General features: G+C 35.9%; 4 protein-coding genes and 3 long non-coding RNA genes across 11 annotated transcripts; 2 read left to right on the forward strand and 5 right to left on the reverse strand.

Annotated features, from left to right (window-relative positions):
• The first annotated feature begins 3,620 nt into the window (after positions 1–3,620).
• LOC132633226 (diacylglycerol kinase 1-like) lies at positions 3,621–17,426 on the forward strand. Of its 2 annotated transcripts, none has more exons than XM_060349898.1 (14): positions 3,621–3,881; positions 3,999–4,052; positions 5,827–6,034; positions 6,143–6,265; positions 6,344–6,472; positions 6,691–6,776; positions 7,527–7,650; positions 13,080–13,128; positions 13,467–13,549; positions 14,853–14,920; positions 15,470–15,544; positions 15,922–16,009; positions 16,142–16,258; positions 16,527–17,426. In XM_060349898.1, the coding sequence occupies exons 1-14, from the start codon at positions 3,835–3,837 to the stop codon at positions 16,848–16,850; spliced, it is 1,575 nt and encodes a 524-aa protein (XP_060205881.1). In that variant the 5' UTR covers positions 3,621–3,834; the 3' UTR covers positions 16,851–17,426. The 2 variants fall into 2 exon arrangements, with proteins under 2 accessions (XP_060205881.1, XP_060206372.1); XM_060350389.1 differs by having other exon boundaries at positions 6,143–6,175.
• A 571-nt stretch (positions 17,427–17,997) lies between these two features.
• LOC132628590 (cyclic nucleotide-gated ion channel 4-like) lies at positions 17,998–75,697 on the reverse strand. Of its 3 annotated transcripts, none has more exons than XM_060344372.1 (8): positions 74,827–75,697; positions 72,793–73,008; positions 71,441–71,754; positions 70,603–70,711; positions 69,078–69,314; positions 67,842–67,928; positions 67,036–67,301; positions 17,998–18,354 (listed from the first exon to the last, which is right to left on the reverse strand). In XM_060344372.1, exons 1-8 carry the CDS (start codon positions 75,349–75,351, stop codon positions 18,333–18,335), a joined length of 1,776 nt encoding a protein of 591 aa, XP_060200355.1. In that variant the 5' UTR covers positions 75,352–75,697; the 3' UTR covers positions 17,998–18,332. The 3 variants fall into 3 exon arrangements, with proteins under 3 accessions (XP_060200355.1, XP_060200351.1, XP_060200344.1); XM_060344368.1 differs by lacking the exon at positions 17,998–18,354 and adding an exon at positions 64,413–64,683; XM_060344361.1 differs by lacking the exon at positions 17,998–18,354 and adding an exon at positions 65,819–66,262 and having other exon boundaries at positions 74,827–75,696.
• A 3,792-nt stretch (positions 75,698–79,489) lies between these two features.
• LOC132628610 (uncharacterized) lies at positions 79,490–87,121 on the reverse strand. Of its 2 annotated transcripts, XM_060344378.1 has the most exons (6): positions 86,915–87,120; positions 82,635–82,699; positions 82,508–82,537; positions 81,649–82,426; positions 81,016–81,285; positions 79,490–80,017 (listed from the first exon to the last, which is right to left on the reverse strand). In XM_060344378.1, the coding sequence occupies exons 1-6, from the start codon at positions 87,005–87,007 to the stop codon at positions 79,952–79,954; spliced, it is 1,302 nt and encodes a 433-aa protein (XP_060200361.1). In that variant the 5' UTR covers positions 87,008–87,120; the 3' UTR covers positions 79,490–79,951. The 2 variants fall into 2 exon arrangements, with proteins under 2 accessions (XP_060200361.1, XP_060200367.1); XM_060344384.1 differs by lacking the exon at positions 82,508–82,537 and having other exon boundaries at positions 86,915–87,121.
• An 11,354-nt stretch (positions 87,122–98,475) lies between these two features.
• LOC132634798 (calcium-binding protein PBP1-like) lies at positions 98,476–99,723 on the reverse strand. Its single transcript, XM_060351261.1, has one exon. The coding sequence runs from the start codon at positions 99,045–99,047 to the stop codon at positions 98,667–98,669; it is 381 nt and encodes a 126-aa protein (XP_060207244.1). The 5' UTR covers positions 99,048–99,723; the 3' UTR covers positions 98,476–98,666.
• A 10,597-nt stretch (positions 99,724–110,320) lies between these two features.
• On the reverse strand, positions 110,321–113,253 carry LOC132635538 (uncharacterized). Its single transcript, XR_009580748.1, has 2 exons — positions 112,021–113,253; positions 110,321–110,708 (listed from the first exon to the last, which is right to left on the reverse strand). It is a non-coding gene; the product is annotated as an uncharacterized LOC132635538 (long non-coding RNA).
• Positions 113,254–129,421: 16,168 nt separating this feature from the next.
• Positions 129,422–132,911, forward strand: LOC132628620 (uncharacterized). The gene is made up of 3 exons (XR_009578122.1): positions 129,422–130,156; positions 130,641–131,245; positions 131,432–132,911. It is a non-coding gene; the product is annotated as an uncharacterized LOC132628620 (long non-coding RNA).
• A 2,204-nt stretch (positions 132,912–135,115) lies between these two features.
• LOC132636012 (uncharacterized) lies at positions 135,116–140,173 on the reverse strand. The gene is made up of 3 exons (XR_009581088.1): positions 139,951–140,173; positions 138,964–139,013; positions 135,116–135,463 (listed from the first exon to the last, which is right to left on the reverse strand). It is a non-coding gene; the product is annotated as an uncharacterized LOC132636012 (long non-coding RNA).
• Positions 140,174–144,179: the final 4,006 nt, after the last annotated feature.

A 144,179-nucleotide genomic window follows, 5' to 3' on the forward strand; every position in this document is an offset into this window, starting at 1 on the left:
TGATTTTGCTATTTAAGAGTAGCAAATATGTATGAAGTACGCCAAGAATGACTAAAATTCAAATACTTCCAAAAATTTAATCGGATTTCTTCTCATCTCTTCTAAAAGTTGTGCAAAACAAGCTTCTTTTATTTTATATATACATTGCAGTTGATATTTTTATCCTTACAATCTTCATTCTTCTACCAATTTTGCTACCACACATCTAATCATTAATTTGAGCCTTCCACTTATTGAACAATTTCACAATATATATTACTGAACCTGGATCGGATAATATCAATAAATATGTATATGAAAAGCAAATATCATATATTTATGGGCTTCGTATAAATATCGTTTGCTAGTAAATTTTTAGATAACGTACTTGGCAATTGGTGACACCATGCTCTTTTTTTTTTTTTTTTTTTTTCCTTTTCCTTTTGAGTCTTCGTATTCCACAAATTGTTGATGGAGACACTTTATTGACCACCAACAGCCAGAGGAATGTTTTCTTGCTAAAGACTAGGAGTTTCTTACAAGTTACAAATATGACTTTGCCACGTCTAAAAGAGGTACAAGAAAAAGGAAAAAAGGATTAAAAAAAAAAAAAAAGGACTCTCTAATCCCTAATGTTTACGTATATCTTAACTATACTACGTAACGAAAAACGGTTGCTGTTGGAAAGCAGGAACCTTCAACCTTTGTGGATTCACATTTCACATCTCATTCTACACATCAGATTTCTATTGGATATTTCCACTTCGCTCCGTCATAATTAATTGGAATGATAAATTTCCATCCTACTATTTTAGGCTGGACCCATCGGGAGACGACAATATTTTTCACGTAGACACTTCAACTAAACCTTGTTCTGAAAGTTGTGTCTTGTTAAACTTAAAATTCATTTATTTTATTTTATACAAAAATGCCACGTGTTTTAATTCAATTCGTCCTTTTGCCACGTCATCGGCAAGTATATTGCACACTCTTTATATGTTGAGCTGATTGTGAAAAAAGTGTCTAATTGGTATAAAATTTGGGTAGTGTAAGGAGCCAATAGGAACATCCCTAAGTTGAAGTGTCTAAGTGAAAGATGTTGGCAAGTCATATTTAATTATTTAAAATTATTGAACTTATAAACTTGAGACAAAATATTCCTTTTCACTTTCTTTAGTTGATGTACGTAATAGTGGCAAACTAGCTCGTCTGCTTCCGTATGTCTTTTTTCTTTCTCATTCGGTGTCTGGTATCTGCAATAATTGGAGCTCATTCGTGCCACGTAGGGCCTATAGCACTCCCTACCAAGGATTTTTTCATACTCAGGACTCGAACCTAAAACCTTTAATTAAGGAAGAAGCAACCTATCCATTGCGCCACATTTCCATCTGATTTGATATTCTCAGTGTCGCGAATTTGAAGAAAACAGTAATCTTTTATAGTTTTGGTTTTGTGTTCTCTTTTTCTGTCTACGTCTTTCATGTTATCTGTTAAAGTTTTTCTTAGTGTTTTTTCCGATTCTCTTGTTTTTCTTTCGGAAGTTAGAAACAAAAGTTAAAAAAGAAAATCTGGAACATATACTGGTGATACTTATTGTAGTGAATATATTTTATATAGAAATAAAATTTAGTTCAAACTTTAGATTTACAGGTCTAAAGTTGGGTACTGTCAAACTCAATTTCGGACAAAAATGTCTGAAGTTCGAACTACCCAAACAATATTGCAATTTCAAAAATAAGTTTGCTTGTCTTGTTTATAGATTTAAGTCAAATTAACGTATATTATCTAGCTCGTTATTGTTATAATCATATGGTTGTTCTTGTGAATCCCACACTATTTCGATTGTCAATCCAAAGAGAATTAAAGTGGTTCCTTAATTAATTAATAAAAAGTCCAAATTTGCCCATATTACTATCCAAAATGCTCAATTTTTTTCTTTCATGACACTGTCGTCCGTTCATATACCCTTCCCCATGGCAAACAATCTAGTGTTAGTTTGTGTCATTAATGCAAGTGAGCATAATGTCTATCTCCCTCTTTCATCCTCTTTGTGTCCTATGATATTATCAAGAGCCCGCCTTATATTTTCAACAAGTGGTATCAGAGCATTGGTTCGATCCTGGAAGGTGTAAAGGTGAAATTTTGGCAATCTCCATTGAAGGTGTGTCTCCAGGTTTGATTGATGACCTGTTGAGAGGCCGGTTATTTGCAAAAGAAGAGTGAATTCTTCGGGTTTGTGAAGAGAAGAACAACCAGTTGAAAAAGTGCCAATCTTGAAGAACTTCACAAGTTAGGAAGATAAGACAAGAGAAGTCTTCCGTGAGTTTGTATTTGCTACAGCCAAAAGTTAGAAGGTGATGGAGAATGAAATGCCAATAGATGTGGATGCGTATACAAAGAGGATGTTGAAATTGTCAAGAATGATTGAAGAATATGAAAAAGACATTTAAGTTGAAACGGTGATGTTGAAAATAGTAACCTTAAATGTTTAAGTGTCTAGATTCAAATGACTTTTAAGATACCAAGGTGCATGAATTTTATGTTACCTAAGTTCATTGTCTTTTGTATTATCTAGGTACATTGTTGTGTTTTCACGAAGGTCAAGTTCATAGTGAGAGTGTGAATTCATTTATTAAGTATGAGTCTAGAAGTGTCTCTTGACACCTAAAGCATCATTTGTAGTGATACTGTGTAAGAGTTGAGTTTTATAATGATATGAAGTGAGCATAATGTCTATCTCCCTCTTCCATCCTCTTTGTGTCCTATGATATTATAAGGGTCCGCCTTATATTTTCAACAACTTCAACATGAAATAGATGGACTTCACAAGTTCAAATTCTTCAAGAACAAATATCCAAATTTAGAGACTCAATTTTTCTTATGATCTAAAATTACTTTGTTAGGAGTCAACGTCAACATAAGACTTTTTCTTAGCGAGACCAAAAGTCTAATGGACGACAATAATAATGTATTTTGGATAGTATATGGACAGATTTGACTATTTTCGTAGTTGTGGGCCCACAGTGTTTCTAAAGAAAGAAATTTTGCCCTTCCATGTAGGGGCGGGCACAGTACGATCTTCGATTCGGTAATTTGGTTTTCGATTTTTAGGTATACGATATTATTACCGTACCAAAATTAATTCGATATGATTCAGTATTTTTAGTTCAGTTATTTTACGATACGTAAATCGGTAACCATAATTTATTTGATTTCGACTTACATATACTCATATAATAGAGAATTATGACTTCCATTTTCAAGAAACGTCTCAATTATATCATACTAACACCTTCCACATGTAGAATTATTCAAAAGAAAGTATAAGCAATTCCCTTTCGTTTATTAATTACACATATACATTTCAATTATGATAGAGTAGTAAAAAATTTCAACGTGTAAACAGTTAGTTTCATACTAATATTAGTTTATAGATTTGTTAGTATATTATAATACTCATATGGAGTATATAAATTGTATATGTAATTATATACTTCGATACGATATATATATTCAGTTTTCCAATACCATAATACCGAAATCGCGGTATCGAAAATTACTATAATTCGGTACCATGCTTACCCCTACTTCCATGCATTCAATTTATCTCTAAACTAACTAATCAAAAGCTAAAACGGCTATGGAAATGTATGCGCAAATTTTCTTCACGCGTATTTTGATAATTCAAGCCCTCCTTGGGAACGAAATTTCTTCCATGTGTGGGCTTGAAAATTCTTCCAATAAATTCAACTTTCTCTTCTCTTTATATAATACAATAATTTTACATGCATAATTTGAATTGCTACAAACGTACATGCTAATATCTGAAGCAAAATTTGAATTGCTTATAAAATCATGGTTATGGATTCAAAATCATCGGTTCACAATTTCATTAACAAAAGGTGGCTTTTCTTTTTCTTTTTTCTTTTTTCAAAATATTCTCTACCAATAATGCACATGCAGGTTCTGCATTTTTTATTTTAATTTGCTCCTAATTTGTTGCTTGTATATTTTTGCAGTATTTTACATAGAGAGGATTTGCAGGATTCTGCTAATGTGATCGACGAGGGAAGGTACGTAAAAGAGCAAAATTATTGTCTATAACGACATCGTTTGTCTGAATATTTTTTGGTTGCAATGACAAAATATTGTTATAGATAACATATAATATAACATGACATGAAAATTCGTTTTTTTTTTTTTAAAAAACTTGGCTATACAGGATGATTGTTATAGAGAAGCCCGACGGTACTTCATCACTACTATTTATGATAATTATTTCACAGTCCTTTTTTTCAAAAGAAAATTGGTACTTCAGGGATTTTTCGTGATCGAGCACCTTTTTGCTTGTTTAGTGTGCTACCTGTTCATATATGAGATTAAAGCAGAGGATATTTATAAATACTTAGCGATCCTTTTAAACAAGTATATATGTTGCGTATACCCTACTTAAGCTAAGTCGTTGTTACTTAATGCTCCCTCGTTTCAATTTGTTTATTTGGTTTTGACTTGACATGAAGTTTAAGAAAGTAGAGAAAACTTTTAAATCTTGTGGTCTTAAACTAAAAATATGTTTAATGTATCAAAATACCCTTTAATCTTGTGGTGTTAAATATGTCACATGGAAAGTTGGAACTGAAGAGCTACCAAAAAAGGAAAGAGACATTCTTTTTGAAACAGACTAAAAAGGAAAGTAAGACACATAAATTGAAACTGAGGGAGTAGATGAATTGAATGAGACTAACAACTCAGGGGGAGAGAGCTTGTTGTATGTAAAATTAAACTGTGGAATGCTTGGATTGGGTTCTCTTAGGCTCTCTTATTTTTTTTTTTTTTTTTTGATAAATGTGGTGTTCAAGCTAGCTTGCGCACACCGACTGTTCATGGGGTACATGTTACCTCCCATTAGCACAGGTATCGGGTAACTCTGTCTACTAAGGTTTGGATAGATGAGAAGAAATCCCCTAGTGTTTTTGCCTCTACTGGCTGGGATTTGAACCTGAGATCTCATGATTCTCAACCAACTCCTCTTAGGTTATATTCACCAATACTTCAGATAATCATATGTTTCCCATGAGAAGTCGGAGAATATTGTTGAAATATGGGATATTGAGTTATGCAGTGTGTTGATGTGAACATTATGAGGACAGCAAAATGGAAGGTTTGACACAATGAAGAAAAAATGCGAAGTAGTAACTGGAAGTGCATCTTTTTTATTGCTTAGTAATATTTAGACAAGTTTTCTTGATCTTTGTGAAGAATGATCATGACTTTTGGTGGTTTAAAGTAATAATAACATGGATCCATATAGACCAAGGATGTCGAGAAGGTAATTCTTAGGGAAATCTCAACTTTAACTGAAAAGTACTCCGAACTGGACTTCTAAGACAAGGACACTCCAAATAAAGGAAGAGTATATTGAACTAATTTCCCTATTTGATTCATATAGACCTGAAGTGACAGAACGTTTTATGAAAAGCAGAATTAGTAGAATGCTTGAGTGAAGAAACTAGAATCTAAACAGAATAACAAGGGGACATCCGTGAACTCCTAAACCTTACTAGAATTTAATTAAATTTGGTCCATCTGCTAATGTACTGTATCGCTGTATGCATGTTTGATCTTGAATTATGAGTTCCGGTCCAAATCACAGTGTTACAGGTTAAATTCTTTTATTTCTTTCGAATACGTCTCCCATGAGGTGTTTGTATTTCTTATGCATGAAATCTGTGTAACTGATCCATTTGCTGGCCTTTACATAGTTGAGACAAGGTCATCCCCTTAACAGGCATCCTGACAATCTACCGCTGAAATCTCAAATCATATATATGTCCCTTCTTTTTGCAGTCATATAGCATCTTTTGGGGATTTTGAAGCTGAGAACTTTTTGGAGGACTTCTACATTCCTGATTACTTACTTCTTCCTGAAGCAGAATTGAGAAAAGGCTACAATACACCAGCTTGTCCTGTACTAGTATTTATCAACTCCAAAAGCGGTGGACAGCTAGGGGGAGAACTTCTTTTGACATATCGTACTCTTCTAAATGAAAATCAGGTTTTTCTTTCCCTTCCTTGATATGCATTGCTGTGATTTTAATCTTTTGTGGATTACAAAATGCACTGCAATTCTTTGAAGAGTTCACTGTGGGATAATTGCTTTCAGGTGTTTGATTTGGCAGAAGTGGCCCCTGATAAGGTTCTACACCAATTTTACTTCAATTTAGAGAAACATAAGCAATGTGGAGATAGCTTGTCTGACGAAATTGAAAGGAGATTGAGAATCATTGTCAGTTTCGTAATTAAATGAAGCATGTTGGATCATATTTAATTTGCTTGTTATATCTTAAGCAATTTTGTTATATAGGTGGCAGGTGGAGATGGAACAGCAGGCTGGATTCTTGGAGTTGTTTCAGATCTCAAACTAGCTCGCCAACCTCCAATTGCAACCGTGCCATTAGGAACTGGAAACAATCTACCTTTTGCATTTGGTTGGGTAAGATTACAGTAATCCTTTTGCCTGATGGCAAAATTCTCTTGTAATTATTTGCAAACCTGTTACCATTACACATATTTCTAATAATTGTAGACTCTTCAATTGTATAGAGTGGAATTATTTTTCTTTTACTAGCAGAATATGGTCTCTATGTTAGTCAAATCCTTGTAGTCAATCAATAATGTTACATCTGCTTGAGATTCTCCTAATAATTGCAGGGGAAGAAAAATCCAGTTATTAACTGCGAATCGGTGAAGGCATTCCTAGATCAAGTGAAACATGGAAAAGAGATGAAAGTTGACAGGTAAATATTGGCTTACTTGAGCGGTGAAAGGTCTTCTGCTTATCTGCTTGTCAACAAATTGATAACTGTTCACTGAGGCTATCATCACTTCGTTTATTGTTATAAATGAATGATTGAATACTTCATTATATGTAATGCATCATAACATCTATTAAATTTTTAACACTCATGGTGTTTAAGTACTTCATAATATAAACGCTAGTTCATTAGGCAATTATACTATGGGGTTTCCGCTGAAAGTCAAGTGAATGAAGAACAAACTACCATTGATTGTCTGAATTCAAAATGTTCAAATCATGACATAAGACTTGTTAACGACGTCTTATGGAACTGTCTGTGGGTAATCTGAATCTAATTAAACTCGTAAGGGATGTATGATGCGTGTGCACTTTGTTTCGTTTTTATATCTTCTCATCTTAAAAGGTTCACTTATGTGATAGAATGAAGACAACTTGTTTGAAAAACTTAGATATCTTGATTAACTAACCATCCATTGTTATTTCTCCATCAGTAGGAAAGCATGAAACTTTTTTCAGAATAATACCTTAGGAGATTTATCTAGAATTTGTGCACTAGTTCTTTTGGCTTAAACACTATCATGTTATGGTAAGGTCTGCGTACACTCCACCCTCCCCAGACGCCACTTGTGGGATTATATTGGGTATATATGTTGTTGTTGTACTATCATGTTATGTTGCTCTCCATTCGATTCAATTGAAATTCGCTGCTATGATGATCATTCTGTTTCAGTTGGCATATTCTTATGAGAATGTGGGCTCCTAAAGAAGGTTCTTGTGATCCAATTGCACCTCTTGAGCTACCACATTCATTGCATGCATTTCAACGTGTGTCTCAAACTGATGCTTTGAACAAGGTACATCTGAGTCTGTTTCCCCTTCATGGATTTACATGTCCTTATGAGCAAAATGCTTTTGTCTTGGACGCTATCAGACAGCAAAAATACATATATCTTTCCTGTGAAAAGTATCTAGGTTTTTCTTCTCTCTCACCACTGGAATATGGTACTCTATAATATTCTTGTGCTTTGTAAGGATCCATACATTGGATTGACATTCAGTTTCAGTATTCTTTCTAGATGCTGGAGTCCCTCTAACAACTAAACAATTAGGTTAATTGATGTTTGATGTGTTAGCATAATGGACAGATTGTAGAATATCTTAAGAGAAAACACGAGAGAAATTGAAGAATGACTATCTCAATTACTTCATCCCCATACATCAGAATACATTGGTATTTATATACAAGAGAAATAAGAGAGGAAAGGAAGTAAAATATCCTACACTAAATGTAAATCCTACAAAATATTTTTCATAATATTCTACCACTAATGTTACATAATATTCTACACTAAATGTAAAATATCCTTAATAATATTTCATATATTCATAGTATCTCTTCATATTCACCATATTGAGAATATCTTAATGTAGATATTCTACAATCTGTCCATTAGGCTAACATCCCCCCTCAAATTGATGCCGGTGGATCAACAGGCATCAATTTGCCTACTAGAAACAGATGATGTTGTAGTGCCACTGATTTTGTAAACACATCAGCTATTTGAAGATCACTGGATACATGTGGAAGAGTAATAACTCTTCTATCTACAGCTTCTCTGATAAAATGACAGTCCACTTCAATATGCTTGGTTCTTTCGTGATAAACTGGATTGGTTGCAATCTGAATGGCACTTGTGTTGTTAGCATGAAGAGGAGTAGGACTAGATTGAGGAAATCCTATCTCTGCAAGTAAACCACGAAGCCAAATAATCTTGGAACAAACAGTAGACATTGCTCGATATTCAGCCTCCATTGAAGATTTTGAAACGCGATCTTGCTTCTTGCTCTTCCAAGATATCAAAGAATCTCCGAGAAACATGCACCATCCCGTGACAGAGCGGCGAGTATCAGGACATCCAGCCCAATCAGAATCACTAAACATTTTAAGCTGAACAGGAGAGACACTAGGAAAAAATAATCCACGAGTAGATGTTCCTGAGAGATATCGAATGATGCGACGAACAACCACTAAATGTAGATGATGCGGAGTCTGCATAAATTGACTGACTTGTTGAACTGCAAAAGAGATATCAAGCCTAGTAATAGTAAGATAATTTAGGCTCCCAACTAATTGTCGAAACAAAGTTGGATCAGGAATAAGATCTCCTTTATCACGGTGATACTTTACATTCAATTCCAATGGAGTATCAACAGAGGGTGATTCTTGAAGACTAGCCAAAGCAATCAAATCCTGAGTATATTTGTGCTGGTTTAAGAAAACACCTAAAGAATTATAATGAACTTCCAACCCCAAGAAATATGTAAGAATACCAAGATCTTTCATATGAAAAGAATCCTTAAGTTGCTGCTGGAGGCTAGTGATTAATGAAGAATCAGTTCCTGTGATAATGATGCCATCTACATATACCAAAAGAAGAACACAACCTGTAGATGTTTTCCAAAGAAACAAGGATGAGTCATAGTTACTTTGTTCAAAAGAGAATTGAAGCAAAGTAGATCGAAACTTATCAAACCAAGCTCTGGGAGCTTGTTTTAATCCATACAAAGATCGCTTCAACTTGCAAACATCTGATGTGGGTGATGAAAACAAACAGGTGGAGGTTTCATATAGATATCTTCTTTCAGATCACCATGGAGAAAAGCATTTTTTACGACCATTTGATGAAGAGGCCAGCTCTGTGATGCAGCAATGGCAATAATAGTTCGCACCGTAGTCATTTTTGCTACTGGTGCAAAAGTCTCCTCATAATCCACATCATACTCCTGTTTGTTACCAAGGATAACCAAGCGAACTTTGTACCTATCAAGAGTTCCATCAGAATGAGGTTTAATTGAATAAACCCATTTACATCCAATTGGCCGGACATTTGAAGGACATGAAACAATGTCCCATGTGTCATTTTCTTTAAGAGCCAAAAGTTCTTCCTCTATTGCTTTCTGCCAACATTCATGCTTGGAAGCTTGTGAGTAACTAGTTGGAACAGAAATGGTGGATAAAGTAGAGGAAAAACCATACCAATTAGGAGTACTTCGCAGTCTAGTAGACCGTCGAGTAGGCTCAAGTGAAGCTGGCCTTGAAGAAATCTCAGATTTTGGTTGTGGAGCAGTCTCAGGTGGCGGATCAGTTTCGGGAGGGGGTAAAGCTGGCCGACGTCGTTCATACACAAATCCAGGTTTGAACCTCTTAGAAGAAGATGACAAATCCTCAAAAGTAGGAAGAATAGGAGAAACAGAAGATGACTCAACATGAGTAGGAAAGAAATATTGATTCTCAAAGAAAACAACATTTCTAGAAATACGAAATTTGTTAGAACTTGGATCATAGCAAATAAACCCTTTCTGAGAAGTACTATAACCTATAAAAGCACATTTAGTAGACTGAGCAGAAAGTTTATTGCGTTGAGAAGGAGGCAGATGTACAAAACAAACACAACCAAATGTATGAAAATTATGATAGCTAGGATTATGATGATAAAGGCGATAATATGGAGACTCAAGATTTAACACTTTAGATGACAGTCTATTAATTAAATAGAAAGCAGTAGACAAAGTTTCCACCCAGTATTTGGATGGGACAGAGGACTCAATCCATAAAGTACGAGTGACATCTAAGAGATGACGATTTTTACGCTCAGCAACCCATTTTGCTGTGGCGTATATGGGCAAGAGCGTTGTGAGACAATTCCTTTCTCAAGCAAGAAATTATTGAATTCATGAGAAATATATTCTCCACCAGAATCAGATCTTAATATTTTGATGCATATAGAAAATTGATTCTCAATGTAAGCCAAAAATGTCTTGAATATGGAAAATACCTCAGATTTGAAACGAAGAAAATATACCCATGTAAACCGACTATAATCATCTATAAATGTCACAAAGTATTTGAAATGAGCATGAGAAGTAATTGGTGAAATGCCCCAAACATCACTATGAATGACATCAAAACATTTTGTAGCACGACTACCAAAATTAGGAAAAGGAAGAGTTTTACTTTTGCCTAATTTACAAGTTGAACAATCAAAAGAAGCAGCTGAAAATTGATTTTTATTTCCCAATAAACCAGAATTCGATAAATGAGACAACACAATAGAATTTGGATGTCCTAGATGCTTATGCCAAACCTCAATCTTAATAGTAGTAGAAGTATAAGCAAAAGATAGAACATGAGGAATGGAAAAATATATAGGAAACAATCTTCCAACTTTAGGCCCCTTCGCGATTACCGTCCCCGACACCTGATCCTGCACAAGACAACCATTACGAGAAAAATTCATATCACAATTATTTTCTACCAATTGTCCAACTGAAATAAGACTAGTTGAGAGTTTTGGTGGAACAAAAACATTCTTGAAAGTTGGAGTAATGCCCCCAACCTTGGTAATGGGTAAATTACTACCATTGGCAACCTGAATCTGTGATGGACCGTGATATTTACGAACATTTTTTAGTATACTTGTTGAGTTGGTCATATGATTGGAAGCACCAGAATCAACAAGCCAAAGATTAGATGCAACATCATTACCTTGTAATCCCAAAGCCGAAAAGGCTGACACGATCATTTGTTGGACCATTTCAGGAGTAAGAATTTGTCCTACAGAAGATGAGTTATCAGTAGTGGAACCATTTACCTCAGCTTGAAAAGCATTGACCCTACGATTTTGAGGGCGTGTGGGACACTCTTTGATAATATGTCCCCGTTGTTTACAATAGTTCAAAACTTCTTGCCCCAATTGCTTGCAATATGACCATATTGCTTGCAGCTATAGCATTGAGTTCTAGTCATATCCCTGCCCTTTCCTTTTCTTTGAGCAGCAAATGCAACAGTGACATCATTTGCTTGCTTGAAAGCATTTTGTGTGACAAGACGTTGCTCTTCACGGAGTAATTTCCTAAAACAAACATCCAAAGAGGGAGACGGGTCACGATTCATCAAGTTAGAGCGAACACTCTCAAAATCGTATGGCAATTTCATCAAAAATTGGTCTCGCTTGCTTTGCTCATGAACTGCTTGAATTATATAGAGAGATTCAGCATGTACTTTAGCATAAACAATATCAGTAAATTCAACCCATAAATTCTGAAATCCAGAATAATAATCCTGAACAGAGAGACCTCCTTGAGAGTAATTAGCAATTTCATGCTCTAGCTGAAATCTTCTAGCGCTATTGTCTTGATTGTAAACCTTTTGTAAATAATCCCACATGGCCTTTGCAGTCTTGTACGGCCTGAGATTAAGAACAATAAGAGGGTCAATTGACCCTAAAATCCATGTCATCACCCGAGCATCCTTGACCTTCCACTGACCTAACTTTGTAAGATCAGTAGGAGTAGGATCACTTCCATCTATATGGCCCCATGATTCTTTTCCCGTGACAAAAAGTTGAAACTGAAATTCCCAAGCTGAATAATTTTTTCCAGTGAAACGAACACTGAAAGACTCAAATTGATGTGAAGTCATGTTTCTGAATAGAGAAAATCAAAAACACAATGACACGAAAACAATAGCTAGAATAACCAAAACCAAAACCAAAAGCCCTAGATTCTTAGGACTGCTTGTTGACGAACAGTCAAGATAACTAAACTTTCAAAAAAAAAAAAAAAGCTCTAATACCATGTCAAGAACAGAGAAAACACGAGAGAAATTGAAGAATGACTATCTCAATTACTTCATCCCCATACATCAGAATACATTGGTATTTATATACAAGAGAAATAAGAGAGGAAAGGAAGTAAAATATCTTACATTAAATGTAAATCCTATAAAATATTCTTCATAATATTCTGCCACTAATATTACATAATATTCTACACTAAATGTAGAATATCCTTAATAATATTTCATATATTCATCATATTGAGAATATCTTAATGTAGATATTCTACAATCTGTCCATTATGCTAACATGATGTTCACCTATGTAAGTTTGCTTTAGATGTTAGAGTTGGAGCTAGGATTGAAGTTTATGGATTCTTAACTTGCCATTGAACACTTGTTTTAGTTACTGGGTTCACAATTAAATATTGATACATATTTAATGGATTTCCTAGTACAAATATAGGGTCTAAGAAAAAGCTATTGGGTTCTTGTAGGCAGTACCTGATATTGTAGCTTCGCTTCTGTTAGATGTCTGATACTCTCTCAAAGAAATCTATATATGAACTTCAATTAAAATATGGGTTCCTCATTCACCTGTTTATTTAGTGATGTCTCTTTTACAAAATTTTACTTCATCTGAAAGTGTATTGTGTTCATTTTCAGGAGGGCTACAACACTTTTCGTGGAGGATTTTGGAATTACTTCAGCATGGGTATATCCGTGGCTTATTTATGGGTTTTTACATTTTTATAGTTTCCACTGTACTCACGAGAGCAAAAAGAAATCTTGGGAACAGGAGATGCCACATTTTCCCGTTGTTGCGTGAACTATCTGGAGATATTGGTTTTTACAAAAAACTTTGATCTATATGCAAAACTTTATGAGTTGTATATACTTAAGGGTCACTACATCTAGAGTCTGTTCACTAAGCTTTTGGATGGTATATCATGCTTGTATCAAGAACTTGATGCTTGTGTATTGTTATTCTCATTCCTGAGTTTTGGACAAGGTTTCACCTTTTTCCCTTTTTGGTTTTACTTTAACTTGCAGGAATGGATGCTCAAGTTTCATATGCATTTCATGCCGAGAGGAAGCTAAATCCAGAAAAATTCAAAAGCCAGTTAGTTAACCAGGTATTATATTGTCATTTGGATCAACTTAATTCCTACTTCTATTGCTGGTTTATCGGAGAATAAAAGCTAGTTAGTTATTCAAGTACCGTACTGTCGTTCCGAACATGGTGCGGTCAACTTAATTCCCTAGTTGTAATGCTGGTTTGTCATGGAATAACAGCTATTCTTATGCACTTACAACAGTTTCATGTTTTTATAATGTCAAATATTTCTATATAGTTTAGATGCTAAGACAGACTGACAGGAAATAATCAGATGGTTTCTTATAATAAAAATTCACATATAAATAAACAATATCAAGATAGCACATAGTTTACCTACTTATGTTGTCTATCTGTGATGACAAAGTAATTAACTTCCGCGGAATGTTTATGCAGAAATGAAACATTTACACTTCGTGGTTTTAAACTTTTATTTACTTTCATATCGAAGAATTGGATAAATCCCTTTCTCACTAAATGGCAACTTAAGGCATTTTCTTGATTGAGGAAACAAAGGATTCAGCTGAAAATATTTTTGTAATTTCTAAGGAGAAAATTCTCATAGGAAGAGAATTGCATGACACCAATTATGTGGACCAGAGCAGTATGAGATTAGTCCGTGCATAGTGAACTTCTATTGTTTGTATTTCTATATTTCTTTTCCATAATTAGCTTTCCAATAAACCATAACAAATCCCTAAAGGTTTGGGTGAGGGAGGTAGTATTTTTTGTGGATTCACAGTTCAACTGCTTATGGTCATGGATATGCTCTGCTAGGCAGAGTTGAGAGAGTAGAATGTATCTTTTTTACTTGAATCCCCTTAATGCTAATTTAGAATACTTCATAAGCTAAGCTCAGTCCCCACCATTGTGTCTTCAAACCTTGGTGAAGTTCACAAAAGATGCAATATAGGAGACTGACTTAATGGCATACAAATACATGCCTCTTATGGACGGGCAGGTGCTGAAACTGTGATTTAAGCACTTGCAGAAAATTGAAAAGATGGGATAATGATCCATGAAGTGTAGGACTGAGACTTGGTTTTTTACGATGCAATGATAGATCTAGTATTAACCATCGGGATCTGGTCCTGATGTCATTACTTGGTGTCTTTTCCTCTAACTTCTGCATCCAATTTGTAACTATAGGCCTCTCACACTAAGTCACACAAGCAGACTGTCACTCTCGCTTGTGGCTGTTTATTCAATTAATTTTCTTTAAAAATGCTTGTGCAGCGTCGGCGCACTTTTGTTTTTCCATTCTTAAATTATTATTTTTTAAGATTTCTTATGGTCTTTCTCTTTGTTTATGATTTTGTTAGAGTACTTATGCAAAGCTTGGATGTAAACAAGGATGGTTTTTTGCTTCTCTTATGCATCCATCATCAAGGTTAGTCTTCTTGTCAAGTTAAGCTGTCTATTTCACTGGTCATATCCTTAGTTCCCTTAATTATGAACACATACCATTGCCTTTTCAACTGCCGGTGTGACCATTAGTTTGGTCTTGGAAAAACTCATAGTTGTAGTTCCAAGAGATTCTTCTTTTCCTATGCTACGGAACAGAAGCTAATATACGTAGGACCTGGTCAACTATAAGCATTAATAGAAGTTACATGGTCATTATGCCAAGAAGTTGAAGAAATCTCAGTCAATTTTTGTTGTGGTTGTACCATTTGCATCTTTTATTCTCATTGTGCAATGAAATTGGCAGTGCTTTGTGAATGCCGCTCTCAAACCTTCGTATCTGATTATGTTGTCACATAGTTGCATACCAGGACATTTACGATCTTGTCATCTTTAACATTTACCACCTATTGTGTCAAAAGATTCCATAATAGCTATGTCTTCTGCATTATTAGTATGTGATGATGATGATGATGTTATAATACTGCGTTTCTTTATCATTATAGTTCCGTTAACACATTGATCCATTCTGCAGAAACATTGCGCAGCTAGTAAATGTGAAAATAATGAAAACGCCAGGCGAATGGATAGACCTCGACATACCTAGAAGGTAGCTGCACATGGTGCTCTTTTATATTTTGCATTCTTTTTCTTATTTCTTTTTAATCTATGTTAGCTGATAGAATGTACCATTCCGGAAAACTTAGACAAATAGATCTTCCCATGTTGGTCAACATGACCTGTGTATATTAAACTTTGTCTTCTCATGTCATCCCTGTGATTTAAGCTGATGCATATTAAGATTTCATCATATTCTTAGCAGCGATAGTAGGCATTGATTTCTTTTTAGAAGTTGAGAGTAAATTCTATCGAGACTGAAGTTTCTGATTTCCTCAAATGAGGAACAAATTGTACTGCAACTGGTCACTTAGATGGTTTGTCTCATCGTAAATTACTGAATATTTTAATACTTGATTGAATGTGCAGCATCAGGTCTATTGTCTGCCTCAACTTGCCCAGCTTTTCTGGAGGATTAAGTCCTTGGGGAAGTCCTAACAAGAAGAAGCTCCATGAGGTCAATTTTCCTACTTTTTTCAGTATCTTCTGTGTGATTCTAAATTATGAATTGCTATCTATGAAAAGATACGTTGGATGGATCCATTGATCAAAGCTTTGTTTGGATTCTTTTTTGTTTGTAATTTTGCAGAGGGACCTCACTGCCCCATATGTTGATGATTGTCTTCTTGAGGTTGTTGGTTTTCGAAATGCTTGGCATGGACTTGTTTTGCTGGCTCCAAGAGGGCACGGGACACGCCTTGCACAGGTTATTTGATTTTGAAAGATTCGTAGAATAGACATTTGTTGGTGTGGTATTTTAATTTGCTAAACTCCTTCGGTTAAAAAGGATGTGCAATATAAAACGAAGCTAAAATATTATATTTTTGCCAAGTAAAATCTATCTATTTGGGGAGGCATTACTCTCTTCTTATAGTACAACTTCTTATTACGTCTATAGTGTTTTATGATCAGCTGCCGTTGAAGTTTAAATCATATATAGATTTACATTTTTCTTTACCATTCTATATTGATAGGCGAACAGAATAAGGTTTGAGTTTCACAAGGGTGCGGCTGAGCATACATTCATGAGGCTTGATGGGGAGCCATGGAAACAACCCCTTCCCATAGATGATGACACTGTTGTTATAGAAATTTCTCACTTTGGTCAAGTGAGCATGCTTGCAGGTCCAGATTGCCGATCTGCAAGTATAAATGATCCTACTTCACCGCACTTTCAGGAGGATGAGTTGTATGACAGTAGTGAACAAGATTCCGAAGAGGAATCAGCAGAAAGAAGAAAGTTGGGTGCAGCTGACACATTCCGGATGCCAGATAGTTTTGATATAAATGCAAATTAGTTAACTGTTCAGAGACTTGCTTCATCTCACCGGTTATGAAGTATACAAACTTACAAGGACTAGCTTGCATAGGCGTAGGGGCGGATTGATCAGAATTTCAACTTTATGGTTCGAATATGGAATTCTACCATCCCATCTAATTGCTAGGTTCGAATCCATTCATTATACTAAGCGGATTTTTTTACACATATATAGGGATGAACCTAGTAGCTTCTTCACTCGATCCACCCCTGCATAGGCATCCGAGCTGGCTAGTTAGTGTAATGTGCTAGAAAGCAACCAATTCTGGGCTATTTGTACATAATGCCCCTTCCCTCTCCAAACTCCACTTTTTTTTTTCTATTTTTGTGTGAGTTAGTTGCTGGATTTTGGACCATTGACAGTCCTCCATGTCCAGAGAGGATAGAGTTACTGGGGACGTGTTGTTGTAGTTCAACAGGTCCTAATATCATGGTCCTGGCTTTTTTAGGCTCTCTGATCTGTGGAAGTATCGCTCATGTATGTACCTGTAGATATGGGAACTATGCAAAATTCATTTTTATTGGTCATTTGTTATGCAAAATTCATTTTATTGGCCATTTGTTATAACCGCTAGTAAGGTAAAGGTAGCAATTGAAAGCAAGAATTTGCGTGGGGTGTTCCTATAGGAGTCTCCTATTTAATATTTTGTCCCCGTTTTAAAATATCTTGCAAAAAATAAACTCCTTTTGTTATACTATATATACATTGCCCTTGACTAATGAACCAGAAGACAGGACTAAATAGAATCAATGATTGAAATACTAAACCCCATAAGTTTGGTCAATCGAATTTGCGGATTTCGCATGAGAGATTCACATTGGATATGCCAAATTGCTCTGTCTACAAGAGTGTCACTAAACCGTTTAATTCTACCTATATTGTTCGATACCGCGTAACTTGTAAGCAATTTAATAAGATATGTAAGATAAGTAGAATGTGTCACGACCCAGCCCCGTGGGCCGCGACTGGTGCTCTACTTGGGCACCCAAACGGACATACAAATTAAATCATCATAGCAAAGCTTAACACGGATTTCATATTCATCATTTTAAAACAAAGTTGAGAACGAATGTTATCTTGCGCGATTGCGCGTACAAAACATCATATCAGAATCAGAAGAGGCGGCGGAATATACATCGCCGAACACATGCACATATATCAAAAAGCCGGCAAGGCTATCAAATGGCACAACGGCCCAACACATAAACAAATGCACGCCGACAAGACTGCCATAACGAATAGAATCATATAAACACAACTGTACAGAAGTAGGCACACACACCCACAAATACGTCTACAGACCTCTAAACAGACCGATCAAAACATATGGCGGGACAGGGCCCCGCCGTACCCCTGAACAAACATATACATACATAGCGAACAAAATATATATCAACATATATGCTCTGAAATGAGAAGAGCATTCCAAACCGCAGAATGGGGATGTCCTAAACTGGTGAATCACCAAACTGTGCATCTGTACCTGCGGGCATGAAACGCAGCCCCCGAAGAACGGGGGTCAGTACGAAATGTGTACTGAGTATGCAAAGCAGAATATACAGAAATCAAACCTGAGACATAAACGAAACAGAAGTGCCGAACATAAGTGCAAATCCAATCATATCAAAATGTTTAGTTTCAAACATGTAAGTCATGCATAGGGTACAGAAGAATATGGTCACCCGCCCGTCGATGGCGCCATAACACAGCATAACACCAGAAAGTTTCAAATTTCCGTATCCCCTTCACATATCACATCACCGCATGTTGACACCCAATTTTGTCTCGCCTCTCCTCCGAAATACATATTTGCGCTTCTAATATTTTTTTTAAAAAAATAAAAATAAAAATAATAATACTATATATTATGTTTATTATAATTATTAATCTCTTATCAATAACGACATTTCATTATTCTGTTACAACTATTATTATTATCATTACTATTATTATTATTATTATTATTATTATTATTATTATTATTATTATTATTATTATTATTATCAATTTATTATTATTATTATTATCATCATTATTTTACTATCGCTATTATTGTTATTATCATTAATTTATTATCATTTTGTTGTTATCACTATTATTGTTATTATTATTAATTTATTATCATTTTGTTATTATCAATAATTGTTACTTATTATTATTATCATTATTATTATTATTATTATTATCATATTTATTATTATTATTATTATTATTAATTATTATTATCCTTATTGTTATTTTATTATTAATTATCAATATTTGTTATCTACTATTATTATCATATCTATTATTATTTTTTATCACCATTATCATCAGCATTATCATTATTACCATTATCATTATTGTTATTATTATTAGCAGTATTACTACTGCTATTTATTTGCTGCTATTATTTGGTATTATTGAAACCTGCATTTCTCAATGTTTTACCAACTACCGCATACACATCGCGTTTATTTCGCACATTTTAAAATGATAGCGTTTATTTATTGTTAAAATACTATTGCACGGTCATTGCAACATCATATATTTTTATTATCCGGATCTCTTATAATTACACGTCTTTCGCATTAGATAATATTCTGACACCCTTAGTACATTGTTAATCAAAATGGGTCTTTTATTCAAATTTAGAAGTCAAACTATTTCTTGCACTCGGTCCGCATTTTGACTTACCGGACCCCAAATCAAAGTCCGATTAACTCCTAATATTTTTTGGACTAGCCCATATTTTTATCTCAATTTTTAGACCAGTCTATGTTTTAATTCACTAGTCCATTCTTTTAATACCCAGTCTAAAAATTAACCCAGTCCACAAATGAACCAGGTTCGACCCATCCCCGTTCGAGATAAGGGAAACCTATTTAGGTTTCCCTTCATTTTTGGTTCCATCTCCGCCGCACCCCTATTCTTTCTCCCTCCTCTCTCCACGCTCACCTGCCTTCTCCACCTCCCCATCGCCGCCTCCACTACACCATCGCCTCCACTATACCATCACCTCCACTACACCACCGTCTCCCCATCCCCTTCTCTGCCACTCTCTTTCCCTTTACCCCTAAACCCTAGCCGCCGCACACACACACCCCACTGTTTTTTTCTCCATCCCACGCGTCTGACACTCCCACTCCACCACGTTCTCCTCTGACACCACGTTCTCTCCACCACCGTTTCACCCATACCTCTGTCTCCACCATAGCCTGTCCCCCACGCGTCTATTCCCTCTCCACCTCCGCCTGCTCTGACACCACTACATCTCCACCTTCTGTTGTTCCCCGCTCCCTTTCCCTTTATTCAACACAAAAATAAATGGTAGATCTATAAATGATGGAAAAAAATTCGAATTGAGGGGGATTTTTCGGGTTCATGAAATTACCCTCAAGAAACGGAGAAAAGATTCGAACCAAAAAGGGACGCAGTCGAAAAACCCCCTAAGAATTGAAGTGCTTGAATCGCCAAATTTCTCTAAAAGATACGAGTCTTTAATTGTTCTAGTTCCCCTGTTAAAACCTCGGCTTTCGATTTGTTCGATATCGTCATAAATATTAGATCCTATTCTCTTTTGCTGTGGGTGTTCGTTCGAATCCGAGCATACGCTAGTTCGAATTTCAAAGTGTTTCGAGTGTAGATCGAAGATCCGTACCCACTTCGCTGCACCCGAAGAAGGTAAATTTCCCTCCTTTAGGTTATTTTAGCATTTGTTTGAGTGTTTGAAATCGTTGATGCGATTTGTTGGCTTAGTTGTATTTTGGTTTTTCGTTTGTAGTTATTTTGGTTGAATTAAGCATATTCAGTCCTGTTCAGTTCAATTCCGTGGTTGTTTTAGCTTTATATACAAATTTAGTTTAGCCTGTTTTTAGTTAAACATGCCTTAGAAATTATTTCAGGTTAGTCTGTCTATGCTAAGCATGTATTATATATTGGTTTGGCTCTATGTTAGTCATGGTTTATATGTTGTCTTGCTAGAATGAATTAGTTAGTGAAATTTAGATGTCGTTTATTTTGAATCTGGTTGCGAGGTATACGTTAGTCCACATTCTACATGTTACCCGCTTAAGCATTGCCTGTTATTGTTTCTGTTGATCTCTTTACTGCGATAGATGTAATGCTATGGATTGATCAAATGCATTGGTAATAATATGAATGGTCAAAATGTGTTAGTGTTCAGTCTATTCGTGCATAAGGTCACGCCTTGTTGAAGCGGGATATGTCATAGTTTTTGTGCCTTTGTCATTTCCTTCTGATTAAATGGGAGCTGATACCATATGTCTCCATACTATGTGTAAAGATCCCATTTTAGTTTTGCCTGTTATCTAAATGGGAGCTTAGATAATCTTGGGGTTAAACTTGGAGTCATTTTGACCTAGGGTGGCTAAAATAATAAACTGTTTTTTTTTCTTAATGATATGTAGTGGGAATCAAAATGTTGTTTCATCTCAAAATGTGTTGCTGACCTTATAGTGAGACCTCTATGTTTACTAGGCACAAAAGAAGGGTGTTTTCTAAGATTGAAATATTGTATAACTTGAGTATTTAAGGTGATCAAGACTCTGTATGCTCCTTTAAATGATTCTGTCCAGACCTATAAACCACCAAGTGTTAGCCTTTATCTGTGTCCATTATAAGATCAGCATCTTTTCATGCCTAATCCCTCTTGCTGCTGTGTCAAGACATCCTCAACATATGAGAATTTGGTTACTGAACCTTGTCCGAATGGATGATCATTTAAAAGTGTTTCAAAATGATGATGCCTGCTGACTAGCATACCAACCACGTTGCCCTATTATTGTGATGTATTTTGGTTTTTCTTGCACAACTGTGTCTCTCTTTAGCTTCTGCAAATGGATAATAAAATATTTTAGAGTCAACCAACGATCAGAATCTGATCATGCTTGTCTCCAGAGGATAAGAAAGGTGCATGTTTTGTCCAAACTAGGCATGATAATGTTTTGTCTTGGTCCCATAAGCCTGGATAAAATGTATGACTATATGTGTTTATATGACAAAAAAAAGGGATTGCATTCTCTTTCTATTTGGGACAAGAGTTAAAACTGCCCTGTTGTAGTTGTATTCCCTTCCTTGTTTCTTCTTTCCATTCTTTGTGGTGTTTGAAATGAGGAAAAGATACATCAGGTATGTAGAATATATTTATTTCATATATGCTTCAGTGCACATATCAGATTTTATATTATGAATAGTTGAAAAGAGAATCAATGTGTGTATTGTCCGAGTAAGGCTTGAACTGGTGTATTCCTTATTCTTGTGACTTCTACCATTTTAATTGGGCTTGCATTTACTCTCATTTGACTGTTTTCGTTTGGTATCTAGGCCTCATTGCCCATTTTATCTGTTTCGTATGTCATTAGCTTCGGCTGTAAGCTTTCATTTCGGGCATTGAACTTTTGCTCTCTAAGTGTCATTTTCTTGTGTTATGTGCTAATTCAAGCTGTGTACTTAGTTTCTTTATTCAAACCTTTGTCTTTCATTGTATACTAATCTTTTCCTTTTCATTTTTATGCATGACCTTCGCATACGAGTCCGAGGGACTCGTCTCCCGCACTCGGTGTTGGGCCAAGGCCCAACGAAATACGATTTCCCATCTGTCCAGTTTCCGTCCACAACCAGAAGAAAAAATAGGAAAGATTCTGGGCCAAAGCCCAACGGCAAAGTAGAACGCAACAGCAGTCCACATGGGCTGAGCCCATTAATTTATTTTATGCCTTTATTTTATTTCCTGTGCAGTTAACTTGTATTGTTCGACTAACCTTTTACCCCCTTTTTTTTCTTTTGCTTAGTCGAATTATAGGGATTTAGTATGATTGGTTTTTAGAATAATGGATAACTAATCTAAGGAAACTAATAGTTAATCCTGCAAGTTACATCTTCTTCTGTTTATATTAAAATTATTTATAGCATCTACGATATTTTTATCGTCATAATTGCTTTTCGAAATGGCGTGAATACATATTTTGAGTTAAAGGAATCATAATTTATTCTTACTATCTTAGAAAATCAAAATGGCATTAATACACAAATATAAACCCATATATTTATAAATAATTCTTCAAGTTTTAAGTCGATTACAATATTTTAAAATATAGTTAATAAAAAATGAAGAAAACTCACATTATCTCTTTTTTGTATTTTTTGTTTATATTTCTAAAAAATGCAAAACAAATTAATACCCTACCACTCGAATTATCTCAATATTTATTAAAACGCTGCATAAATTCACTTTTCCTACTTATATATTTTGTGCAAATCTTATTTTAAATAAACATTTTTCTTTTAAAGCCTTGGTGATATTTACAAGTTTTATGGCATTTGAAGTTTCCCTTTATGTCAGATTATTATATTTGGTATAAGTCTTATTCTAAATTGCATTTTTTTTTTTTACCTTAGCAGTATTTATAAGTATTACTTTAAATAGAACCATTATAACGACCTTTATAAATCTTGTTTTAAAGTCTTCTTTTATATTTTCAGTAAATCTTATTTTGATCAACATTATTTTCCCTTTAAAACTTTAGCAATATTAGCAAGCCAATTTTAGTCTCAGCTAATTTAACCTAAGTTTGGCCGGACAACCGTAGTTAACGGATTCTAAAGGATGCCTAACCCCTTCCCTTTAGGATAATATAGAGCCCTTATTTAGAATCACATTGGTTAAGCAGACTATTAATTGAGGTTTAGTTTTAACTTTGCCTTAGTTAACCTCCAGGTGTCCTAATTCACCGTTAAATCAATTAGGTGGCGACTCCTTAAAACAAAGCAATATAGGAATCTCCAATATGTTGTATTCCGCTTCAACCCGGGTAAAAATGGGGTATAACACCGCATAACGCCAAATATAAGTGGAACCCGACCCTCTTTTGCGAGTAGCTCGGTGAACCATAAACACAGCATAACTCCGGAGTATAACAAAGTGCGCACGACAACAGAACCGGTCCGGGACTCGGCGAAAGGAATAACAGAATGCACGAGTAGAGTCGTGAGTAGTCATATGCATAAAATCATTATCATAACCTCAAACATAAGTAAAATGATCATACTTGCAAATCGAAGTAATAGTCATATCAAATTCTTTCAAAAGTTCTCCGAATTACATAAAAGAAAGTCGCGGGACCCACGGGTGGTTATTTACCCGAGTCGGGCCCGCCTATGGAAAACATACCTATCATATGTCATATAGACTTCTACAAAAATTTTGGAGTAATCCGAGCATATTTGTGCAAGATATGGCATTCCAAAAATTTCGAACTTCTTTAAAGGGAACCCTTTTTATGCAAAATTCGGAAAACGATTATTTCAAAGACATAAGGGTTCATAGTTCATCAAATCATACCTAAGAGTGCCAAGGAACATATACGGATCATAACATGCTCGGATTTCGGATTTGGAATTTTCCTTAAGGCTCTAATTTAGCCTATGTAAACTAAGGCATGCCAAAAGAAAGAAGGTTGCTTCACATACCTCGTACACACTCCAAGATGGCCAATCTAAAGTAATTTCCGATCTACGCCTCGGTCTCCCCAAGGTCTACAAATACGTCAATGAATACCAAACATTAGCTAAGGGCACTTAAGCCATTCATTCCAACCAATCATTAAATTCTACAGAAAATTCGGCAGCATTTCCCCTGTAAATAGGCCATCCCGAGAATTTATCTCGCTCAAAATCAACAACAACAACAATTTATCTCAGCTATTTGAAAGACTGAAAGCGGCAGGCGTGGTATAACCTATTGAAGGGAAAATTCTCAATCCTATCCCAAAATGGTTTGATAGTTCCAAGCATTGCGCATATCATTCTGGAGTTCCTGGGCATGCCACTGAGGATTGCTATGGCTTCAAAAGCAAAATCGAAGCCTTGATTAAGGAAGGAACAATCCAGCTCACTGGAGCTCGACCCGATATGGATCGCCATCCCTTTTCCTACTCACGAAAACGCCAACATGAACATGATAATTATCAAAAAGTTAAGAATCAGAAGGAGGCTGTTACGCCAATTGGAAAAGATGGAGAGAGGCGTGTCATCAACGTTCGTTGCGCCTGTGGGGATGATTCGAAAACAAGTGCCAGTGAAGATGGCTGCAACAACTACTGAGACACCAACCATCCAGGGTACAGAACCAGGAGAGACTCTGAAGAACTGGACTTGTACTCCGTCCCTGATTCGCCAGGAGCCTTGGTGGCATGAACATGTAGTGAACTTGTTTTCTTTTATTGATGCTTGAACCGTACCCAAAATTTTGTTTGTTTTGCTTCACCTTGTGGAAGCTTGAATTGCAAAACTATGAATGCATTTCGGATTTTCCTTAATCATCTATTTTCTACTTTACTTATCAAATCTGCTAACTCTACGATTGTGACATGAACGAATAGACAAATCCTGAGAGAGTAACAAAGAAACTAGGGGACAAGACAAGATTCCGCTCGAGAAATTGAAATAGCCGATAGGTGACAACATAAGCCTAAAAGCTAGCAATTCAAGAAGAAATCAAAGTACGACATTAGGTTAGACAACCTAGTTTGCAACCTTTCCTTTAGTTGCGAACTACGCTTGACCTGATTCCTCGGTGGATACGTAGGCAGCCCACATAGGGACTCGGTCATACTAGGTTAGAATTTTTGCCATTCACATGCGTCCGAACTACGCTGACCTGATTCCCATGGTGGGATACGTAGGCAGCCCACATAGGGTTCGGTTGCTTTATAACAAAAATCCAAAATATCTTATGCGTCACGAACTACGTTCAGACCTGATTCCTTGGTGGATACGTAGGCAACCTATACAAGGTTCGGTCACAACATAACATAGGTTTAGTATACCCTCCAGAACCAAAACTGGGCATATTTTGGAAGATTAGACACGAGAAAAGTTGGACATCGACACTATTAAGGCTACTAGACAAGAACAGGACACACAAATGACCTTTCAAAGTTCTCGGAAGTGTCGCAATCGAAAGTTAGCAGGAATATCTTACAACTTGTATACATATATTTTCATATATATCTTTCCTTACATACATACACTTACGTATATATTTTTTCAAATGGAAGACTTTCCTTCAATTGTTTCACTACTGTTCATCTACCGAGGCTTTAAACGGAGGCCGCAAGATCCAAACAAACAGGATGAATGGGGCGCCAACAAAGTCAAGCTTCGAGCCAACACGAATCAACTTTCCCCCTCCCAAACTGAGAATTTTTCTTTGGATGCAGGAACTTAAAATCGCGAGATCAACAATTAAGTCTATCAATCAGGGCCATTGTGGCCTCGCCTCAAAAGCCATGCGGCTTTGCTTTCAGCCTTATTATTTTTATTTATTTTTTTTATTATTATTTTTTTTTTTTTATTTTTTTTTTTTATCAAAATAATTCTATAACTTTATACACCTGTTTTTGAAGGTTGACGAGATTAAAGACGAATCAAATCAGGATTACGTGCCATCAATTCAGCCTGTCACGATACCGTCGGACTACAAATTCTAGAGCTTCTTGTGTCTTTCTTTTACGGGTTATCTGGCATTGAACATTGTTTTGGCTGCGAATCTGCATTAAGGACGAGATACAATGGCAAAAAGATTCGAGTCATTCAACACCGGTGTGGGGTTGGTGCAAGCGCAAAATGAGGATAGCGAGAAGAATGTAGTACAAAGAAGCGTATTGGTCAATTTGGGAAATACCCTCAGCCTTCTTCCTAACACAAGTTCAGCTTCCAGCTCTACCCAAAACATTTCCTTCACTATCTCTCCTCACCCAGCTCCTACAAACATACCGCCAAGATACTCTATTAAACCAGAAGCTTTGCAAGTCACATTGATACCTAATGTCCAAAAGCCTGCACTTGCAGCGCCCTTCACAGAAAACCAGCAAAATCAGCTAGCGGTATACCCACACAAGAGATTGAGAAATGAAATGAATGCAATCAATCAGAATAACTCGAATAGAGAGCTTCACAATTTAAGGAGAATTATCGAAGAAGAGATGCGGGCAAGAAATGTCCAAAGCATGCTTCCGAATGTTGATTTGCCGCCAGGATTCAAAATGCCAAAATTCAACACCTTTAATGGCAGAGGAAATCCTGTTACGCACTTGAAGGACTATTGTAGCAGATTAATGGGAAATGGACAAAATGAAGCCATAAGAATGAAATTGTTCATTCAGAGCCTATCAGGGTTGGTGTTAGATTGGTACACGGAACAAGACTTTCGCAAATGGTACACGTGGGAGGACATGGCCCGTGACTTTGTAGAACATTTCAAATTTAACATCGGGGTTAGTCCAAATCTGTATGATATGCTTGAGATAGAAAGAATGCCACATGAGTCTTTTCAGGAATATGCCATCCGGTGGAGATTGGAAGCTTCAAAAATACACCCTCCGTTGCCCGAGAATGAGCTAATTTCAACTTTCATCCAAATGCAAAAGGGCATATATTATGAAAAGTTGTTATGTGCGCGGTTACGCGACTTTTCTGATTTAATTCAAGTTGGAAAGCAAGTAGAAGCGGGCATTCGAGCAGGAAAAATTGTTGACACTTCATCAGTACAAGAAACTTTTCAAGCCGAGACATTCAACAACTTGCAAGGCAAAAACAGAGAGACCGACTCAACTGTCAGGTCTACACGTCAGCCGCAATCGCGGCAGAACTATCAATGTTCGCGTGATCATGTATACTTTCATCAACGAGGCTTTCAAAATCAAACCGATCAAGCACAGTCTAGCTTACGACAGTCAGAGCACGCAAAATTCCGCACTTTTACTCCTCTTGAAGAGTCATTAACCAGCATATTCGAGAAAACGAAAGCCAAGGGACTCCTGAAGCCAAAGAAAGGATGGATCCCTAAAAGCCTACCGCCAGATTTTGATTGGTCCAAGAGTTGTGCTTACCACTCTAATATTCGAGGTCATGACACAGAAAATTGCCCGGCTCTTAAGCATAAGATCCAGAACATGATCGAAAAGGATAAGATAAGTGTGCAACAAAATAAATTGTACGACAATGATGGCCCTTCAGTTGCAAATGCAATTATTGTTACCGGTGATCGGTCAAAATTGGCACCGAGACATTTGAAAAGGAAGTGTAGGACTAAGTAAGACTATTGAAAGGACCTACCGTCACTAGCATTCTCCACCCATCATCTTTCCTTCTTGTAATTTTTGCTAAAGCTTGTTATGAACTACTTTCGACCTGATTCCTTCGGGATAAGTAGGCAGTCCATTCTCGGACACGGTCTTAAAATAGTGAAAATTCCGTCTTCCCCATGAAGCAACACTGGGGCAGCTTTGCAAATGGCCTATCATTATTCGACAAAAGCATGAATCGAAATCTCGAGCAATGTATTAGCGTCACCAGATTGTTGCAATGACATCACCTCGAGAAATGCAGATTCAACGCCAAAGCTTTGGTGTTCAATGCAAGGCAACCATTTTATTTTACACTAACAAATTTTCTTTGAGTAACGCAGGGGCATATTTTAGCTATTTTTGAAGGATATCGCACAGTATCAAGTCAGCAATTGCAAGATTCGGATAGAGCAAAGGGCAAAGTCAACTTAATACTGATTAAATTTGAAACTTACAAATTTCTTTGAGTGCAGGAACTTTTAGATGCAAATTTTGGCAGGGTAGAAGGTCCCCAAATCTTCGGCATTACGTCATGAATATTTGCTGCTACAAATTACGCACTGCGTCAAACTCGTCTCACCGCATACAAATAAAGCATCGCAAAAGCTTCTCGCTCCACACTAATTTTAGTAATCATAAATCAAGCACTGCATTTAGGCTCGTCTGCCTTTAATAGGACATTTTAGGCTCGTCCGCCTTTAATAGGACGTTTTTAGGCTCGTCCGCCTTTAATAGGACATTTTAGGCTCGTCCGCCTTTAATAGGACATTTTAGGCTCGTCCGCCTTTAATAGGGCATTTTTAGGCTCGTCCGCCTTTAATAGGACATTTTAGGCGCGTCCGCCTTTAATAGGACATTTTAGGCTCGTCCGCCTTTAATAGGACATTTTAGTTTCGTCCGCCTTTAAAAGGACATTTTTGGGCTGTGCACCGCCCCTTTGAAATTTTAGCATAAGATTGAGCACCGTCTTCTATCTCAATTTTATTCTGCCTTGTAATTTGAACTGCGTTTGACCTGATTCCCTTAGTGGGATACATAGGCAGCCTATGTCAGGCTCGGTCTCGTCATTCGCAAAAGCAACATCCTCCTATACCAGAAACTGGGACAAATTTTAAGGGCATCACCGCAAAAGCTCAATATCCTCCTATACCAGAAACTGGGACAAATTTTAAGGGCATCACCGCAAAAGCTCAATATCCTCCTATACCAGAAACTGGGACAAATTTTAAGGGCATCACCGCAAAAGCTCAATATCCTCCTATACCAGAAACTGGGACAGTTTTAAGGGGCATCATAGCAAAACGACACCCTCTTATGCGAGTAACTGGGACAATTTTTAAGGGCATCATCACAAGCGACATCGAGGAACATGAAAGAGAATATGGCCAACAGAGTCATCAGGCAAAAAGAAGACTTGGGAGAAAGGACGCTCGCTTTGTTTCACGGTTCCCAAGTTGCGGAAGCCAAAATATATAATGTTCGCAGCCTTGCAAGGATTGCACGTCAAACGGTTTGATCTTTCTTATGCCTCTCGAGTATCAATAATTTGCAAGATTCGCAACAAATTAATGCTTGAGTCTTGCAAATGATTTTTCAAACATGTCGATGCACAAACATTTCCTATTGCTTTCAAATGCCTTGCATAAATGCTTTCAAATACAATGCGCATGCACTATTGCTTTAAATGCCCCGCACTGCACTACTGTTTTCAAAATGCCCCGCACTGCAAAAGCAACCGCACCTGCATTACATTATTACTTTCAAATGCCCTGCAAAGGCACATCATCATTGTTCGCAAAAGCACCTCGTTTAGGCCCGTCCGCCTTTAATAGGACTTTAGGCCCGTCCGCCTTTAATAGGACATTTTAGGCCCGTCCGCCTTTAATAGGACATTTAGGCCCGTCTGCCTTTAATAGGACTTTAGGCTCGTCCGCCTTTAATAGGACACTTTAGGCTTGTTCGCCTTTAATTGAACCTTTTAGGTTAGTCCGCCTTTAATAGGGCAGTTTAGGCTCGTCCGCCTTTAATAGGACACTTTAGGCTTGTTCGCCTTTAATTGAACCTTTTAGGTTAGTCCGCCTTTAATAGGGCAGTTTAGGCTAGTCCGCCTTTAATAGGACATTTAGGCCCGTCCGCCTTTAATAGGACTTTAAGCTCGTCCGCCTTTAATATGACACTTTAGGTTTGTTCGCCTTTAATTGAACATTTTAGGCTAGTCCGCCTTTAATAGGGCAGCTTAGGCTAATCCGCCTTTAATAGGACATTTTGGGCTGCGCACCGCCCTTTTAAATTTTTCGCATAAGGCTGCGCACCGCCTTTCATATGATGCATGGGCTACGCACCGCCCTTCGCATCGCTTTCATATATTGCCTGAGCCATGCATCGCCCTTTTTAAATTTCTGCATAAGGCTGTGCCCCGCCTTTCATATGATGCATGGGCTGCGCACCGCCCTTTGCATCGCTCTCATGTATTGCTTGGGCCATGCACCGCCCTTTAAATGTTTCGCATAAGGCCGCCACCGCCTTTCATATGACGCATGGGCTACGCACCGCCCTTTGCATCGCTTTCATATACTGCCTGGGCCATGCACCGCCCTTTAAATTTTCTGTATAAGGCTGTGCACCACCTTTCATGTTGCATAGGCTGCACACCGCCCTTTGTAGTATCCGCATAAGGCTGCGCATCGCCCTTTGAAAATTTCTGCATAAGACATCGCACCGCACCTTCCCTGTCTTATTATTATTTTCAAATGCCCTGCGTGCGCTCGCAGCCGCATTTCACCGCACTTGCATCACTTTACTTCAATATTTATTTGTTACTGACTATTTTATCTAGTTTAAAGTTTCGCAGGAGCTTTAGCGCAACGTGGAACTATTTCTTCGGCAGTTAACTGGGGCAATACGTCGGGAAGGATAAGCAAACTTCCGACAAGGGTCAATGATATACCTCGAACACTCGGCTTCAATTCCAAATTTTTCGTTCGCATTCCAGCACACTCAATTTTCGGAGTTCTATCACAATACCCAGTGTCATCAAAATTCGACACTGGGACAATATTCTGCGAAGATTCGCATCAAATCATGATTTGCCAGTCATAGGTGTCATAGTCATTCCAGAACTACACACGGCCTGATTCTCGTGCAGCCCGAGATATGTAGGCGATTCAGAGACCAGAGTTCGGCCGTAATTTTCTTTACCCTTAGACCTCCATAATCCTTTAGCCGGGACAAAATAGGCTACTAAGTCAACGTCTTTGCCCGAAAATTGTTTCATCATTATCAGGCAAAGAGGGACAAGTTGTTGACACCCAATTTTGTCCCGCCTCTCCTCCGAAATACATATTTGCGCTTCTAATATTTTTAAAAAAAAAATTAAAAAAAAAATAATAATACTATATATTATGTTTATTATAATTATTAATCTATTATCAATAACGACATTTCATTATTCTGTTACAACTATTATTATTATCATTACTATTATTATTATTATTATTATTATTATTATTATTATTATTATTATTATCAATTTATTATTATTATTATTATTATCATCATTATTTTACTATCGCTATTATTGTTATTATCATTAATTTATTATCATTTTGTTGTTATCACTATTATTGTTATTATTATTAATTTATTATCATTTTGTTATTATCAATAATTGTTACTTATTATTATTATCATTATTATTATTATTATTATTATTATCATATTTATTATTATTATTATTATTATTATTAATTATTATTATCCTTATTGTTATTTTATTATTAATTATCAATATTTGTTATCTACTATTATTATCATATCTATTATTATTTTTTATCACCATTATCATCAGCATTATCATTATTACCATTATCATTATTGTTATTATTATTAGCAGTATTACTACTGCTATTTATTTGCTGCTATTATTTGGTATTATTGAAACCTGCATTTCTCAATGTTTTACCAACTACCGCATACACATCGCGTTTATTTCGCACATTTTAAAATGATAGCGTTTATTTATTGTTAAAATACTATTGCACGGTCATTGCAACATCATATATTTTTATTATCCGGATCTCTTATAATTACACGTCTTTCGCATTAGATAATATTCTGACACCCTTAGTACATTGTTAATCAAAATGGGTCTTTTATTCAAATTTAGAAGTCAAACTATTTCTTGCACTCGGTCCGCATTTTGACTTACCGGACCCCAAATCAAAGTCCGATTAACTCCTAATATTTTTTGGACTAGCCCATATTTTTATCTCAATTTTTAGACCAGTCTATGTTTTAATTCACTAGTCCATTCTTTTAATACCCAGTCTAAAAATTAACCCAGTCCACAAATGAACCAGGTTCGACCCATCCCCGTTCGAGATAAGGGAAACCTATTTAGGTTTCCCTTCATTTTTGGTTCCATCTCCGCCGCACCCCTATTCTTTCTCCCTCCTCTCTCCACGCTCACCTGCCTTCTCCACCTCCCCATCGCCGCCTCCACTACACCATCGCCTCCACTATACCATCACCTCCACTACACCACCGTCTCCCCATCCCCTTCTCTGCCACTCTCTTTCCCTTTACCCCTAAACCCTAGCCGCCGCACACACACACCCCACTGTTTTTTTCTCCATCCCACGCGTCTGACACTCCCACTCCACCACGTTCTCCTCTGACACCACGTTCTCTCCACCACCGTTTCACCCATACCTCTGTCTCCACCATAGCCTGTCCCCCACGCGTCTATTCCCTCTCCACCTCCGCCTGCTCTGACACCACTATATCTCCACCTTCTGTTGTTCCCCGCTCCCTTTCCCTTTATTCAACACAAAAATAAATGGTAGATCTATAAATGATGGAAAAAAATTCGAATTGAGGGGGATTTTTCGGGTTCATGAAATTACCCTCAAGAAACGGAGAAAAGATTCGAACCAAAAAGGGACGCAGTCGAAAAACCCCCTAAGAATTGAAGTGCTTGAATCGCCAAATTTCTCTAAAAGATACGAGTCTTTAATTGTTCTAGTTCCCCTGTTAAAACCTCGGCTTTCGATTTGTTCGATATCGTCATAAATATTAGATCCTATTCTCTTTTGCTGTGGGTGTTCGTTCGAATCCGAGCATACGCTAGTTCGAATTTCAAAGTGTTTCGAGTGTAGATCGAAGATCCGTACCCACTTCGCTGCACCCGAAGAAGGTAAATTTCCCTCCTTTAGGTTATTTTAGCATTTGTTTGAGTGTTTGAAATCGTTGATGCGATTTGTTGGCTTAGTTGTATTTTGGTTTTTCGTTTGTAGTTATTTTGGTTGAATTAAGCATATTCAGTCCTGTTCAGTTCAATTCCGTGGTTGTTTTAGCTTTATATACAAATTTAGTTTAGCCTGTTTTTAGTTAAACATGCCTTAGAAATTATTTCAGGTTAGTCTGTCTATGCTAAGCATGTATTATATATTGGTTTGGCTCTATGTTAGTCATGGTTTATATGTTGTCTTGCTAGAATGAATTAGTTAGTGAAATTTAGATGTCGTTTATTTTGAATCTGGTTGCGAGGTATACGTTAGTCCACATTCTACATGTTACCCGCTTAAGCATTGCCTGTTATTGTTTCTGTTGATCTCTTTACTGCGATAGATGTAATGCTATGGATTGATCAAATGCATTGGTAATAATATGAATGGTCAAAATGTGTTAGTGTTCAGTCTATTCGTGCATAAGGTCACGCCTTGTTGAAGCGGGATATGTCATAGTTTTTGTGCCTTTGTCATTTCCTTCTGATTAAATGGGAGCTGATACCATATGTCTCCATACTATGTGTAAAGATCCCATTTTAGTTTTGCCTGTTATCTAAATGGGAGCTTAGATAATCTTGGGGTTAAACTTGGAGTCATTTTGACCTAGGGTGGCTAAAATAATAAACTGTTTTTTTTTCTTAATGATATGTAGTGGGAATCAAAATGTTGTTTCATCTCAAAATGTGTTGCTGACCTTATAGTGAGACCTCTATGTTTACTAGGCACAAAAGAAGGGTGTTTTCTAAGATTGAAATATTGTATAACTTGAGTATTTAAGGTGATCAAGACTCTGTATGCTCCTTTAAATGATTCTGTCCAGACCTATAAACCACCAAGTGTTAGCCTTTATCTGTGTCCATTATAAGATCAGCATCTTTTCATGCCTAATCCCTCTTGCTGCTGTGTCAAGACATCCTCAACATATGAGAATTTGGTTACTGAACCTTGTCCGAATGGATGATCATTTAAAAGTGTTTCAAAATGATGATGCCTGCTGACTAGCATACCAACCACGTTGCCCTATTATTGTGATGTATTTTGGTTTTTCTTGCACAACTGTGTCTCTCTTTAGCTTCTGCAAATGGATAATAAAATATTTTAGAGTCAACCAACGATCAGAATCTGATCATGCTTGTCTCCAGAGGATAAGAAAGGTGCATGTTTTGTCCAAACTAGGCATGATAATGTTTTGTCTTGGTCCCATAAGCCTGGATAAAATGTATGACTATATGTGTTTATATGACAAAAAAAAGGGATTGCATTCTCTTTCTATTTGGGACAAGAGTTAAAACTGCCCTGTTGTAGTTGTATTCCCTTCCTTGTTTCTTCTTTCCATTCTTTGTGGTGTTTGAAATGAGGAAAAGATACATCAGGTATGTAGAATATATTTATTTCATATATGCTTCAGTGCACATATCAGATTTTATATTATGAATAGTTGAAAAGAGAATCAATGTGTGTATTGTCCGAGTAAGGCTTGAACTGGTGTATTCCTTATTCTTGTGACTTCTACCATTTTAATTGGGCTTGCATTTACTCTCATTTGACTATTTTCGTTTGGTATCTAGGCCTCATTGCCCATTTTATCTGTTTCGTATGTCATTAGCTTCGGCTGTAAGCTTTCATTTCGGGCATTGAACTTTTGCTCTCTAAGTGTCATTTTCTTGTGTTATGTGCTAATTCAAGCTGTGTACTTAGTTTCTTTATTCAAACCTTTGTCTTTCATTGTATACTAATCTTTTCCTTTTCATTTTTATGCATGACCTTCGCATACGAGTCCGAGGGACTCGTCTCCCGCACTCGGTGTTGGGCCAAGGCCCAACGAAATACGATTTCCCATCTGTCCAGTTTCCGTCCACAACCAGAAGAAAAAATAGGAAAGATTCTGGGCCAAAGCCCAACGGCAAAGTAGAACGCAACAGCAGTCCACATGGGCTGAGCCCATTAATTTATTTTATGCCTTTATTTTATTTCCTGTGCAGTTAACTTGTATTGTTCGACTAACCTTTTACCCCCTTTTTTTTCTTTTGCTTAGTCGAATTATAGGGATTTAGTATGATTGGTTTTTAGAATAATGGATAACTAATCTAAGGAAACTAATAGTTAATCCTGCAAGTTACATCTTCTTCTGTTTATATTAAAATTATTTATAGCATCTACGATATTTTTATCGTCATAATTGCTTTTCGAAATGGCGTGAATACATATTTTGAGTTAAAGGAATCATAATTTATTCTTACTATCTTAGAAAATCAAAATGGCATTAATACACAAATATAAACCCATATATTTATAAATAATTCTTCAAGTTTTAAGTCGATTACAATATTTTAAAATATAGTTAATAAAAAATGAAGAAAACTCACATTATCTCTTTTTTGTATTTTTTGTTTATATTTCTAAAAAATGCAAAACAAATTAATACCCTACCACTCGAATTATCTCAATATTTATTAAAACGCTGCATAAATTCACTTTTCCTACTTATATATTTTGTGCAAATCTTATTTTAAATAAACATTTTTCTTTTAAAGCCTTGGTGATATTTACAAGTTTTATGGCATTTGAAGTTTCCCTTTATGTCAGATTATTATATTTGGTATAAGTCTTATTCTAAATTGCATTTTTTTTTTACCTTAGCAGTATTTATAAGTATTACTTTAAATAGAACCATTATAACGACCTTTATAAATCTTGTTTTAAAGTCTTCTTTTATATTTTCAGTAAATCTTATTTTGATCAACATTATTTTCCCTTTAAAACTTTAGCAATATTAGCAAGCCAATTTTAGTCTCAGCTAATTTAACCTAAGTTTGGCCGGACAACCGTAGTTAACGGATTCTAAAGGATGCCTAACCCCTTCCCTTTAGGATAATATAGAGCCCTTATTTAGAATCACATTGGTTAAGCAGACTATTAATTGAGGTTTAGTTTTAACTTTGCCTTAGTTAACCTCCAGGTGTCCTAATTCACCGTTAAATCAATTAGGTGGCGACTCCTTAAAACAAAGCAATATAGGAATCTCCAATATGTTGTATTCCGCTTCAACCCGGGTAAAAATGGGGTATAACACCGCATAACGCCAAATATAAGTGGAACCCGACCCTCTTTTGCGAGTAGCTCGGTGAACCATAAACACAGCATAACTCCGGAGTATAACAAAGTGCGCACGACAACAGAACCGGTCCGGGACTCGGCGAAAGGAATAACAGAATGCACGAGTAGAGTCGTGAGTAGTCATATGCATAAAATCATTATCATAACCTCAAACATAAGTAAAATGATCATACTTGCAAATCGAAGTAATAGTCATATCAAATTCTTTCAAAAGTTCTCCGAATTACATAAAAGAAAGTCGCGGGACCCACGGGTGGTTATTTACCCGAGTCGGGCCCGCCTATGGAAAACATACCTATCATATGTCATATAGACTTCTACAAAAATTTTGGAGTAATCCGAGCATATTTGTGCAAGATATGGCATTCCAAAAATTTCGAACTTCTTTAAAGGGAACCCTTTTTATGCAAAATTCGGAAAGCGATTATTTCAAAGACATAAGGGTTCATAGTTCATCAAATCATACCTAAGAGTGCCAAGGAACATATACGGATCATAACATGCTCGGATTTCGGATTTGGAATTTTCCTTAAGGCTCTAATTTAGCCTATGTAAACTAAGGCATGCCAAAAGAAAGAAGGTTGCTTCACATACCTCGTACACACTCCAAGATGGCCAATCTAAAGTAATTTCCGATCTACGCCTCGGTCTCCCCAAGGTCTACAAATACGTCAATGAATACCAAACATTAGCTAAGGGCACTTAAGCCATTCATTCCAACCAATCATTAAATTCTACAGAAAATTCGGCAGCATTTCCCCTGTAAATAGGCCATCCCGAGAATTTATCTCGCTCAAAATCAACAACAACAACAATTTATCTCAGCTATTTGAAAGACTGAAAGCGGCAGGCGTGGTATAACCTATTGAAGGGAAAATTCTCAATCCTATCCCAAAATGGTTTGATAGTTCCAAGCATTGCGCATATCATTCTGGAGTTCCTGGGCATGCCACTGAGGATTGCTATGGCTTCAAAAGCAAAATCGAAGCCTTGATTAAGGAAGGAACAATCCAGCTCACTGGAGCTCGACCCGATATGGATCGCCATCCCTTTTCCTACTCACGAAAACGCCAACATGAACATGATAATTATCAAAAAGTTAAGAATCAGAAGGAGGCTGTTACGCCAATTGGAAAAGATGGAGAGAGGCGTGTCATCAACGTTCGTTGCGCCTGTGGGGATGATTCGAAAACAAGTGCCAGTGAAGATGGCTGCAACAACTACTGAGACACCAACCATCCAGGGTACAGAACCAGGAGAGACTCTGAAGAACTGGACTTGTACTCCGTCCCTGATTCGCCAGGAGCCTTGGTGGCATGAACATGTAGTGAACTTGTTTTCTTTTATTGATGCTTGAACCGTACCCAAAATTTTGTTTGTTTTGCTTCACCTTGTGGAAGCTTGAATTGCAAAACTATGAATGCATTTCGGATTTTCCTTAATCATCTATTTTCTACTTTACTTATCAAATCTGCTAACTCTACGATTGTGACATGAACGAATAGACAAATCCTGAGAGAGTAACAAAGAAACTAGGGGACAAGACAAGATTCCGCTCGAGAAATTGAAATAGCCGATAGGTGACAACATAAGCCTAAAAGCTAGCAATTCAAGAAGAAATCAAAGTACGACATTAGGTTAGACAACCTAGTTTGCAACCTTTCCTTTAGTTGCGAACTACGCTTGACCTGATTCCTCGGTGGATACGTAGGCAGCCCACATAGGGACTCGGTCATACTAGGTTAGAATTTTTGCCATTCACATGCGTCCGAACTACGCTGACCTGATTCCCATGGTGGGATACGTAGGCAGCCCACATAGGGTTCGGTTGCTTTATAACAAAAATCCAAAATATCTTATGCGTCACGAACTACGTTCAGACCTGATTCCTTGGTGGATACGTAGGCAACCTATACAAGGTTCGGTCACAACATAACATAGGTTTAGTATACCCTCCAGAACCAAAACTGGGCATATTTTGGAAGATTAGACACGAGAAAAGTTGGACATCGACACTATTAAGGCTACTAGACAAGAACAGGACACACAAATGACCTTTCAAAGTTCTCGGAAGTGTCGCAATCGAAAGTTAGCAGGAATATCTTACAACTTGTATACATATATTTTCATATATATCTTTCCTTACATACATACACTTACGTATATATTTTTTCAAATGGAAGACTTTCCTTCAATTGTTTCACTACTGTTCATCTACCGAGGCTTTAAACGGAGGCCGCAAGATCCAAACAAACAGGATGAATGGGGCGCCAACAAAGTCAAGCTTCGAGCCAACACGAATCAACTTTCCCCCTCCCAAACTGAGAATTTTTCTTTGGATGCAGGAACTTAAAATCGCGAGATCAACAATTAAGTCTATCAATCAGGGCCATTGTGGCCTCGCCTCAAAAGCCATGCGGCTTTGCTTTCAGCCTTATTATTTTTTTATTTTTTTTTTATTATTATTTTTTTTTTATTATTTTTTTTTTTATCAAAATAATTCTATAACTTTATACACCTGTTTTTGAAGGTTGACGAGATTAAAGACGAATCAAATCAGGATTACGTGCCATCAATTCAGCCTGTCACGATACCGTCGGACTACAAATTCTAGAGCTTCTTGTGTCTTTCTTTTACGGGTTATCTGGCATTGAACATTGTTTTGGCTGCGAATCTGCATTAAGGACGAGATACAATGGCAAAAAGATTCGAGTCATTCAACACCGGTGTGGGGTTGGTGCAAGCGCAAAATGAGGATAGCGAGAAGAATGTAGTACAAAGAAGCGTATTGGTCAATTTGGGAAATACCCTCAGCCTTCTTCCTAACACAAGTTCAGCTTCCAGCTCTACCCAAAACATTTCCTTCACTATCTCTCCTCACCCAGCTCCTACAAACATACCGCCAAGATACTCTATTAAACCAGAAGCTTTGCAAGTCACATTGATACCTAATGTCCAAAAGCCTGCACTTGCAGCGCCCTTCACAGAAAACCAGCAAAATCAGCTAGCGGTATACCCACACAAGAGATTGAGAAATGAAATGAATGCAATCAATCAGAATAACTCGAATAGAGAGCTTCACAATTTAAGGAGAATTATCGAAGAAGAGATGCGGGCAAGAAATGTCCAAAGCATGCTTCCGAATGTTGATTTGCCGCCAGGATTCAAAATGCCAAAATTCAACACCTTTAATGGCAGAGGAAATCCTGTTACGCACTTGAAGGACTATTGTAGCAGATTAATGGGAAATGGACAAAATGAAGCCATAAGAATGAAATTGTTCATTCAGAGCCTATCAGGGTTGGTGTTAGATTGGTACACGGAACAAGACTTTCGCAAATGGTACACGTGGGAGGACATGGCCCGTGACTTTGTAGAACATTTCAAATTTAACATCGGGGTTAGTCCAAATCTGTATGATATGCTTGAGATAGAAAGAATGCCACATGAGTCTTTTCAGGAATATGCCATCCGGTGGAGATTGGAAGCTTCAAAAATACACCCTCCGTTGCCCGAGAATGAGCTAATTTCAACTTTCATCCAAATGCAAAAGGGCATATATTATGAAAAGTTGTTATGTGCGCGGTTACGCGACTTTTCTGATTTAATTCAAGTTGGAAAGCAAGTAGAAGCGGGCATTCGAGCAGGAAAAATTGTTGACACTTCATCAGTACAAGAAACTTTTCAAGCCGAGACATTCAACAACTTGCAAGGCAAAAACAGAGAGACCGACTCAACTGTCAGGTCTACACGTCAGCCGCAATCGCGGCAGAACTATCAATGTTCGCGTGATCATGTATACTTTCATCAACGAGGCTTTCAAAATCAAACCGATCAAGCACAGTCTAGCTTACGACAGTCAGAGCACGCAAAATTCCGCACTTTTACTCCTCTTGAAGAGTCATTAACCAGCATATTCGAGAAAACGAAAGCCAAGGGACTCCTGAAGCCAAAGAAAGGATGGATCCCTAAAAGCCTACCGCCAGATTTTGATTGGTCCAAGAGTTGTGCTTACCACTCTAATATTCGAGGTCATGACACAGAAAATTGCCCGGCTCTTAAGCATAAGATCCAGAACATGATCGAAAAGGATAAGATAAGTGTGCAACAAAATAAATTGTACGACAATGATGGCCCTTCAGTTGCAAATGCAATTATTGTTACCGGTGATCGGTCAAAATTGGCACCGAGACATTTGAAAAGGAAGTGTAGGACTAAGTAAGACTATTGAAAGGACCTACCGTCACTAGCATTCTCCACCCATCATCTTTCCTTCTTGTAATTTTTGCTAAAGCTTGTTATGAACTACTTTCGACCTGATTCCTTCGGGATAAGTAGGCAGTCCATTCTCGGACACGGTCTTAAAATAGTGAAAATTCCGTCTTCCCCATGAAGCAACACTGGGGCAGCTTTGCAAATGGCCTATCATTATTCGACAAAAGCATGAATCGAAATCTCGAGCAATGTATTAGCGTCACCAGATTGTTGCAATGACATCACCTCGAGAAATGCAGATTCAACGCCAAAGCTTTGGTGTTCAATGCAAGGCAACCATTTTATTTTACACTAACAAATTTTCTTTGAGTAACGCAGGGGCATATTTTAGCTATTTTTGAAGGATATCGCACAGTATCAAGTCAGCAATTGCAAGATTCGGATAGAGCAAAGGGCAAAGTCAACTTAATACTGATTAAATTTGAAACTTACAAATTTCTTTGAGTGCAGGAACTTTTAGATGCAAATTTTGGCAGGGTAGAAGGTCCCCAAATCTTCGGCATTACGTCATGAATATTTGCTGCTACAAATTACGCACTGCGTCAAACTCGTCTCACCGCATACAAATAAAGCATCGCAAAAGCTTCTCGCTCCACACTAATTTTAGTAATCATAAATCAAGCACTGCATTTAGGCTCGTCTGCCTTTAATAGGACATTTTAGGCTCGTCCGCCTTTAATAGGACGTTTTTAGGCTCGTCCGCCTTTAATAGGACATTTTAGGCTCGTCCGCCTTTAATAGGACATTTTAGGCTCGTCCGCCTTTAATAGGGCATTTTTAGGCTCGTCCGCCTTTAATAGGACATTTTAGGCGCGTCCGCCTTTAATAGGACATTTTAGGCTCGTCCGCCTTTAATAGGACATTTTAGTTTCGTCCGCCTTTAAAAGGACATTTTTGGGCTGTGCACCGCCCCTTTGAAATTTTAGCATAAGATTGAGCACCGTCTTCTATCTCAATTTTATTCTGCCTTGTAATTTGAACTGCGTTTGACCTGATTCCCTTAGTGGGATACATAGGCAGCCTATGTCAGGCTCGGTCTCGTCATTCGCAAAAGCAACATCCTCCTATACCAGAAACTGGGACAAATTTTAAGGGCATCACCGCAAAAGCTCAATATCCTCCTATACCAGAAACTGGGACAAATTTTAAGGGCATCACCGCAAAAGCTCAATATCCTCCTATACCAGAAACTGGGACAAATTTTAAGGGCATCACCGCAAAAGCTCAATATCCTCCTATACCAGAAACTGGGACAGTTTTAAGGGGCATCATAGCAAAACGACACCCTCTTATGCGAGTAACTGGGACAATTTTTAAGGGCATCATCACAAGCGACATCGAGGAACATGAAAGAGAATATGGCCAACAGAGTCATCAGGCAAAAAGAAGACTTGGGAGAAAGGACGCTCGCTTTGTTTCACGGTTCCCAAGTTGCGGAAGCCAAAATATATAATGTTCGCAGCCTTGCAAGGATTGCACGTCAAACGGTTTGATCTTTCTTATGCCTCTCGAGTATCAATAATTTGCAAGATTCGCAACAAATTAATGCTTGAGTCTTGCAAATGATTTTTCAAACATGTCGATGCACAAACATTTCCTATTGCTTTCAAATGCCTTGCATAAATGCTTTCAAATACAATGCGCATGCACTATTGCTTTAAATGCCCCGCACTGCACTACTGTTTTCAAAATGCCCCGCACTGCAAAAGCAACCGCACCTGCATTACATTATTACTTTCAAATGCCCTGCAAAGGCACATCATCATTGTTCGCAAAAGCACCTCGTTTAGGCCCGTCCGCCTTTAATAGGACTTTAGGCCCGTCCGCCTTTAATAGGACATTTTAGGCCCGTCCGCCTTTAATAGGACATTTAGGCCCGTCTGCCTTTAATAGGACTTTAGGCTCGTCCGCCTTTAATAGGACACTTTAGGCTTGTTCGCCTTTAATTGAACCTTTTAGGTTAGTCCGCCTTTAATAGGGAAGTTTAGGCTCGTCCGCCTTTAATAGGACACTTTAGGCTTGTTCGCCTTTAATTGAACCTTTTAGGTTAGTCCGCCTTTAATAGGGCAGTTTAGGCTAGTCCGCCTTTAATAGGACATTTAGGCCCGTCCGCCTTTAATAGGACTTTAAGCTCGTCCGCCTTTAATATGACACTTTAGGTTTGTTCGCCTTTAATTGAACATTTTAGGCTAGTCCGCCTTTAATAGGGCAGCTTAGGCTAATCCGCCTTTAATAGGACATTTTGGGCTGCGCACCGCCCTTTTAAATTTTTCGCATAAGGCTGCGCACCGCCTTTCATATGATGCATGGGCTACGCACCGCCCTTCGCATCGCTTTCATATATTGCCTGAGCCATGCATCGCCCTTTTTAAATTTCTGCATAAGGCTGTGCCCCGCCTTTCATATGATGCATGGGCTGCGCACCGCCCTTTGCATCGCTCTCATGTATTGCTTGGGCCATGCACCGCCCTTTAAATGTTTTGCATAAGGCCGCCACCGCCTTTCATATGACGCATGGGCTACGCACCGCCCTTTGCATCGCTTTCATATACTGCCTGGGCCATGCACCGCCCTTTAAATTTTCTGTATAAGGCTGTGCACCACCTTTCATGTTGCATAGGCTGCACACCGCCCTTTGTAGTATCCGCATAAGGCTGCGCATCGCCCTTTGAAAATTTCTGCATAAGACATCGCACCGCACCTTCCCTGTCTTATTATTATTTTCAAATGCCCTGCGTGCGCTCGCAGCCGCATTTCACCGCACTTGCATCACTTTACTTCAATATTTATTTGTTACTGACTATTTTATCTAGTTTAAAGTTTCGCAGGAGCTTTAGCGCAACGTGGAACTATTTCTTCGGCAGTTAACTGGGGCAATACGTCGGGAAGGATAAGCAAACTTCCGACAAGGGTCAATGATATACCTCGAACACTCGGCTTCAATTCCAAATTTTTCGTTCGCATTCCAGCACACTCAATTTTCGGAGTTCTATCACAATACCCAGTGTCATCAAAATTCGACACTGGGACAATATTCTGCGAAGATTCGCATCAAATCATGATTTGCCAGTCATAGGTGTCATAGTCATTCCAGAACTACACACGGCCTGATTCTCGTGCAGCCCGAGATATGTAGGCGATTCAGAGACCAGAGTTCGGCCGTAATTTTCTTTACCCTTAGACCTCCATAATCCTTTAGCCGGGACAAAATAGGCTACTAAGTCAACGTCTTTGCCCGAAAATTGTTTCATCATTATCAGGCAAAGAGGGACAAGTTGTTGACACCCAATTTTGTCCCGCCTCTCCTCCGAAATACATATTTGCGCTTCTAATATTTTTAAAAAAAAAAATAAAAAAAAAATAATAATACTATATATTATGTTTATTATAATTATTAATCTCTTATCAATAACGACATTTCATTATTCTGTTACAACTATTATTATTATCATTACTATTATTATTATTATTATTATTATTATTATTATTATTATTATCAATTTATTATTATTATTATTATTATCATCATTATTTTACTATCGCTATTATTGTTATTATCATTAATTTATTATCATTTTGTTGTTATCACTATTATTGTTATTATTATTAATTTATTATCATTTTGTTATTATCAATAATTGTTACTTATTATTATTATCATTATTATTATTATTATTATTATTATCATATTTATTATTATTATTATTATTATTAATTATTATTATCCTTATTGTTATTTTATTATTAATTATCAATATTTGTTATCTACTATTATTATCATATCTATTATTATTTTTTATCACCATTATCATCAGCATTATCATTATTACCATTATCATTATTGTTATTATTATTAGCAGTATTACTACTGCTATTTATTTGCTGCTATTATTTGGTATTATTGAAACCTGCATTTCTCAATGTTTTACCAACTACCGCATACACATCGCGTTTATTTCGCACATTTTAAAATGATAGCGTTTATTTATTGTTAAAATACTATTGCACGGTCATTGCAACATCATATATTTTTATTATCCGGATCTCTTATAATTACACGTCTTTCGCATTAGATAATATTCTGACACCCTTAGTACATTGTTAATCAAAATGGGTCTTTTATTCAAATTTAGAAGTCAAACTATTTCTTGCACTCGGTCCGCATTTTGACTTACCGGACCCCAAATCAAAGTCCGATTAACTCCTAATATTTTTTGGACTAGCCCATATTTTTATCTCAATTTTTAGACCAGTCTATGTTTTAATTCACTAGTCCATTCTTTTAATACCCAGTCTAAAAATTAACCCAGTCCACAAATGAACCAGGTTCGACCCATCCCCGTTCGAGATAAGGGAAACCTATTTAGGTTTCCCTTCATTTTTGGTTCCATCTCCGCCGCACCCCTATTCTTTCTCCCTCCTCTCTCCACGCTCACCTGCCTTCTCCACCTCCCCATCGCCGCCTCCACTACACCATCGCCTCCACTATACCATCACCTCCACTACACCACCGTCTCCCCATCCCCTTCTCTGCCACTCTCTTTCCCTTTACCCCTAAACCCTAGCCGCCGCACACACACACCCCACTGTTTTTTTCTCCATCCCACGCGTCTGACACTCCCACTCCACCACGTTCTCCTCTGACACCACGTTCTCTCCACCACCGTTTCACCCATACCTCTGTCTCCACCATAGCCTGTCCCCCACGCGTCTATTCCCTCTCCACCTCCGCCTGCTCTGACACCACTATATCTCCACCTTCTGTTGTTCCCCGCTCCCTTTCCCTTTATTCAACACAAAAATAAATGGTAGATCTATAAATGATGGAAAAAAATTCGAATTGAGGGGGATTTTTCGGGTTCATGAAATTACCCTCAAGAAACGGAGAAAAGATTCGAACCAAAAAGGGACGCAGTCGAAAAACCCCCTAAGAATTGAAGTGCTTGAATCGCCAAATTTCTCTAAAAGATACGAGTCTTTAATTGTTCTAGTTCCCCTGTTAAAACCTCGGCTTTCGATTTGTTCGATATCGTCATAAATATTAGATCCTATTCTCTTTTGCTGTGGGTGTTCGTTCGAATCCGAGCATACGCTAGTTCGAATTTCAAAGTGTTTCGAGTGTAGATCGAAGATCCGTACCCACTTCGCTGCACCCGAAGAAGGTAAATTTCCCTCCTTTAGGTTATTTTAGCATTTGTTTGAGTGTTTGAAATCGTTGATGCGATTTGTTGGCTTAGTTGTATTTTGGTTTTTCGTTTGTAGTTATTTTGGTTGAATTAAGCATATTCAGTCCTGTTCAGTTCAATTCCGTGGTTGTTTTAGCTTTATATACAAATTTAGTTTAGCCTGTTTTTAGTTAAACATGCCTTAGAAATTATTTCAGGTTAGTCTGTCTATGCTAAGCATGTATTATATATTGGTTTGGCTCTATGTTAGTCATGGTTTATATGTTGTCTTGCTAGAATGAATTAGTTAGTGAAATTTAGATGTCGTTTATTTTGAATCTGGTTGCGAGGTATACGTTAGTCCACATTCTACATGTTACCCGCTTAAGCATTGCCTGTTATTGTTTCTGTTGATCTCTTTACTGCGATAGATGTAATGCTATGGATTGATCAAATGCATTGGTAATAATATGAATGGTCAAAATGTGTTAGTGTTCAGTCTATTCGTGCATAAGGTCACGCCTTGTTGAAGCGGGATATGTCATAGTTTTTGTGCCTTTGTCATTTCCTTCTGATTAAATGGGAGCTGATACCATATGTCTCCATACTATGTGTAAAGATCCCATTTTAGTTTTGCCTGTTATCTAAATGGGAGCTTAGATAATCTTGGGGTTAAACTTGGAGTCATTTTGACCTAGGGTGGCTAAAATAATAAACTGTTTTTTTTTCTTAATGATATGTAGTGGGAATCAAAATGTTGTTTCATCTCAAAATGTGTTGCTGACCTTATAGTGAGACCTCTATGTTTACTAGGCACAAAAGAAGGGTGTTTTCTAAGATTGAAATATTGTATAACTTGAGTATTTAAGGTGATCAAGACTCTGTATGCTCCTTTAAATGATTCTGTCCAGACCTATAAACCACCAAGTGTTAGCCTTTATCTGTGTCCATTATAAGATCAGCATCTTTTCATGCCTAATCCCTCTTGCTGCTGTGTCAAGACATCCTCAACATATGAGAATTTGGTTACTGAACCTTGTCCGAATGGATGATCATTTAAAAGTGTTTCAAAATGATGATGCCTGCTGACTAGCATACCAACCACGTTGCCCTATTATTGTGATGTATTTTGGTTTTTCTTGCACAACTGTGTCTCTCTTTAGCTTCTGCAAATGGATAATAAAATATTTTAGAGTCAACCAACGATCAGAATCTGATCATGCTTGTCTCCAGAGGATAAGAAAGGTGCATGTTTTGTCCAAACTAGGCATGATAATGTTTTGTCTTGGTCCCATAAGCCTGGATAAAATGTATGACTATATGTGTTTATATGACAAAAAAAAGGGATTGCATTCTCTTTCTATTTGGGACAAGAGTTAAAACTGCCCTGTTGTAGTTGTATTCCCTTCCTTGTTTCTTCTTTCCATTCTTTGTGGTGTTTGAAATGAGGAAAAGATACATCAGGTATGTAGAATATATTTATTTCATATATGCTTCAGTGCACATATCAGATTTTATATTATGAATAGTTGAAAAGAGAATCAATGTGTGTATTGTCCGAGTAAGGCTTGAACTGGTGTATTCCTTATTCTTGTGACTTCTACCATTTTAATTGGGCTTGCATTTACTCTCATTTGACTATTTTCGTTTGGTATCTAGGCCTCATTGCCCATTTTATCTGTTTCGTATGTCATTAGCTTCGGCTGTAAGCTTTCATTTCGGGCATTGAACTTTTGCTCTCTAAGTGTCATTTTCTTGTGTTATGTGCTAATTCAAGCTGTGTACTTAGTTTCTTTATTCAAACCTTTGTCTTTCATTGTATACTAATCTTTTCCTTTTCATTTTTATGCATGACCTTCGCATACGAGTCCGAGGGACTCGTCTCCCGCACTCGGTGTTGGGCCAAGGCCCAACGAAATACGATTTCCCATCTGTCCAGTTTCCGTCCACAACCAGAAGAAAAAATAGGAAAGATTCTGGGCCAAAGCCCAACGGCAAAGTAGAACGCAACAGCAGTCCACATGGGCTGAGCCCATTAATTTATTTTATGCCTTTATTTTATTTCCTGTGCAGTTAACTTGTATTGTTCGACTAACCTTTTACCCCCTTTTTTTTCTTTTGCTTAGTCGAATTATAGGGATTTAGTATGATTGGTTTTTAGAATAATGGATAACTAATCTAAGGAAACTAATAGTTAATCCTGCAAGTTACATCTTCTTCTGTTTATATTAAAATTATTTATAGCATCTACGATATTTTTATCGTCATAATTGCTTTTCGAAATGGCGTGAATACATATTTTGAGTTAAAGGAATCATAATTTATTCTTACTATCTTAGAAAATCAAAATGGCATTAATACACAAATATAAACCCATATATTTATAAATAATTCTTCAAGTTTTAAGTCGATTACAATATTTTAAAATATAGTTAATAAAAAATGAAGAAAACTCACATTATCTCTTTTTTGTATTTTTTGTTTATATTTCTAAAAAATGCAAAACAAATTAATACCCTACCACTCGAATTATCTCAATATTTATTAAAACGCTGCATAAATTCACTTTTCCTACTTATATATTTTGTGCAAATCTTATTTTAAATAAACATTTTTCTTTTAAAGCCTTGGTGATATTTACAAGTTTTATGGCATTTGAAGTTTCCCTTTATGTCAGATTATTATATTTGGTATAAGTCTTATTCTAAATTGCATTTTTTTTTTTACCTTAGCAGTATTTATAAGTATTACTTTAAATAGAACCATTATAACGACCTTTATAAATCTTGTTTTAAAGTCTTCTTTTATATTTTCAGTAAATCTTATTTTGATCAACATTATTTTCCCTTTAAAACTTTAGCAATATTAGCAAGCCAATTTTAGTCTCAGCTAATTTAACCTAAGTTTGGCCGGACAACCGTAGTTAACGGATTCTAAAGGATGCCTAACCCCTTCCCTTTAGGATAATATAGAGCCCTTATTTAGAATCACATTGGTTAAGCAGACTATTAATTGAGGTTTAGTTTTAACTTTGCCTTAGTTAACCTCCAGGTGTCCTAATTCACCGTTAAATCAATTAGGTGGCGACTCCTTAAAACAAAGCAATATAGGAATCTCCAATATGTTGTATTCCGCTTCAACCCGGGTAAAAATGGGGTATAACACCGCATAACGCCAAATATAAGTGGAACCCGACCCTCTTTTGCGAGTAGCTCGGTGAACCATAAACACAGCATAACTCCGGAGTATAACAAAGTGCGCACGACAACAGAACCGGTCCGGGACTCGGCGAAAGGAATAACAGAATGCACGAGTAGAGTCGTGAGTAGTCATATGCATAAAATCATTATCATAACCTCAAACATAAGTAAAATGATCATACTTGCAAATCGAAGTAATAGTCATATCAAATTCTTTCAAAAGTTCTCCGAATTACATAAAAGAAAGTCGCGGGACCCACGGGTGGTTATTTACCCGAGTCGGGCCCGCCTATGGAAAACATACCTATCATATGTCATATAGACTTCTACAAAAATTTTGGAGTAATCCGAGCATATTTGTGCAAGATATGGCATTCCAAAAATTTCGAACTTCTTTAAAGGGAACCCTTTTTATGCAAAATTCGGAAAGCGATTATTTCAAAGACATAAGGGTTCATAGTTCATCAAATCATACCTAAGAGTGCCAAGGAACATATACGGATCATAACATGCTCGGATTTCGGATTTGGAATTTTCCTTAAGGCTCTAATTTAGCCTATGTAAACTAAGGCATGCCAAAAGAAAGAAGGTTGCTTCACATACCTCGTACACACTCCAAGATGGCCAATCTAAAGTAATTTCCGATCTACGCCTCGGTCTCCCCAAGGTCTACAAATACGTCAATGAATACCAAACATTAGCTAAGGGCACTTAAGCCATTCATTCCAACCAATCATTAAATTCTACAGAAAATTCGGCAGCATTTCCCCTGTAAATAGGCCATCCCGAGAATTTATCTCGCTCAAAATCAACAACAACAACAATTTATCTCAGCTATTTGAAAGACTGAAAGCGGCAGGCGTGGTATAACCTATTGAAGGGAAAATTCTCAATCCTATCCCAAAATGGTTTGATAGTTCCAAGCATTGCGCATATCATTCTGGAGTTCCTGGGCATGCCACTGAGGATTGCTATGGCTTCAAAAGCAAAATCGAAGCCTTGATTAAGGAAGGAACAATCCAGCTCACTGGAGCTCGACCCGATATGGATCGCCATCCCTTTTCCTACTCACGAAAACGCCAACATGAACATGATAATTATCAAAAAGTTAAGAATCAGAAGGAGGCTGTTACGCCAATTGGAAAAGATGGAGAGAGGCGTGTCATCAACGTTCGTTGCGCCTGTGGGGATGATTCGAAAACAAGTGCCAGTGAAGATGGCTGCAACAACTACTGAGACACCAACCATCCAGGGTACAGAACCAGGAGAGACTCTGAAGAACTGGACTTGTACTCCGTCCCTGATTCGCCAGGAGCCTTGGTGGCATGAACATGTAGTGAACTTGTTTTCTTTTATTGATGCTTGAACCGTACCCAAAATTTTGTTTGTTTTGCTTCACCTTGTGGAAGCTTGAATTGCAAAACTATGAATGCATTTCGGATTTTCCTTAATCATCTATTTTCTACTTTACTTATCAAATCTGCTAACTCTACGATTGTGACATGAACGAATAGACAAATCCTGAGAGAGTAACAAAGAAACTAGGGGACAAGACAAGATTCCGCTCGAGAAATTGAAATAGCCGATAGGTGACAACATAAGCCTAAAAGCTAGCAATTCAAGAAGAAATCAAAGTACGACATTAGGTTAGACAACCTAGTTTGCAACCTTTCCTTTAGTTGCGAACTACGCTTGACCTGATTCCTCGGTGGATACGTAGGCAGCCCACATAGGGACTCGGTCATACTAGGTTAGAATTTTTGCCATTCACATGCGTCCGAACTACGCTGACCTGATTCCCATGGTGGGATACGTAGGCAGCCCACATAGGGTTCGGTTGCTTTATAACAAAAATCCAAAATATCTTATGCGTCACGAACTACGTTCAGACCTGATTCCTTGGTGGATACGTAGGCAACCTATACAAGGTTCGGTCACAACATAACATAGGTTTAGTATACCCTCCAGAACCAAAACTGGGCATATTTTGGAAGATTAGACACGAGAAAAGTTGGACATCGACACTATTAAGGCTACTAGACAAGAACAGGACACACAAATGACCTTTCAAAGTTCTCGGAAGTGTCGCAATCGAAAGTTAGCAGGAATATCTTACAACTTGTATACATATATTTTCATATATATCTTTCCTTACATACATACACTTACGTATATATTTTTTCAAATGGAAGACTTTCCTTCAATTGTTTCACTACTGTTCATCTACCGAGGCTTTAAACGGAGGCCGCAAGATCCAAACAAACAGGATGAATGGGGCGCCAACAAAGTCAAGCTTCGAGCCAACACGAATCAACTTTCCCCCTCCCAAACTGAGAATTTTTCTTTGGATGCAGGAACTTAAAATCGCGAGATCAACAATTAAGTCTATCAATCAGGGCCATTGTGGCCTCGCCTCAAAAGCCATGCGGCTTTGCTTTCAGCCTTATTATTTTTTTATTTTTTTTTATTATTATTTTTTTTTTATTATTTTTTTTTTTATCAAAATAATTCTATAACTTTATACACCTGTTTTTGAAGGTTGACGAGATTAAAGACGAATCAAATCAGGATTACGTGCCATCAATTCAGCCTGTCACGATACCGTCGGACTACAAATTCTAGAGCTTCTTGTGTCTTTCTTTTACGGGTTATCTGGCATTGAACATTGTTTTGGCTGCGAATCTGCATTAAGGACGAGATACAATGGCAAAAAGATTCGAGTCATTCAACACCGGTGTGGGGTTGGTGCAAGCGCAAAATGAGGATAGCGAGAAGAATGTAGTACAAAGAAGCGTATTGGTCAATTTGGGAAATACCCTCAGCCTTCTTCCTAACACAAGTTCAGCTTCCAGCTCTACCCAAAACATTTCCTTCACTATCTCTCCTCACCCAGCTCCTACAAACATACCGCCAAGATACTCTATTAAACCAGAAGCTTTGCAAGTCACATTGATACCTAATGTCCAAAAGCCTGCACTTGCAGCGCCCTTCACAGAAAACCAGCAAAATCAGCTAGCGGTATACCCACACAAGAGATTGAGAAATGAAATGAATGCAATCAATCAGAATAACTCGAATAGAGAGCTTCACAATTTAAGGAGAATTATCGAAGAAGAGATGCGGGCAAGAAATGTCCAAAGCATGCTTCCGAATGTTGATTTGCCGCCAGGATTCAAAATGCCAAAATTCAACACCTTTAATGGCAGAGGAAATCCTGTTACGCACTTGAAGGACTATTGTAGCAGATTAATGGGAAATGGACAAAATGAAGCCATAAGAATGAAATTGTTCATTCAGAGCCTATCAGGGTTGGTGTTAGATTGGTACACGGAACAAGACTTTCGCAAATGGTACACGTGGGAGGACATGGCCCGTGACTTTGTAGAACATTTCAAATTTAACATCGGGGTTAGTCCAAATCTGTATGATATGCTTGAGATAGAAAGAATGCCACATGAGTCTTTTCAGGAATATGCCATCCGGTGGAGATTGGAAGCTTCAAAAATACACCCTCCGTTGCCCGAGAATGAGCTAATTTCAACTTTCATCCAAATGCAAAAGGGCATATATTATGAAAAGTTGTTATGTGCGCGGTTACGCGACTTTTCTGATTTAATTCAAGTTGGAAAGCAAGTAGAAGCGGGCATTCGAGCAGGAAAAATTGTTGACACTTCATCAGTACAAGAAACTTTTCAAGCCGAGACATTCAACAACTTGCAAGGCAAAAACAGAGAGACCGACTCAACTGTCAGGTCTACACGTCAGCCGCAATCGCGGCAGAACTATCAATGTTCGCGTGATCATGTATACTTTCATCAACGAGGCTTTCAAAATCAAACCGATCAAGCACAGTCTAGCTTACGACAGTCAGAGCACGCAAAATTCCGCACTTTTACTCCTCTTGAAGAGTCATTAACCAGCATATTCGAGAAAACGAAAGCCAAGGGACTCCTGAAGCCAAAGAAAGGATGGATCCCTAAAAGCCTACCGCCAGATTTTGATTGGTCCAAGAGTTGTGCTTACCACTCTAATATTCGAGGTCATGACACAGAAAATTGCCCGGCTCTTAAGCATAAGATCCAGAACATGATCGAAAAGGATAAGATAAGTGTGCAACAAAATAAATTGTACGACAATGATGGCCCTTCAGTTGCAAATGCAATTATTGTTACCGGTGATCGGTCAAAATTGGCACCGAGACATTTGAAAAGGAAGTGTAGGACTAAGTAAGACTATTGAAAGGACCTACCGTCACTAGCATTCTCCACCCATCATCTTTCCTTCTTGTAATTTTTGCTAAAGCTTGTTATGAACTACTTTCGACCTGATTCCTTCGGGATAAGTAGGCAGTCCATTCTCGGACACGGTCTTAAAATAGTGAAAATTCCGTCTTCCCCATGAAGCAACACTGGGGCAGCTTTGCAAATGGCCTATCATTATTCGACAAAAGCATGAATCGAAATCTCGAGCAATGTATTAGCGTCACCAGATTGTTGCAATGACATCACCTCGAGAAATGCAGATTCAACGCCAAAGCTTTGGTGTTCAATGCAAGGCAACCATTTTATTTTACACTAACAAATTTTCTTTGAGTAACGCAGGGGCATATTTTAGCTATTTTTGAAGGATATCGCACAGTATCAAGTCAGCAATTGCAAGATTCGGATAGAGCAAAGGGCAAAGTCAACTTAATACTGATTAAATTTGAAACTTACAAATTTCTTTGAGTGCAGGAACTTTTAGATGCAAATTTTGGCAGGGTAGAAGGTCCCCAAATCTTCGGCATTACGTCATGAATATTTGCTGCTACAAATTACGCACTGCGTCAAACTCGTCTCACCGCATACAAATAAAGCATCGCAAAAGCTTCTCGCTCCACACTAATTTTAGTAATCATAAATCAAGCACTGCATTTAGGCTCGTCTGCCTTTAATAGGACATTTTAGGCTCGTCCGCCTTTAATAGGACGTTTTTAGGCTCGTCCGCCTTTAATAGGACATTTTAGGCTCGTCCGCCTTTAATAGGACATTTTAGGCTCGTCCGCCTTTAATAGGGCATTTTTAGGCTCGTCCGCCTTTAATAGGACATTTTAGGCGCGTCCGCCTTTAATAGGACATTTTAGGCTCGTCCGCCTTTAATAGGACATTTTAGTTTCGTCCGCCTTTAAAAGGACATTTTTGGGCTGTGCACCGCCCCTTTGAAATTTTAGCATAAGATTGAGCACCGTCTTCTATCTCAATTTTATTCTGCCTTGTAATTTGAACTGCGTTTGACCTGATTCCCTTAGTGGGATACATAGGCAGCCTATGTCAGGCTCGGTCTCGTCATTCGCAAAAGCAACATCCTCCTATACCAGAAACTGGGACAAATTTTAAGGGCATCACCGCAAAAGCTCAATATCCTCCTATACCAGAAACTGGGACAAATTTTAAGGGCATCACCGCAAAAGCTCAATATCCTCCTATACCAGAAACTGGGACAAATTTTAAGGGCATCACCGCAAAAGCTCAATATCCTCCTATACCAGAAACTGGGACAGTTTTAAGGGGCATCATAGCAAAACGACACCCTCTTATGCGAGTAACTGGGACAATTTTTAAGGGCATCATCACAAGCGACATCGAGGAACATGAAAGAGAATATGGCCAACAGAGTCATCAGGCAAAAAGAAGACTTGGGAGAAAGGACGCTCGCTTTGTTTCACGGTTCCCAAGTTGCGGAAGCCAAAATATATAATGTTCGCAGCCTTGCAAGGATTGCACGTCAAACGGTTTGATCTTTCTTATGCCTCTCGAGTATCAATAATTTGCAAGATTCGCAACAAATTAATGCTTGAGTCTTGCAAATGATTTTTCAAACATGTCGATGCACAAACATTTCCTATTGCTTTCAAATGCCTTGCATAAATGCTTTCAAATACAATGCGCATGCACTATTGCTTTAAATGCCCCGCACTGCACTACTGTTTTCAAAATGCCCCGCACTGCAAAAGCAACCGCACCTGCATTACATTATTACTTTCAAATGCCCTGCAAAGGCACATCATCATTGTTCGCAAAAGCACCTCGTTTAGGCCCGTCCGCCTTTAATAGGACTTTAGGCCCGTCCGCCTTTAATAGGACATTTTAGGCCCGTCCGCCTTTAATAGGACATTTAGGCCCGTCTGCCTTTAATAGGACTTTAGGCTCGTCCGCCTTTAATAGGACACTTTAGGCTTGTTCGCCTTTAATTGAACCTTTTAGGTTAGTCCGCCTTTAATAGGGAAGTTTAGGCTCGTCCGCCTTTAATAGGACACTTTAGGCTTGTTCGCCTTTAATTGAACCTTTTAGGTTAGTCCGCCTTTAATAGGGCAGTTTAGGCTAGTCCGCCTTTAATAGGACATTTAGGCCCGTCCGCCTTTAATAGGACTTTAAGCTCGTCCGCCTTTAATATGACACTTTAGGTTTGTTCGCCTTTAATTGAACATTTTAGGCTAGTCCGCCTTTAATAGGGCAGCTTAGGCTAATCCGCCTTTAATAGGACATTTTGGGCTGCGCACCGCCCTTTTAAATTTTTCGCATAAGGCTGCGCACCGCCTTTCATATGATGCATGGGCTACGCACCGCCCTTCGCATCGCTTTCATATATTGCCTGAGCCATGCATCGCCCTTTTTAAATTTCTGCATAAGGCTGTGCCCCGCCTTTCATATGATGCATGGGCTGCGCACCGCCCTTTGCATCGCTCTCATGTATTGCTTGGGCCATGCACCGCCCTTTAAATGTTTTGCATAAGGCCGCCACCGCCTTTCATATGACGCATGGGCTACGCACCGCCCTTTGCATCGCTTTCATATACTGCCTGGGCCATGCACCGCCCTTTAAATTTTCTGTATAAGGCTGTGCACCACCTTTCATGTTGCATAGGCTGCACACCGCCCTTTGTAGTATCCGCATAAGGCTGCGCATCGCCCTTTGAAAATTTCTGCATAAGACATCGCACCGCACCTTCCCTGTCTTATTATTATTTTCAAATGCCCTGCGTGCGCTCGCAGCCGCATTTCACCGCACTTGCATCACTTTACTTCAATATTTATTTGTTACTGACTATTTTATCTAGTTTAAAGTTTCGCAGGAGCTTTAGCGCAACGTGGAACTATTTCTTCGGCAGTTAACTGGGGCAATACGTCGGGAAGGATAAGCAAACTTCCGACAAGGGTCAATGATATACCTCGAACACTCGGCTTCAATTCCAAATTTTTCGTTCGCATTCCAGCACACTCAATTTTCGGAGTTCTATCACAATACCCAGTGTCATCAAAATTCGACACTGGGACAATATTCTGCGAAGATTCGCATCAAATCATGATTTGCCAGTCATAGGTGTCATAGTCATTCCAGAACTACACACGGCCTGATTCTCGTGCAGCCCGAGATATGTAGGCGATTCAGAGACCAGAGTTCGGCCGTAATTTTCTTTACCCTTAGACCTCCATAATCCTTTAGCCGGGACAAAATAGGCTACTAAGTCAACGTCTTTGCCCGAAAATTGTTTCATCATTATCAGGCAAAGAGGGACAAGTTGTTGACACCCAATTTTGTCCCGCCTCTCCTCCGAAATACATATTTGCGCTTCTAATATTTTTAAAAAAAAAAATAAAAAAAAAATAATAATACTATATATTATGTTTATTATAATTATTAATCTCTTATCAATAACGACATTTCATTATTCTGTTACAACTATTATTATTATCATTACTATTATTATTATTATTATTATTATTATTATTATTATTATTATCAATTTATTATTATTATTATTATTATCATCATTATTTTACTATCGCTATTATTGTTATTATCATTAATTTATTATCATTTTGTTGTTATCACTATTATTGTTATTATTATTAATTTATTATCATTTTGTTATTATCAATAATTGTTACTTATTATTATTATCATTATTATTATTATTATTATTATTATCATATTTATTATTATTATTATTATTATTAATTATTATTATCCTTATTGTTATTTTATTATTAATTATCAATATTTGTTATCTACTATTATTATCATATCTATTATTATTTTTTATCACCATTATCATCAGCATTATCATTATTACCATTATCATTATTGTTATTATTATTAGCAGTATTACTACTGCTATTTATTTGCTGCTATTATTTGGTATTATTGAAACCTGCATTTCTCAATGTTTTACCAACTACCGCATACACATCGCGTTTATTTCGCACATTTTAAAATGATAGCGTTTATTTATTGTTAAAATACTATTGCACGGTCATTGCAACATCATATATTTTTATTATCCGGATCTCTTATAATTACACGTCTTTCGCATTAGATAATATTCTGACACCCTTAGTACATTGTTAATCAAAATGGGTCTTTTATTCAAATTTAGAAGTCAAACTATTTCTTGCACTCGGTCCGCATTTTGACTTACCGGACCCCAAATCAAAGTCCGATTAACTCCTAATATTTTTTGGACTAGCCCATATTTTTATCTCAATTTTTAGACCAGTCTATGTTTTAATTCACTAGTCCATTCTTTTAATACCCAGTCTAAAAATTAACCCAGTCCACAAATGAACCAGGTTCGACCCATCCCCGTTCGAGATAAGGGAAACCTATTTAGGTTTCCCTTCATTTTTGGTTCCATCTCCGCCGCACCCCTATTCTTTCTCCCTCCTCTCTCCACGCTCACCTGCCTTCTCCACCTCCCCATCGCCGCCTCCACTACACCATCGCCTCCACTATACCATCACCTCCACTACACCACCGTCTCCCCATCCCCTTCTCTGCCACTCTCTTTCCCTTTACCCCTAAACCCTAGCCGCCGCACACACACACCCCACTGTTTTTTTCTCCATCCCACGCGTCTGACACTCCCACTCCACCACGTTCTCCTCTGACACCACGTTCTCTCCACCACCGTTTCACCCATACCTCTGTCTCCACCATAGCCTGTCCCCCACGCGTCTATTCCCTCTCCACCTCCGCCTGCTCTGACACCACTACATCTCCACCTTCTGTTGTTCCCCGCTCCCTTTCCCTTTATTCAACACAAAAATAAATGGTAGATCTATAAATGATGGAAAAAAATTCGAATTGAGGGGGATTTTTCGGGTTCATGAAATTACCCTCAAGAAACGGAGAAAAGATTCGAACCAAAAAGGGACGCAGTCGAAAAACCCCCTAAGAATTGAAGTGCTTGAATCGCCAAATTTCTCTAAAAGATACGAGTCTTTAATTGTTCTAGTTCCCCTGTTAAAACCTCGGCTTTCGATTTGTTCGATATCGTCATAAATATTAGATCCTATTCTCTTTTGCTGTGGGTGTTCGTTCGAATCCGAGCATACGCTAGTTCGAATTTCAAAGTGTTTCGAGTGTAGATCGAAGATCCGTACCCACTTCGCTGCACCCGAAGAAGGTAAATTTCCCTCCTTTAGGTTATTTTAGCATTTGTTTGAGTGTTTGAAATCGTTGATGCGATTTGTTGGCTTAGTTGTATTTTGGTTTTTCGTTTGTAGTTATTTTGGTTGAATTAAGCATATTCAGTCCTGTTCAGTTCAATTCCGTGGTTGTTTTAGCTTTATATACAAATTTAGTTTAGCCTGTTTTTAGTTAAACATGCCTTAGAAATTATTTCAGGTTAGTCTGTCTATGCTAAGCATGTATTATATATTGGTTTGGCTCTATGTTAGTCATGGTTTATATGTTGTCTTGCTAGAATGAATTAGTTAGTGAAATTTAGATGTCGTTTATTTTGAATCTGGTTGCGAGGTATACGTTAGTCCACATTCTACATGTTACCCGCTTAAGCATTGCCTGTTATTGTTTCTGTTGATCTCTTTACTGCGATAGATGTAATGCTATGGATTGATCAAATGCATTGGTAATAATATGAATGGTCAAAATGTGTTAGTGTTCAGTCTATTCGTGCATAAGGTCACGCCTTGTTGAAGCGGGATATGTCATAGTTTTTGTGCCTTTGTCATTTCCTTCTGATTAAATGGGAGCTGATACCATATGTCTCCATACTATGTGTAAAGATCCCATTTTAGTTTTGCCTGTTATCTAAATGGGAGCTTAGATAATCTTGGGGTTAAACTTGGAGTCATTTTGACCTAGGGTGGCTAAAATAATAAACTGTTTTTTTTTCTTAATGATATGTAGTGGGAATCAAAATGTTGTTTCATCTCAAAATGTGTTGCTGACCTTATAGTGAGACCTCTATGTTTACTAGGCACAAAAGAAGGGTGTTTTCTAAGATTGAAATATTGTATAACTTGAGTATTTAAGGTGATCAAGACTCTGTATGCTCCTTTAAATGATTCTGTCCAGACCTATAAACCACCAAGTGTTAGCCTTTATCTGTGTCCATTATAAGATCAGCATCTTTTCATGCCTAATCCCTCTTGCTGCTGTGTCAAGACATCCTCAACATATGAGAATTTGGTTACTGAACCTTGTCCGAATGGATGATCATTTAAAAGTGTTTCAAAATGATGATGCCTGCTGACTAGCATACCAACCACGTTGCCCTATTATTGTGATGTATTTTGGTTTTTCTTGCACAACTGTGTCTCTCTTTAGCTTCTGCAAATGGATAATAAAATATTTTAGAGTCAACCAACGATCAGAATCTGATCATGCTTGTCTCCAGAGGATAAGAAAGGTGCATGTTTTGTCCAAACTAGGCATGATAATGTTTTGTCTTGGTCCCATAAGCCTGGATAAAATGTATGACTATATGTGTTTATATGACAAAAAAAAGGGATTGCATTCTCTTTCTATTTGGGACAAGAGTTAAAACTGCCCTGTTGTAGTTGTATTCCCTTCCTTGTTTCTTCTTTCCATTCTTTGTGGTGTTTGAAATGAGGAAAAGATACATCAGGTATGTAGAATATATTTATTTCATATATGCTTCAGTGCACATATCAGATTTTATATTATGAATAGTTGAAAAGAGAATCAATGTGTGTATTGTCCGAGTAAGGCTTGAACTGGTGTATTCCTTATTCTTGTGACTTCTACCATTTTAATTGGGCTTGCATTTACTCTCATTTGACTGTTTTCGTTTGGTATCTAGGCCTCATTGCCCATTTTATCTGTTTCGTATGTCATTAGCTTCGGCTGTAAGCTTTCATTTCGGGCATTGAACTTTTGCTCTCTAAGTGTCATTTTCTTGTGTTATGTGCTAATTCAAGCTGTGTACTTAGTTTCTTTATTCAAACCTTTGTCTTTCATTGTATACTAATCTTTTCCTTTTCATTTTTATGCATGACCTTCGCATACGAGTCCGAGGGACTCGTCTCCCGCACTCGGTGTTGGGCCAAGGCCCAACGAAATACGATTTCCCATCTGTCCAGTTTCCGTCCACAACCAGAAGAAAAAATAGGAAAGATTCTGGGCCAAAGCCCAACGGCAAAGTAGAACGCAACAGCAGTCCACATGGGCTGAGCCCATTAATTTATTTTATGCCTTTATTTTATTTCCTGTGCAGTTAACTTGTATTGTTCGACTAACCTTTTACCCCCTTTTTTTTCTTTTGCTTAGTCGAATTATAGGGATTTAGTATGATTGGTTTTTAGAATAATGGATAACTAATCTAAGGAAACTAATAGTTAATCCTGCAAGTTACATCTTCTTCTGTTTATATTAAAATTATTTATAGCATCTACGATATTTTTATCGTCATAATTGCTTTTCGAAATGGCGTGAATACATATTTTGAGTTAAAGGAATCATAATTTATTCTTACTATCTTAGAAAATCAAAATGGCATTAATACACAAATATAAACCCATATATTTATAAATAATTCTTCAAGTTTTAAGTCGATTACAATATTTTAAAATATAGTTAATAAAAAATGAAGAAAACTCACATTATCTCTTTTTTGTATTTTTTGTTTATATTTCTAAAAAATGCAAAACAAATTAATACCCTACCACTCGAATTATCTCAATATTTATTAAAACGCTGCATAAATTCACTTTTCCTACTTATATATTTTGTGCAAATCTTATTTTAAATAAACATTTTTCTTTTAAAGCCTTGGTGATATTTACAAGTTTTATGGCATTTGAAGTTTCCCTTTATGTCAGATTATTATATTTGGTATAAGTCTTATTCTAAATTGCATTTTTTTTTTTTACCTTAGCAGTATTTATAAGTATTACTTTAAATAGAACCATTATAACGACCTTTATAAATCTTGTTTTAAAGTCTTCTTTTATATTTTCAGTAAATCTTATTTTGATCAACATTATTTTCCCTTTAAAACTTTAGCAATATTAGCAAGCCAATTTTAGTCTCAGCTAATTTAACCTAAGTTTGGCCGGACAACCGTAGTTAACGGATTCTAAAGGATGCCTAACCCCTTCCCTTTAGGATAATATAGAGCCCTTATTTAGAATCACATTGGTTAAGCAGACTATTAATTGAGGTTTAGTTTTAACTTTGCCTTAGTTAACCTCCAGGTGTCCTAATTCACCGTTAAATCAATTAGGTGGCGACTCCTTAAAACAAAGCAATATAGGAATCTCCAATATGTTGTATTCCGCTTCAACCCGGGTAAAAATGGGGTATAACACCGCATAACGCCAAATATAAGTGGAACCCGACCCTCTTTTGCGAGTAGCTCGGTGAACCATAAACACAGCATAACTCCGGAGTATAACAAAGTGCGCACGACAACAGAACCGGTCCGGGACTCGGCGAAAGGAATAACAGAATGCACGAGTAGAGTCGTGAGTAGTCATATGCATAAAATCATTATCATAACCTCAAACATAAGTAAAATGATCATACTTGCAAATCGAAGTAATAGTCATATCAAATTCTTTCAAAAGTTCTCCGAATTACATAAAAGAAAGTCGCGGGACCCACGGGTGGTTATTTACCCGAGTCGGGCCCGCCTATGGAAAACATACCTATCATATGTCATATAGACTTCTACAAAAATTTTGGAGTAATCCGAGCATATTTGTGCAAGATATGGCATTCCAAAAATTTCGAACTTCTTTAAAGGGAACCCTTTTTATGCAAAATTCGGAAAGCGATTATTTCAAAGACATAAGGGTTCATAGTTCATCAAATCATACCTAAGAGTGCCAAGGAACATATACGGATCATAACATGCTCGGATTTCGGATTTGGAATTTTCCTTAAGGCTCTAATTTAGCCTATGTAAACTAAGGCATGCCAAAAGAAAGAAGGTTGCTTCACATACCTCGTACACACTCCAAGATGGCCAATCTAAAGTAATTTCCGATCTACGCCTCGGTCTCCCCAAGGTCTACAAATACGTCAATGAATACCAAACATTAGCTAAGGGCACTTAAGCCATTCATTCCAACCAATCATTAAATTCTACAGAAAATTCGGCAGCATTTCCCCTGTAAATAGGCCATCCCGAGAATTTATCTCGCTCAAAATCAACAACAACAACAATTTATCTCAGCTATTTGAAAGACTGAAAGCGGCAGGCGTGGTATAACCTATTGAAGGGAAAATTCTCAATCCTATCCCAAAATGGTTTGATAGTTCCAAGCATTGCGCATATCATTCTGGAGTTCCTGGGCATGCCACTGAGGATTGCTATGGCTTCAAAAGCAAAATCGAAGCCTTGATTAAGGAAGGAACAATCCAGCTCACTGGAGCTCGACCCGATATGGATCGCCATCCCTTTTCCTACTCACGAAAACGCCAACATGAACATGATAATTATCAAAAAGTTAAGAATCAGAAGGAGGCTGTTACGCCAATTGGAAAAGATGGAGAGAGGCGTGTCATCAACGTTCGTTGCGCCTGTGGGGATGATTCGAAAACAAGTGCCAGTGAAGATGGCTGCAACAACTACTGAGACACCAACCATCCAGGGTACAGAACCAGGAGAGACTCTGAAGAACTGGACTTGTACTCCGTCCCTGATTCGCCAGGAGCCTTGGTGGCATGAACATGTAGTGAACTTGTTTTCTTTTATTGATGCTTGAACCGTACCCAAAATTTTGTTTGTTTTGCTTCACCTTGTGGAAGCTTGAATTGCAAAACTATGAATGCATTTCGGATTTTCCTTAATCATCTATTTTCTACTTTACTTATCAAATCTGCTAACTCTACGATTGTGACATGAACGAATAGACAAATCCTGAGAGAGTAACAAAGAAACTAGGGGACAAGACAAGATTCCGCTCGAGAAATTGAAATAGCCGATAGGTGACAACATAAGCCTAAAAGCTAGCAATTCAAGAAGAAATCAAAGTACGACATTAGGTTAGACAACCTAGTTTGCAACCTTTCCTTTAGTTGCGAACTACGCTTGACCTGATTCCTCGGTGGATACGTAGGCAGCCCACATAGGGACTCGGTCATACTAGGTTAGAATTTTTGCCATTCACATGCGTCCGAACTACGCTGACCTGATTCCCATGGTGGGATACGTAGGCAGCCCACATAGGGTTCGGTTGCTTTATAACAAAAATCCAAAATATCTTATGCGTCACGAACTACGTTCAGACCTGATTCCTTGGTGGATACGTAGGCAACCTATACAAGGTTCGGTCACAACATAACATAGGTTTAGTATACCCTCCAGAACCAAAACTGGGCATATTTTGGAAGATTAGACACGAGAAAAGTTGGACATCGACACTATTAAGGCTACTAGACAAGAACAGGACACACAAATGACCTTTCAAAGTTCTCGGAAGTGTCGCAATCGAAAGTTAGCAGGAATATCTTACAACTTGTATACATATATTTTCATATATATCTTTCCTTACATACATACACTTACGTATATATTTTTTCAAATGGAAGACTTTCCTTCAATTGTTTCACTACTGTTCATCTACCGAGGCTTTAAACGGAGGCCGCAAGATCCAAACAAACAGGATGAATGGGGCGCCAACAAAGTCAAGCTTCGAGCCAACACGAATCAACTTTCCCCCTCCCAAACTGAGAATTTTTCTTTGGATGCAGGAACTTAAAATCGCGAGATCAACAATTAAGTCTATCAATCAGGGCCATTGTGGCCTCGCCTCAAAAGCCATGCGGCTTTGCTTTCAGCCTTATTATTTTTATTTATTTTTTTTATTATTATTTTTTTTTTATTATTTTTTTTTTTTATCAAAATAATTCTATAACTTTATACACCTGTTTTTGAAGGTTGACGAGATTAAAGACGAATCAAATCAGGATTACGTGCCATCAATTCAGCCTGTCACGATACCGTCGGACTACAAATTCTAGAGCTTCTTGTGTCTTTCTTTTACGGGTTATCTGGCATTGAACATTGTTTTGGCTGCGAATCTGCATTAAGGACGAGATACAAAAGCAAAAAGATTCGAGTCATTCAACACCGGTGTGGGGTTGGTGCAAGCGCAAAATGAGGATAGCGAGAAGAATGTAGTACAAAGAAGCGTATTGGTCAATTTGGGAAATACCCTCAGCCTTCTTCCTAACACAAGTTCAGCTTCCAGCTCTACCCAAAACATTTCCTTCACTATCTCTCCTCACCCAGCTCCTACAAACATACCGCCAAGATACTCTATTAAACCAGAAGCTTTGCAAGTCACATTGATACCTAATGTCCAAAAGCCTGCACTTGCAGCGCCCTTCACAGAAAACCAGCAAAATCAGCTAGCGGTATACCCACACAAGAGATTGAGAAATGAAATGAATGCAATCAATCAGAATAACTCGAATAGAGAGCTTCACAATTTAAGGAGAATTATCGAAGAAGAGATGCGGGCAGGAAATGTCCAAAGTTTAAGCTGCTTATTTTAAGCCCATCCAAACAGGCTCTACATATACACACACAATCAAGATTTCCAAATTCTCAAATCAACCCAATCTCAAAAAAAGTTCATTTTTTAAAATATTTTCCTACTCCAAGAACAACAAAAATTTAGATAGAATAAAAAGTATGAGTGTTGCAGCTGCAAATAAATCAAAATATATTGTTGCAGCAACAATAGGAGCAATTGAAGCATTAAAAGAGCAAGGTTTTGCAAGATGGACTAATACTTTGAGGTCATTGCACCAACATGCTAAGTCCAATTTACTACAAGCTTCTTTTTCAGGTAGTAATCAGGTAAGAATATCCCAATCAACTCCAGCAAGGAGAGAGAAGAGGAAAACAGAGGAGAATTTGAATAGTGTTATGAATTTGAGCTGTTGGGGTCCCAATACTTTCAGAATTTTGAGTTTTTTTTTTCTTTTCTTGTATATATATTTGTGTGTTCGGGTCAACTTGAGCGCGTTCAAATAATTTTATCGGCTATTTCTTACTTTCCACACCAATATAAATATATTGAGTTTAATGTGAGTCTATTCTTACGGGTCTTTTGATTATAAGGATGAGTGATAACAGTCCCGAGATAAAATAACATTTTATTTCGTGTTTGATTGAATTTTTTATTTTGCTATAAACAATTCAGAAATTATTTATATCACAACTTGTAATTTGTGAATTTTTTTTTTATATCAAATTCATTATGGGATAAAAATCCTGATATTATTAATCTCAGAATAAAATGATAAAGTGACAAAGATGTCTTTCTCCAAAACTCTTCTTTCAAAGTTCTTTAAAAAAACTAATGTTAAAATTGAAAAAAAAAAAAACTTTTTTCAAATTTATCTAATATAAAATTGTATATCTCATTTTAATCGAGTGAACTCAACACTTACTAATGAAAATCGACACCCTAATCTATTGCAATATTTTATTATAACGATCAAAAAAAATAATCGGGCCAACATATTTTCATTATGCTATATTATATATTTTCTATAATAACATCTCGCTATAAATACAAAAAGACATTTGAACAAACGATGTTGTTATAGAAAGGCTTAACTGTAAATGAAACCTTTAATCGAATTAAAGAAACTATATATTATCCATCAATAAATATGGCTTACTGTAATTTCTTTTTATGATTTTAAAAATCAAAATCATCTAGATTAGGCTTTGGTGAAGTCAACAAAGCAGCATATAGTCTTAGACGATCCTCCCCTAACGAAGAACAACGAGACAATGGCCTTCTTGGTCTAATAAAAGACAAAGAAGTAAGTGTCAAACGATGTCTGTATCTTCTCCAAACTAATTGAATAGCAACAGCAGCCCAAGTTCTCCACCCTGGTGAATAATACCTTGCACTTCTTTTCACTTTCTCATTCACAAATGTATATCTGAAATAGGGACCAGTTCAGAATTTAAACTCGATGGATTTAACTTTTAAGAGTTTTAGCGTCAAATATAACTAATACTGTTCTTTTAAAATTATGAGTTTAAAAAAATTGATACTCCTTATGTTCCGAGTTTATGTGAAAGGGTTCGCAATAGACGAATTGTCAAGACACCTAATTATCTGTGTATACTTGGGCATAAATAACCTATGTAAAAACTACATGGCAAGTACTGTAAGTCAATGTAGTTAATAATCTAATATTTTACAAAAGTTTGAGAAAATTGTAATAAAAAAAAATATTATCTGACTTCCCAAATAGTGACACCTTTACATAGAAAGGGATAGAGGAAGTATTTATTAAAACTATGATTTTCACCTTTCTTTTTGGCTTTTCACCCGATGTTCAACACCCACTTTGGGGCTGGCCTATAAGTGAAACTTATATATTTTATGTTTCGTGTAGAAAATACTGATTCTGTTGAACTTGGCTTTTCACATACATTGCAAGAAAAATATAATTTTTTGATGGGATATTTATGACTGACCCATCACCAAAAATGTGATAGATTTGTGAAGATTTTTATAACAAATTCATCAATATGGATGAAAATTGTGACGATTTATTTTTCCGACACAAAAATTTCATGACGCTTGAATATGTTATGGATTCTCGAGTCACGAATATTTTCTTTTTCTTATAGTGATATATATTTATATTTTATGTAAAAAACTATTGAATTGAGTTGAACGTGTATCTTAAATGATGCCACTAACCTGAAATGTTGTGTCACGTACTTAACATCTTCGGCCTCGAGACCGAAGGCTTCGGTAGTCTCGAGAGTCACTAGTGTAGAGGAGGACGGTGGCAACCGCTCGATAAAAGGTCGTCGGAGGCACCATGACAATAGTTCGTCTCCACTAAAATTGCCGGGGCCTAACATGCAACAACTTTTGACACCATCTCGTAAATATTGGCTACTTTGGAGGTGACCTCTTAAAATAAATAACATTTTTTGAACTGGATCGCCCTCTCTAGTTATCTACCCAAAAAAAAAATGGATAAGGCCAACATTTACGCTATCATGCTATATAAAAGGTGATTACAGGTAATTTTCTATATAAATATTAATTTAATAATTTAAAAAGGAAGAAGCAATCTTTAATAACATGTCAAAATGCACAGATAGTATAGTACAATAATTGTTTATACAATCAAGTCACATATTAAGTAATTACGTACAAGTAAATCTCTTAATTAATGAACACCAATTATATCAGGAGCGAATTCAAGATTTAAAGTTAATGAATTCTAGAACAAGCTTTAGTTAATACTATAATAATAACTAAATTCATAGTAAAATATTTATAGATATTTAGACCTTAGTAAATCTTTTAGTATGTATACAGAGTTTAGAAAAAAATCACTGGGTTCATGTGAACCCGCATCCAAGCTTCTAAATCCGCTCCTGATTATATCAATATTATGAACAAAATATAATAATCAACCGTCTATGATTTATCACATGATTAATTAATGATAACTTGAAAAACTCAAGTGTTTTAATGAAGTTCGAACTTACTGTTTCCCCCTTTGTGAAAATCAGGGACTTCACACGATCACAAATGTTCTCGAGCACCACATTGTCCATATGTTGAAACAAAGGCACCTGAAATAAGGGCAGTATGTTAGGTTGGATAATAAGACAGCTAGTTACCGGAATGGATACCGCCAAAGGTTATGATCGAAGCAATAACTACTCCTCCATCTTTTAATCAACAATCTCGAATTTAAGCTCTGAAAATAAAGTTGTCTTTGATGGTACTATAAAAGCTACTGTCTTTTAAGCGAGTTAGTTGTGCGAATTAAAAATATTTTAGAATGTTAATGTAAAAAAGTTCTTTTAAAATTTCTTACATGGTTCAATATTCGGTTTAAGACACAATTCATTTGACTTTATGTAGGGAATTCATACTTTGAGAGGTAAAGTACTCCCCACCAAAGGAGACTACACGCATAGGATTGGAACTTGAGATCTGGGGGTGGAAAAATTGTAGGGTTTGGACAAAATCTCGACGAGTCAAAATGGACTAATTAAATCATGAAACTTGTTATTGTCCAATCCTGCTCAAAAGTTACTTGGGTTAAGATGAGCTGGTTCCAGATAGGCCAAAAATGAGGGGTCATTTGCACATTTGACCCTATTTTGTGTTGGTCTTTAATTTTTGCCCTTCAAAATCGCACTCATGCATAGAGGTGTAGTTACTCATCATAATATCCACAAGTTATACCCGCGTCCTTAAAGAACTTATGTCTCACTAGACATAAGTTCGATTTTGAAGGGAAAAAATTAAAGACCAGCCGATTTGAAGGGCAAAAATTAAAGACCAGTCCATTTGAAGGGCAAACTATGCAATTACTTCCAAAGGGGAGTCATAGCCCAACCTGCCAATTCTTACCAAGTTTAATTAATTTGTTTGTTGTCTTATAATTCATTTAATTAACAAACAAAATTAATAACATTTTTCTTTTTATTATAACTATATATAACATATCAAACAAAAAAAAAACTTATTTTAGTATTCTAACAAATTTTTTTATGGATCAATATAGGAATCCAACTCTTAGATAGGTTGAATCTGAACGTGTTAAGATGGGTTGAGTTAATAATGGACATGTCATTAACCCGCTCAAACTTGAATGAGTTGGATGGTCTTATTCAGCTAGCTTTGCCTACTCTATCGAGATATCTGATTAAGCATGAATTTTAATTGTCACCGCACTATAACAAGAATTAAAGCACAAAAATTAAGTTTACCTGTCTGACCAAGTCCAAACAGAGATGGTACTTGATGTCCCTCCTAAGACCCTCAGGAAGATTTTGAATCATCTCACATTCATCAACTCCACGCGTTGCTGCCCATCTTTGCCTCTCAAAATTTCTAGTCCTTTGCTTTAACCCTCTAGGTAACCTTCTTCTCCTCATCCACCATTCTATGTTTCTCATCTTTAGTTGCATTGCCTGTTTCTTTGATGTTGTTGCATGCAAGAACACCTACATTCCATGTCAATATTACAGTTAAACCTCTCTGTAACAATACTAATATCATTTGTGTATGTGTGTGTTTTTTTTTTTTTGTTGCTATGGAAAAATATTGTTAAAAGAGAGCATATAACATGAAAATTCGGTTTCACAGAATACTTGGTTGTTATAGTGAGGTTCAGATATTTTTTATTGTTAATGATGTTATAGAGAATATTGTATAATATAACATAACATGAAAATCGGTTTCACCGAATGCTTGGTTGTTTAAATGATGTCCAGATATTTTTTGACCGCTATAGAAAAACATTGTCATAGAGAACATATAATATAACGTAACATGGAAAATCAATTTCACAAAGATATACTTCGCTGTTATAGTAAAATATCGTCGTTTGTCCGGATATTTTTTTGTTGCTATGGAAAAATGTTGTTATAGAGAACATATAATATATGGAAAATGTCCTAATATGCCCTTAAAGTATTTGAAATTGAGCAGATACGTCCTAGTTAATAGTTTAGCTCACATATACTTTTATCGTCTAATAGTTGGTCCAAATATGCCTCTACTATAACTGGACCCCACAATTAACTTAATTAGCTTATTAATAAGCGAAAAAAGTATATTCTTAAAGTATGCAAAATTGAGTAGTTTAGTTGCATGCAAGAATACATACATTTCATGTATCAAGATATGTCCATTACTCTTATGCGTTGATGGTGCAAAAAATATTTATATATACCACGAGATTACTTATACAATATTTATAAGTAATTTCTTATAATTACTTACAATTGCACAACTAAAGCTAATAGGAATTAGCGACGCACCAATTCTCTAGTTAAACAGTAAAATTCATTGTTAAACCTATGTAGCGACATATTATAAAAAAAATCTAATAGCTACGAGCGATATATCGTTAAATTATCAAAAAGTGTAGCTAATTTCATTTTTTTCTTTGTAGTGTTGGTTTATTTCCAATAAAAATGGTAATCAACAAGATGCGCTATCACAGTTAAATGATATTTGATTGCATGATGCATCAAAGACTTTAAACTATAGTGTGTCTAATTTTATCTGACTTAATTTCTATACAGTAATAGTGCAAAAAAATTTTATACTATCAGGTCACGTAAAAGATATTTGGACGCAACTATACATAAAAAGTAAAATTATTAGTGACCTAAGTATATGATAAGAATTACCAACTAGCTAGCTACTGCAACATGCTAAAATATTCATATTAATATTAGAGCAATATATCTCTCTATCAAGTGGTTTGAGAAGTAGGAAGTTTACCTTAATATTACCAATGAACATGGTGACCAGAATTAGCCCAGAGGTAAGAACTATGATTATGAAAACCACTTCTAGCCAATCTGTTGTGCTCTCCAAGTTCCCAAATGTACTGTTCAATTTTCATTTGCACAACAATTAATACACTTTGATTTGTTATTAACTCTATGTAAATATGACTAAAAAAACATTACTAGAAATATAAATATTTTTTATGGACGTTATGTCGGAAATCTAGGATTTTTTCACAAAAAGTATCGAAAATAGTTTCCGGACGAGCACATTTGTGACAGACTTCCGACAAAAATCTATCGGAAAAGAGTGTGTTTCTAGTAGTGAAAAAAAATCACAATATTTTATTAGATAATAGTAATAGCTATGCTGCTCGGACTCTCCAAAATTATTGCAACACCCGTGTTAAATCCTCTAAAAAGTGCACCCCTAAGGATTCCGGCACGCACCCAGTGACATTAATTTTTGAAGAATCTTGAGAGCAACACATGATATAAGTAGTTGAGAGTTGAGTCATGAGATACACATTTTTCTGATGGACGTTCCGTCGGAAATGTGTTTTTTTTTTTACTAAAAGCTGCCGAAATAATCTTCGATGAGCACTTACCTGACGACTTTCCGATGAAAATCTATCAGAGAAAACAGGTATTTCTAGTAGTGAAATAAAATCACAAAATATTATCTGATAAAAATCTACGCTGCTCAGACTCTCCAAAATTATTGCATTACCCGTGTCAAATCATATCCTCATACTTCTTAAAGATTCAACACGCATCCTGACAATATTTTTGAAGAATCCATACAGCAACGTAAATGATAAAGTACATACCTTAGAGTCATGAGACCCCAAAAGATGGGAAGGAGAATTTTCTCAATACGATTTTCATTAGAGACAAGTTGAACAGTCCATTGATAAGCTCCATAATCAAAATGATCCCCATTGTTTAAGCATGTAAATCTTGCATTACTTGTCTCTCCCCACATCAATCTACTTTTTCCTCTCACCAAACTACTTGTTCCATAATATATTGACTCTTCACATGCCAACATTTTGAGGCCACAACCTTTTGTAACTATGCATTGTTCTTTAAGACATTTGGCTGCCCTTTGAATACCTAGCAAATACCAACATGCTCCCACAGCCTGTTCATTCATTATATTAATTCACTTAGTTAATTAATTACAACTGAGAAACAACAACGAAATCAGAATTTTCACTAAAAAGTTCAAGATATATATAAAAAAAAGTAAGAGAGATAAGGGTCAAAAACACACCCCAACTATCACTTTTTTTTTAGTTTCATACCTAAACTATCAGAAGGTTGAGAAAACTACCTAAACTATTACTATCTAATTTGCAAAACACACCTCAAATTAGAATGTAATTTGTATATTACACCCCAAGCTCAACCCATGATGAGAAAGGATTATAAGAAGATACATGTTAAGGGGATTGAAGTATGAAAGTCAAAAGACGTGAACTCAAATATAGACTCTTCAAGTTCTTAAAATTGGTTTTACATAAGTATTATTTGAAAACCATATAGACAGTACTATAAGTAACAAAATAAATAATTCAAAATATTTAAAAAGAGTTTGAGAAATTGATAGTCAAAGAAAACGGGAAATTCAAATTGTATGAGTTTCTAAATATAGAACGTGACGATCTATTCTTTTTGGATTAAACCAAAATAGAAACAATACTACATAAAACGAAACATAGGGAGTAAGTTTTTTTCGCTACTATAAGAAGAAGAAGAAGAAGAAGAAGAAGAAGAAGAAGAAAAACAGGAATTAGCTATAAATTAAAATTCGTCGCTAATCTGTCACTAAACAACATCATGAAAAGATGATTTGTTTACATTTAGTTGTTAAATAGTATTAGCAACGATTTTTATTGTTTAGTGACAAAAGCTATTCCTTGCTAATTTTTATTCCCAGTGTTTGTTTACATTAGAACCTAAAGTTCATGTATCATGTACAAAATTAAATTCTGGGAAGGATTTAAGTATTTACACTCGACAATGTATAATCAATTAATCTATTAACACACTGTTGACAATATTTTTCGAATTATCAGATCACGTTTGTTCTAAACAATTACCAATACTATACTCATTATCACAGTTACACTAATATAATAGTATAAAATAGTATATACTGTCAATGCATAGAACTTACGTGTGAAGCGACAAAATAAGTGATGATGTTAAGAGCAATTCCCCACCAAACAGTGCCAAAAATATAGCCAGAGAAATTCTGCATGCGCCTCAAGAGGCAAACGGAGTGATAGATTTTGGGCAGATATTGAAATAAAAACATAATTAATAGCACTGTCATCACTGTTGTTGTCAGTCCTTTTTTCAGTAGAGTTGGGACGCCTACCCACATCACCAGCTGCAAAAAAAAAAAAAATCAACTAATAAAGTACGAATTTAAGTTATATACATTGTTAATATTAATTTTATACTGTACGTTGGCGAAATATAATGTATCGTGTGTGATAACATAGTAGTATATTAATAGGAAGAGATCGAGCTATATGTAAAGCTAAGGGATTCCAGTTGAATCTCATTCCTCGGAAATTAAAATGTATAAATGTGTTGAAGTGTGTAATACTTATAACAAGTAACAATGTAAAAACAATTACACTATCAGTAAATTTTATTGTGTGATCATAGCTATATGTAGAGATAAGGAATAAACGTGTTGGAGTGTGTGGCCATCTTATCTAAAGCCTAAAGGTTTAAGTTATTAGAGATAACATGCTTTTACTTATTTAATTATGTCTTTCAACATGCCCCCTCACGTGCAACATGATTCTTTTCATGGGTCAAAAACGGAGATTTTTTTTTTTTTGATGATATAGGTGGCTAGTGGTGATCTGTGTGTGACTATCTTATCTAAAAGGTTAAGTTTTTAGAGGTCAATATTATTATTTAATTAATTATACATTTTCTTGTAATATCACTACAAGAAAAAATATATTTGGCAACAAAATTATTTTTGTTGCCATAGATTGATTATTGTTGCAAAGTAATTTTGGCAACAATTTTTTTTTTGTTGCATAGACTTTTCCCCACGGCTGTTATTGCAACAACGTGCAACAACTTTTTTTTTATTGCCAAAAGTATTTTTTGCAACAATAATCAATACTATGGCAACAAAATTAATTTCTTTGGCAACAAAAAAGTTCATTTGTCAACAATAAAACTATGTTGTTGCCAAATATTAAATTTTTTGTAGTCATTTCTATACTTTCTTGTAGTGTATATGAAGGCAGAATATTTTAGGACCCCTAAACTGCAATTGAAGTTGTAAATTAAAAGAATTCCTCAAAGAAGAATTAGGTACATCACATGTCTACTGCTATTGAAGTTGTTCGGCCAGCATGCAACAAAAGCAATGGATGACATGCATGCCTTTTGTCATCTTTTAGTATAATTTCATGCTAAAAAACAAAATATGTTACTAGTTAGTACTCCGTATATCATTTTGATTCTTTTCTTTAAAAAAGAACAAGCAAATTGTGAATATTCATCTAAGTAGGTTCTATCTGTTGATTCTTAGGGAGCATACTAAGACGAATTTAGGGTGGATTTTTTCGGTTTAATAGAACTAACTATTGTTTTCTGACTTGAGCTATATATACTCTCGCCATTTTAATTCATATGAAACTATTTGATTAGGTATAGAGTTTAAGAAAGAACGACTGAATTTTGAAATTTGTGATGTTAAACATGTTGCTAACATTTGATTCTTTCTACAAGAGTAGCTAGGTACGTCGGGCTGATTCTGCCACTTTAACTGAACTTATTATTTTCAACTCAAACTATATACATATACACAAAAAATAAGCTTAATTATATTTCGGGTAAAGTGAAAATTTTAAGCTAAATTGTTTTCAAATTCATAAATGATTCATTCTTTTTGGAACCAAACACACTAAAAGGAAATATATATATGGCCATGTACATATAAAAGAAAAGCTTATCATTCAGGTTTAAGTTAAATGGTTTCCAAAATGAATCATTCTTTTTTAACATACTAAAAAAGAAATATGATCATGTAAACTAGAACAGACGGAATATAATATACAGGAAAAAGTTCAAAATATACACGTGTAATAAGATGATATTTATTTCTGAACTCGTTAATATCTTAAATTTTGAATCCATCTCTGATCACGAGAAATTAGTAAGAACTAGAACTCACCTGGGGTAAAGGTAGTATAACAAAGAGATCAAACAAGAAACCCTTGTTAGCCTTCAAGTTTGGCATGCTTCTTCTTCTAGTTATCATCTTGAATTGCAACAACATGTTGCATACATGTAACCCATCGGCCATGCACCGGAGAACCGTCACGGTGATGGCGAACCACCCGTCGACGAAAAGGCACATGCAACTCTCACTTATAGAAATAGCATAGAAAAAAAGTGGATCAACAAAAAGCCCTATTGCACATACTAGCAAGAAAACACTGTTCCATTCTTGAACCCATTGAGCTTTAGCGTCTATGAATTTATTTCTTGAGAAAAATAATCCTATGATATTTAATAATCCTACTTTATCATTTCTCCCACCACGATCGCCACTACATGGTTCATGAACTTTGTTAGACTCATTGGAGTACTCGTTTTCGTCTTCTTCTTCTTCTTCTTGGATTTCTTCTTCATCATCTTCTTCTTCGCCGTCAGTACTGACACTGTATCTATGTTCATGATCATGACGAGTGGCCATTTTCGCGTATCTGGAGGGTGTCAATACTAGAAACACGTGTATTTTTCTTTTGTGTACGGAGGGTGTCACTACTAGAAATACACGTATTTATCTTGTGGTTGGAGGGTGTCGATCACTACTAGAAATAAGCGTATTTTTTCGTGATTGTTTTGACAAAATATGTCAAAAATGTGCTCGTCAAGAACTGTTTTTGATGAATTTTAGTTGGAAATCCTAGATTTCTGATGGGAACGTCGGTAGGAGATCCTCGAATTTGAAGGGTGATTTTAGTTGGTGAAAGAGTTGAAGTGGAATTGGCTTTGGGAAGAGAAAGGAAGAATATATGCAGAGTTTTAGGAGGGAAGAGTGGGGTATGTAATGTGTCAAAAGAAGCTACAAATAATTGAGGTTTTTTGGAGTATTTGTTAGAGATATGGACCTATTTGAATCTCTTAGCCGTATCTGACCTCTTTTTATGTTTTTATTGAGTCGAGGGTCTCTCGGAAACAGCCATCCTACCTTGGTAAGAGTAAGGTCTGCGTACACTCTACCCTCCCCAGACCCCACGTTGTGGGATTTCACTGGGTTGTTGTTGTTGTTGTTAGAGATATGGAAGTAAATAGGGTAAGAAGACAAATTGGATGAATTCCCTAGAATGACCTTTGGTAATTTGTAGTAGTACTACTATAGAGTATCTGTTAATGGAACTGAAAAATAGAAAGGCACATTGTTTTTTTTTTTTTTTGGTTTCCCACCCTTTGTCCAGTATCCGCATTGGAGCCCGACTATATCCGGATGCGCGCCGTGTAGGGCCGGGAGAAATGCTCCCTACCAAGGATTTTTCCATACCCAGGACTCGAACCCAAGCACATTGATTTTATGTATATGTACAACTATATAAAGGAGTTACCTGGATTACTAGTGTAGTTTAACTGGTTGAAACACGGTAATCACTACTAGAAAAACGTGAATTTTTGACGGACTTTCCGTCAAAACACAATCAAAAATCTGGAATTTTCTACGGAAAGTTTGTCGGAGACAATTCTGATGAGCCAATTCCCAACATATTTCTCTCAAAAATCAATTTTTTTTAGTAGTGAATGATCTTTTTTTCAAGTTTAACGCTGTCGTCTTTGGTCAATTTTTTAAGTAATTAAATTTATTAGTTCATTTGGTTGGCATTTAGAACGAAATAATTATAAGTGTTGGTTTTATGATAGGGAAAGAGACATGGGAGGAAGATTTTTAAGAGACGTTTTATGGATGGACGATATGAATTTTTTCGAGATAGTATTCCCAAAAGCTGATGAAAAAAATGGAGCTTATTCTTAGGGAAAATAACGCTCTATGTCTATTTAGAGGAAATATTTATCCGAAATGGGTCATATTTTTAATATTATCAGAAATGATCCTTTTATACATTATTATACACTTTTATAGAAGATTGATACATCATTATACATGCGACATATTTTTGCTAACCACCCTTGCTCCGGAAATGCGCATTATTAGAGTATATATAATATAAAACTTAAACCTAGAATATAATTCAACAAAAAATAGAAAAATAGAAAAAAAGAAAAGTTGAGAAAGGGTAATATTGGAAAAACAGAGGGAAATTTTGTAGATAGGCATATAAAAATAGACAAAGGATTTTGAAGGAAGGTGCAGAGGGTGGGTCATATTCACGAATAAGTTTGAAAAACACAAGTTCGAAGTAGTTTCCTTTTTTTGTTTGTTTGCAAATCAATTATATTCAAAAGCTATCTCCGTTACTACTAGTACAAGATTACCATTACATCAAATATCACTTTCACGAAAACATAATTTATTATTATTACAAGCTCTCTGACACATAGAGCCGTTAGGCACTTGAACACATCACCTAGAATTTCAGTTCAACTTATAGACACTAACAGTAATACAACAACATACCCAGTGTAATCCCACAAGTGAAGTTTGAGAAGAATATTGTATACGCAGACCTTACCTCTACCTTGGGAGATACAAATATTGTTTCCAATAGATCCTCTTCAAGCATATAAAAGCAGTATGGAAAAGGAAACAACGGCAAAATACCACAGATAGCATGACAAAGCATATTGAAAAAAGGAACAGTAACTATAACAAAATAATACTATAATTGAAATACAAGAAATAACCAACATAGAGATCGAAGAACATGAAACTCTTCATTTCATCCACCCTGCACCAATACAATGTGTGAAATGATCGTCAATTTCCCTACTACCTTCAATAATAGACACTACCGGTGTATAATTATTTTTACACCATCGAAGTAACATGACCTATAAATATTAGTAATAGGTACAATAAGTTTGATTTGACAACCTAGACAATGAAGAAATGGCAGCATAGGGTGTTTTCGGTCCATTTTTTTCATGTTTGCTTGGTCATAATATTTCAGAAAATATGTTTACTAGGAAAACAAATTCCTTGAAGATTGGGAAAATGACTTCCTCGATGAGAGTAAGAAAAACAAGTTTCAGAAGGTACATTACGCATTGATGCCCAAACATCTGTAAATTGACCCATGTTTGACTAGCTAAGCAAACGACCCTCCCTCTCCTTTAATCTTTTCTCACATTTTTATTCGTATAAGTATTTCACATTCAAAAATACAATTCCTCCATGATTGGTGCAGGATTGATCACACAGCTACCAATTTACATAAAAGAGGCATTTGATAAAAAAATTCATGATGGCACACTTTGAGTCTCAAACTTTCTGTCTGAAGCAAATGCTGGAAATTCAGGAGGGGCACTATTAACCCAAAAATTAACGTGAAAGGGCAATTGGGGTACAATAGGTGGAAGGATGACAAATTTGAACTACGTTAGGGGCACTTTTGACCCTTTTCCATATACGATTATAATTTTTTGATAATCGAAGTTCGGATGAATCCTTGCGCCCCTAGCTCCGTCCTTTCCCCTTCTAATAATTTTCTAGTATTCTCTAACTTGGAAGTCAGAAGTGTGTAGAGTTGGGACTAAGTGCAAGGAGCACATGAATTTATTGTGGAGCAGTCTGCTCCTTCAGAATCTTAGATGAGTCTTGATAATATTCTTTGGCCCAGAATTGTAAACTTCGTTGTTTGTAGTTACAGACAGAAATTAAAGGACACTGACAATTTCTGTTATAACAGAATTAGTAGGCTAGCTTCCTTCAACTTTTCCTTTGTTTATTTATACTGAAACAAATTTTCAGTTTTGTGTACTATCGACCCAGTGATATGGTCCATCCTTCCTACTCCTACTACCCGCCAATGATGGGGGCACACCACTGATTTTGGCTCAATCCTCAAGACCAAGGGCCAGTGGTACATGACTTAAAACCCGATTGCTAGTGTACCCGTCCCTCGATGGATAATGGACCCGCTCCCTCTACGTCTTTGTTATATATAGATGATTAGTATATATAGTTTGTGTCATTGTGTTCTTACATCCGCTGATTTAAGCTCTTAATTTTATCTTTTTTACAACCTAGGGTTTTCACGGTATATGGTTACCAAGTAAAGGTTATCTGAAGTTCTCTGACCTGATTTCATTGTATGCAAGTGTAGAATGCGAATATCCAAACACAACCGGGAATGAGCTTTTCTTATTTTTAATTTATTATTGCAGAAAACAGTTTTGAGTATACTAACTTTTCGAGTTCTTTTCTAGACATTCTTTCTCGGTTATTATTCCTAATATAACAGAATGAATATAGAGAATTCATATAGCTAATCACACTAGTTTGGTGTTGAAATCGACTGTTTATTGTATTTCTTATATAGTAGTGTACCCTTTAGCAGTGTTGTCCGGTCAAGCTTGCACGTAGCTTAACTATTTCACGAGATACCTGTTATCGCTCGCCTACACAGTTAACGGGTAACTCTGCCCATCAAGACTTGCACGGATGGGAAGACATCACCTAATGTGTCCACCCCTCTACCCTTCTCCACTTAAATACAAGAGTTAGTTCGTTTGGCATACATAGCCTTCTCTCATTTAACCATGTTTCATTAATATATATAACCATGGATATGACTGGAAGATTTAAAAGAGGCCCCTAAACATGTAAAATTGAAAGACCATGCTAAAAATCACAGAGGCTAAATTCTGAAGAACCTATATATACAGAACAACTTGGTATATTTCCATAGAAGAAAATAGCAGTTCATTTTTATATCTCACAAGAAATGTACCAATACAAGTACAGGAAGAACCAAAGGGAGAAGTTTCAATTGAAGCTAGAGTTCATTATTCAATCTCCTTCAATTCTAAAAGCTTTTCTTCTCTCTACTTTAAAGTAATATTGAACACCTAAACCACATTGATTAGAAAAGAAGACATCTCGCCACTTCTGATCAACTCCCGCAAAGAACAAATAAGATGCAACAACAATTTTATGCCTCTTTCAGTATTGCTATGTACCAGACAGTAAAATGTGTTCCGTAAGTACTTGAAATATTGCAGCATAGCAATAAGATGAACCTCACAAAAAATCAATTTGACAGTTTTAGACCATCTACATGTCATTTACCCAATTTCATTGCAGTTAGCAGAGAACGGAAGAGGTAGAGCATGTACTATTTACATAGGGGTTCACTCTTTTATCAGTAGAAAGCCTTCTTTGTTACATTTGCACGATTCGTGACTCCCCTTCTGTTATCTAGGTTCACCTGCATTCATGAAAAATGTAAAGGAAGTTATTCCTTTCACTCAAATTGCTTCTCCCTCTCGATGACTATAGATGTAATGATTATCTGACAGTCACAAATTAATTTTTTTTTTTGATTAAGCACCGGGTGTCCAAGGCTCTTTGAGCCCCGACTAATCCCGGGGGTGCACAGGCCCTCGGCAAGGAGTTTCCCGCAAGTGCACCATGGGTAATTCAGGGTTTTACCCAGTCCGATGGCCCTCAGAAATTGTTTGCACCCAGTGGGTTTCGAACTTGAGACCTTGAAAGGGAGCACCCCAAGGCTCGAGCCAATTGCCACCAGGCCAACCCCTGAGGGTTAACAGTCACAAATTAATTGCTAGAGAGACTATTTCATATCTCAACATAGACTAATGGTAAAAAGTTAGTGGAAATGATTGATAAAGGAATGAAATATATCCAGAATATATTGGCACGCCCAATGGTGCCAGATGACTAAAAAGCCCGGAGGAAAAACATAGTGAATATAGAAAAGGATGTACCATAGCAAAACATAAGCAGGCAAAGACGTCAAAAGAACTTTGATTTCAGCTTTCTAGTCAAAAACGCCCCCAACTAGTGATACACCCTCTTGTCCCATTTTATTTGGGATGGAGGGGCTATATATTTAGCAGTCATATAGGATTACTGCACTAACGTGAAATAAGGCCAGAAGCTACTTAACTATGATATATACATACGCTACAACAACAACAACAACATCCCAGTGAAATCCCACATCGTAGGGTCTGGGGAGGGTAGAGTGTACGCAGACCTGATTCCTACCAAGGTAGGACGGCTGTTTCCGAAAGACCCCCGATATATACATACGCTAAGTTCTGCAATATATCTTCAGACTTAGCTCCACCACAATAATGTGCATTTACTAATTTGAACTATTGAGGTTTTTTTTTTCTTTGTATACCAGTCAGAAAGGAAAACTATTGAGCAAGAATAAGTGGCTAAGAGTACAAAGGTTACCATTAAACCACTCGGCTTTGTGCTCTGGCAGCTTCTTTTATTCTCATTTTTGTAACTTGAGATTTTTGTACTACACCCCTGGTTGCCTTTGACAATTGACTTCTGGCTCATACTCATTCTCACAACAGCATTCTCCTTACCGCTGCTCACAACCCTTCTACACTGGCTACTTCCAATTCTTTCACTAGGCTTTGAGACCAAATTTGAGGATACACGTTCATTGGCTCTTTGAGGAACCAAAGCTTTTCTCTGTACATTATGCAGATGAACCTATAACATCACACACAATTTGGATAAACCAATCAGTTTATCAATGGTTGAAAGCAGCAAAAAATATTAGAAATCTACCCCCCGCGCAAAAAAAAAAAAAATCCTGGAGGAGGCCAATTCATCAAAAATGCTGGTCCTGGCTACAATGCTCAATCACTTAGAAATAGTCAAGAATTACAGAAACCCTTCTCAATCCCCAAACTTTGCAGTAAAATAGAAGGGAAGAAACATACTAAGTAAATCAGCTCTATGGCCTTGCCAAAACATAATCTTCTAAAATATCCTACTTGCCAAATGATGAAAAACAATAAAATGAGGAAGCTTGCAATATAAAGCTTTTGAACGATTTTTCTGGTCTCTCACCTTTGCTTTATTACTTTCACCGGGAACAGACGAAGAAACAGATCTTCCAGTAACCATTTTAGGGATAGAAGTTCTATTACGAGCTTGAACAGGAACGTTGGACATATTTGCTTGTTTCGCTTGTACAATTGGAGTTGCATTTCTACTATCTGGGGTTTTCTCTTTATTCTCTCTCTCAGTTTCGCCTACTGAAGAAGATCCTACACTTGATTTACTTGAGGAAGTTTTCCGACCTTCTGTTTGCCCACAAACATTTACCTCCATCCTTGATGCTTGTCTTGTAACACAACTTTTCCTCAGACTTACTTTTAGAACTGACAAGAGCCCCGTGGTTTGACCAAGTACTGGACCACAAGCTTCAGATGTAATGGTGCTTGAAGAATCGCTAACACACAACTCTTGCTTGTAACTCTGTTCACCATTCTCTGATGTAATGCCGCTGCTTATTGAACGGGTTTTGTCTCTATACACAGCCAAAGAATTCGAGTCTGAAGCTGCAGAGCTTGTTAATCTTTTATGATTTGTCTTATGCTGAATTACTTTACCAGCTTCTAAACCCCCTATATGTAAGTGCTTAACTGGATGTTTCTTATCCAAGGTAAGCGTCTGATCTCCTTGACTCCACTGTCTGCTTCGGGAATCTTTCCCTCTTGATCTTGAAACTGAAGGCGGAAGCTTAGGAGAAGATGATCCCTGCATGCCATGCTCCAGGTTTATGGAACTCTCTCCAGAGCGAGAAAATACAGACTTCAATTGTCGAGAAGAAATCTGGTGAAATCTGAAAAATCATTCAACTTAGAGATACCACATTAATATAGTGAAACTGCACAAGTCAGCAAAATAAAAACAAGATGCGTACGGATGGCTTATGTGGAACCATTCATCGTCCCTGCAACAAAAAGATAAAATGCTGGATTGAAAAACTAATTTCTCAAGAAACCAGCATAAAGTTGACAAACCCAAACAACCCGTACAGCCACACTCACATGTCGTTATAGGCAGACTTACATTCCAAGGTGAGGTCCATCCACATAGGAGCCTCAATTTGATCCTGTGGATATCACATAATTAAAATGTCAAAGGACTTTACAGACCATTCTAGCAGTTCTAAATTCTATGGCCACATTAAGTTACAAGGTTACACAAAAAGAGAAGTTATGGCAAAATTAACAAATCAATAAAACAATTACACATCAATCACCAAACTAGTTGTGCATTAACTATATGAATCTAATATACTCCGTTTTATTCAAGACTATTTCACTCCAATACTAAATAATTATTCTTTTCTTTATTTATGGCAAAGGAACAATATTGTAAGAAATTTTTAGAATGAGCAGTGAGTACCATTGGCAAAAATCAAATAAAAGAAGGTTCCAAACAAAAACCTCATGACTTGTCCCTGGACCAAAAAGCTGATAACCAAAACCACAATGACTCATAAGCTACTAATAGATGAGGGATGCAAAATCATGATTGCTAACACAAACAAAGAATTAGGCCAAAACAGTGGTCGAATTAAATGAGTACCACTGAGAAATGCCAGACAAAATTTCCATTCTCTTATTCTATACAAATCAATCAAACAACTAAACCACAACAACAACATACCCAGTGAAATCCCACAAAGTGAGGTCTGGGGAGGATAGAGTGTACGCAGACCTTAACCCTACCTGGGGAGGTAGAGAGGCGATCAAACAACTAAACATCAATCCCAAAATAGTTTTCCATTAACTATATAAATCTTATATACTCATTCCAGTCTATTCAAGCCTACTTCACTCCAATACTGAATTTTTTTTTTTTATTTTTTTTTTGAAACTGGTAACTCTTTCTATATTTCATATGTAGCAAACAGTACTTAGGTACTGCTGAAACCGTATTTACAAGAAAGTCTAACTTTTACTGTCCTCTCTCTATATTGTATCTAAAACATCAATTGTAGTGACAGTATCATTAGAGTAGATCTGATTGCACCAAAAACACAACAACAAAATAAAGCTTAACTTGATCTTCTGCACCCCATTCTCCACATTCTCAAAACATCTGGAGTTTCTCTCCTTCCAAATTGTCCACCAAATGCAAGCAGGGATAATTCTACATCTAGTCCTGTCCTTTGCCTGTAAGCCTGTTTCCTCCTAGCTTTTAAGAGCATCTGTAACCTTCCCAGGCATGGTCCAGGAAATGTCTTTGAGATTAAGAATAATTCTCCATAGATGAGCTGTTATCTTACCGTGAAGGAAAAGATGGTTAACTGTCTCTGATGTTTCCCCACACAAAAAGCATCTGGAGCATAAAATGAAACCTCTTTTCATCAAATTATCTTGTGTAAGAGCTGCTTCTTTAGCCAGTAGCCACACAAAACAGGCAACTTTGTGAGGAATTTTTGTTTTCCAGATGTGTTTCCAAGGCCAGTTGGCTATCTGCTGATTGGAATAATTCATCAACTTGTAAGCTGCATTAACTTTGAATAAAACCCTTACTGCTGCCTTGCCACCATAATACATCTTCACCTGTCTGTAGTCCACTAAACTGCTCTAATGTACTAAAGAATTCAACCACTCTTTGCACATCCCAGTCATTGATATGTCTTCCAAAAATGATGTTCCATCTTTGAGGTGTCCACATCTCTGCTATAGTCCTCTGCTGGTTTAGAACTATATTGAAGATATCTGGGAAGACCACATCTAATCTGCCAATTTCATGCCAATTGTCCTTCCAAAAGCTAGTTTTACTCCCATCAAACACTTTGATCTTGGAATTATCCCTCAACTCACTCCACAGTGTTCTAATGGATCTCCATAGGCTAACCCCAAATGGTGTAGTGACCTCCTTAGTCATCCATTTGTCTTCCTGTTCGTACTTTGCTTTAATAATATTCCCCCAAAGGAGTTGATTCTCATTGGTGAACTTCCACAACCATTTCATTCTAATACTGAATTTCTTTATTCATGGAGAAGGAATGATATTGTAAGAATATTTAGAATGAGCAGTGAGTACGATGGGCGAAACCATAATGAAATACATTCAATAAGAGAAGGTGGTCTAAAATGTAGACTTCATGACTCATCCCCGGACAAAACGAGATGATAACCAAAACCACAGTGATTTGTAGGCTACTCTAGATGAGAATGCAAAATCATGATTGCTAACACAAACAAAGAAACCCAAATTTGGCCTAATCAGTGCTCGATTATAACGAGTACCAATGAGAAATACAAGAGAAATTACCATTCTCTTTTTCTATACAAACCCATTTCAACCAGTTGAAACCCATGACATCCACCATTACAAAGATACATCTCAACAACAAATTACAACAAGGTATCAATCCCAAAACCACAGTGATTTCTAAGCTACTGTAGATGAAGTATTGTAGGATTATTTAGAATAAGCAGTGAGTACCATAGGCCAAAAACAGTGCTCAATTAAAACGAACTAATGAGAAACACGAGAGAACATTTCCATTCACTTTTTTCTATACAAACCAATTTCAACTTCATGAAACCCATAAATCATAATATCCACCATTAAAAATACATCTCAACAACAATTATAACAAGGTCTAAATCCCAAAATCACAGTGATTTGTAAGCTACTGTAGATGAGGGATAAAAATTATACTTGCTAACACAAACAAAGAAATCCAAATTAGGCCAAAAGGCCCAAAACAGCATTCCATACTCGATTAAAATGAGTACCAATGAGATACACGAGCGAAAATTTCCATTCTCAATCCCAAACTACCTAGGGTGACTATATAAATCCTCAATATCCATTCTACTCCATTTGGACTGTCACAATTCAGTAAATATACAAATAATGACTGCTAACACAAACATAGAAACCCAAATTAGTTCATTTCAATTCCTCTTATTCTATACAAAACCCATTTCAACTATGTAAAATGGGTCTCAATTACAACAAGGTCTCAATCTCAAACTACTATATAAAACCCCTGTATCCATCCTACTCCATTTGGACTATCGCATTTCAATAAACATAAAATCTCGACAAACACCAAAGGATTTAAGATAAAGTTGATAACCAAAACTAAAGTGATTTGTAAGCTGCTATAGACGAGGAATGAAAATTATGATTACTAACACAAACAAAGAAACCCAAATTAAGCCAAAACAACATTCGATTAAAACAAATACCAATTAGAAATGCGATAGGAAGTTCCATTTCCCAACATGGAAAATTTTCAAAAAATACACTCCCTCCGTCTTGTCCACATTACTATAAATATTCGTCCCAAAATACTTGTCCATTTACAAAATAAAGATAGAATTAGTTAAGTTTTTCCTACTTTGCCCATAGCATTAATTGTTTTTTAAAGTAACCAATGTTGATTAAAGTACAATTAATTGGAGAGATATAAGGGTAATATAGTAAAAATACACTTTTATTTATGATTTCTTAAAGAGCGTGTAAAAGGAAAAGTGGCCAAGTGATATGGGACGAATGGAGTACAGCCCAACATAAAATATTACGCCACATAGCCCAATATACAACATTATACCTGGGGGGAAAAGCATTATACATAATGTATCATCCTTGTACAAAATGTGTTTATACACAAATATGGACTAAACCAGGTAACAAAACCAAAATGTGGGGTGAATTGATTAAAGGCATAATACATAAATAGGCCCTTAAACTTGGCCACAACTGGCAAGTATGCTCTACAACTTTGGGTATGCACAATTAGACACCTCAACTTATATAAAGTTGAACAAGTAAACACAAATAATGACGTGGCACATAAATATTGGAGTGCCACATCAACATTTGTGTTTACTTGTTCAACTTTATACAAGTTGAGGTGCCTACTTGTGCACACCCAAAGTTGAAGGGCATACACGCCAGCTGAAGCCAAGTTTAAGAGCCTATTTATGTATTATGCCTTAGAATAAATGACCCTCTACAAAATATAGCACATCACCTCTGTGTTATTTCATAATCGCTCATTTATACCGAGGGTCATATACGTCTAATCAAGACCCCTTTTAACTAATTTCCTCCCAAAATATGGGCTGCGTGGCATAAATATTTTCTCCCCGTAGACATAGAGCGTAATTTTCCCAACATAGAAACCCAAATTAGGTCAAAACATTCCAATTCTCTTTTTCTATACAAACCCATTTCAACTACGTAAAAATGGGTCACAATTTGAACTGTCACATTTCAATAAACACACAAATATTAACAAACATTAGAGTATTAATTAAAGATTAAAAGTTAAGGCAGTTAACATTTTTACCAGAAAAGCCCAGTGATTGAATTGTTCGTTGCATTTCTTTGATAAATTTTCAACCAGTGACGGTTTTGAGAGACCCATTTGTGTCTTCTTCATCGGAATCTGTGGACTCACCGGTCAATTTACTGTTCTTCAGTGTCCTTTTTGGCGTTTTTTTGAGATTTGAGGGATTCAAAAGAACAAACATAACACGAGATTGCTGAAAGTTCTTATAAGTACAATACAGTCCTCGTCTTTTCGACTTTTTTATTTGCACTTATTATTTAGTTACTATTGTTTGGTTGCTGGCTATTGTTTGGTTGCTGGCTAGAGTTATGCATATATTAGTAATATATAAATTAGTTACGAGGAAATTTATGTATTATTTTATGCAGAGATTAGTTATGCATTGTTTACTTATTCATGTAGTATTAGTTAGTTCATCTTCTACACTGTATAAGATAATACTTCATAGATTCCTCATAACTTATACATGTATTAGTTATCGAGTTTCTGAATTTCAAATTAAATATTGTATTAGGTAGGTTGAATTTTACTACCTCCGTTCACTTTTACTTATCCATTTTTTACTTTTCACGTTGTTTAAGAAATAATGATTAAGATAGATATTTTACCACAATACCTCTATTAACTAATACTCAATCTCAATAATTGAAACTCAAATTCTCATACGTAATTATTAGAGCAATGTAAAGTTTCACGGTTCAACATTAAGTTGCTTCAAATTCTTTGGAGCCAAAAGTAGAGAAGAGGTTTGTGTCAATTCCAATGCTATGCATTGATTAAGTAAAATTGATTATTATAATTTCTAAAAGTCTTGGTAAATAAATTAAGGGTAAAATAGGAAAAAACATTGTCTTATCTTGATATGTGACAAATGACAAGTAAAAATAAAAATTTATTTTAGAAATAGTGAATAAGTAAAAGTGAACGGAGAAAGTATATATAACTAAAGGTGGCAACCGGTTCCAACCGGAACCGGTTAAGGAACCGGCCGGTTCCGGTTAAACGGTTTTAAACTCCAAACCGGAACCGGTCCGGTTTGGAGTGGTTAAAATCTTTTTTTTTTTTTTTTTGTATTATATATATATATTATAGTATTTATTAATATATTGTAGCTATATTTACATATGTTATACAAGTTTATAATAAAAGTTTAAATATTTACTGACTAACAGCAAGTCAGCAATACAGAATAGTGCTTTTCGTACACATATATATGTATAACTTATATATACTTATCTATATGTATAACTTAATATATATGCTATATATACTTAATATATATACTATATATATATATATATATATATATATATAGTATATATATTAAGTATATATAGCATATATATTAAGTTATACATATAGATAAGTATATATAGTATATAGTACATATATATAAGTTATGTATATATATTAAGTTATACATATATATAAGTATATTAATATATATATACTTATATACTATATATACTTACATATGTGTATAACTTAATATATATACTATATATACTTATATATATGTACTATATACTATATATACTTACTTATATACTATATATACTATTTTTTCTATATATACTATATATACTTATATATGTTTAAGTATACTATATAACTTAATATACTTATAAGTATATTCTTAGTATATTTTAGGTATATTCCTAACTTAATAAAAGTAAAAATATGAACACAAGTAAATAGAAGAAAGCTCAATGAGTCATATATTTTATTCATTCTTTGATAACATTTATTTGCAAGTTGTATTTTTTTTTAACTTGCAAATAATACATGAGTTGTACAAAAATAGTAGAATAATAAAATCACCAATTTTGAACCATTTCGTTAATTTCCCCCACATCATATTCGGTCATGGAAATATCTTCAAAGTCTTCCATTTGGTCCGGTCCACTAGCTATCAAATCTTCAATTTCTTCCTCTTCGCCTTCCTCAGCTTCTGAGTTTTGGTTGCGTCGCTCCGATCTAATCCAATCTCGAATGCACACTAGTACTTGCAAGCTAAAGCCGGATAATGAATGTCTATGGTCTCCAATTTGCTGTCTTCCTTGGCTAAATGCGCTCTCCGAAGCCACGGTTGATACTTGAACCGTAAGGATATCTCGAGCCATTCTTGAAAGTACCGGATAGCTTGCCTTGTACTTCTTCCACCATGCTAAGACGTCCACCTTATCCAGTTGGTTGATATCTACATTTGGGTGCATCAAATAAAAGTTATATTCATCAAAGTTTGCAGTAGAAGAAGAAGTTGGCTGTGAATGTAAAACTTTTAAACCCGACAAGCCCTTTTTGCTACTCTGAGAAGTAGTAGGGCGTGGAGCAACGGGTGTAGCACGTTCTTCCAAACTAGAATAATGAGTAAAAACTTTTCTAAACTCATCATCAATAGCGAGATCGGCTTCAGCTAAAGATGGTTGAACTCCCTCTTCAATTTCTAAAAATGTATAAATTTGACTAACCAAATTTTTAGTATAAGACAGTTTTAAACAAGGATTTAAAAGGGAACCCAATATAAATAAAGTTGGGATGGGAAAAAAATACTTCTTAAATTTGATTATCATTTCAAAAATAGCCACTTGATAATCGGGTTTATATTTATACTCTTGTAAAACTCTAGCTATTTCCGCTAAGTAGGCTAAAATTCCGGTTACCGTGCGATAGAATTGTCTAGAAAAAACAAGAGTTGCATTATAAAAAATTTCTAAGAGTTCAATACATTCTTTAACATTTTCCCAATGCCTAAAAGTTAACCAATCCTCACTATCAGTATTATATTTGTTGTGAACTTGTTGTATGGGAATCCTATACTCATATGCTTGTTGTAGCATAATGTAAGTGTAGTTCCACCTAGTCTCAATTTCTACTTGAATTTTCCTAGGTCTAAGGTTATTTTCCACACAAGCATTCTTAAAATCTCTAATTCTTCCCCTATTAGCATTACAAAAAAGAAACGCAACAACATTTCTAACTTTTTGAACAGAATCATCAAAATGCACAAGACCATCTTTAACAATTAAATTTAAAATGTGACAACTACATCTTACATGAAAAATATTTCTTAGAGGAGGGTTTATTTCTCTTTTTAAAAGACCAATTGCCTTTGTATTATTAGAAGCATTATCTAAAGCAATACAAAGTGTTTTTCTATAAATGTTAAAAAATCTCATTATAGTAGACATTGAATCGGCTAAAATTTTTCCATCGTGACGACCTTTTCCTTCGTCATATAAAAAAGCTATAATTCTTTTTTGCATAACCCAGTTGTCATCAACCCAATGACATGTAATAGCAAAAAAATCTAAATGGTTAATACTAAGACCCAAATCAGCGGTAAGACAAACATTACAATTTAAAGAATTAAATACATGGCGCAAATAAAATCTATATTTTTTAAACAAATCTATAACATCGCCTCTACAAGTACTTCTAGGAATACTCTCAAATAACGGATTATAACAGCGTTGAATGTAAGTAACAAATCCCAAACCTGAGGGAAAGGAAAATGGTAAACAATCATAAGCTACCATTTTAGCTATTTCTACACGCTCCTTTTTCTTGTCATACTTAAAATTTCTACCGGTTCGTGGGTCTATCGTCATTTGAATCCCCCCCCACATTTGAACCCGTTTGCTCTCCCCAAGCATCCATATGTTTGGTTCTCATATGAGCATTTAGTGTACCCGTTCCACCATCCTTACCAGTTCCTTGCTTAAAACTAAATACTTGTCCACATATGTTACATGTAGCTGATTGGTTTTCCCTATTCTTAGTCATAAATTTCCAAATTTTAGCTATTGGCTTACGAGTTCTAGGCGGTTTGTCTTGTGTATGTGATTGTGCAGGACATGTATCTCCTATGGGATTTTCGGGGGGTTGTGTTTCATCATCATCATTTAAGTCTTCATTAAAAGTGTCGGTACAATGTTGTTGCATTGCCTCATGACCTAAAAGTGGATTATTTCCACCAACATCAATACCTAAATTAGGTGTTTCTTCCACAAATGTTTCCTCATTAAGCGCACCCCTAACAATACGACTACTACTACCGGCACCACGTCTTAATCTCTTTGACATTATTAAATAGAATTAATTTAAATCACAATCAAATAAATCACAAGAAAATAAATTATAACAAATTAAATTGCTAGAATTAAATTACGTAAATTAAATTGCTAGAATTAAATTGCGTAAATTAAATTGCGAAAAATAAAGATAGAGTTGGAACGAAGGTACCAAATTGCCGGATTAATTTCGAACAAAGTGAAGGCGGCTAGAATTGCAAATCCACCAAAGCTACTTCGGATTGTTGCAAAATCACCAACTCCACCAACAATATTATAATTGCAAAATTAATAATTGAAAGTTGAAACTATAATAAGACTTTGTGGCTAATTATTGCAAAGTAACTATAATTGAGAGATTGAGATTTGAGAGAAAGATGAAGAAGAGTGAATTGGTGTGAATTAAAATGAAAATGAAGAAGGATTTATATAGGGGTGGGGGATGGGTTAAAGTGTTAAAAAAAATAAATTTGGGGGCCAAAATTTAACAAAATGGCCGTTTGGCAACGACCATTTTTGCAAATGGACCGTTGCCAACGGTCCATTAACGGACACTGGCGGCCCAACGGCTATTTGCCTTTTTTTTTTTTTTTTTTTAATTTTCACCGGTTTAACCGGTTCCGGTTTAACCGATTCCGGTTTGCAAAATAATGGAACCGGACCGGTGCACTATTATACGGTTAACCGGAACCGGTTAACCGGTTCTACCGGTTCCGGTTCCGGTTTAACCGGTCCGGTTACCGGTTAAAACCGGTTAAATGGAATCGGTTGCCACCTTTATATATAACAAAAGAATGCTACCAAATATAGTAGTATTAATTATGCTGGATTTAATGTACCTCAATAACCTAGCATCTAACTAGCTATCAAAAGACCCTTATTGAAAAAGGGATAGGATCACCCAAGGCTTTTATGATCAAATTAAATATTAGGGTAGTGGCCAGTGATCGAATTGTTCGTTGTTTTTCTATGATAAATTTTCAACCAGTGACGGTTTTGTGAGACCCATTTGTGTCTTCTTCATCGGAATCTGTGAACTCGCCGGCCAATTTACTGTTCTTCAGTGTCCTTTTTGGCGTTTTTTTTGAAGTTAGAGGGATTCAAAAGAACAAATATAACACGTGGTCGCTGAAAGTTTCTATAAGTACAATACAATCCTCATATTTTTCTAGTTTTATTTGTCAGTCCGTCTCACTCTCATATTATCTACTTCCTTCGTCTCAATTTATGTAATACACTTTCTTTTTTAGTCTGTCTCAAAAAGAATGATACATTTCTATATTTAGTAATAATTTAACTTCAAATTTCTCCTTTTACTCTTAATGAAATGATTTACAACCACACAAATATATAGGCTTGTTTTAGACCACAATTTTCAAAAGTATCATTTTCTTCCTTAAACTTCCTGTCTAATTAAATTATATCACATAAATTGGGATGAAGGGAGTATGGGCTTTCTAAAAGTCATTTTAGAAACGGAAAATGGTCAAATATATCATTGTACTACTAGAAATGGTTTAAATATACCCTTCGTTATACTTTCGGTCTAAATATACATTCTTGTTATACTTTTACTTTAAATATACCCCTCTCACTATAATTTGACACAAATTTACACCTTAATTTTAAGGGAGGTACACTTGTGCTCCGAATAAAATGACTCACCCCTAATTATAAATAGCCTATTCTTTTAGAAACCTACTCATTTTGTCCTCAATAATAATTATTCTTGAAGACTATAAATATGAGTAATTATTTAATGAAGAATATATATAGTCACACCAATTAGTTTGGGATTGAGACCCATTTTACGTAGTTGAAATGGATTTATATTCTCTTATTTATTGAACTCGTTGGGCAGTCAAATACCCTCATATAAAATCAGACTCCCTCCCTGCCTCCCAAAATGGGTGTTATCTTAGCAAAAATCACGTCTGTCTATTAAGAAATCAATAAATACCATCTGAAGTTTACTAAACTGCGCCTATTTATTAAATGTCTTTTAAGAACTGAGTATTAAAGAGGAGTGTAACGACTAATCTTTCGTTCCTGAAAATAATAATCAAGAAAAGAAAAAATAGCGACAAAGAATAATATTTGATTTCAAGAATTTGCGCGGGGGTTACAATCTTTATGAAATCTTAAATAAAAAGATGTAATCCTCTGATTCTTCTCCTCACGATACGGCCGTCAATTAAGGGTTTTTGCTTGTTCTTGAATGGACGAATCACTTGTTGTTTATATTTCACTACGAATGCGGAGCCGAGCTTTAATCACAAACGTAGAGGTATGGAAACTTGCGGCTCACCACTTGGAGCGAAGACTTCTTAGTATGCGGAAAACTTGCGGCTGAGAGCTTCTCTATGTATCTTTTTTCCTCTTTCTTCTTTGGCTTTGTTAAGACCCCTATTTATAGTTGCAGGGGAGAGCTAGGGTTTGTATATGATTGGTTGAACCATGTCATTTGAACACTTGGCGACATTTGATTGGTTCTTCTATTGACTTGACATGCTGCGTCACTTATGCACGTGGCATGATTTTATTGGTCCTTGACTTGACTTGGCGCGCCACGTCATTTGACAAGTGGCATGGACCTTGGGCTAATAGAGTGGGCTTATCATGTGAAGTCCGACAAGATAGACAAGCTAGCCCAATTGAATTGGTCTTTCAATTAAATCAATATCAATTGGACCTAAGCAATTAATCCGATTATATTAGTCCATAATATTTGTTTGGATCAATACATTTCGAATTTAGAATGTGATCCAAATTAATTAGTGGATTTAAGTTCGACTAAATTTCAGTGCTTACAAATGCCCCCTGCTTCAAGGCTTGTTGAGGTGCATGACTTGTCGGGCCTTTAAAGACGAGACTTGAAGTATTCATGAAGCAAATTTTTTTTTGTTTGCATTGCGTCCTCAAGCTCAACTTGATGATGCGTCTAATAATCGATGATAATTCCAACAGGCCCTTTAGCTTCTTTGAGTCGCCACGCAGACTTTACGACCGCAGTAGCTACCATAAGCCTAACTTGACTTTTCATACATAAGCACTTTCCATATACAAATACTTTCCATATATAACAAAAAATATGCAACAAGAACGGAAGCATCCTTTTCCTTGTTCTTTAATTTTTTATTTGCTGCACCCTAGGAAACATACAACCCTTGACATTGATATGCATTAAACTAGGTAAGGATACTGCTAGTATTGCACGAGTTAGCCTCATATTTCATGTTGCAAAGTAGTCACTTTCCATATATAAGCTTAACCGCCACATATATCCCAAAGTTTCCGTAATTTGCATGGTATTCCTTTTCATATTTTAGGAGAGACTTTCCATAAGCTTAAATTTTCCATATATAAGCCCTTTCCCATATTAGGAGAGAATAGTGACTTTCCATAAGCCTAGACTTTCCATATATAAAGCCTCAACTTTCCATAAGCTTAAGCTTTCCATGATTAGATTCCAACTGGAACAAGAATTTCTTTGTGTAGTCCATGTAGGAACCAGATTTTGACATCTATAAATACACCCCTTCTCTTGGTGTTCGAGCGACAATTTTGACGTATCGTCGAGCTGGTTCGACCCATCTCTATCAGGTAATTTCCTTCTTCCATATGTATTTTCGTCACTTTCTTCACAGCTTTGCATGTCTGTGGTAGAAAATTCATATCTCAATGTAGGAACATCGAAATCATGATCTGCTTGATGTTTCGGAAACTAGACTCGTAGAGCTACGTCATACGCGGAAACCATGACCAAATTGCTTATATATTTACTCAGATATTGATCGAGAATCAGACCTTCAGTTCTGGTTCACTGGTTCATTAGTTTTGTGCGTCCTGACGAATAATCTTATATCTTGACTTAGGAACATCGCAATCACGAACGGTTTGCGGCGTCGGAAAGAAGACTCATAGAGCTACGTCATATACGAAAACCACAATCAAATTGCTTTTATATTGGCTCAGGTATATTTCTTTTAATCTGCCGCAGAATCTGATTTTGCATATGTATTTTCGTCACTTTCTTCACAGCTCTGCATGTCTGTGGTAGAAAATTCATATCTCAATGTAGGAACGTCGAAATCATGATCTGCTTGATGTTTCGGAAACTATACTCGTAGATCTACGTCATACGAGGAAACCATGACCAAATTGCTTATATATTTACTCAGATATTGATCGAGAATCAGACCTTCAGTTCTGGTTCACTGGTTCATTAGTTTTGTGCGTCCTGACAAAAAATCTTATATCTTGACTTAGGAACATCGCAATCACGAACGGTTTGCAGCATCGGAAAGAATACTCATAGATCTACGTCATACACGAAGACCACAATCAAATTGCTTCTATATTGGCTCAGGTATATTTTTTTTAAACAGCCACGGAATCTGATTTTGCTTTCTTGGCTTTGGACATGTTCTACGAAACTTACCTATCCCTTTTTTTATTTCTTTTGCAGGTCTTTGGGCGCATCTGTACGGCTTTAAATTTAAACAAAGATGATGCACTTTCGTGATCGCAATACGCCACGTCCTCATCTAGAGATAGTGAGCGACAAACGAAATTCGAACGCCAAAGTCCTTGCCTTGGAGGTTCAACCTCCAGTGATCGGTGCCTTCCCACTTGACGGAGAGCTTTCTACGCTTCATTTTGCTGAATGGTCTAAAAAGGAGACCAAAGACGTCATGAGCAACTTCTCAGGCAAGGCCACTGTTATGGACGTCCCTCTGTTGAAGTCCGCAATTCATCGAGAAGTCGCGCCCACCGAATCTTCTCATCCCAATGGATGTTTCAATACTTGGATTATTTCCCTTTCCGTATTTGGTAAAGTTCGCCAATTGAGTTCTTGACAACAAATCCAATGGACATGCCAAGACGACTTAGCATTAGTGGCAGAGAGATTGATATTCAAGATCAAACTATTGGCCGCAAGATAAAGCTTCGTGATATTGGGGCCTCAATCCATGTCTATCGTGCCAAATTGAAGTGTCGTGCCGTTGGCACTGAGAGCTCAAGATTTTTTATTTTTTTTGCAGGTTTTCAAGAGAGTGTTTCGCTATCAAACTAAGGAGATTTAAGTGATGGCTAAATGGCTGGCGAAGAACCACTTGGTATACCTTCGTTTGCAATTACGGCTTTGGCGCCGAACCACACGTGGTGCATCTTTTTTTGGCGACGAAGCTCATGAATCATGGAGCATCCTCTTCTTGAGTTTGTCGAAGATGTACATGGTGAATTCTTCGTCCCATATTTGGCATTGAAGTAGATGAAGCTGTCTCCTCTTTGCGGCTCGGTAAAAAAAAACACTTGGAGCACTCCTTTGGCAGCGTTTAGCATCCCCTGTTGAAGCTTGGAGAGAAACTATGTGGTGCATATCATCATTGCGACTTGGCGAGGTTGACTCTTGGGGTATTCCTTTCCAAACTTCGGCGACCAAGTACTTGGCGCATCTTTGCAAAAATATTTATTCTTTGATGTAGGAATGATGGAATGGAGATCCTCTTGATTCTGAAGAAACTAGACTTTAAAAGAGGCTACATATCAAAATATTAGAGCCAAACTCCTTCAGGATCGGCTTGAATTAAATTTTGAAGTTGATCCATGGATCTGCCGCAATGACTTTCCAGATTTGCATGCTTGGGTGGGAGAAAATTCATAACTCGGAGTACGAGTGCCGAAATGACGAGATTCCAATTTTGTTGGAAAGACGACTCATCGAACTACAATATTTTTAAAAATGACGCTCAAATGCCTTCTACATATGTACAGATAATTCTCCAAGTTCAGCTTAGAATATCTTGTTCGACTCTTCAGCTTTGCACATTTGTGGTGAAAAAAATCTCAACTCATCATAGGAGCGACATTCTAGCTTTGGCAAGCGACTACTTGAAGCATCCATCAGATTTTTTAGTGGCATCATTATTTGAAGAAGTAATGCCGACTTGATAGAAGCGTTTAAAACAAACTGCAATCATCTTCGGCTTCAACTGCTGTGAATTGTCTTCTTCTTTCCAGTCATGTTTGTCTCCTCACTGAAAGAGGTGAAGCGTCGATCCCATATCGCCGTGCTATATATGTGTACATATATGTTTTTTTTTGTTTTTTTTTTACTCATGCGACTGAACTTAGAATATGGTAGTTCAGAAAAGAGAAAAAAAAAAGTTTTTTTTTTTTTATGCTAAGGGCATAGGCAATATTTGTCTTGAATATCTAAGATGACACTTATTTTGGAATAATATTTTTTGTTAAGATGACAATTATTTTGGGACAAAGGAAGTGTAATTGATTATTGAAAAAGGAAATCCGAAAGTTTTTTTTACCAAATTAAGTATTGGGAAAGGGCCAAATTTGGCCTTTTACTATGCCAAAAAGTTTACTTTTACCCTCCGTTGTACTTTTCGTAGAAAAACATCTCTATCATTATTTAAATGGCTTAAATTTATCCTTCCTCCATTAAAGCTATCCAAGATGAAAGTCTAATCTCAAATTGCACCGATATTTTGTATAACTTTGTGTTAATATCTTCGTGGAGATTAATACAAGTTATTTGGATGGTTGCTACCTATTGTTTGATATTGTATCGTTACAACAAACAACAACAACATGCATACCCAGTGAGATTTCACAAAGTGGGTTCTGGAGAGGGTAGACAGAGGCGAATTTAAATTTTTTAGAACATGGGTTAACCATAAAAAAAAAAAAAAAAAGTAAAAATGTGCTAAATGGGAATTGTTTTCTAGGTAAACAACTCAATCTTCAACTAAGTGTACCATTTCCCCTTCTTGTAGCATGTGTTTCAGCAGATAATATTATACTAGCTTTAAGAAATATATGCATACAATACCTAATTTTATGGAGAGACCATGGATTCACGTGCCCCGAATTTTCTACCTAAATTCGCCCCTAGGGGCTGAGATTAGAGTATACGCAGACCTTACCCCTACCTCGAAAGGTAGGTGATATTATATTGTTACTTTAGATTCAATATTTTCTTATTATTACTTGCATGTATCTTATGTACTGTATGTCAAATGTTAATTATGTAATGATGAAAGGATTCATTTTATGTAATAAGCGGGTTTGGTGTGTACTGTGGAATCGCGTGGTTGCCAAACATTGTATAAGTTTGTGCTGATTTCTATGTGGTGATTAAATCTCTTCAAACTAAAACCAAACATGGTTTACTTTTAGTGCTGATTCATTTTAATGTGGAGGTAAGTTATGCTAAAACTCCAATTAACAACTATTAACACATTCTACTAATATTTTATCATCTGAACATTACACATATAGAGGGGATAGTTCAGTTGAGAGAGCGTCTGACTGAAGATTTGAAGGTCACGTATTCGATCCACGTTCACCGCACAAGTTTTTTTTTTCTTTTTCACAACACCCCATACACTATGACCATTTTACAAGATGGAACAATTAATACATGTTCCTTTTCAGCTAATCTCCTGGTAGAAAAAATAAAGAAGCAAAATTCTCAACAAAACAGATCGATAGTAAAACATACAGCTAGGAATAAATATTGTAAATCAATATGTCCCTAGTTATTCGTACATTTCTTGGAAATCCAATCTGACTTCTAAAACGGAAGCACTAAACACAGCGCACTTTCTCGCATTCCTCTCCTCACGAATCACGTAATATGACTTTTCTTTTATTTAATTTGTACCACCCGAAACTAAAGAAAAATCAGGTTGAGAGATGACTGGTACTCGATCCGACTTGGATCCATCCATAAATAATCCAGGACTCAATCTAAACATGAGCATACAAAACTCCATCTGATTAAGAGCTCCATCTCCATCCAAATCTCCTTCAGCCAACATGCAAACAAGCTCATCATCTCTCAATTCATGCAACCCCATCAACATTGTGTTCCTCTTCAAGCTTTCAAATGTAATGAGCCCTACACGTACATCCATTAGCAAGAAAAAACCATGGCGTAGTTCCTCCATGAACCTTTCAACCCCTAATGTTTTAATCATTGAAGGAAAGTAATCTTCAAAACCAAAAGGGTCCTCATCATGAACAGCTGCCATGCATGGGAGGGCTTGTAATAACCTAGGTACTCAGGGACAGAGTTAGGAATTTTGATAAGAAAGTTGAAATAATGCTAGAATGTCACACCTGACGGAGTAAGGAATTAATTCTGACAAGGAAAAACATCTCTCACTTGAGATCTGAGCGGAGTTGGAAATTCTGACTGGAGAAGTTAAATTAACTGAAGAATGTCACACCTGATGAGATTTGAGCGGAGTTGAAAATTGTGACAATAGAAGTTGAAATAACGCAAGAGCATCACACCTAAGGTTTGAGGAGAGTTGGAAATTCTGATAACGAAAGTAAAAATAACGCAAGAATGTTACACCTTACGAGATTTGAGCGGAGTTGAATGAGTGAAGCTAAAATAATACAAAAATATCACACCTGACAAAGTTAGGAATTCCAAAAAGGGAAGTCCAAATAATAATGCAAGAATGACATGCCTGAAATTTGAGTCCGCGCCCCTAAAGAAAATCTTGAACCGCCTTTTATCACTACAATAGAAACTTCCCTATGTCAAAGAAATTCAATAATATATAGTCATACACACACAATATTGTTTTGGCCCTTAATTTTTTGCACAATAGACGATTCAATTGAACCGTCTTGACTAAAGGTGGGGAAAAAAGAGTGAACAAAGAAAAGCTGGTAAAATAGTATAGCAAATGATTAAATTTGCTTGGTTAACCTGAGGCTACAGATACGAGAAGATGATGTATATATAATTACATATTATACGTACGTGTCGATATCTTTTTGGTTATAAACTTGTATAATATTGGTTCTCCTTCCTGGAAGTTGCATGTGAACGAGAGGATGTACGAGAGGAAACATATTTCTTGTATACTAGATAGAGATGGCCCGTGCGATTAATGAAAGTTGGAACTGCTAGCACATTTTAAGCAGGGGACAAAGATAGTTTTTAACCTTTTTGATGGAAATAAAAATTGATTTGACTGGATAACAAGTTTTTGTTTTGTTTGGCCCAACGTTTCTTGTTTTTAAACAAGAAATTTCAAGTTACAGTTCCCTTATTTAAGCATTTTCTTAGCCATCTAAACAAAATGAATCAATATATTAAAGTTTACAATTTGATTTTCAATCTGTTTCTGTTTCATTCTGCTTCTTTCCAAACGGATAAAAGCTCCACTGTAATGTTTCTGTTGTTGAATATATTTTTTTCCCTGAATTTTCTGTGTGCTTGAGGATATATTTTCCTTTGTTGGGATATCTTTTTCACCTAATTAGGTTTTGTTCTGTTGAAGGAAATATCAATGTGAATCCCTAGAGTGGCTTCTCACTTTCGGCTTCCCCTTCGTCTTCGTCTCTTTTGCACTTCTTGGGACATCTCTTGGTTCTCTTCTCCATAACAACAGGCCACAAGGGACATGATCTATGCTAAAGTAAAATATCTAAAGAAATAATTTGATCCTTTTTCTCGCTCTTATACTTCGAAAAAAAATTCATGATTAACTTATTAATTGATATTTATATTTAAGTTGTAACAATATATTTGGGTCCTATTGCCAATATGTAAATTCAACAGTACTCTTTTAATGTATATCTGACCCTTCATTTATCTTGAAGTCATGCTGACTAAACACTTAGATTGTAAATCATCATGAACTATCTTGCACCGTAGATATGGAAAATGCACTTCTACTGTCTTAGGCTTGAAGATGCAATTTTCAGCTGATTCTAAGATGAATTTACCAATTTGTTTTTACGCAGAAATTTGAGCTTTGTAATATAAGTAGCGTTTGAGTTGTTTATATTTACATACGATGATATAGATTGCAAACAGTTACTCTCTACTTCACGTGATTGTATCTTTATTGTTTCTAAGTTCTTCTCTTATCTTTGACAGGCCACGGCATTTCACTTAGGTCAATATTTTATGCAGCTTTTATCTTGCACTCGAGTTGACACTGCATTGTCCAAATAGCGGTAACAGATAGAGTGATGTGTAAGATTCACATACCACATGTTTCTGCCATGGGAAAGTAATAATGTACTATTTTCTTAAACGCTCAATTTTCATTAGTACTGCCAAACGCTTGGAACCATTAAGGTTGGAGGAGCACAGATCTATATTTGTATTTATGAAATTTGCAGCCAAATGGAAAAAAAAAAAAAGGGGGGGGGGGGGGGGGGGGGAAGATAGCTTGGCTGATGAATGTCTTATTGCCTTGAGAGTTGAGAGCTTTGATTTGCACAGACTTTGTCCTTAGAGGCCTAAGTCTGCAAAGTTGTTATCCAGTCAAATCAATTTTTATTTCCATCAAATTGTTACCATTCCAGTTAGGTTTTGTTGCTGCACGTACGTGTCCAAAAACCCGATAGCCACTATCACTACGTGGCACTCACTTTCGGCTTCCCCTTCGCCTTCGTCTCTTTTGCACTTCTTGGGACATCTCTTGGTTCTCTTCTCCATAACAACAGGCCACAAGGGACATGATCTATGCTAAAGTAAAATATCTAAAGAAATAATTTAATCCTTTTTCTCGCTCTTATACTTCGAAAAAAAATTCATGATTAACTTATTAATTGATATTTATATTTAAGTTGTAACAATATATTTGGGTCCTATTGCCAATATGTAAATTCAACAGTACTCTTTTAATGTATATCTGACCCTTCATTTATCTTGAAGTCATGCTGACTAAACACTTAGATTGTAAATCATCATGAACTATCTTGCACCGTAGATATGGAAAATGCACTTCTACTGTCTGAGGCTTGAAGATGCAATTTTCAGCTGATTCTAAGATGAATTTACCAATTTGTTTTTATGCAGAAATTTGAGCTTTGTAATATAAGTAGCGTTTGAGTTGTTTATATTTACATACGATGATATAGATTGCAAACAGTTACTCTCTACTTCACGTGATTGTATCTTTATTGTTTCTAAGTTCTTCTCTTATCTTTGACAGGCCACGGCATTTCACTTAGGTCAATATTTTATGCAGCTTTTATCTTGCACTCGAGTTGACACTGCATTGTCCAAATAGCGGTAACAGATAGAGTGATGTGTAAGATTCACATACTACATGTTTCTGCCATGGGAAAGTAATAATGTACTATTTTCTTAAACGCTCAATTTAGCAGTGTAGATATTTTATGATAATCTTTTGGATATGTTGTAAAGGTTTTGTTCCTCAATGAATGTACTTAGTATGAAACAGTTGATGTGTTGTGGCCATTTATTCAGCTTGAATATGTCAGTCACTTTTTTCATTAGTACTGCCAAACGTTTGGAACCATTAAGGTTGGAGATGCACAGATCTATATTTGTATTTATGAAATTTGCAGCCAAATGGAAAAAAAAAAAAAAAGGGGGGGGGGGGTGGGGGGTGGGGAAAGATAGCTTGGCTGATGAATGTCTTATTGCCTTGAGAGTTGAGAGCTTTGATTTGCACATAGACTTTGTCCTTACAGGCCTAAGTCTGCAAAGGAATAAATTTTGTCTTTAATTAAAAATTCTTTTGCACTAAAGGAATCCAATCACCGTTACCCATAGAAGATATGCAATCATTAACCAACCTTTAGTTTGAAACTAACAAAGATTTGGAATTTTATATAAACATCCTTCGTTACAGTGTCATAGCTTCTTTAACAATTATTATTCTTTTCAATAGAAAATATGCAAGAATTTACAGCAAGGGAGCGACACCAAACATGAGGGATAGCAATGACAGAAATGGTTAACAAGAATCGGAAAACAGTTAAAAAACAGAAAAAAATCCTCCCTAAAATACCCGTAGAATTTGCCAACAGAACTTTGGGAAAACACTCATTGACACACAAAAAAAATTGTATATTAAATACTCGTCCAATGATTTAACAAGACCGTGCGTTGATACCACTTGTTGAAAAACATAATTAACAACACGAGAACGCAAGTAAATCAATAGACGATGATGAAGAATAATTATTGGAACACTAACCTTGTTTCATTACAAGAGTTGATTGAGAAAACTTGATTGAAGAAATGAGTCTTCTAAGTCTGGAATAGTTCTTGATACTTTGTCTTTTCAGAGATGGGAAAGAAAAGAAAGCATATTCTGACTTTAGGGACCACCCCTTTTAAAGGTTACATTGGTGTCTTTTTAAATGAAAAGGTGTCTTTTCATAAAACCTTTTCATAAAATATATGTCCATCAAACATACAATAAAGAAAAGAATATTTGATACATCTTAGACCTTTATAATAATATTTTAGTAGATCATAAAATGGGTTCCTTTAATGATAGCATATCTACCTAAAATATATTAATATGTGAGTCCATAAATAGAAAATTACTAAAATGAATTAGTAATATATAGATTATTTACGAGTAAATGTATGTATTATTTTATGCAGAGATTAGTTATGCATTGTTTACTTATTCATGTAGTATTAGTTAGTTCATTTTCTATACTGCATAAGATAATGCTTCGTAGATTCGTTATAACTTATGCATGTATTAGTTGTACAAGTTTCTGAATTGCAAATCAAACATCAAATTAGATAGGTTGAATTTTATATATAACAAAAGAATGCTACCAAATATAATAGTATTAATTATGCAGGATTTAATGTACCTGAATAACTTAGCATCTAAACTAGCTATCAAATGACCCTTATTGAAAAAGGAATCAGGATCACCCAAGGCTTTTACGATCAAATTAAATATTAGGGTAGTGGCCAATGATCGAATTGTTCATTGTTTTTCTTTGATAAATTTTCAACCAGTGATGGTTTCTGAGACCCATTTGTGTCCTCTTCATCGGAATCTTCAGTGTCCTTTTTGGCGTTTTTTTGAAGTTAGAGGGATTCAAAAGAACAAATATAACACGAGGTCGCTAAAAGTATCAAAATGTACAATACAGTCCTCGTGTTTTCCTAGTTTTACTTGTCAGTCCGTCTCACTCTCATATTATCTACTCCCTCCGTCCTAATTTATGTGATGCATTTTTCTTTTTAGTCTGTCTTAGAAAGAATGATACATTTCTATATTTAGTAATAATTTAACTTAAAATTTCCCCTGTTTCCCTTAATAAAATGATTTACAACCACACAAATATATAGGCTTGTTTTAGAGCCCATTTGGATTAGCTGGAAAAAAGTGGTTTTTAAGCATAAGTGCTTAAAGTAATTTGTAAGTGCTAAAAATTATTTTATAAATAAGACGTTGCGTGTTTGGATAAAAGTGCTTAAAGGGTTTTTAGAAGTAAGGGTAGTATTGGAATTAACAGAAAATACAAGGGATAATAGGGTAAAGTTACTGGTCAAACCAAAATGGCTTTGAAGCCAAAATAAAATAAGTTGGGGTTGAGCAACTTCTTGGTTTTGGCTTATTTTAAGCACTTTTTAACTTAATTTAAACTGTTTTCTATTTTTACCAAACACCCAAATAAGTTTAAAATGGCTTATAAGCTGGTTTGATCAACTTTTTAACTTAATTTAAGTTGTTTTCAAAAGTATTATTTTCTTCCTTAAACTCCTTGCCTAGTCAAACTATATCACATAAATTGGGATGGAGGGAGTAAGTGCTTTCTTAAAGTCATTTTAGAAATGGAAAATGGTCAAATATACCTTGTACCATTGGAAATGGTTTAAATATAGACTTTGTTATCCTTTCGGTCCAAATATACATTCTTGTTATACTTTTGATCTATTTATACCCCTCCCACTATAATTTGACACAAATTTACACCTTAATTTTAAGGGAGGTACACGTGTGCTCCAACTAAAATGACTCACTCCTAATTCTAAATAGCCGATTCTTTTAGAAACCCACTCATTTTGTCCTCAATAATAATTATTCTTGAAAACTATAACATGAGTAAATATTTAATGAAGTATATAGTCACGCAAATTAGTTTAGGATTGAGACCCATTTTACGTAGTTGAAATGGGTTTGTATAGAAAAAGAAAATTGAGTTTCTTGTCACATTTCAATAAACATACAAATCTTGACAAATACTCGAGTATTAAGAGCCCATTTGGTTTAGCTGATTTAAAGTAGCTGATAAATATTAAGTGTTAATAAACAATTCTAAGTGTTAAAACTAATTTAATAAATAAGCAGTTACATGTTTGGATAAAAGCGCTGAAACTGATAATATGCCGTTGAAGTGTTTGACAAAAAAGTGCTGATAAGCATATTTTTATGTTAAAATGACTTAAATATCCTTAAAGTTATTTACACTAATAACGACGTGATTTTTACAAGAATTTAAATTTTATTTAATTCAAATAAAAAATTATGTCTCATTTACTTTTAATACAAAATTTATTAGATAAATTATGTTTATAAATATAAATTATTTTATGTTAAGCAAAATTTAATGAGAAGTTATAATATAACAATTTTCTTTTGTCGCTAATTAAACTAACACATCAAAGTATCATCAATATTCTCATCAATCGGAACACGAGTTTCCATCCAAATGCTAAAGGGTTGCAAGTTTTCTATTTTGTTTTTGTTTTTGTAATTTACATATTTTGTGTTTATCGATAATATTATATTTTTCTTTCAGTTTATTTAGCTCTTGAAATCAATCACAAATATATATAGATAAGTAGGAGAGGGTTCCATGCTTTACAAAACCCACAATTCCACAAATTAACAATATTGATGTCAAGTTGAAGAAGGGTTCCATGCTTGGTGTGGAATTTGAAGAACTACTAAAAACAAGATAACAGAGGAATTTGCTACCCCAAATAATGCCATGAAGAACTATAATTGTTTTTTATGTTGAAGAGGTGGAGGAAATTTTAAGTTTGGAAGAACAGACATGAGGGTAAAATCATGGAACATGTTAGGAATTTTGTTTTAAGAAAAGGTATTTTAGAAATTATAGAGAGATATCAGGGATAAAATCGTAAAAGGTTTGGTCAAACCAAAAATACTTAATTATAAACTGTAAAATCATAAGTTGGGGTGACCAACATATGACTTATTGCTTATTTTGGCTTATAAGCACTTTTAGAATTTATCAAACACGTAGATAAGTTAAAAAATGCTTATAAGATAGTTTGACCAGCTTATAAGCTTAGCCAAACATCCTCTAAGCAGGCGTTTGGTCATAGAAATAAAAAGTTCTTTCATAGCTAGTGCGAGAAATATAACAATTATACTTGAGATCAGCTTATGGATTGCTCAAGACTGATGATTTCTTTCCATCAAAAGGCTGAATTTGAGAGGCTTACTGGTGTACACAAAAAATATAGCATTTCTAAATATGGGTTTGTTGCAAAATTCTCACCCGCTTCTTTTCTTTTAGAGGCTTTTTAACACATGATATTCAATGTTGTTGGAGTGGAGAGCAACTGAGCAACATAAGTTACCTTGACCAGTGAAAAAAGTTGTATGAACTTTTAGGGTAAAAATTGAGCAACATAAAAACTTTTGGGATAAAAATTGAAAACAAAAAAACAAAAGTAAAGGTCCAAAACAGAAAATGAAAAAAGTAAAAAACAAGGTTTTGGTTATTTTCCAAATTTCAAATACAATTTCAAGATGTGTTTGGTATTTTTATGACCAAATATCATAAAGTAAAAAAAGTAAAAGAATATTCCCAAAAAAAGTGAATAATTCTCTTGGCCAAATGGGTAAAAATTTAAAGTTAAAGGCAGTTAAGATTTTCATTTTTTTTGTGCGGAGTGCCCTTCAAATGCACTGGTCTTTAATTTTTGCCTCTCAACTTGTTGGTCTTTAATATTTGCCCTTCGCCTATAACTCTTAGGTTCCGTGTTCGAATTCTCGCTCAGTCAAAATTTTTCAAAAAATTCAAGAGGAAAAACTTGAATTTGCAAGACAGCAAAATAAAAAACAAGATGCTTACGGATGACTTATGTGGAACCATTCGTCGTCCCTGCAACAAAAAGATAAAATGCTGGATTGAAAAACTAATTTCTCAAGAAACCAGCATAAAGTTGACAAACCCAAGCAACCCGTACAGCCACACTCACATGTCTTTATAGGCAGACTTACATTCCAAGGTACAGCCACACTCACATGCTATGACATAGTTTGCCTGCAAAACTCTATCTTAAGGCGGCAAACTCTGCCCCATCAGGTATAATTTACCTGCAAACTCTGACTTAAGGGAGAGTTTTGCAAGAAAATTATGCCCGATGGGGCAAAGGTTGCCTAGCGATTTGTTTTTTTTAATTTTCGCCTCAGCAGGGGTTCGAACCAGAAATCCTGAGATTTTAGGCGAAGGGCAAAAGTTAAATACTTTATTTTGATGGCCAAAAATTGAAGACCAAGCCAAGATAAGGACATTACTGCGACTTGCTAGAAGATTTTTACCAAAAAAGCCTAGTGATAGAATTGTTCGTTGCATTTCTTTGATAAATTTTCAACCACATTGCTTGGTTTTCTGAGACCCATTTGTCTTCATCGAAAAATCTGTGGGGACTCTCCGGTCAGTTTACTGTTCTTTAGTGTCCTTTTGGCATTTTCTTGAGATTAGAGGTATTCAAAAGAACAAAACATAGCACGAGGTCGCTCAAAGTTTCTATAAGTACAATAAATTCCACAGTGTTTTATTTGCACTTATTAGTTACACCGTGTCAGTTTATATGCTTCCTTTCCTTTTTAGTCCGTTAAAAAAAAATGACACTTAAAAAAGAGTGACACTTTAATATAGTTGGGAGTAGAAATTTAACTTTAATCTTCTTATTTTATCCTTAGATGACTTCTAGTCAAATAAATGTTTAAATCTTATTTTGGATACAAGTTTCGAAAGTCTTATTTATTTATTGAACTCCGTGCGCAGTCAAATACCCTCATATAAAATAGGACGGAGGGAGTACTAATCCCAGCCTCCCTAAATAAGTGTCATCTTAGCAAGAATCATGTCCATTAAGAAATTAATAAATACCGTGTGAAGTTTACTAAACTGCGCATATTTATTAGATGTCTTTTAGGAATTGAGTATTAAAGAGGACTACTTCTTTAATGCTAAGGGCATAGATGAAAACATTTGCCAATATTTATCTTGAATTTCTAAGATGACACTTTATTTTGAGATTTTATTATTAAGACGATACTTATTTTGGGACAGAAAATATATTATTGATCATTGAAAAGCTAAGGGACCCTGAAAGCTTTTATGACCAAAAATAATTAAGTATTGGGAGAGGGCCAAATATGGCCTTATTATGCCAAAAAGTTTACTTTTACCCTCCATCCTACTCTACGTAGAAAATATCTCTACCATTATTTAAATCGCTAAATTTTATCCTTTCTCCATTAAGCCTATTTAAGATGGAAGTCCAATCTAAAATTTCACTGAATAACTATTATAAATTCTAGTATATTTTATCATCCGAAAATTAAATACATAGAGGGGATAGCTGAGTTGGGAGAGCGTTCGACTGAAGATTTGAAGGTCACGTGTTCGATCCACATTCATCGCACAAGAGTTTTTTTATTTTTCTCACGCCATACACTATGAGCATCATTTTACAAGATAGAACAATTAATATATGTTCCTTATATAGTAAAACATATAGCTAGGAATAAAATATTGTAAATCAATATGTCCCTAGTTATTCATACATTTCTTGGAAATCCAATCTGACGCAAACAAGCTCATCATCTCTCAATTCATGCAACCCCATCAAGATTGTATTCCTCTTCAAGCTTTCAAATGTAATGAGCCCTACACTTACATCCATTAGCAAGCAAAAACCATGGCATAGTTCCTCCATGAACCTTTCAACCCTTAATGTTTTAATCATTTAAGGAAAGTAATCTTCAAAACCAAAAGGGTCCTCATCATGAACAACTACCATGCATGGGAGGGTGGGTAATTACCTAGCTAGGTACTCAGGGACAGAGTCAGGAATTTCGACAAGAAAGTTAGAAATAATGCAAGAATGTCACACCTGACGAAGTAAGGAATTAATTCTGACAAGGAAAAAATCTCTCACTTGAGATCTGAGCGGAGAAGTTAAAATAACACAAGAATGTCACAGCTGCTGATATTTGAGTGAAGTTAAAAATTGTGAGAAGAGAAGTTGAAAAAACGCAAGAGCATCACACCTAAGATTTGAGGAGAGTTGGAAATTCTGATAACGGAAGTTAAAATAACGCAAGAATGTTACACCTTATGAGATTTGACCGGAGTTGAATGAATGAAGCTAAAATAATGCAAAAATATCACACCTAACAAAGTTAGGAATTCCAATAAGGGAAGTCCAAACAATAATGCAAGAATGACACACCTGAAATTTGAGTCCGCGGCCTAAAGTAAATCTTGAACCGCCTTTTACCACTACAATAGAAACTTCCCTATGTCAAAGAAATTCAATAATATATAGTCACACACACACAAAATATTGTTTTGGCCCTTAATGTTTTGCACAATAAACGATTCAATTGAACCCTCTTCAGTAAAGGTGGGAAAAAAAGAGTGAACGGAGAAAAGCTGGTAAAATAGTATAGCAAATGATCGAATTTGTTGGGTTAACCTGAGGCTATAGGTACGAGAAGATGATGTGTATTTATATACATACTAGTAAATTTACCCATGCTTCACGCGGTCACTACAAACTTATTATTTTAAATTTTCAAATATTAGAATTAATCATCAAATCAAAATATATGAGATTTCAAGTTTTAATCAATCCTATATTTATCAAATAACCTTAATTTTTCTTTAATTTTCATCCTTGTGGTATTATTGATATTTTTTCTTAATAATCTTTGTAGGTTAAACTATAGCTTTTTCTCGTCTTTGATGTTTTCCTTTTTTTTCTTTCATTTCAATTTGTTATTTTTTCTTTGGAAAAGGGTCAAAAATACCCCTGAACTATCAGAAATGGGTCAAATATACTCTCTGCTTATATTTGGTATCAAATATACCCTCGCCGTTACCAAAGGAGGCCACAATTACCCCTCCACTTAACAGTTGGCCGTTTAAGCTGATGTGGCAGTGCCATGTGGAAAAAATTATCCACGTGGACGGCCACCTCAGCCCCTCAGCTTAAAAGGCCACCTCATTCCACGTGGCACTGCCACATCAGCTTAAACGGCCAATTGTTAAGTGGAGGGGTAACTGTGACCTCCTTTGGTAACGGCAAGGGTATATTTGATACCAAATGCAAACGGATGGTATATGTGATCCGTTTCTGATAGTTCAGGGGTATTTTTGACCCTTTTCCGTATTGAATATAGCACGAAAACATAAAAACTCTTGGATTGTTGGCTCGCTTAATATATTTGATACATCACTCTAATTGTTCTTTGTTGCTCGAAAACACACCATGTTAAAATGTTAAAGAATATGAAAAGGAAGAAGGATAAGAATTATTCAACTGACATAGAGGAAAAGTGGGAAACGTTTAAATGCACTAATTGTTTTCATCACTTTTTCTGTCTCTCCCTTTCTCTTCTTTCTCCTCATAGATGGCAAATAATATTTTTCTCCTCTTGCTAGTTTAATAATTTCTGTAACCCAGCAAAGACCATTACCATTCTATTATTGATTACCTCCCCATTTATTCAAGTGTGCCCCTGTTATCATGCATCAATGGAGTCATTCATAGACCAGGCTAGTCGTCAACGAATGACATCTCTGCCACCACAGTCAACTCCGTCATCACAGTCAGTGCTGAAAATTAATGGAGAATATCACCACTCCTGAATTGGTTTGACCTAAACCATGGTAGATAATGAATAACAGAATTCAATATTTCTCGACAAACAGGAAAACAAACATATAACTGATAGTATAAAATTATTATTTTTTGCACTTTGTTTAGCATATAAAAGGAGAAGTAAAAAGAATTTTGAATACACTTCGATTCAATCAAGACTGTTAATTTTTACATGTACATATGACTTCAATCTAAAAGTGCATTGAAGACATACCGGAGGTTAAATGACTGGAGGGGGTCAGCACCCATAATACTAACTACTAGGTTAAATGACTTTTCCTTCTCTACTTTGTTCTAGGCGCTTTTCTTTCCTTCTTTTTCTTTTTCTTCTTCTTCTTATTTATTTGTAGTCTTCATATTTTCTGTTAAATCCCAAAATCTGTTTCTTCCTCTTCTTATAAAATCTTCTCACCATCTTAAAATGTCCGGCACCAACAACAAACAACAGCAACAGCAACAACAACAACAACAACAAAACATACCGAGTGTAATCCCACAAGTGGGGTCTGGGGAGGGTAAGATGTACGCAGACCTTACCTCAACCTTTATGGGGTAAAGAGGTTGTTTCCGATAAATTCAATGAAGGGACTGCAAGCATTTTTTTGTAGGGATAAAAAGATACAGGAAATACACCATATGGAATTTTCAATTTTCTAGAAGATTTAAAGAAAAATGTTGTAGCTTCTCCATTTGAAAAAACTACAGAGATACCAAGCTCACTGAAGTTTCAGCTAATGACTATAAAGCACAACTCAGGGGAACAACTTCCTTCAAAAGAGAAGTAGCATAATAATTTTGTGACATCTTCATTTAAGGGTGAAATGTGTCGCTGATATATATCATCCTTTTTTCAAAAACAAAGTTTCAGCATCAAGATATCTTGAATCCACATATCAAGAAGTGAACAAAAGTTGAACTGTTAGGGGAACTTTAATGTAAATGGATAAGAGGAACTTGGTGACCTGGAATAAGAAAATTTCAAGCATCCACTCCAAATACTATTTTCAATACCAAATTAGCACGTATAATTCACGTGCGTTCTTTATGTTCTCACCAAATGAATTTATTTACATTGTAAAGTAACGTTAGAACTTCTCTGTCATAGTGTCATTCAATATCAAAGTTTCACGGCATGACATCTCGCATCACAACAAAATCGGTGACACAAAACTTCACACAATATTTTTTTTATCTTTTCCTTCTTCCGATAATAATAAATTCAATTAGAGACCAAGTACACAAACACATAGAGCTTTACTTCAAGATAAAGCAGCTTACAAAATAAGGAAAAAGAAACAAAGGAATATTACCAAATCGCAACTATCACGCTCGAAGTCGGATTTTGACAACAATCTCACTCAGATGATACAAAGAGCGCAGTGAACTTAGGAACTCGTTCCTTTCCCTACCTCCTCGTAGAATGTGTAATGCTAGGATCCAATCAGATACTTCTTCTTGTCCATTATTCAAAACTGTCTCCCAAGCCGATTACAGAAAGACCTGAATACTATTGAACGCCAAGTAACACAAACAAATATAGCTCGTAGACAATCTACAGAGATTTGGATCCCAAAATTCTTCATTAACCAAAGCATAAACCAGCAAACTTTTTTTAAAACTTTTTAAAGTACATATAAACCGCCTCGAGCACGTTTAGTCACCTAAAAAGTACAATTATCAAAACCAGATTCTTAAAAGAAAAAAGAAGAGAACTTAGAACATAAAATCAGCAATACATAATGTTGTCCAAAATACTGTATGGAAGACCACATCTCTTCCTTAAAAACTAAAAGCCTGACATTTTCCTTCTTCCTTTTTCTTGGAAGATTGGACCCCAAATCAAATACCGGTTTCTCTTGTAGATCACATTATGAGTTCAAATGATTTTTTATTTGGTGGGTGTGTGTTTGTTCTTTCTTCCGCATGATCACAGTCCATCTAACACTTTTATTTCAACCTTTTGCCAAGAAAAAGAATAAGAATTTTATAACAATAAGAAAATATAGATTGAGAATAGGCAAAGAGAAAGAAGGATAAAACCCAACCATTCCAGACATGCTAATAATAACTGCAATTATCAAAAGTTTTTTTTATCACTTTTCAAAATTGTTTCCCCGGTACAAATAGAAAGAACACGGAACGACAATTAGAAATTTTAGTATAGTAAACAGTAGGAAAAAGGCTACGAAGATAATAAACTTTCACTTTATCAAATTAAGGGACAGAGAAGAAAGTAGTACTCTACCATTGGAAGTATAAGACCATTGCAGAGGAATTCTTGTCAGTGGGAGAAGACATCTCGTTTCTTCTGGCAATTAATTAGGTTTTTTTTTTTTTTTTTCAATAGTGACTTTTGGAGTCCTTTGTAAAACATCCATTGGTTTAGTAATTAAATGCAAAAAAGTGAAGGGAAAAATAAGAAGTGTGAAGTGAAAATCTATATCTATACTACATTAAAAGCACGAATGGCCTTAAAAATGTTGTTTGGACTTTTTGTCCTTTATTAAAAGACTCTATAATAGATAAAGTTGTCATTTACTATTTTGTTACATATATTATTACTAAACTCTAATAATAAATATTTCCTTTCAAAATAAAAACTTAATAATAAATATTTCCTTTCAAAATAAAAACTGAAACATAAACCTGCCTTATTTTTAGCAAAAGAAAAATTACCATAATTATAAAACCCTACCTTATTTTTGGCATAATCATCTAACACTACCACAAAAGAAAAACAGCCGCATATAAATATTGTGTGTGAATATTAATTGAATGTTGCTTTGCGAAAAGAACCAGAATTGTATATATGCAGTTGTTGCTTTAGGTTTGAGTGGGACTAGGCTTTTGCCTTTTACAGTGGTTCCAAATACAAATTAGAGAGATTAGCACAGTAGCGGAGACTTAAATTGCAATGAGTCCTAAGTTATAGAATTTATTTATATGTCCTTTATAATATACTTGAATATGTTTTTATTTTATTTTACATGTGATTTGTAGTATTGAGAGCATTCAATTTACTGAGCTTTTACCTCTTTATTATACATGTTTTTTTTTGTTCCATTATCGATGTGATTTTACATTTGATTTGCAGTAGTATGGCATTCAATTGTACTAACGATACTAAGCTTTTACCTCTTTATTATATCTCATGTCTTTTTTTGTTCCATTAGTGACATGGTTAATACATTTTAGCCAATTTATTTATTATTTTGGTTTATGTTGCAGTGCATTCTCGGCATAATCATCAACTCTTATCTTTTCAATGTTTTCTAGAAAGATCGTATTTAAGTTGGTTGTGACAATTGATCTTTTTCGCTATAACAATTGATGATTTATTGGAAGCTGCAGACAAATCCCAATGTCGTGATTGGTGAGTATATGTCATTAGTTTTTTTTTTTACCTCCGTTGATTGCATGATAGATTTAGTTCGACTACAAGTCCCTAACACATTTAATATTTCATATTGAATTTAAAAAATTAAACATATTGTAGTCACAATTTTGCTTTTGCATATGCATTATATTAAAAATTATACTTTTGTAGTTTTATAATAATCGCTAAGCCATACACGAGCGAGACACGTACACTGAAAAAGAATTTTAAAAAAGCATACAACACTATTTGTTTGCCTTTTCTATAATTCTAAGTGCATTCCATGCTAGATAAAATAGAGTACTAAGTATGAATCTTTTTTAATATCGATTTTTTCTTTTAAAAGATCGTATTTAAATTGGTTGTGAAAATTGATTTTTTTTCTCTATGATGATTGATGATTTATTGAAAGCTGCGAATTTATTAAATATTTCTTTACTTAAAACATGTATGAAGTCCTAATATTTAGAAAGTTAAAATTAACTAAAATTGTAGTTTGTATAAATCCTTTCCTTCTATGAATTTTCTTCCGTCGAGGTTAGGTGAAGAATGTTGATTTACCTTATATCAACTATTAAGACAAGTCCCGAATTTATCTGTTACCAATTACCACATCGACAGATATCATCAAATGCATCATGAATGGAATATGTGATTTGAAAATACTAAAGGTAATATAACGGAAAAATAAAGCACATGCAAATAATAAATTCAACATAGTTGTTCGCCTTTTTTTTTTAATAATTCATAAGTTCATTCCATATTAGATAAAATAGAGAACTAAGTATGAATCTTTTTAATATGTATATTAGGCCTTAAAAAAAAGTTGATTGAACATTTTATCCTTCATTATACGACTCTCTAACAAACAAAAGTGTCATTTAACTATTTTCCTTACATTTAGGATTTTAAAATCAACTAAAAATTTGTGTACTAAATACATCCATATTGAACTAGGTAAGAAGTCCTAATATTTTGATATTCTTATAATTTTGGCCAACCTTGTTGAGCTTGGAAAGAAATTTTTTCATAAAATATATGTCCATCAAACATATAATAAAGAAAAATATAATTGATACTTCTTAGACCCATATAATAATACTTTATTAGATCATAAAATGGGTTCCTTTAATGATAGCATATCTATGTAAAATATATTAATATGAGTTCATAAATAGAAAATTACTAACAATCTCCCACTTAGGCCATATATATTTATGAATAACCATACATAGATAAAACCTTAAGAGTGCACAAACTTTTATTATCTCAATTGAAATATCTCAAAATAATCTGGTCCATCAATAGTACCAATATAGGATCAAAGCGGTGTTCGTAACATATATTCGTAATGGTCACATATATTAGCAATACCAATGACATAGATCAAATACGGAAATTACATGTAAAATGACCTAAATCACGTCTATTTCCAACTGATCCTACTTTATGACTTAACTAGTCCAAAATCACTTTCTAATACCTTATGCAAAACCACAATAGAAAGTAATTTATTTTTAGAGTTATCAATAAACACATGAAATTCATAAATTTCATTAAATTTCAATTTGTACAGAAATAAATTTTAACATGTCAAAAGCATTAATTATAAAATCAAACTCCCTCTAAATTGTCTTATCTAAGAGTCTAACCACACCCATACGAGTGACATGCTCATGAAATACTTTAGGTGGAAAACCCTTATTGAGCGGATCCGTAATCATTGAGTTTGTACTGATATGCTCTATCGACATAAGATTACTCTGAACTCTTTCCTTCTCAACTAGAAATTTAATGTCTATGTGCTTTGACTTTGACGAACTTCGGTTGTTCTTTGAATATAACTCAGCAGACTTATTATCACAATAAATTTTTAATGGTCTTTCTACGCCATTGACTATCTGCATTCCGGTGATAAAATTTCCTAGCCATATTCGCTGATTTGTTGCTTCATAGTAGGCTATAAATTCAGCTTTCATAGTAGAAGAAGCTATTAGTGTTTGTTTGACACTCTTCCAAGAAATAGCTCCTCCAGCCAACATGAAAACATAACCTAATGTAGATCTTCTACTATTAAGACATCCAGCAATATCGGAATACCCCACGATCTCCAAGTGATCCGACTTTCGATAGGTGAGCATGTAATCTTTAGTTCTTTGAAGATACCTCATAACCAGTTTCACAGCTTTCCAATGATCCATTACAAATATCTGCCTAACATTCCCACTATATACGCTATATCTGGATGCGTACATATTTGTGCATACATGAGACTTCCCACTGCTGATGCAGATGGGATTTTGTCCATCTCTTTCTTTTCTTTGTCGAACATTAGACATTAGCGCAAAACTAAATTTATCACCTTTTGCTACAGGTGTATCTCCTGGTGCATAATTTCGCATGCCAAATATACTGAGCACCTTATCAATATAAGTCTTTTTCGATAGACCAAGAATGCCTCTGGTATGATCTCCATGAATCTGTATACCCAGAACATAGGACGCTTCAGCAAGATCTTTCATTTCAAATTTACTGGATAGAAACTTCTTGGTTTCATGCAATAGACCTATATCACTGCTTGGCAGTAGAATGTCATCTACATATAGCACGTGGATAATAAATTTGCTCCCACTGAACTTGAGATATATGCACTGATCGATGGTGTGTTCTTTAAAACCAGACAAGGTTATCACTTGATCAAACTTCCGGTACCATTGACGGGATGCCTGTTTTAAACCGTAAATGGACTTCTTAAGTCTACATACAAGGGGCTTTGAATCTTTGGACTCAAAGTTCTCTGGTTGCACCATGTATATCGTTTCTTCAATGTCTCCATTGAGAAATGCAATCTTTACATCCATTTGATGTAGCTCTAAGTCATAATAAGCTACAAGTACATAAGGATTCTAAACGAGTCTATTGATGAAACTGGCGAAAAAGTCTCTTTAAAATCTATGCCTTCCTTTTGAGTGAATCCTTTGTCAACTAGGCATGCTTTATATCTTTCGATGCTACCTTTCGAATCACTTTTGGTTTTGAAAATCCATTTACAACAAATCAGTTTCGATCATTGGGGTAACTCGATAAGATCCCAAATGCCATTGTCTTTCATAGACTTCATCTCATCTTTCATGGCTTTAATCCATTTAGCAGAGTTTCAATATGATTTTGCTTGACCAACAGTCAGATCATCTTCTAATCTTATATCGAAATCATGTTCTTGGAGATAAACAACATGGTCGTCTGAAATTGTATTTCTCCTTTCTCTGCTAGATCTTCTTTAAGGCACTTCAACTTGAGGTTGTTGGGATATATCAACTTGAGAAGAAGGTGGTATCATTGTGTTTTCTACATAATCCTGATTTACAGGTTGAAAAGCATCTGGTAAAGCTACCTGGTCACTTTCAATTGTAATTGTAGAAGGAATATTAACAAATTCCGCTTCAAACACAATTTGTTTGTTTTGATTGCTCCCAACCATAATCAACATCCTCAATACATTTGGCATTCCCTATTTCGAAAAAGGATCTTTTGAGGGGTCGTAAAACTTGAAACCTCTCGACTTTTCTGAGTAACCTATAAAGTAACAGCTAATAGTCCTTAAATCTAATTTCTTTTCATTAGGCTTGTGTAACGACCCATTTGGTCGTTATGGCCTTTTCGGTATTTTCGCCCTTTTCCGAGCAGAGATTAGCTCATTTTTTACCCGAGAGAACCGTTGGCACGCTTCTGAGTTGTCTCGACCGGGATTCAGACAACTTTTGTAAAATATAGGCTTAAAGTGAAAAGGAGTTGATCCAAAGTTGACTCAGTCAACGAGAGCTTCGTTGGGAATTCCGAGGCCACGGGCGCGTTCGTAGCGTGTTTTTAAGTGTATCTACGTGTATGAAATGTGAGCAGATGGCCTCGGAACTAGTCAAAAAATCAGATCAAATGGTGAAAGTTGGAAAAAAAATATTTTGGTGTCTGATTTGCTGGTGTCCGGTGCAGCGGCATCAGTACTGCTACAGCGGCACCGCTAGGGCGGTGATAGTGCCGCTAGAACGGTGAAGAGAAATTGTGAGTAGACCGCTGGGGCAGTCTGCTTGACCGCTGGAGCGGTACTGCTGGGGCGGTCGACGAGCAGTTTTATAAGTTTAAAACCCCAAAATCCTAGTCATTATTTCTATTCCGACTTGAGAGCTTTATGGAGGCAAATTTGAGCGTTTTCAAGTGGATTCTTCCCTAAGGTAACATTCCTATCCTATGATAGTTTCATTAACCTTTCTTAATCATCTAGCATAATCTAGAATCCCTAGAATCTAATGGGTCTTTAAATGGGTTTCTTGAGTTGAGTTCTAAAATCAAATTGGCTTCCTAGATTATGAATAAACGATATATCTAGGCTTGTTAACCAATAATCTTCCATGCTAGAGTTGAAATTCATGAATCAAAGTTAGGGTTCTTAGACCCAATTTGGGGGTCATCATATAATGATGATTTTGAGAATTAATCGAGTATTCCTATAATTATAGTAAGGGTTTTGACCTTTTGGTATTAAATTTGGTGTTTTGACCATATATAAAATTCCCGTTTTTCCTAAATTAAGGAGTGGGTTTTGACCCAAATAGAATATGCTCATTATGAGTATCATTATTCACGGTTTCTTACATAGAATTCATATGTGATAGATTTTGATTGTCTGGAGACGCTTCGAAAGACGAAACAAGATGTGGGTTCGTGGCACCTGCTCAGCTGCCAGGTAGGTTATGGCTTCCCTTTCGGTAGACTCCGATTAGTTTCATCTATTCGTGTATTAGAAGGAACGGAGAATGCATGTATAGGAATTGGAGATTTGATATGGAATCTTAGGATGGTATTCAGGCTTATGGCCTGTAGATTCCATAGGTTGTTTGATGTGGTTTTTCTTTAATATCGGTGGATATATATGACTTGGAATTAGAAGGTGAAACCTATTGTTGTGTCTAATGATGAGAGATTCCTGTAATATGTGACTTTTGTGTTATACCATTAATAGTGAACCTAGTTGATAAATGGGAGGATCAAATACACCAACGATTGTGATTGAGTTCTAAAAAGAGTTGTAACGAATAATTGTGAATGTAAGGTGAGATTACTTGTTCTAAGCTAATAGGCTGATTTAAGGAAGTGGTAATAATGTAAATTGACCTGCTGTGTGTTGGTACTAACTACCCCGTTGTGTTGTGCTTGACAATTCTATTGTGTTGGCTCGATGCCATGAATTGCTGATAGAGATTAGACCTCGTTATCCGTCTGGGTATGGATATATTATTGGCATACCCACTATGGTATTTGTGATATTGATATATTGTTGATATACCCACGATTGGTATTGTGATTAGATATATTGTTGGCATACCCACCGTTGGTATGGTGATATTGGTATATTGTTGGCATACCCTATTGTTGGTATTGTGATATGCCACCGAAACGGGTGACACTCAGACTTCGCGAGTCACACTGGTTGCGCTACCGAGACGTTGATATTTCCGTCCGGAGTACATGTGTACACCTCATTTGCATGGCATGGCATTGCATCCATACATCCTACATTGCATTGCATTGATACAGCTTGCATTGCATTGCATTATAGCTTGTTTGAGGTGATTTGGTGTTTACTTGTGATGATTGGATTCAGATTGTTTTATTCAGACTTGGCATATTTGGGATTAGATGATTTACTTAGGCAATGTCGTGTACTTGGATCTGGATTTATTGATTGAACTTGTTCATGTATCCTATAGACCGCCCGTAAGATCAGTTATATGTTTGGTCTCTATGTGATGTAGGATAACGAGTGTCTTAGTGATGAGTTGACTACTAGACTGAAACGATCGATTTAATGTTATGTGAGTTCCGATATCGTTGTGAGCTTGACTGGTGAATTATTAGAGTGATATTAATGCTTAAGGGTATTGATATACTGTTATATCCCGTATTTTCGTACGATGAATTATTCATAAACTGAGGTGGGGTCCACATGTCGAGATTTTTTTTAGAACATATGACAAGTTATATGAATAATATATGCGAAGTTAAACACAACCCAAGAAGGACCCTTGAGCCAAATCAAAGTGAAAGCCCTCCAAAATAATATTTTTAAGATACGTTTTCGGGTGATTTGATTTCGGGAGGTCATAACCTTATCGTCCTTTGGGAATTTGGGAAAACTCCCAGAATGAAAGTTGTAGATAATTGAAATAGCTTTCCAACCATAGGTCGTGGGTCTTCATGTGACATCGGGATAAGGAGATATGAACATTTTGAGGCAGAAAGGTCAAGCTGGGCAATGAATTCGGCCCAACCCGATTCCAAGTCGGGTCAGCCCATTTTCTTTGCCATTTAATGAAAAAATTCGGCCTTCTCTTTCATTTTCAGACCTCAAAAAACCCAGAAATTTCAGAGGTAGAGAGAGAGAGAGGAGGGATAGAGAAAGAAACCAAATTTTGACCACAATCTAAGCCCCGAATCGCGAAGCTCCTGAAGAGAAAAGTGTTGTACGTCGCGTTGCCTTCAATTTGAGCTAAAACTCAGCCAAGAAAGAGAGGGTGGAAGTGGTTGTTGCATAATTAAGGTAAGAGTAAGGTCCATTTTTCATTGTTAACAAGTTTATTTAGAGTTTTAACGGATTAGAACGGAGAAAATAGCATTATAAACTCGTTTGTTGTTTTGTTGGGATTTATGGATTAAGGGGCTGTTTTAGGTGGATTAAATGGATGGAATTAGCTGAGTTATGATGTATAATAATTGTTGACATTGTTGTTGAAGTTGTTGATAAGTTGTTGTTCTTGAATTTGGGAGAATAAAGCGTATAAAGATATTGTATACAAAGCATATACCGGGCTGTTTTGTGCCGATATTTGGGGCTGTTTTATGTAATTTTCGTGACTTTTTATTGACAATATTTTGGGGTTGTTTTATATAATTTTCGTGGCTGTTTTATGACAAAATTTTGGGGCTATTTTATGTAATTTTTGTGGCTGTTTTGTGACTATATTTTGGAGTTGTTTGGTATAATATTTGTGGTTGTTTTGCGATGATATTTTGGGGACTGTTTTATGGTCGTTATGGACTGTTTTGTAGGCTGGAATATCGGGGGATTGGCTGTAGTTGTTGTTGTTATATTATGGATATACGGAAATAAAGAAGTGTATACAAGCATTGGCATCCGAATGTATATTGGGCTGTTTTGGGAGTAATTTAAGAATGGATTTAAGTCTAGTTTGATATGAAATTGTTGGTATTGTTGTTGTTGGTATTTTGATTGATGTTTGGCTAAGTTGGAATTTCGAGGATTGTTAAGTTTACAGGGGAAATGCTGCCCAATTTTCTCTAGAATTTACGACGCGTCCTTATAATCTATTAACTAATGTTAATATGAATTCTCCCGTGAAGGTAACGACGTGACATTGGAGGAGAGCAAGTGAACGATAACATAGCTAAACGACAAAGGTATGTGAGGCTAGTCCTTTCTTTCAAATGGCATGAATCCTATAGCATAAGTTCTTTTCCTCTTCATGAGTTCCTATTTTCCGGAAAGCTAGAAGCCTAAGTCCATAAATGTCTATATAAGATAAGAGATATGATATGATGATGCCATATTGATAATGATGCTATTTATTGCTTACACTCACCTTATGTACTAATCCCTTCAAGGTGAGGCAGAATGTCAATAATTGCTCCATAATGAAATCGGGGGATCACGACCTTACGTCACCCCGATAGAGTATAGTTGATCTTGAGTCTTATGCATGTACTATGATAAGCATATTATTACAAGTATTTTTTATGAGCATGTCATGATCATATTACACCGCGCCTAGTTGGCCGGGCAGTCACCGCCAAGGCGGGCAGCTATACGGATACACCATGACCTTTTGGCATGGGCAGACACCACTAGTGGGCGGCATGAGATGGTACCCCGGACGCGGGAGGCCTGGACGCGGGCTAATGTTATTGATTATTACACCGTTCCGATATGGACGGGCAGCTTGCATATTATGCATATATGAGATTATGATGAGTATGAGTAAGACAGCATGCATTACTTCTTTTATGATTGTCATTCAGATTCAGATGTTTCATATTGATGTTCACATTATATTATCACTGTCTTTCTTCATTGTTTATGCCTCTCATACTCAGTACAAGGTTCGTACTGACGTCCGTTTTCTTTGGACGCTGTGTTCATGCCCACAGGTAGACAGGAAGGTGAGCTTGGTCCAGACCCTTAGTAGCTGTCAACTGATTGAGAGCACTCCATTGTCCGGAGGTGCTTATGGTTCTTCTTTTGGTATATATGCATATTTTGGGCATGACGGAGTCTTGTTCCGTCTATATGTTTAGTATGTCAGTAGAGGCTCGTAGATACGCAGTGTGGGTCAGATGGTCTCGCAAGATGTTATTATTATGTATATGTTATTTTGATGGCCGAGAGGCAAATGTATATAAGTATTTATGTTTTTATATAAAATATGATTTTCCTACAATTCGTTTATAAAATTGGTAAAAAGGCATTAAATGAGTAAGATGAGTATTAGAACGAGTGGTGCTCGGTGGCTAGTCCCGGGTACCCGTCACGACCCCTAGCTGGGTCGTGACATATACATTGTGTGGTAGATAGCCATATGACTTAATTGGGTTGTTATCATGTTTATCTGTGAACTCTTTTACTGATATGTGTTACTAACCATTGTCAGCCTATGATGCTTACTCAATACGCGTGGTTTGTACTAATATTGCACTTGCTACACCCTTTTTGGGGTGTAGATTTTTTCGGGTGATTGATTGAAGCATATGTGAAAATACGCGGTGTCTATCGGGAAGGTCTCCTCCAATCTCATTTCGGGACAGAGATTGAGTCTTAGAATGTAGCGGTAATCTGAAATCGTTAGTCGCTCTTGTACTAGTCTAGACCAGGTCATGGGAAGTTGGATCAAGTCTGTATTTGTTACATCGTTGTAATTTATATTAAATCTTGAGTTTATTGAATATATTATGAAGTTTCCGCTGAATTTCTAAGTATCTATTGATTTAAATGAATCGCCTTTACTTAATTGATGTGAAATCAGTGAGAGGGTTCGCCTACCGAGATGGGAAAGGTAAGTGCCCGCGCGACCTCGAAATGGTTCGTGATAGCTTATAAGGCCTAGCCTCAGTTGGACAACCCACCCCAACACATATAAGTGCCTAATACTAGGCTTCTTACCTGTCCACAACTCGTATGGGGTTTTAGCTACTGATTTGCTTGGAACTCGATTTAATATATATACTGCAGTTTTTAATGCCTCTCCCCAAGCGAATCAGGTAAAGAAGAATAACTAATCATACTTCTCACCATATCCTTAAGAGTTTAGTTTCGTCTCTCGGTTAAACCATTTTGACTCGGAGTTTCCGGCATAGTGTATTGAGGAACAATTCCACACTCTGTCAAATATTTCTCAAAAGGGCCTGGACGTTGTTCACCTAATCCATTGTATCTACTGTAATATTCTCCTCCACGATCAGATTTGACAACTTTAATTTTCTTGCCTAATTGATTTTCAACTTCAGCTTTGAAAATTTTGAAAACGTCCAAAGATTGTGACTACTCATGAATTAAATATAGGTAGCCATACTATAAAGTTGATAAAATATTGTTGACCATTCCAAGAAGCCGTAGGGAATGGACAGCAAATATCCGTATGTATCAACTCTAAAGGTTCTTTACTCCTATAAGCATCTTTTTTTCTTATATTTGTTTGTTTTCCCTTTATGCATTCTATACAGATTTTAAAGTATGATAAATCAAGGGAATCAAGAATTTCTTCTGACACAAGCCTTTGAATTCTTTGTTTTGAAATATGACCTAATCGCTTGTGCCATAACATTGATGAATTCTCATTTGTTAATCTACGCTTAGTACCAAAATTCCTTGAATGCAGGTTGCTGTAGGAGGCTTGACCGTCTAATTTATATAATTTATCAATTAGTGTACCAGTTCCAACAACACTAGAATTTAGAGAAATACTACAAATTCCATTTCCAAAAGAACAAACATATCCGGATTTGTCCAAACAAGAAATAGAAATTAAGTTCCGTCTAAATGATGGTACAACAAAATTTTCCTCTAATTCCAAATAAACACCAGTATCTAATAAAATTCTAAAGACGCCAATAGCCTCCATAACTACATGCCTTATTGTCATTGCCCACATAGATGTATCTTTCGGCGTCAATTGGCATTCGGCTCCTTAGACAGTCCTGCATAGTAACACTAATGTAAGTAGTTGCACCCGTATCTATCCACCAAGTGTCAGTAGGTACCATAGCCAAATTAACTTCTAAACAAACAAAATTGAGAAGTTTACCTTTCTTTTTAAGCCAGGCAGCATATTTGGAACACTTTTTCTTTATGTGACCAAATTTCTTACCAAAGTAACAACGGTCCTTTTTCTTTTGATCCTTAGGTTGTGATGTTCCTTCGTTTGCAGTTTGTTTATGCTTACTCCTTTTTCGCTTATGTAAGGCGTTTTTAGTTCCAGAAGTAGATGCCCAATGAGCACTTTCAATCCTCTCTTGTTTCAGTCTATCCTCTTCTTGCACACATTGAGCTATCAGCTAATTCAAAGTCCATTTTTCCTTTTGGGTATTATATGAAACTTTGAATTGACTAAATTGTGCAAGAAGAGATATCAAAACTAGGTGCACAAGTATGTCAGCAGACAATTCAACCTTAGAGGCCCTGAGTTTTGTCACAAGATTAGACATTTCCATAATGTACTCCCTTATGTTTCCTTTGCCCTTATATTGCATTGAAACATGCTTATTAAGTATAGTACTTGTTTCAACCTTTTCGTTAGCAGCGAATCGGTTTGCAATATCCTTTAGGAAACTCTTGGCATTTTTATCCCCTGTTATACCACCCCTGAAGGATTCCGGAATTGAGTGTTGCATCATCATCAAGCTCATGCGATTTGATCTCTCCCACTTCTTATATGTAGCCTTTTGTTCATTAGTAGTTTCGTTCAAGTTTGCATGGCGATCAAATCTTAACTCAAAGTCAAGATCCATGCAACCAAGCACAATCATAATGTGTTCTTTCCATTTTTTTTGAAGTTTGTGCCGTTAAGCACATGAATGTTGTTAATATTGGCAGATATAGAATAAACTATAAAATAAAACAAGTAATGCTCACAATTAATCATTCAAATAAACCATGCATATGTGAAGATAACTTAAATTAAACAAAACTGAAGTAAGAATAATAAATAAATTTAAAATTATACATTTATCAAAACACATATACATAAAAGTGGGCCCATCTCAAGATACCTAGCACAATATTATCATTTAGTCTTTGGACAGAAATAGCAATTTGTAAGTGGTACTCTTATACATTGTTCATAAGCATTGATTACTAAAACAACTTAATAATATGCCTTTCTTTGGACCGACACATTATCAACATGTTATTATAAAACCAAATCACATATTCATAACTATTCATTATCTGGCCAAAATAATTTTTCTTTGGGCTAATTATTTTGCATAGACAAAACATGCTTACATGTTCAAAGTAAATAAAATCTACACCGATAAAGGTTACTTTGGCAACACATTTTTTTTCAATTTATTCACTTTGAAACAAGAAACATAAATAACATAAAGTTGTCTAGTTCAAATTTATTGCACAACAAAAAAAACTAATTCTTTTCTTTTGGAGGTGTGGAAAGGAAAAACATTTTGAAAATTGCAGATATCTGCACGTAGTTGTGAACCAAACCAGCGAGCAGAAAATTTTCTTTGTTGATTTAAATAACTGCATAGAAAATCAAAATCCAACACTGCCAAAATTCTTGTTTTTAGAAAAGAAAACCCCGGAAACTGTAACTTGAAATTTCTTGTTTAAAAACAAGAAACGTTGGGCCAAACAAAACAAAAACTCGTTTAAGGAATAAATTTTGTCTTTAATTAAAAGTTCTTTTGCACTAAAGGAATCTAATCACTGTTACCCATACAAGATATCCAATCATTAACCAACCTTTTGTTTAAAACTACCAAAGATTTGGAATTTTATATAAACATCCTTCGTTAAGTGTGCATAGCCTCTTTAACAATTATTAATTTTTTTCAATAGAAAATATGCAGGAATTGACAGCTAGGGAACGACACCAAACATGAGGGATAGCAATGACAGAAATAGTTAACAAGAATTGGAAAACAGTCCAAAAACTCTGTTAAAAAACAGAAAAAATCCTCCTTAAAATACACGCAGAATTTGCCAACAAAACTTTGGGAAAACACTCATTGACACAAAAAATAAATATATATTAAATGCATGTCTAATGATTTAACAAGACCATGCGCTGATAACACTTATTAAAAAACATAATTAACAACAAAAGATCGCAAGTAAATCAATAGACGATGATGAGGAATAATTATTGGAACACTAACCTTGTTCCATTACAAGAATTGATTGAGAAAACTTGATTGAAGAAGTGAGTCTTCTAAGTCTGGAATAATTCTTGATACTTTATCTTTTCAGAGATGGGAAAGAAAAGAAAGAGAATATATTTTGACTTTAGGACCATCCCTTTTAAAGGTTACATTGGTGTCTTTTCAAATGAAAAAATGTCTTTTCATAAAACATTTTTCATAAAGTATGTGTTCATCAAACATACAATAAAGAAAATAATAATTGATACTATTCTTAGATCCATATAATAATACTTTATTAGATCATAAAATGAGTTCCTTTAATGATAGCATATCTATGTAAAATCTATATTTAATATAAAGCTTGGCATAGACAAGGTGATGTGGCACCTCTATATGGCCACCATTCCTATTTATCTTTTATATCTTTTTTTTTTTTGTCATTTGTTGGATTTTCTCATCATTTTATGTAGTTATTCAATTAATAAATATCTAAACATTTGGTTCTCAAAAGGTCATGCACGAAACTGCTCAAAAGTGCAACTAAGTAGCTCAACCACGTTCTCATGCACGAAATAGCAGAAGAGAAATTTTAGGAAAAGCACTAAATGATATAAAAGAGGCCCTAATGAGTAGGGTATATTTAATTTTCTGCAGGTTAGGATATGTTTAATTTGCTATGCCTCTTTCATAGATTTTTCATCCATAGTTTTCTCCAGACATCCGAGCTTCAATTTGTGTAATGTTTCTGCTTTTTCTTTTACAAGCACCGTTATGAGGTGTTTTTTGTGTGTAATAACAGTAAAATACAATCCATCCTCTTCTTCTTTGATGCAAATTGCAATGTGCATTTATATTACGTGAATGCCATGCATTCTAATTTGTCTTTTATCGGCAATTTAGCAAAGGCAACATCTGTCGCGTCAAGAAAGTTTTTATATGTGTACGACAATTTGAGGCATACTAATACAGATGGCAAGATTGGAGAACATAGTACTTGACTTCTTGCCCACGTCAATCCAAAATTCGTGGGTAACATGAAAAAGGAAAATTATCATTTTTGTTGCAGATCTGATATAGAGTTATTATCATGTTGTTCAATTCATGTTCATCGCGTATTCTCCCGTTCGATTTATTTGTCTTTACATTGTTTTTTTTAAAAAAGTTATTTATTGTAAACGAGTTTTTTCTTTTTCTTAATTTTTCACGGGTGTATTAAGATGTGCTAAATATTAAAAGAGTACGGATAGTTGAATGGGAAGTCCTCATTGTATCGAAATTGATTCATCGTATTAGTTTCATTATTTCTGCATATTAGAAGGGTAGTTTTTGAAAAAATTACATCAGTATATTTAATTATATTGGTCTAGAAAAATTATATGATTAAATTCAACCATTATGTCTTACTTGTGGGTTCACAACTTATTCCCCGATGAAAATGAGTTGTGTTTAAATAATTTTAAGCAAGGATAACCTTAGTTTATGTATTAATAATATGCTGAAGTTCTTGTATGTACATGTTCTTTCAAAGTGTTTACTAAACTTACTAATTACTTGTGATAAATAGTTATATGGGTTTGAGTTGGTTAAGAATGAAGATAACAAGAGTAAAACTATTCCAAGATATCTACTTTTGGCTGCGAAGAGTAGTGAGCTCAAATCCTATCTTCTCAATAAACGACGAACAATAACTTAAATGTTTTATTTCGTATGATAATTTTTACTTATAAGATCAAATTTATGTAACTTAGTTTTCTATGCTTCTAAAATTTTCAAATATCTTTTACAATCGCGCTTTTGTCAGTTTTTATTTCTCTTAAAAAAAAGGGATGATGTCTAAATTAATTATTAGCATGATCATTTTGTAAGTTCTCAAACATCTCTTAGAACCGCTCTTTGCGCGGTCAAATTCACTAGTATATTAATATGTGAGTCCATAAATAGAAAATTACTAACATGTATTAGTAATATATAAATTAGGTACGAGGAAATTTATGTATTATTTTATGTAGAGATTAGTTATGCATTGTTTATGTTACACCTCATACTTTAGTACGTCGAGTTTCACTGTGAGTTAGTCAATGTACAATTGGAGAGAGGGACTATCTTCGAGGTCCTATGAGATAGACATGTTTATATCGAGTACATAAGGATTTAAGACCACGTCTGTGAAGGTTAGATGTTAAGCGAACGGAAGTATAAGTTTCATCGATATAATACGCTGAGTTTCGGGATATGGTTTGAACCCCTCGATATAAGTAAGTGGACCTGAGCCCCGAAGAATTATAGCAAAAGACATAAATTAATTAAGATTGTGGGATAAATATTATATGGAAAAATCTCATGTAAGTTGTTGGCATAAAGCAGCAAGTTGATATACTTATACATGTACTTAGGATTAAGGAAAGAATTGGTACAAGAGCATTGCTCTTTAGAAATGTCACGTGAAGAAAAAAAATGGATATGTTTTTGTGACAAATGGTGGGCCATCCCACATGGTCTTCATTGACACTTTCATTATTTGAAATAATTAAAGGTAAATCATTGGGTTGAAAAGCTAAGAATATTTCATGTGCCAGCAAGGATGAGTATGGATTACTATATATGCTATGCTTCCACGTTTTTGGTCTTGTCACCATGGAAATCATTACACTTAAGTGGATCAAAGATGAGTAAGTAATTGTTGGTAATTATAAAACTTTTATCATTTACAATGAAATTGAGGTTCGAAATTTATTTGAATGAAATACAATCTAAGCTATAATACCTCATATTTTTTTGGATTAGGAAATTGAACCATCCAACATGAGTAAATTTACCCAAGCTCAAAGAATTTGGTCATATTCAAGTATGAAAATTAAAAACTCGGTGTATACAATGAATGACGTCCCGAAATTATTTAAGATGAAAAAGTGTAACGATGATGATTGAAAATAATATTTTATGAGTGGCAAATGAGGCTCTGGACTAGTGTTGTATCACATGGTCACGGTAATGGATATATGGAGTATGTTAAAGGTTATTACTATTTAAGTGAATCGAGGTCAAGAAATTAATTATGGGCATAATTGGTTAGATGTGGAATACAATAGAAGATTAAGGGATTTAATTAAGGTTTAAATATGACAAGTACTAAGTGCTCATATTTCCACGTGGAGCATTATTATGAAATGAGAAAGATGACTTGTATATATGCATGTACGTGTAAGGTGGCTGCCTCTTGGATTAAAAAGTATCATATGAATGTAATGATGAGGCAGATGCATGTACGTGGAAGATGGCTGCCTCTTGGATTAAAAAAAAAGAGCATCATATGAATGTAATAATTAGGTGGGCCCCGCATTTTATTTAAAGGCGTTCACTTTTGATATTTCATAAGGATTAAGAGAGTTATCTTGAGAGGATGCGGGCAGCAGCGAAACTTGCAAGAAAAATGAGCATCAATACATTCATTTTGGAGAATTATTCCTTACTTTGAGAATTCATATTTCAACCTTGGATATTTTTTTTTAACACAAAACTTTCCAGCAATTTTAATCTTGGAGAGGTTATTTTGGAGAATATAAACGAGCAACAATATAAGGTTTGGATGTTACTATGGAATAAAGATTGCTACGGGACTTGACTAGGTATGTAAGAATTCTCCTCTACTTGATATATTTAAATTCATCCCCGTCATAGCTAAAATTTGAGATGAGAACTACAAAATTAATTGCGGGAAATCGGATGAGTTATTGTTGTTGTTATCATATGGACTGTTTGGTGGTCGTTATAAATTGTTTGGTGTACTGGAATATCGTGGAATTGGCTGTAATTGTTGTGGTTGTGCTTGTTGTTATACTATGTATATGCAAGAATAAGGAAGGGTATACAAGTATCGGTATGAGAATGTATATTGGGCTGTTTTGGGAGTAATTTAAGAATGGATTTAATTCTAGTTTGATATGAAATTATTGGTATTGTTGTTGTTGGTATTTTTATTGATGTTTGGCTAAGTTGGAATTTCGAGGATTTGTTAAGTTTACAGGGGAGATGCTGCCCAATTTCCTTCTAAAATTTACGACGCGTTCTTATAATCGATTAACTAATGTTAATACGAATTCTCCGGTGAAGGTAACGATGTGACATTGGGGGAGAGCAAGTGAACGATAACATAGCTAAACGACAAAGGTATGTGAGGCTAGTCCTTTCTTTCTATGGCATGAATCTTATAGCTTGACTCTCTTTTTATCCATGAGTTTCCTTAAGTTCCGAAAAATACGAGTCTATGTCCATAATTAGCCACACAAGGTAATGAGTAAAGTATAGAAATCCCAATACTCATGTTGTGATGATCCTATGATGTTAATGATGCTATTTATTGCTTACACTCACCTTATATGCTAATTCCTTCAAGGTGAGGCAGGATGTCAATGAATGTTCCATAATGACGTCGGAAGCCACCGACCTTACGTCACTCCGATATAGTTATGGCTTTGATTGGGCTCTTATGCATGCTTTATATATATATATATATATATATATATATACGTATGTATTTTCTCACACCGCGCCGCGCTATAGTCGGCCGGGCAGGCACGTAGATGTGCACACCACTATAGTGGGCAGCTTATACCCCGGACGCGGGAGGCCTGGACGCAGGCTATGATTATCACACCGTACCTGCATGGACGGGCAGCTTATATATGTATAGATACATGACATGATAAAGATTATGAGTAAGTCAGCATGCATTATTTCAGTTATATTTGATAGCCAGTACAGATTGCTCTTTCTTGATGCCTCCTTATCTCATTGATGTCTTCATATTTCATTGATATATTGTTACTGTTTATGCCTTTCATACTCAGTACAATATTCGTACTGACGTCCGTTTTCTTCGGACGATGTGTTCATGCCCACAGGTAGACAGGGAGGTGAGCTTGATTCAGATTCTTAGTAGCTGTCAGCTGATTGAGAGCACTCCATTGTTCGGAGGTGCTTATGTTTATTCCTTTGGTTCCTTTATGTATTTCGCGCACGACGGAGTCTTGTTCCGTCTATATGTATAATATGTCAGTAGAGGCTCGTAGACGCGCAGTGTCGGTTAGATGGTCTCACAAGATTACTATGTTATATTTGTATATGTTATTTTGATAGCCTAAGGGGCACGTGTATATAAAATTATTTGTGTTTTCAAACGAAAAATGGTTGTCTTATGATTATGAGATTATGAATGATAAAGAAATGTAAAATGGTTATAACGAGTGAGGAAACGAGCGGTGCTTGGTGGTTAGCCCGGGTGCCCGTCGCGGCCCTAGTCGGGTCGTGACAGAAGTGGTATCAGAGCAGTTTAGTCCTAGGAAGTGTCTACGAGCCGTGTCTAGTAGAGTCTTGTTTATGGTGTGTTGCGCGCCACAGTTATAAACAGGAAGGTACAGGACATTTAGGATGTCACTTTTCCTTCAGATCTTAGTATCGTACGATAGAGCCAAGAGATAGGAAATGATATCCCTTATATACTGATCTTTGATTTCAGTAGGAGAGTGGTGTAGACAAAAGAAGGCAAATAATGCTACTGGAAGTTACAGAGGCTAATATTTCATTGAGGTTACGTTATCAGAAATTGTATATACAGAATGGCGACTGGTCATCTTACTGCAGTTTAGTGTCTGTTACCGCTATTTGGACAATGCAGTGTCAACTCTAGTGCAAGATAAAAGCTGCATAAAATATTGACCTATGTGAAATGTCGTGGCCTGTCAAAGATAAGAGAAGAACTTAGAAACAATAAAGATACAATCATTGTTTTAAAAGGCAGTGTCAGGACTCGCCTCGGGGCTCGCCTCGGGGCAGGGCAGTGGCAAAACGCTCTGGGGCTAACGTGCGGGGCTTAGTTCCTATGAGGCTTACGCCCTAAGTGCCCAACCGTACGCCCTAAACACGCATAACGCCCAACGCCCAGGGCTTGCCTAACAGTTCTTACACAAATTATATTTTAAATTCCTTAATTAAAATCATTCACCCTCATAATTGTTTAACAAAATAATGATACTTAATAGTTTTTCATCTATAGAAATAGAAGATTGGGTGTAACTCATATAACAAGTCGTAGTATTGAATATTTACTATTTGAGAACGTCGTGAGGGTGAATATCACTTAAATTGTTTTAAAAAACACATAGTGGAATTGTACATTTTCACTTGTCATTGGTCATAAGTCCTATGTATCAGAATTATCATATAATTTTATTTTTTGTTCATGAAGAAGTTATGTTTTAATTGTAATATTGATAAATTTTATTGATTATTTGCTTATAGGGAGATAAAATGAATAGTATGATAGTAATAGTGTTTTAAGAAACTGTATTTTTTTCCGTGATTGAAAGTTAAAATGTTAGAATTGTTTTGCATTTCATAATAGATTTTATTTCATTGTATTGTCTATACTTGTAAAATTATGTTATATATAATTACAAGTTATAAGCGGTGTATAATGGATTGCTTTAATCATTTTTTTGTGAGGATCAAGCGCACGCGCGCGCTCACACACACACACACACATACACAGCTCACACACACACACACACATACACAGCTCACACACACACATACACAGCTCACACACACACACACACATACACAGCTCACACACACACACACACACACACACACACACACACACACACATATATATATATATATATATATATATATATATATATATATATATATATATATATATATATATATATATATATTTCATTTATTTTTTTATGTAATTTTACCTATTTAAAAATATTTATTGTAATTATATTATTCTAAGAAATACTAAAAATTAAATACCCATGGGGCTTACGCCCCGTGCCTCGAGGCGTATGTAAAACGCCCCGCCTTACGCCCCCGCCTTTTAAAACACTGGATACAATCACGTGAAGTAGAGAGTAACTCTTTGCTATCTGTATCATCGTATGTAAATATAAACAACTCAAACGCTACTTATATTACAAAGCTCAAATTTCTGCATAAAAACAAATTGGTAAATTCATCTTAGAATCAGCTGAAAATTGCATCTTCAAGCCTAAGACAGTAGAAGTGCATTTTCCATATCTACGGTGCAAGATGGTTCATGATGATTTACAATCTAAGTATTTAGTCAGCATGACTTCAAGATAAAGGTTGAACTGAAAACCCACAAAAATTTCGCCAACATCAACAGCTCTCCAGCAATGCAACAAACACTTCTAGAATGAGAGTAAAATTCTACTACTTGTGAAGGGTCAGATATACATTAAAAGAGTACTGTTGAATTTACATATTCGCAATAGGACCCAAATATATTGTTACAACTTAAATATAAATATCAATTAATAAGTTAATCATGAATTTTTTTTTTGAAGTATAAGAGTGAGAAAAAGGATCAAATTATTTCTTTAGATATTTTACTTTAGCATAGATCATGTCCCTTGAAGCCTGTTGTTATGGAGAAGAGAACCAAGAGATGTCCCAAGAAGTGCAAAAGAGACGAAGACGAAGGGGAAGCCGAAAGTGAAAAGCCACTCTAGTACAATTGAGTACCACGTAATGATAGTGGCTATCGGGTTTTTGGACACGTACGTGCAGCAACAAAACCTAACTGGAATGGCAACAATGCCCTCAAAATAAATTTTAATGAAGGAAAATAGGCAAGTAGCATAAAGCAGGCATATAGAATTTTAAACACTTGCAGTAAAAATGGAAAGGAAATTGTACTCGATCCAACTACAACAGCAAAGGGATTACACATTGATATTGCCTTCAACAGAACAAAACCTAATTAGGTGAAAAAGATATCCCAACATAGGAAAACATATCCTCAAGCACACGGAAAATTCAGGGAAGAAAATCTACTCAGCAACAGAGACATTACAGTGGAGCTTTTATCCGTTTGAAAAGAATCAGAATGAGAAAAAAACGGATTGAAAATCATATTGTAAACTTTAATATACTGATTCATTTTCTTTAGATGGCTAAGCAAATGCTTAAATAAAGGCAAAGAATGAAAAACTGGAGGAAAATTCATATAGCTTTTACATGTAACAACGAAGTGACACTTCACTCCCAATATCGAGGTTATAAAGAGAGTATAAATAATATTGATCTATCGTGAAACAGTGGATGTGTCTATCAAGAATAGAGGCCATGACATCTCGGTGAGAACTCAAGTCATACACTCTCATAATCCATTTTCTCTTCACAAAATTCCCTTCAATCCCCCGCTTAGTTGACATGAATAGTTAAAGGGAAAACATTTTGAAAGTTACGACCCAAACCAGTAAGCTGAAAATTTTCTTTGTTGGTTTAAAACAACTACTATATAGAAAACCAAAACACAACACAGCCAAAATTATTGTTTTCCATGGATACGTATTTCATTTCTCCATTATACCCCACCCTCCACCCTCCACCCTCCACCATCCACCCCACCCCACCCCACCTCTGTCACTCACCCCCACCCACCCCCACCCCGCCCTACCACCTACCCTCACCCCCAACTACCTCAATCCTCTGCTGTCACACCCCTACCAGGAGTATTGTCACACCCCGATCCTACTAGGGTGTGATGGGCACCCGACCCCATATTCGGAGCCGAGCGAACCCGCTGACTCTTATTACACATATAAACTCGTGAATCAATTAAGAAACAAATACACAGCAAGCTCTCCAATTTTATTTTATTTTTATAAGTAAAGTCTATCATCATGTGGGACCCGTGACATGAAACATAATAACATATCGACTGGCGAAGCCGTCTACAAAGCTGACACTCTATACCCACGACTCTGTCTGCAAAGTCTCTAACCTCGAACATAGCGTCATAGTACATATACTCTGACTTGGCAGCACTCCAGGACAAATGGAGCCTACCAACTCCGCTGGAACATCTTCTATGCTAACTTCGCATCCTTTGGGTGTACCTGCGCGGCATGAACGCAGCCCCCGAAGAAGAGGGGTCAGTACGAGTAATGTACTGAGTATGTAAGGCATAAATAGTAACATAGTAAGAAATATGCGTATGAATAATAACTGCATGGAAACGTAGAACATATCATAGGATAAAAGAGTGACCTATACATATGAGTGCCGCTGAGGGCGAGTACCATGCATGCTTGTCTTTCCTTTTGTAAAAATATTTCTTTTTCATAGACATAGAAAATAGAACTTATATCATATCATGTCTTATCATATCGTATCGTATCGTATCATATCATATCGTGTCATGTCATAGCATATCATGTCATATCATGTCGTGTCATATCATAGCATATCATGTCATATCATAGCACCGAACAATGTCAGCTCGCCCACATAGCGCCGAAATATGTCGGCTCGCCCATATATCCCGCGTCCGGGATGATAAGCCAGCTGACCAGGTGGCAATGAAACATGTTTCCCTTCCCATTCCCCCATGTATCCCTTCCCCCCCATCCCAGGTTCATATACATATCTTATATATATATATATATATCTCATATACATGTGTCATATAAACATGCAGGAGAGCCCAAAGGAAATCATATATCCATCGGAGTGACGTAAGGTCGATGACCTCCGATTGACATTATGGAATAATCGTGATCGCTTTGTTTCACCTTGAAGGGATGAGTATTTTAAGGTGAGACTATCAACGGAAAATAGTATTAAAAGTAAACATAGAACGAAATCATGGGCATCATAGACGTTAATTCATAGGCCTTGAAATCCTTAGAAAATAGTGTCATAGCTAAGAAATAGAAATAAGGTTCAAGAACTAGTCTATCGCCCTCATGTTCACATTGAATCCTTAGTTTAAAAATGTCACACCCCGATCTTACTAGGGTGTGATGGGCACCCGACCCTTACTTAGGGCCGAGCGAACCCTCTGACTCCTATTACATACATAAATTTTTTTTTTCATCGTACTCAAATCAAATATAATCTGTGATCATATGGACTTTATAACATAACATAAAATGACACATAGGCTGCTGACAGAACCGACACTCTACACCCACGACTCTGTCTGCAAAGTCTCTAACCTCGAACATAGCGTCATAGTACATATACTCTGACTTGGCAGCACTCCAGGACAAGTGGAGCCTACCAACTCCGCTGGAACATCTTCTATGTTAACTTCGCATCCTTTGGGTGTACCTGCGCGGCATGAACGCAGCCCCCGAAGAAGAGGGGTCAGTACGAGCAATGTACTGAGTATGTAAGGCAAGAATAGTAACATAGTAAGAAATATGCGTGTGAATAATAACTGCATGGAAACATAAAACATGTCATAGAATAAAAGAGTAACCTGTACATATGAGTGCCGCTTAGGCGGATGCCATGCATACTTATCTGGTCATATCATATCATATCATATCATATCATTTCATATCATATCATGTCATAGCGTCGAAATACGTCGGCTCGCCCATATATCCCGCGTCCGGGCATCCCGCGTCCGGGACGATGTCATGTATCATACTCCAACTGATCAGGTGGTTGTGCGTCTATAGCGCCTTACCTTTCCCCTTACCCCATATACAAATACATGTATCATGTTCATATATCAGCGTCTATAGCGCTCTGGCCCCTTTTTCCCATTTACATATACATATACCATATACATATATCATGTGAGCAGCATGCAGGAGAGCTCAAGAAATGCTATAAGTCCATCGGGGTGACGTAAGGTCGGTAACCTCCGATTATATTATGGAATAATCATAATCTCCATGTCTCACCTTGAAGGAACTAAAATTATAAGGCGAGGCTATCAATAAAGAGTAGCGTTAAGAGAAAACATATAATAAAATCATAAACCTCATATTGTCATATTCATGGTAGGAACATATCGTCAACGTATCCATCGTAGACATTTTCTCATTTTGGACTTCATCGTTGTCATTATAAGATCATATTCATCATCTTAGTCATAAGAGCTTCCTATCTCTTAAAACTTGGTTTTCGAAAAAAATATGGGCATTTTGAAGAAAAACAATTATGAACTTTTAGGAAAAGACTTATACCTTGGAGTCATAGACTTATAGCTTTTGCAAGTAAAGAAGATATATAAAAAAGACATTTGAGACATTACGACTTGGGGATCATGCCTTTGAAAGAAAAGGGACGAGCCTTAACATACCTGTTCCACGCCCTATTAGCTACGCTTATGTGTCCGAGCTTGTGAGTCTACATTTAAGATAATTCACACTAAGGTTAGCTTTTTCATCGTACACTTGTACCATAATTCAAATTATACTATTTTATATTCTGCCGAAAATCGGGCAGCATCTCCCCTGTTTATATGCCTAGCCCAAATTTTTAATTCAGCAGCCAACAACAACAACAACAATACCAACATCAATTATAATGTTTCCAACTCAAAATATCTCCTAAAACAGCCCACACGCTGTTTTTCAGCTTTCATAACTAATTAACTCAGTATACAATTATTTAATCGCGTATTCTTCGTAAATAAACCGGTATTAGCACAAATAGAAAGAGATTCATACCTTTCTCCCTTTAATATTGCTTAATCTCCACTTTTCCACGCTAAATTTAGGCCACCACACACTGTTATATGATTCTGCACCAATAATTATACGCTACCCGGACTGGAATTGGGAAATTATACCTGGTTTTGGGCAAAATTTTGGTTGGGGAGTTTGGGAGAACTCTCCAGATTTTTGGAGAGTTTTGGGGTGTGTTTTTCGTGTGTTGATCTGAAAATGAGGGGGGTTTCCCCCTTTTTATGATGTTTAGAAGCTGCCAGAAGCAGCTGGAAAAATGCTCTGCGCGTTCGCGCTGCCTTCTGGCGCGATCGCGTAGAGTTAAATATTTCCTTCTGCGCGTTCGCGTCCCCTTTGGGCGCGTTCGCGCTGTATTGGCCCTTTGGCCCATTCTAAGCCGTCTACAGTTTTTGGTAACGCAAAATTTTTCCGGGGTGTAACAAAAAATCTTAGTCATGGAATCATTCTGGTCGTATTTGTCATAGGCATATTCTCTTTTCTAACATCGTCGTTATCATTATCGTCATAGAAATATTCTCGTTAGAGTAATTATAGTACTTGTCATTTGGTAACGGAATCAGGATCAAAGGTTTCCTTTGGATTCAACCTCAAGTAAGTCAAATAGAACTATAAGGAAAAATCTGGGAGCAACGGGCCCGCCTCGGGCCGAATGAGGTAGCGTACACGATTTACATACGTTACATTTCATGACGTCACTTGTGAGAGTTTTAAGGTAGTCGGGTCCTATTTGTGCAAGTTCTAGATGTTTAGGCAATTTTTCAACATTTCATACAATATTTAATTCAATTCTACTGAATGAAAAAGGGGAAACTTTGGGTGCGGATTCCGGAGAATAGAATTGTCCCCGAGGCTTGTATCCAACTTATTACGTCTAAGACATGCCATAGAAGGAAGGGTGAAGCCTTACATACCTTTTCCGCTTCATACACGTCTCCAAAATCAAGTTTCAAGTTCGCCAAATCTACAATTTGGTCACAATTACCAAATGTTAATTGTAAGGCTTTAAGATTTCAATCTTAACCAATACTTGTCTACAAAAATTTGGGCAGCATCTCCCCTATAAATACACCATCCCCAAAATTCAACTTAGCCAATTTTTTTATCAACAACAATCCGGGAATTCAACCCGGCCAAACTATCAACACAATGACAACAACCATGACTACAAAACACAATATAACACAACTAGTCTTCTTTCCAACATAATGCAATAGCTTTCATTCCAACTTCACATTTCCAAACCAATCTCAATGTTTTTACATCCATTACTAATCAAGATCATTACAATATAATTCGGAAGCATTTCATATCATTTCTACAAAATATTCACAAGACATACAAAATATACAAACTTTCCACCAAAACCATAATCCATCCAAAACTTCTAATCTTCAATCTACATATTCATAACATATTTCCATCTTCCAATTTCATCAACCATAATCATAATTTGCACCTTAACAATTTCATTTTCATAATTACATAAATCTACCATAAAATCACAAAACTTCTCATAACCACTTAACAACCAATCTTTCATGCCAATATGGACTATTATCCTTCCAAATTCACCAACTAACATAATAATTCACATTTAAAACTCCACTTCCATAATTACATAAAAACTTCAATAAAATCACATAATTTCCTATAACTATTTCCAATAATTTTCCATGCCAACTTGAACCATTTTCTTCCATTTCCAATATAAGGTCCACCACAACTACAACTAGAATACAACATAAAATTCAACTCATCTTATTCATACAACCTTACATACACATGCACACATGCAAACCCACTTTGTAAACTTCCCTATTTCCATAAATTCTACTCATTTCTACATACTACAACATAAACCAACCTTCATAACATAATAAAAAGGAATTAATTCTTACCTTTTTCTACAATCTTCTTCACTTGACCAAGTTGTCAACTTGAAGAAACAAGTGCTCTTTCTTCCAAAATAATTACACCAAGTTGTAAAGGACCCTTGAATTAGTAGGAATACCACAAGAAAATAATTTTTGGGAGAAGATTTCAAAGGGACAAAAATTGGAGAGCATGGCCGTATGCCATGTCTCCTTTGCTCTTCATTTTTTTGTTTTTCTCCTCTTCTAATGTTCTTGAAACTTCTATATGTTTCAAGACAACTAAATGACCCCTCTTATTTAATTATCACATGGAAATTAATTAGAATGCATGGGCTTGGGCCATTGTATGGCCGGCCACCCCTCTTTTGGGCCTAATTTTTCTCTTCATTTTTTTTTGGGCCAACCCGGTTGGTCCCGAGTTGGGCCTAGCCCACTGACCTTTCGACCTTAAAACGTCCATATCTCCTTGTACCGACGTCACCTGGGAACCCACGACCTATGGTTGAAAATCTAATTCAATTATCTACAACTTATATTTCTTGGTATTTTTCCAAATTCCAAACTTATAATACCTATTTTGCCCCTAGAAGTCAGATCACCCGAAAACGTTTTCTTAAAAATATTCGTTTGGAGGGCTTCCACTTTGATTTGGCTCAAGGGTCCTTCTTGAGTTGTGTTTAACTTCACATATGTGATTCATATGACTTGTCACATGTTCCAAAAAAAATCTTAACGTGTGGGCCCCACCCCGTCTTACAAATAATCTGACGTTCAAAATACGGGATGTAACAAGTATGACGGGCTCCGACCCGTTGGCCGGGAACCACCTGATCCTCTATGACTTTGAACATTATAAATCATAACTCAAAGAATATCTGCACGCAGAAAAGGCCCAACTTAGGAATATCCGCTCATTCAGCACATATGTACATATGCAGACCGACAAGGTCGCCACAACATAATGTATTTCATAAAGCCGGCAAGGCTAACAGTAAAGTATCAAGAGCTCAAAATAAGGCCGACAAGGCCACCAATATATTATACAACAATATGAACCGGTGGAGCTATAAAATATCTAACTATACACACACGTCTACGAGCCTCTATAGAATACAAATGATCATAAGGACAATACCAAATAGACTGCATCTCCGAAGTAAGTGGAGTGCTCCTGAGAATCCGCTGATAGAACACTTACGGGTCTGATCTGTCTCCCTGCCTACCTGAAGGCATGAGCGCAGCGTCCACAAGAAGTGACGTCAGTACGAATAATGTACTGAGTATGTAAGGCATGAATAACAACATAATATATACATGAAAGGTAACATGGGATAGAAGAGATAACCTGTACATCTGGATGCCTCATAAGGCAGATGCCATGCATGCTTAGCCTTTAAAAAAAACTTTTCTAAAAAAAAAAAACTTTTCTTACATACACATATATAATATCATCATCATAACGTACCCAATCTTTTTCAGGACTCGGTGTGTAACGTACCCGGCCCTTTCGAGACTCGGTGTGTAACGTACCTGGCCCTTTTGGGACTCGGTGTGTAACGCACCCGGCCCTTTCGGGACTCGGTGTGTAATACCAACTGATCAGTGGTTGCACAATAGGTGCCGTACCCGGCCTACTATAGTGCGGCTCGGTGTAGTAAAATACATATATATATATATATAAAGCATGCATGAGAGCCAAATAAAAGCTATAAATACTTCGGAGTGACGTAAGGTCGGTAACCTCCGATTATATTAGGGAATAATTATCATGGCTTTGTCTCACCTTGAAGGAACAATTATTATAAGGTGAGACTATCAATGAAGAATACCATTAAGAGAACGTAGAATAAGATCATAAATCTCATACGGCGGCAATTCATATACTTTGGAATCTTTAAAAATAGTCATCATCCATGAATAAAATTGAGAAATCAAGAAATAGCTCAACATTCTTATATCGTCATTGAAATCGTAAACTTGGAACCTTTAAACCCGGAATCATCATCATCATAATCAAGTAGGAAAATATTCTCATTTTTGACATCATTATTATGATTGTGAAAACAGGTTCATCGTGGTTATCATAAGAGCTCACAGAGCCATAAATCTCTGATTTAGAAAATACGAACATTTTGGAAAACAGCTATGAATTATTAGGAATGGAATTATGCCTTGGAGTCATAAACATCTAACTTTTGAAACGGGGAGGATATGGAAACATTTATGAAGCCATAACATCAGAATCATGCCTTTGAAAGAAAGGGACGAGCCTTAACATACCTGTTCAACCCAATTATCTACACTTATTCGTCCGAGTTCGCAAGTCTACATTTAAGAGGGTTCACACAATCGTTAGACTCACCGTTATACGCTTGTCTTAGTCCTTCAAATAAATCCATTTATAATCTGCCGAAATTCGGGCAGCATCTCCCCCGTTTATATGCCTAGCCCGAAATAACAATCCAATAACCAACAACAATAATGTTACACCTCGTAGACGTGTACGTGAAATCCATTAGGCGTTAGTTGTTTAAGTCTAGACGTGGAGCATTTATCTCATGGTTATGAGGGTTTGAGTTCATATAATAAGCTATTGAAGACTCTGGGACCAAGCAAATCAAGGAAAATAAGTTTGTCGAAAATTTGAAACAAGATTTTGAGTCAACTTTGGAGGGGTATATCTCCATGTATATTAGGAGTTTTAAAGTGTTTCAAAATCCTAAAATGAAGTTCGTCGAGTCTAGTTTCTAATGCAAAACCAGCTCATCGATAGGACATCGAAGTAGAGAATTATGGACGTTACAAACTGAGCTGACAGAGCAGAAACAGAGATGCTACAGTACTGCTATAGTGCTGCCGCCTCGACCACTATAAAAGGGGTTAAAACCCCATTTGTCTTCATCCAAATTCTCCAAAAATTTCCAGAAACTTCAGCCAACAAAGAGGGCTTTTTTACCACCTAGAAGTGAGGATTTTGAGTGAAATTTAAGCTACGGAATATCAATCGAGGTTCAGACAACGCGTAGTCGCAATTATGATTTTGTTTTGTGTTGGAGTGAGCTTAGAAACAAGTGACTATTGAAGATCTTGCTACTTTAGTAAATATAAGGTATGAATCCTTGAATCTTTTTCTTTATCAACATTGATTAAGGAATAATTGCAAGAATAAAAGTTATAGTTTGTTGTGTTGGTGTTGTTGGCTTATGGATTGAAGTTTGAAGAGTATTTTGGATGAAAATACATATATTTATCTTGTAAAATGTTGAGGATGTTGTTTTTGATGTTGTTGGTATTGTTTGGGAGTTGTTTTAGTATTTGGAGGAAGTCGATGATATAGGGGAAATGCTACCCAAATTTTCGTAACCCAAATTAGTCTTCTGTAATTAGTACTTATAAGTTGATGGAAATGCGATGAAAGTATGATTAATGATATATTTCTCGATATATAGGCTCGAGTGAAGGGCAAGCTTCGGCGTAAGGAATTCTTAAGTGGTGGCTTGACGGATAAGGTATGTAAGGTGTTCGTTTCCCCTTTTTCTTTGGCACGAATCCAACGAGAACATAGACATGAGCGTTCCATAACAATCCACTCTATTCCCATGCTTTGTATTTCAATCTCAATATCTTGTTATCTTAATGATTCTGAAAGTATTATTTTACTTATCATTATCGATTACTCCTTTGGACTCGAGACGAATTCCATAAGCTATTCGGAGGCTACCAACCTTATGTCACTCCGAAAGGCCAAGATCATATCATTGACTTCCCAATTCAAAAATCAGCCTCAGAACATTGCGCTTTCCTTCCGCATCGCGAAAGGAAAGCGGAGTCCTGCGCAGAAGGCCTCAGGACATTGCGCTTTCCGTCCGCATCGCGGAAGGAAAGCGGAAGGTCTCAGAACGATGCGGAAGGAAAGCGAAATCCTGCACAGTTGTTTTTTCGGTCCAGACCAATAATGGTATATACATATATATATAAATGTATTGCACTGTTTTACTACACCGTGTCGCGCTATAGTCAGCCAGGAATGGCGCGTAGATGCGCACACCACTGCAGTGGTCATGTTATGATATTGCCCCTGACGCGGGCTAATGATGATAACACCGAGCCTTAATGGCCGGGCATGATTTTACATATATAACACCGAGCCTTACGACAGGGCATGGATACTAGCTGTTACATATATATATATATATATATTCACAAAGTATACAAACTTTCCACCAAAACCATAATCCATCCAAAACTTCTAA

This window comes from Lycium barbarum, chromosome 1, assembly GCF_019175385.1.
Source record: "Lycium barbarum isolate Lr01 chromosome 1, ASM1917538v2, whole genome shotgun sequence".
NCBI lineage: Eukaryota > Viridiplantae > Streptophyta > Magnoliopsida > Solanales > Solanaceae > Lycium > Lycium barbarum.

Coding starts and splice junctions, on each gene's coding strand:
- LOC132633226 (XM_060349898.1), top strand. CDS start 3,835: ATGGTTATGGATTCAAAATCATCGGTTCACAATTTCATTAACAAAAG. Junction 4,053..5,826: donor AATGTGATCGACGAGGGAAG/GTACGTAAAAGA, acceptor TTCTTTTTGCAG/TCATATAGCATCTTTTGGGG. Junction 7,651..13,079: donor AAACTGATGCTTTGAACAAG/GTACATCTGAGT, acceptor GTTCATTTTCAG/GAGGGCTACAACACTTTTCG.
- LOC132628590 (XM_060344361.1), bottom strand. CDS start 75,351: ATGGCCACTCGTCATGATCATGAACATAGATACAGTGTCAGTACTGAC. Junction 67,929..69,077: donor GTTTGGACTTGGTCAGACAG/GTAAACTTAATT, acceptor CCCTTATTTCAG/GTGCCTTTGTTTCAACATAT. Junction 67,302..67,841: donor TTTTCACAAAGGGGGAAACA/GTAAGTTCGAAC, acceptor TTTTTTGGGTAG/ATAACTAGAGAGGGCGATCC.
- LOC132628610 (XM_060344378.1), bottom strand. CDS start 87,007: ATGAAGAAGACACAAATGGGTCTCTCAAAACCGTCACTGGTTGAAAAT. Junction 82,538..82,634: donor AAGTCTGCCTATAACGACAT/GTGAGTGTGGCT, acceptor TTTTTGTTGCAG/GGACGATGAATGGTTCCACA. Junction 81,286..81,648: donor GTGAAAGTAATAAAGCAAAG/GTGAGAGACCAG, acceptor GTGATGTTATAG/GTTCATCTGCATAATGTACA.
- LOC132634798 (XM_060351261.1), bottom strand. CDS start 99,047: ATGGCAGCTGTTCATGATGAGGACCCTTTTGGTTTTGAAGATTACTTT.